A 144,179-nucleotide genomic window follows, 5' to 3' on the forward strand; every position below is an offset into this window, starting at 1 on the left:
ACACATCAGACCCTTTTTCTTCAAATCTCGCTCACTTGTTTCTCCTTTCTCCTCAATACTCCTACCCTATTTCTTGGTTTTCTCCAAGTACATTGCCGCGGTATATTCATGACCACAAGGATCTCTAGTATTTGCGTTTTTCTCACTTTTCTTCTTACGTAACACCTTTGCATATTCTCGTAGTTGCTTTTTAGTTTCTTTTTTGCTTGGTCTACCTTTCGGTTTCCCTTTTTCCGGTTCATAGACATTCTCTTGCGTTTGTGGATATATAATTTTCCTCATGTCATCCCAAAGGATTTGTTTTTGGAGGTTGTTCATGCCACGATACATCCCCGGTGTTCGGGAGTATCCCAATGGGCTATAAACTCCGCAAGATTTAGATAATACTCTTCCTCGGTAAGGGACAAAAACAGTGATTCCCATTCACCGTTGAATGCAACCTATTTAGCGTAATTTATATCGTATTGTTTTTCAACTTTCTCTTTTGCATCCGCTCGATCTTTTTCCGGTAGCATCTTAATTTCTTCATATCCTATTTTCTTGGGTGGACAAATTATTGGCTTGCACCTATTCATCAAATTACACCATATATGGAACGTACAAAGCATATTATGTGCTAGTGGGAACACTTCCTCTATTGCATTCATTAATGCGACATCATTATCCGTCACTATAACCCCGGGAATATCATCACCTCGGAAGATTGGCTTAACTTGTTTTAGTGCCCAAATGAAACTAGGTTCTTTCTCATCTCTTAAGAAACAATACTCCATGGTAAACGGTGACTTCGTCGAAGTACACCCAACAATATTCAACAATGGCATCTCGTACTTGTTCGTATTATAAGTGCAATCCATTATTAGAACTTGATGAAAGCATTGAGCCAATTGAACACTCGTCGGATGCGCAATAAAGAGTTGTATTATCTCTCCTTCCGAATCCACATCCTTTTGAACCGCGTAGTTTTTCTCTTGGGCCAAATAAAACAGTTGTTGCATTACTTGTCTATCTCTCCATTCCTTCCTTCTAATTGTCTCAATTGCATTGTAAATTGTGGAGAAAGATGAGTGGTTATCCTTGTTATCCTCCTTTAGTATTTGGAGCATTTGAACCAGTGAAATACCCATTGTCATCATTTTGTCCATCTCTTTAGGAGTTAGCTTTGCCTCCATGAAATATCCTTCAAGATGCTCCGGACGAGGATGATTATGACAACCTTGCATAACCCTGTAGCGAACCCATCCACCCTTATCTTCGTTGTAATTAAATGCAAGCTTAAATGGGCAATTAATCTTCTTTGAGAAAGTTTTGTTCTTCCTATTTGTCTTTCCTTTATAAACATAACCCTTCCTCTTGTGGCTTTTATCGGGATCACCGCTTCTCTCACAAACCATTTCAAACCGAGTTTTTCTTTCTGTCCCGTTCAATACTAATACACACATGTCTTTTTGTCCATGTTGTCTAGCCCAACTCTTTGCATCTTCCGGATTTGGGAATACCAAGTCATTCATGTAGTGATGGGATGTGTCATCGTACAAAATACCAACTGGGGAAGATTGGTTTTCCATTGGTTCTATTGGATCACATGGAACCTACAAGTAATAGCACAACGTCAATACCATAAAAAAATTCCTTACAAGTTCGGTAATGTAAAGTTTTTTATCGACCCTACCGAACACAAAGTTCGGTAGTGTAGTTTACATAAATAAATTGGGGCCTTACCGAACTCGATCTTTAGATTTTCAATGTAAAAGTTCGGCAATGAAACTGAAAAACTCGACTAAACCGAACTCAGAGGTTCGGTTAGAAATGCTGTATTTATATTTTTATGCGACCTTACCGAACAGAAAGTTCGGTATCAAAAGTGATGATATCGACTCAACCGAACAATGCAATGTAACCGAACTCTAAAAAACCACCATTAACATGTAGTTCGGTTACCTGCGTCTGCTCAATTTAGTAACCGAACTACACATTAAAAACGGTTTGGTTACCTCGCAAGCTAAATTTGGTAACCGAACTAGGTTGACCTCATCGAATTTTTTACAGAAATCTTGAGTTTGGCCAAATTTTTGCACAATTCAAGCTATATTAACTAAATATGAGACATATCTGAGTACGCATAGCTTCATCTTCAGGTTGTGGCTGATGAATCCATCATTTGTTTGGTTAGCTTGAGATTGGGGAAAAAAGATTTCATCATCTAAAAAATAACTCATATTTGGATCATTAGAAGTATTGACAAATACAGAATGAGGTGAAGGGGGTTCTGATTCTGAAGTATCATCACATGAATCACTCAAATCATAATTACTAAACTAAAAAAAAGATTTTTTGGGTTCACCCATCTTCTTCTTCCTACTTCCTCCTTTTTCTTCTTCTTCTTCTTCTTCTTATTATTATTATTATCTCTCAATAATAATGTTATAACAAAACAACCTACTAATATAACTCACTAATCACTAATTAATCAGTTACTAATCATAACACTAACACTCATTAATCATCAAACTAACTAAGTTAATCATTAAGGGTAAAATAGGTATTTAAAAAAATCAGATAAGGGGTGATTGGAAATTACTACCAATAACCACCCCAAAAACTTGAGAGTAGTCCCCCCCATGTTTTGAGTAGTCCCCAAAAAATCGTTCTTTTTCGGGCACCACTCCATTTCGGAGGGGGCCGTGACTCTTATTTTATCAGCCTGGCTAAATTGGGGCATATTCCAATTAATTTGGGCCTGCACTACAAGACAAAAAAAAGATTATTAAGAGATGAAACTATCAATTTACCCTTTATCAAATACTAATACTACAAATGTGTCCCCATTAAATCCTAATATTAAAACTAAAAACTTACAAACTAAACTCAAAATCAAAATCATAAAACTAAAAACTTAAATCAAAATCAAAATCAAAATCAAATTCATTTCCATCTCCATCTTCAACCTATTTTTCTTCTCTTGTTCTCCCCTAATACGAACCATCTTCGATTGTCATAGAAGCAGATGAAACGGCACGAATCAAATACTCTTTTAGCAACCCAATCCCCTAAATTAGGTTTTAGCAACATGCAATCACTCAAAATTCGTTTTTTTTCGAAATCAAAGTGTTCTGGGTTTATTAGAATCGGTTTACGTCAATGTACTTATGAACCGATTTTATTTAGAAACGGATTTTGTTCATCCCACAAAGACCGATTATACTGAATGTGTATTATAATTGGAAATATTGAACCAGGATAGGTCTATGTTAATATCCACATAGCTCGATTCTGGTATGGAAGAGAACCGTTTTTTTTCTGTATATTTTTTTGGTTAGAATCGGATTACATGTATGTCCACATAACCCAATTGTACAACCTTTGATTTCTTAACTACTATGCCCACAATCAGATTATTTAAGGGTCCACATAAACCGATTGTTATTGATGTTCCCCAAAATCGGTAGATATGGTACACCTACATAAACCGATTCTGGCGAAAAAAATCACAAAAAAACTCATGAATTTTACAATCGGTATATGTTTTAAGTATTATAAACCGATTCTTACAACGTGAGCATGAACATCCACTGATTCCGGACGACAAATAGTTTTTTTTACCGATTAACGCTAATTAATCAAGGGGTAAATTAGCCATTCTTTAAAATAATTGGATAAATGGTGTTTTTTTTAACCTTTTAATGACCTTTTTTGTCCTGTAGTGTAGGCCCAAATTAATTGGAGCATGCCCTAATTTAGCCAGGTTTATTAGGTCATTTGGAAATAATTTGAAACACCCCTTGCCCACATATTTTAGTTAATGGTGAAGATGCTTTTATATTATTTTAATTATTTATTAAAAAAGTTATTAAAATAATTTTGTTAATGGTCAATGACGCAATATTGCAGGACTTGGCATGGAAGGTAGAGTTAACTTGCCCCCTTGCAACATAATCAACCCCATATCTGCTTCGGCTCCCTTGGCTGGTTCCTCATGAGACTTGCTGGTAGGCTTAGATGACAACTTTTTCAAATTAATCTAGTAGTACGTTGTCAGAGCTCACCTTATTGGGCTTCCAACTAGTTTCTTGTAATAGTCTTTATCTAGTAATAATAATGATAATGAAAGATTATTATTTTTTTGTAATCTTTTTTAAGTTTTTTTCTCAAATTTTTAAATTTTTAATTTTTTGAAATGTATTTGTTATTTTTCGATTTTCAATTTTATTAGGTTTGGTTCGGTAAGACCCTGATTCTAACAATAACCCATTATTTTTAATTCGTTTTTGATTGGAAAAATTGTGTAGTAATCATCAAAGATTCAAAATAGGGAGAAAATGAAACTTACGGTAGCAAGTTCGGTTAGTAAAAGTTCTAAAGAAAAATCTTATTTTGGTAACCAAATTTTTGGAACCAAGAACACGAAGAACATTGGTTGAAATGAAATTTTTTGAGCATACCGAACTTTTGTGTAGAACACCAAATATAGAGTTCAGTTAGTTCGCATTTTTTTTCTTGTTTAGCCGAACTCTTTCCTGTAAACCCATATGTTGAGTTCAGGAAGTTCACATTTTTTTCACTAGCCGAACTTTTTGGTTCATGCAGTTTGACTACTTTTTATTTATTTTCTCCTATCCAAACTTCAAGTTCAACTAGGTTTGTTTGGTTTTTTCTCTTTAACCGACCTCTTCTCTATAACCCGTAAGTCGAGTTCGGTTTGTTCGCATCTTTCTCTCTAGCCGAACTTTTATATTCACGTGGTTCGACTACGTTTTATTTATTTTCTCTTAGCCGAACCTCAAATTTGACTAGATTTGTTTTTTTCTCCTAACCGAATCAAATACAAAAAAATAGGAAAAAGAAATTAAAAATTAAAAGAAAATAAAAGAAATAAAAATAAAAAGTAAATATTTATTTAATAAAAGGGAAGTTAGTCATTTGTAACTTTAGGGAAACCCTTATAAATGTAAGGCAGATGTCCCAAGCACATCATGCTGACATGCTCCCCATAAAAAAGAGGGGCCCCGAAGCATCGTTCCTTTACAATTGGGTCCATGCTTGAGGCCTAGGGACTTACGGTAATTAAACGATACTAGATTTGTGTCCGTGCTATTCGCCGGGCATATTTTTTCTTTTAATTTGGTATGCGCGTGGTTTTGTTCCGTCCGTGACGATGTATTTTTGATTTGGTGTCGTAGGGCCTCGTCGCGCCTCGTGGCGATGTATATTTGATTTGGTTTGCGCAGGGCTTTGCCCCGCCCCGTGGAGATGTATTTTTGATTTAGTATGGCGGGGAAAATACATTAAATAGGTTGAAAATACTTGTTGATTTTATTTATTTTTTTCCTTTTAACTTGGTGTGCGCGGGTCTTCGCCTCACCTCGTGAAAATGCATTTTTGATTTGGTGATCGCGGGGCTTCGTCCTGCCCCGTGGATATGTATTTTTGATTTGATTTGGCGGGGCAAATACATTAAACAGATGGAGGATATGGAGAAATTTTTTACTTATTTTTTCCTTTTATTTTCGCAGAAAATATTAGGATTTTCCCCCTTTATATATTAATTTGGAAAAAATAGTTATAATAAAGCAATTACTCGATTTCCAAATTGAATTTGGACTTCCATAAATTTGAAAACATGGTAAATTATGTTTTACTTTTAAGTTCGTAATTTTTAAATCAATCATATGTTTCCAAGTGTCCTCACCTAAATATTGTCATTTTATAAATTCCAAATTGAATTTGGTTTCATTTTTTTAATCTTTTTCCTACTCTTTTTAAACCAATAATACGTTGCCAAGTGTCCTCACCAAAACACTCATTTCACAAAACTCAAAAAAGGCCTATTTCGACCAATAGGAAGCGAGGGTTTCTTCACCGTTTAACATGAAAGCTTTACTTGTCTACGCCTTTAAGTCTTTAGATTTTGGAGTCTGGATCAAGGGGTAAGTGATTAATTAACAATGGGGAATAATCTCTTCACACTTGTATCCTCACATTATCTCACATGTTGGAAGTCATTTTTGTGAATAAAAACCTAATTGTAACGGATTTGAAGCTAATATTCTGGGGTCATGTTCCTCTTACAAAGTTCTACACGCCTACCAAAAATGAGCACATTTTGAGATATAAAATCTCACAATCTACCGATCCTAATTTCAATGACTAAAAGTCAGTTGATTTTCAACGGGTTATTTTCAAAGTAGCAGATGATGGTATTATACGTCTCAGAATGCGCTCATTTTCGATAGGAAAGTCGAGATTTATAAGAGGATCATATCCCCAAAATATTAGCTTTAATACCGTTACAATTTGAATTTTATTCACAAAACATCACGTTAAACATGTGAGATAGTGTGAGAATAAAAGGGTGAGGGGATTCTTCCTCATTAACAATATATTTAACATGAGATACAAATATTGATATTTTTGAAAAGAACAATTTTATATTGAAATTGACATGAGATCCAAATATTTACATCATGAACTATTTCTAGAAAATTTGCTTTGAATGGCGTGGTTTTTTTAGGTCCCAACTACCATTGGCAGGGTAATTTTCGTCGGGAAGTAAATTTTAGCTCACATAGCAAAATCTGGTTCGTAGAATGAAATTTTCGTCTTATAATAGCCTTTTGAATCTAGGGATAAATTTTGGTTAACTAGCAGATTTTTGTTTTTATTTTTTTTGGACGTCTGCATGAGCGAAGAAAACAAAGAGAAAAAAAAGAAGAAAAGCATGTACAATCCAGAAAAACAAAAGAAGCTAACTTACATAACAAAAATGATAGGATTATCGAAGTTTTACACTTCAATTTGTACCAGGCTCTAATAGCAGTGCTCCCCTGCTAAACTCCAGTGGTGGCGGGCCAACCATCTTTATTACAGCTTCGGGACAACACAAAGTACAAGCTCCAGTCAATCTAGAACTGCTTATTAAAGAAAGGATTGCCACGAGGATTTTGGTGAGATGTCTACCAAGTTTGGATATTGTGAAGTTTTACGTGCGATGTAAGATCATCATGCTGGAAAACTCCCTAGCGAGGTTTTTGATTTCAAAAATCATTTAGAGGTTAGAACTTGGCAAGATTCGGTTTGAGTTTCTAGTATATGCAGTGCCTAAGTAAAGCTTTGGTTGTTTTTTATAAACTCTTTTTCTTTCAATTTATGTGCCAAAAAAAGGTCTACTGACGTAGTTCTTCAAAGACCATAAATTTTTCTCAAGGTCATCTTCAAAGACCATTATGTTTTCTTCAAAGACCGCTCTCTTCTCTAATAGTTTAGGTTAGATTTGTTTTAGTTTTTGCTTCAATCTCCATTGATTTTACGAGATTTTATGGTGTTCTTGTGGGTATTTTGCCTTTTTTATTTATGTCTTCTCCTTTATGGAGATTCTCTATGCACTCTCACGGCATTTTTTGTGTGATTTTAATGGAAGTTCAAATGTGCTGATCAAGATTCAAGACTTTGGGCATATTACTCTCATATTTTTATGAGTAGATCTTTTTTTCAAGAAGAAAAAACCTTATCAAAATGATTGGATTATAACCCAAAAACCATTATTTCAATCTTCGGATTGCTTGACACTCTTGTTGGTACGTAGTTCTTTACTTCTATTCACGGATTACTCTTTGATAATAGCTTTTAGTTCTATTTTGACCTTTGATTTTGATGTTATTGAAGTCCATGTGATCTTTATTTTATCATGAATGAAATTTATGAGATTTATAAAAATAAAAATAAAAGTATGTGATGGGCATTTAAAACTGTAACCCTTCTGACTGCGAAATTCCTCCTTCAATTTCTTCGCCTTTAGTTATCAGTTGTACAAAAACGAAAAATCTTTAATGTTTTTACCTTTTTTCCAAGTACCCAACCTTTTTTTTTTTTTTTTTTTCCTGAGACTGTAATGTTCATGTGATTGTTAACGTAGTAGTACTGTAGTAGTAATAACCAATTGAGTGTTTGGTATCTTTATCATGGATGTTTCCATTTAATCGTGTAAAAAGATTATTTTTCACCATTTCTTCTCAACGATAGAACCAGAAATCTTTATACGGGGGGGCTAAAAATAAAATTCTTCTATGAATGTTATTTTTTCTCTAAAACGGTGAGAGCGATAAAAGTGTAAAGCTGCTTTAATGGGTATTTCACTAAATAACATATCTAAGACTAACTCAATAATTTTTAGGATTTTAGAGTATTTTTAAGATCCAAATAGCATAATCAAACCGGTTAATGCAGCATTTTTTTTTTATTATTCTCATACAATCGTGCTATAGTTAAAAGAGGCCTCATAGATGAATTGACTAATATATCCAAGACTAACTCAATAATTTTTTTAGAACGATTTTTTAGGGATGTCCATGGTTTTTTTTAGGGGACATTGGTCTTACTAGGCCAACGACCCTATACTTATAAGGGGTGTCCTAAAGTTAGGTAAATACACATTTACCCTTTACTTTAATTTAAATCAAAACTAACCTAATAACTATATAAATCTAATCATATACATCTAACCTAAATGAATCTATTAACCAAAATCGAAAAAAAAAAATAGGAGGGGAATCGAAATTTTTTAGTTTTGAATATTTTTTATTCTCTTCTTCTTCTTCTTCTTCTTCTTCTTGACGTTCCTCGTTCGATTGAAAAACCCATCAATCGTTTTTATTGGGAAGATTGAGTAGAAATCATCAAAATATGGTTTAAATGGAAGTTAAAGTGGCATGTTCGGTTATGGATAGTTTAAGAAAAACTAGTTTTGTAACCGAACATTCTGAAACCAAGAACACGAAGAACACTTCGGTTATCACGAATTTATTTGTTCGTAACCGAACTCCAAGTTCGGTTGGTCCACGAAAAATAGTTTTAACCGAACTCCTCATTGAAAACCAATATATTGTATTCAGTTGGTTAGGTTAATTGGAAAATCTTTTCCTTTAACCGAACACTTGTATTCGAACAACAAATGCTGATTTCTTCTAGTTCTCAAAAAAGATAATTGCTAACCGAACCCTTCTCTGAAAATCAATATGTTGAGTTCGGTTGGTTCGCACAATTTTTTTTTGCTAACCGAACCCTTCTCTGAAAATTAATATGTTGAGTTCGGTTAGTTCGCAAAAAGAAGTTTTCTAATCGAACTTCACTCTGATATATTGAGTTCGTTTCAGTCGAAAATTAATGTTGGAAACCGAACATTACACTGTTTACTCTGGAATAAAAGTTCGGTTACCTGTCCCGGAACCTGTTAGCCAAACTCATCAAAACCCCCATTAAAAGCGAGTTCGGCTACCTGCGTCTTAGGAAAACGTAGCCGAAACTACACTTCCAAATAAGTTCGGCTCCTGTTCTTCAGATCTTGTAGCTGAACTTGTTTGACATAACCCGATTCAAGCTATAAAATTTCTTATCTTCAGGAAATTTTGGCCAATTCAAGCGACAAAAAACTATATTCGAAGTATGCGTTGGTGGTTTGAAGGTTCAGATTCAAAAAATAAAAAAAATATTGGGTTTTTCCAACTCTTACAATCTCCTCCTTCTTCGATAACTTAATTTTAAGAAAAATAATTGATTTTATCTTACACTAATCACTTATTAACCGAATTTAATTATACTATAACTATTATTAACACTAACTAATCATAATCAGGAGGGTAATTTTAGTATTAATATAAATGTTTAGATAATGGGTACCTAGATTTACTTTTAATGCCTTAACCAAAATAAAACAATGGTCCCAAAAAAGGATGGTCCCAAAAAATGGTTCTTTTTTTATTAGACTAAATTTGTCCTTTCAAATCTAATGTTATGAGTTTGGCGGTGGGCTAAATTTCATTTTTTTTGTACAGTTTTAATGGGCTAAGAACAGTTTCTATGAATTTGTAGCCCACCCCTTGTCTCCGTATTTCTTCTTCTCCTGGTTCCATTGCTTACCTTAGTCGGTAGGTTATTCTTCGGAAGTATAAAAATCTTTCCTAATTTGATACGAATATTCCACGGAACATAACATTTATCTAGAGGCTAGTCGTAATACAGTTGGGGTCTACGATATTCTAGGCAATCAAAAAAGATTTTCGAGCCAATCAAAAATCTTGAAGGAGTTTTATTTTGATAAACTTTTGAATCTTTCCTTGTTTAAAGTTACTTGCTAGGGTTGGTCGAGCAGTGAATAAAAAGACCTAATATAACCGAGATACAGATTGAACATGAAGGAGGAAAACAACAACAACGTGGCAAGAGAATTCAAGCAGTTTGATATCATCTCAGCCGATGATGTCAAGTCCATCAAAGACCATTACTATGATTGGCCACGTAAATCTCCAAGTACGAAGCAAATAAAGGAAGAATGGAGAATTCTTGAAGAAGGTCTACCCGACTCCATCTTTGTTAGGGTTTACCAAGGAAGAATCGATATTTTACGAGCAGTTATCATTAGGGGTGCACATACCCTATCCATATCCGCCAATCCTATCCTACCCGTTCGTGTTTTAACCATATCCTATCCTACCCATTATTTGGCGGGTAGGGTAATGAGTAAAGATTTTTTTAACCGCCGTTAGATGGGTAGGGTGACGGATAAAGCTCGAAATTACCCTACCCTACCCGTCTACCCGTCTAATACTGAAAAGACAAAGTAACCCTTGTATTGTTTTCTCCTCCTGCCTATTTTTTTGTTATTTTAAAACATAATAGGGGTAAATTACAAAGTAAATGGATTTTCTCTATCGAACCATTTCATCGCTTTTCATTTGAACCATTTTTCTCTGTTTTCATTCGAAGTAGCGAAGTGGTGATTTTCTGCAGAAGAAGTGAAGTCTGGGTTTTGAGGGTTTCGATCTGAAGATGTAAGTGTTTATAGATTTCAATTTGTGTTTTGATTTGGGTTTCGATCTGAGTAATCATCTCCGTCTTCATATGAGTAATCAGTTGAGTAATAAGATCTAGGAATTTAGCTGAGAAATTAACATGCATGTTAACTGATTGATGAATTTCTCGTAGAAATTTCCTCAAACGTGGGATGGGGAAATGCATGTTAACTGATTGGTCAATTTGGGGAAATTTTATGATTAATTAGTTGTTTTTTTTAGAATTCTTTTTAATGATTGTGTTTCTTGTATTGTTAATCGTTCACTGATTCACTTAGAAGAAAAAATTAAGGTGATAGACGAGATCTGTAGATTTTTGATTCGATGTTTTAGTTTGTTTGAGACAATTTGGATTCTGTAGCAAAACTAAATGGTATCCTTTGTGGCTGTTAATAGAGTTTTATAGAATAGAATGAGATTTAGGTAGATTGCTGTTCAGAACTTCCAATTTAGAGTTTTAGTTTGTTAGATGAATGTGCAGTCCACCCAGATCTATGAAACAATTACAAATTTTGGATGATTGTGTTTGTCAAAGAAAACAGTAGGAAGGAGTGTCTCATGTTAGACAGAAATAAAGATTATAACATCAATTAGTTGAATGACTGAAGGCTTATTTTATCTTAAATTTTTGCGCAAAATGCTGCTACAAGTTTGTGCTATATCATCAACCTTTAGTTCCTGTAATTGTATCTAAAGGCCTCTTGGTTTGATTCCTCCTACAGTCCTCTTGCTAAATTTTGTTTACTTAATACTTGAAACCATTCACCTGAGTTTTATTTATGGTCTTATCATCTCTTATGGGTTGTCAGTGCTAGTGCAGTTGAAAACACAACCAAAGCAAGAATTACAGGAACAACAAAGATAGATGTAAATGTTGATTTCACTCACAAACTATGTGCTGATTTGATGCTTCATCCCTCCAGGTTCCGTTATTCATTCTTCATCTTACTTTTATTGTTTTTATCTCAATCATTCCTATGTTATTGATTGGAATTTGCGTTTCTCTTTGTATTTAGGAATTCTGGCAATCCCCTTTCACAGATTATTGGGAGGTATGGCATTAACATATCTTTCTGGGTTCTAATTTTGTTTATGTGATGAAAATTTTGTTCAAATTTGTGTTGGTGTAATGGGTGTGATAAAATTGGTGCAGTCCTTGATTCGTTGCATCAATTGGTTCTAATTCATCAATCAATTTCTTGTTTGAATTTGAGTTGTTTCGTCGTTTTTATATTCAGTTTCTTGGTTGATTCTTAAAATTTTCATTCTTTTTTTGTTGTTACCCTAGTCTTTGCATTAAGCATCCAAGTGTATTTGGTGGGAGCGAAAAGCTCGATGTATCCTAGGCAACAACATGTCCCATCAGGGAAATGTTTCACATTAATTCTCACACTTAGCCTCTGCTTTCTATTCATATCACTTGTTCTTTGCCTTATAACCTCTATTTGTATTGGGAACCTTTTCTCTAGATGCAGTATTCTTCTACAGTAGAAGTTATACTTTGTTATCAGGCTTAGTAACTTTTGCAGTAGCATTACTGGTTGCAGTATTCTTTACTGGTTGCAGAAGTGACTAGTGAGGAAGCATGGTTGAGATTACAGAATTGATGTCAACGAGACCTCCTATTCCCTCTCAAGATTCATATCAATCTGTGCAACAAAGGGTCAGTGTTGTTATATCTCCGCCACCTCCACCTCCACCATCTTCTCAACTTGAGGTCAGGGAAAGTATGAAGCGGAACAGAACATCTTCGGTGTGGGAGAATTTCCAAAAGAGTGTTGATGAAGCTGGTATTAAATGGGGGAAATGTAACTACTGTGAAGGTGGTAAATATAGGGCTGGTGGTAAGAAGTATGGCACATCAAATTTGAACTAGCATTTGACCAAGTGTCGGAAGTATATGGAGTCACTAGAAGCTGCGCAGTTGGACTCTCTCAGTCAGCCTAGCAATATGGGAGATCAGCAGCAAACAGTTGGGGTTACGTTCTGTCAAGATGGATGTAGGAGAGCCTTGATAAAGTTCATTATCACAGATGAACAGTCTTTCCGAATGGTTGAAGGAGAAGGATTTATAGCATTTTGTAAATATCTTGAGCCGAGGTTCAAACTTCCATCGCGGATGACCGTCTATCGTGATATCTGTGGACTGTTTTTGAGTGAAAAAGCCAATTTGGTGAACTATTTCAAGTCGAACAAGGTTAGAGTTTGTCTCACAACCGATACATGAACATCCATTCAGAACTACAACTACATGGTGGTTACTGCCCACTTCATCGATGACCCCTGGAAGTTACACAAAAGAATAATATGTTTCTGTCAAATTACTAGTCATGGAGGTGATCATATTGGAAGAGCATTGGAGAAATGTTTGATAGAGTGGGGTCTTGAGAGAGTGTTCACCATCACGCTCGATAATGCATCTGCAAATAAAAAAGCAATTGAATATATCCAAGAGAAAGTTGTAAGTTGGGGATCGTCAATTGTAGGAGGTAAACATTTACATGTAAGGTGTGCTGCCCACGTATTAGCTTTAGTTGTTAAGGATGGGTTGAAGAAATATCATACTTCAGTGAGCAGAATCAGGTCGGTGGTTAAATACGTCACGACCTCTCCTGCTAGAATGAAGAAATTCTTAGATGCCTTATTTCTTGAAAGAATGGAATACAAAAAGGGATTAGTGTTAGACGTGAAAACAAGATGGAACTCCATTTACTTGATGTTGGATGCAGCAGAAAAATACGAAAAAGTCTTTATAAGGCTAGGACGATCTGATAAATCATTTCGTGAGAGGTTTATCTTCGATATTCCCGATGAATCAGTAATGGGTGTTAATGTTGATGATATTGACAGTACTGATTTTCTTGATGAAATGGAATCCAGTTCTTCTGATTCTGATGCTGATGAAGTTCCCTTATCTGGTCGAAGAAAAGCCAAGAAGAAAAAGCCTCGCGTGCATGCTCCTGAAAAGTATGTCTGGGCTAATGCTCGAGTCCTAGTTCAGTTTCTACAGGTATTTTAAATTTCATTCTCTTTAATTATCAGCATGATTATATCCATTTGATCAAATATCCCTAAACTTGATATTGCCTAACACATTTCACCACTGATTAGTTTTAGTAATCTTAAAACATTATTACTTTAGTAATCCCTAAACATTATTACTTTAATTATATTCCTTATTTTAATTATCAACATGAGTTCTTCGATTACTCTTTTCATACATGTAATGCTGTAGTACATATTGTCAACATCGTACTGAAACATCCAGAAGGTCATGATCCTGTCAATTTTTCTGCATTTCCACGCTTCAAAGTTCTGTAACTTTACATTTTTCTTCTCAACTTCTCAAAGTTTTGTGGCTAACCATTTCCACTTTTGGGTACTACATAAGATCCAATTATTATCTAATTTCTCAGAAACTTATCTGAGCTTTCTGTTTGTTCTCTTTTACTTTGGATTTCGTGTGTAAGTTTTGCTCAAAACGAAGACAATTAAACCCAATAACATCGATCTCTTTTGTTTTTTTTCCTTTGTTATTTCAATAAATCTATCTCTTAATTTGGATCTGGGGTATAATATTTTGTCCTTAGTTATCATGGTCCTCCTTTTGTCTTCAATCACTCCTTGTGGTGCAAGGATGCACTTTGCACCTTTGAATCTGCCTGATACATGAGTCACATACAAAATAATATAAGTTTCAGAAGTATGAATATTACTAGCCACAGTACAATAAGCCGTATTACTGCCATCTTCTTTAGCTGCTTCAGTTCGTGTCTTCTCCTTTTCTTTGGACTTGCCGACTGTCATAATATGACTAACAATCTGGCTCGCCGTAGACTTTTAACATGGTTTTATATTCTCAAAAACATTCTTATACCTTGCTTTCCAGACAAACCCAATAGTGATGGCACAAATGTTTTCCCGGTTAACATCATCATGACTGATTTTTTATTTTTTTTGAAACCAACTTTGAAAGGTAATACATTTAGTTTTAACTCTATTTATTTTGTATGGCAAGCACTTCCAAACACTCCTTACAAACTCACATTTCATGAAGATATGATCAATGTTTTCTATTCCAGAGTTGCACAAAGCGCAACTGTTGTCAATATTTCTTAGAATCCTGTGGATTCTATCTTCCACCGACAGAATGTCATGAAGACACTTCCAAATGATTAATTCTGTGTATAACACTCATTTTCCATAGCTTAGTCCAAGAAATTTTACTAGTGACAGAACTGATTGAACAATTAGCATCATTATTCTCACACAAATTTTTATAAAGGGAACCAACTGTGAATTCCGAGTGATCGAAGACAATTAAACCCAATAACATCGATCTCTTTTAAAGGTGCACCCTTAAAACAGTTGCTGGCATTCCTCAAGTGTGATAGCCTTGATCATCTTACTTCAGTTAGTTCTCAACTGATTGCTTCTTTAGATCAAGCCCGTATTGGTACCATAATATTTAGCCATCTGTAAACATTTTTATATTTCTTAGTTCATAATATTTATCCATTTGTAAACATTTTTTTGCTTACGAGTTAATATGATCTGTATATGAAGTTTCTATAACAATTAAAACTGTTTCTACAGGTATTTTTTGAAGCCACTGTTGAGTTTTCTGGTTCTACGTATGTCACTTCGCATACATTTTTGGGGGAAATTTGTGATGTACGTGGAGAGTTAAAAGAATGGAAAAATGCTCATCATGATCCTCACTTAAGCCATATGGGTGAGAAGATGTTACTTAAATACAACAAGTATTGGGGTGAGCATAAGAACATGAATCCTTTATTGTTTATTTCTGTGCTTCTTGACCCAAGAGAAAAAGAACGTGGACTGCAAGTAATACTAGAAGACCTGATTGTGCATGATATTCCTTGGATGAAACAAAGATTGGTAAACAATTGGTTAGATGAAGTGAAAAAGGATTTTAATGAATTATTCACAGCTTATAAGGCAGAATATATAGGTGTAGGAAGTGTGTTAGCCTCGTCGGAGTCCGTAGGTGATACTGGTGGTAGTTCTAGTCACCAGAGTTGTAGTTCTAGTTCTACGTCACATAGAAAGAGAAGACATAAGGCCCATAGAGAAAAACGTAAAACCCAGTTATCTATAACGGAGGATGTTGACAAATCAGAGGTGGAAAGATACTTATCGGAACAGATTTACTCACCAACAAAAGACAACAAAAATGGTTCGAAGTTTGATATACTCACTTGGTGGAAAAGCAATGCTGCAAGATTTGATATTCTATCACTTATAGCAAGAGATATACTTGCTATTCCCGTCTCTTCAGTTGCAAGTGAATCTGCTTTCAGTACTGGAAAGCGAATACTTGGTCATTTCCGAAGTTCTTTAAAACCCCGAACTGTGGAAGCATTGATTCTCCTACAAAACTGGTTAAGGACACCGATTGATATGGATCCATCTACATTTGGAGCTGAAGAGAAGGAGGATGACGTCTTAGAGTCAGGTATACAACTTTCCTACATTTGGGTTTCCTTACTCTTTTGTTTGCTTTTCTTAATCTGTCTTCACTATGTTTGCGAAACGACTTAGTTGGCATTTTCTTTATCTGTCTGTATCCATTTGTGCTTCTTTATGGGAAGTAATGGTGGAAGTTTGAATGTTGTTTAGAACTTTCCATTTCTAGTCAAGGAACTTGCATGTTAAACGGTTGTAGCTACTTAGCAAACTGAATGCACGAATGATGTTTAGAACTCTATCCATTCTTAGCCAAAGAACTTGTTAAATGGTTGTAGCTACTCAGCAAGCTGAAGAATCTTTAAATGAGAGTAATTTGTGGATGTTGGTATTATTACTTGATGTTGGTATTATGACTGAATTATGTTGTGATATTACTTGATATGGTGACTGAATCAAAAGTCTAAACTTGTTGTGATATTGTATTCCATAGTAGGATGTTGTGATATCTCTCTTCTAACAGATACAGAACTTGTTGTGATATTACTTGATGTTGGTATTATGACTGAACTTTGAATCAAATCATTCACTATTATGACTGAATCTAACAAGAGATAACTTGTATGCAGATTTATTTGGTGATCTTAGTACTTATTCCATCATCGTAGATGATGATTGAAGAAGAAGGTCAATATGAAGAGCTTTTGGTGATGATACTGTTATATGAAGAACAAGGTCACGTGAAGAACATGGAATTGGGCTGGGATTCATCGTCTATTTCAAAAAGAATACAACTCTTTTCTTGAGAATACTTTTGTTTGTACATTTTTTATGGTTATGCTTTTATTTCTAAATTCATCGTTGGTCTATTAGCAGTACCATGGACCATCATTGTTGTGTTTCGCATTTCCATTGTTAGACATGTTTATACTTGTGGTTGAGGCTCTGTTGAGATGGCAGGAGCAGGCTTGAGTTGCTGCAATGGTAATGTTGGTGCTTGAAGTGGTTTCTGCCATTGGTTACAGGCAAGGAATTATGGAAGCATCTTAGATGGATCTGAAATGGGCACTGTAAAGAAGCAACAGAAGATGGTGGTTACAAAAGGAGCTGAAATTTTGTATTGCAGGTGATATAGACGGTTATACCCGCCACCTTACCCTACCCGACCCGCCAGAGAATGGGTTGGGTAGGATCTTACCAGTTTAATGGCGGGTAGGGTGGCGGGTAAAATTTTTCTTACCCGCCAGTAAACGGGTAGGGTGGCGGGTATAGGCCATATCCTACCCACCCTACCCGTTGTGCATCCCTAGTCATCATAGGACCAAAAGGTATGCCTTACCATGACGGTTTATTCTTTTTTGATATTCAATTTCCTTCCAATTACCCTGCATCACCTCCAAAAGTTCGCTATCGTTCACCACTGGAAGATTACTATCGTTCTAGTTCTTCCCGTCAGCGGTATACACTAAGCCCAAGTATATATTCAAATGGTCATGTTTGGTTAAGTCTTCTAAAGAACCCTAATTTGGGGCATACAAGATAATTTGGAGGCATACATAATAAGACAAAAAGGGATTGGAAATAGTATTTCTAGGCTATCCCTTATCCAACCTATTTTCATATATGCCAAAATATCCTTATGAGATTAGTGTTAAATTAGTGTCAATCTGATTAGTTAGTTTAGTGTTAGTTTAGGATCATAATTTTCTTTTTAAAGATTAGTGAGTTATTTTTTTAGAAAAAGAAGAAGGAGGAAAGAAGGAGAGGAGGAAATTTTTTTTTTTCTTTGTGATCTTTGTGATTATTGAGAGATGTGTGATACAAATTCGAGTGAGGAAGATGAATCTTCATCACGTAAAGTTATGAAAATACATATCAATTACGATGGATCCAGACATGGCTTATTTGTTGTATTTTGAAAATGATTTTACCCAAACTCAACCTTTTCCTCAAGCTCAAGATGATTCCTTTATGGAGCCAAACCCCGAAGATGAGTACATGGATGAGGAACCCAATGCTAATAATACACAAGTATGGTTATAAAAGTTGTTTAATTTCCATTTTGTAGCTTTATTTCACCAAAAGTTATGATTTTTGCAACTAGTTCGGCGCAACAGAGTAAGGTTCGGAAGATAATGTGTATGCCGAACCATCAAAAATAAGAACAGTTCGGTTTCTACGATTGAGAAATATATACGCCGAACTTTCATTCAATTACTTTCGCGCCAAATAATCTTCATGGTTCGGCTCTAATGCGATGTGATAATATAAGCCGAACCGTATACAAAAAATTATACGAGTTACAGTGTAATGTCCGGCTTACACGTTATCCATCCGAACCATAATTTTTGTTTTATAAATTTCAAGTGTTATGGTTCGGCTTATAGTATTAGTGCCCAATAGGCCGAATCCATGTTTGAGAATAGGTTTGGCTTTGGAAATCGAACACGAACTAGTCGAATCGTGAGATCGACTTTCATAGAGTACTGCGTGTTAGCCGAACCTAACCCAAAACCTGTGCGATATTGTTGTAGATTGTTCCTGAAATGGATGGGGGATCAACCACCGCCTGTTGATGTCATTCACGAAAATACTAAAGATCACTTCCAAACTGACTTGGTAGGTAACGTAGTTTATGTTTTTATTAATTTTCAAGTTTGTTGTATGCAAAATCATTAATAAAACTTAAGTTTTGTACTTGTGTATATGTAGACGTGGAAAACCAAAGAAGAAGCTGTTAAATGGATTGAGGAACATGCTTGGAAAATCAATTGCGTCCTAGTTAAAGGTAGACAAAGCAAAAAGAAGCGGGTTGAGATGGTTTATGAGAGGGGTGTAATGTTCGGCTCATATTAACGATTTCCTTATGAACCGAACCTGTTGAACTTAAGGTTCGGCTTATTCGTGTTTGGTATAATGAGCCGAATCAAATGCGTAAATCAAAATTTTATTCAAAGGAAACGGGTTTGGCAACTACGATAATTGTAGTTTGAGCCGAACCATGTTCCTTTAAGTTGTTTCACAGACCACCAAACATATAAAGCCATTGAAAACTACATTAAAACAAGTGATTCAAGGTACTAAACCAAACAAGTGTATTTAACAAAGGGTACATTATTTATATGTCCCTACTTTTGACACCCAATAAATATATCCTTATACAACAATAAATTTGTCCCTACTTTTTAATAACCTTATCCATTTAAAATTAGATTACCTTAATATCCCCACCCATATAATATTTTTCTTTATTTCAAAATGGAACAAATTTTTTCCACTACCACTTCACCACCACCACTAGAACCACCACCACCAACATTCAACTACCATTCCACCACCACGGTTCAACAACAACCACCTACCAACCGCCACAACCACTCCTTCACCACCACCATTACACCACCAACAGACCTCTACCACCACTAGTCCATCGCCTCCACCACCACTACTTCGTTGCCGCCTCCACCGTCAGCGCCGCCGCCGCCACCACTAGTTCAGATATTTTTGTATCAACAACAGTAGTTGATCCAAATAAAAATAGAACCAACAGTAGAAGTTGATCCAGTTTAGGGGATCAACAACGATACTTGATCCAAAAAAAAAGGATCGACAGTGGAAGTTGATCCAATTTAGTGGATCAACAATGGTAGTTGATCCACTAAATTTGATCAACAATGAAAGTTGATCCATGTAAATGTAGTGAACTTGGCGTGAGTCGAACACGCATCATCTGACATGGAGTCAGTCATGCTACCATTGCACCACAAGTTCAACATTGGAAGAAATTTAGATGATTTAAATTACAAAACATGATTTAAGCTACAAGCATAATTATACTTATCCAATGAAATATTGTCAACAACAGGAGTTGATCCCATAGATGGATCAACAACAGTAGTTGATCCCATAAAAAATTGGGTCAACAACAGGAGTTGATCCCATAGATGGATCAACAACCATAGTTGATCCCATAAAAAATTGGATCAACAACGGGAGTTGATCCCATAAAATGGATCAACAACAACAATTAATCCCATAAAAACATAAACACCATTCAAAGAAACATTTATCACTGCCCTAACATCCACCACCACTGCCGAAAAACTTAAACAACCACCACCACAATTATACCTTCCACCACCATCAAAAACATCCAATACAAATAAAATTATAATACAGTCATTACCACCAACCTAAAAAAAGGCGTCAACAACAGTAGTTGATCCAATAAAAACTGAAGTAAGTAGGTTAATGAAAGGACAATTGCTATACCTGGAACACCATCAACATATTGAACTCGATCTCGAACACAGATTCAAACCTCCATTAAAAATAGCACCAATAGTTCCCATAACCAAATGTGAACCAAATCAAACAGAAACTTCATCTTCTTTGCTAATCTAACTCGATCCCAATCTTAATTTCATCTTAGGAACCCTAATTTCATATTTCGTTCTTCAATCTCTCAGTTTAGATTTCACAACAACAAAACTTATTAACTTTAATAGATCTGTTGATAGCGGTTGCGGAGGTAACAGAGGTGATGGTGTTTGTTTTGGTGGAGGAACTCGAGATGATGATGATTCTTTGATAATCTAACTCGATCCCAATCTTAATTTCCTCTCAGGAACCCTAATTTCACCTTTCGTTCTTCAATCTCTCAGTTTAAATTTAATAGCAGCAAAATATATTGACCTTAATAGATCTGTTGATAGCGGTGGCGAAGGTAACGGAGGTGGTAGTGCTGGTTGTGGTGGAGGCGATCAAGATGGTGGTGGTGATGGGAACGATGAAGATGGTGGTGGAGACGGAGATGAAGATGGTGAGGACGAGATGAAGATGATGGTTAGTGTTTTGATGAGAAGTAAAGAAGGAAGGGGGAATTGATACATAAAGGATAAATATGGAAACCATGAAATTTTTTTTTTTTGATAAATTTTCAATTATGCCACTAGGGACATATATAAAGTCTATTAGGGATATTTGTGAAGTCCCAACAAAAGAAGGGACAAGAGTTCAATTTCCACTTTAACAAAACATAACAAACTAATTGTACTTCACGACTCATAATAAAAGATAACAAACTAAGTGTACTTCACGACACATCCAAACTTATAGTTCACTGACCACGACCTCTTTTCCCTTTAGAACGTACATTGTCGTCCTTTTCACCAGTTGGCCTGCCCCTAGAAGCTTGACTTGAGCCTTCACCTTCTTGCCGTGGCCTCTTGCTCGTTGGCCTTTTTGCTGGTTTATTGGGTCCTTTCCCTTTGTTTATGACTGCATCCCACTTGTCGTACCAATCCTGTTGCTCCTCCACCGTCATCTTAGTTTTGCAAGAAATTCTTTTCTTCAAATTTCTCAACAACTCCTTACCCGTCGCAACCTGATTCAATTTAAAGGTCGAAGAACTTTAATATTTCAGAAGTAATACTTAAACAAGTAAAAACTGAAGACATCGTTTACCATTGTTTTATATGCCTTTTGAATGTCAATGGCCTTGGACTTCTTTTTGGCAACCTTTGCCTTCTCCTTGTCAGCTACAACTTGACTTGCTCTATTGATAATAAGCGGATGTGAAATTTCATTATACCAATCCATATATCCTGGCTCAACTTGTGGAGGACCGCCACCCAAAATATGCAAGTGGTTCATATTTAACTTGTTGACATCCAACCTTCTCCAGTATTCTAAGGCTGGTTCTGGATCATATTTGGGGCACCACGAAGAGGTGGTGCTTTTAGTCCCATTGGTACCCAATGGCAACAACCTGAACTTGTCGTTAACTACTGGGAGCGTTTGGACAGATCCTAACTGACGTAGAACGCGATGAGGATCATATATTACAGAACCACCAGGATAAAATAAAGGTCCATAGTACATACCTATCGGCACAAAATTATTTTGAACAACATAATCTTCTTGAACATCTCTCAAATATGTGTCAAATACGACGACACTCCCATCCAAAGAGTCTAATTTCTCTCTCAGATTAATAAATTATCTTTCTTATTTCTTTCTTTCTTGGCTTCCATATCATATCGATTCGCTGTTGGCGTTGTTTTATCCCTATTTGCATATACTTTGGCCAATTTCAATTTAGGGAAATGGTCATATACCCACATCTACATAAATAATTGAAGATTTCTCAAAATATTCTCTTCACAGTGTAAAGTTCGGCAGACAATGAAAATTATCTAACATGCCGAACCTATACAGCAGAAATATCGGCTTACACATATGCATGGTTTAATGAAGATTATTACCTGAAGCATAGTGAAATTTCCTCCAATGTTTGTACTTGCCAACCTAGATGCTTGTGCGAGTTGATTGAGTAGGTAGGAAAGTGACGCTATCCCCCAAGCATAACTATTAACCGAGTGAACATCCTTGAAAAATTGGAGATATTGAGCACTCACCTTGTTCCCAGAAGTTTCTGGAAAGATATCTCTTCCAAGACTGTACAACATATATGCTGTTGCAGTTTGTTTCACTAACTCCTCAGTCATCACCAACTTTTCATCTTTAACCCTCTCCGCTGTTTTCTCAAAACAGGTTTTCAACCTCAACAACTTGAACTTCTTGTTTTTATTGTAGGATGCACCTTTATCATCATGGGTAGAAGTGACATCTCTCATAGAACAACAGAACTCTAGTTCGGTTATCGATCTTGGTCAACCTAGAGTTTCCTTCGCCAACTTATACAACTCAGCCCAACTCATATTATAAAACGCTGCATCCACGCTTTCGCCGGTGACACTAAGGCCCGTAATCTTAGTCGCGTCGTCAGGACTGATTGTCATCTCGCCAAAGGGGAGATGAAATGTGTAAGTCTCAGGAGCAAATCTCTCGGCAAAGGCGGAGGCTGTCACTCTATCACATTCCTGATGACCATATTTAATGACATGCCATAAACCAGAGGCTTGCACTATTGTAATCACCTCAGGAACCTCTTTAAATAAATCCCAATGTGCAGCTCTTTGATGTCTCAAAACTCTGACCGCACGAAAATGGTCAGGAGTCTCATATATCCTCTTAGCCCAAGACTCTCTGTAACCAATCAACACCTTGCCTCCGTCGGCTGGAAGACCGTGTGGTAAACCATCATCTCTTGGATCTATTACATCATCATCATCAGGAATGTGAAACCCAACCACACGAGGTGTAACATATTGCTTCTCTGGTTGGTGTTGTTCTTCCATTTCAGGTTGATCTTCCCGGTGTTTCATTTTACCCTTTTGGTTCCTATACATAGTACACAAACATAAATAATTATAATCCTACAGAATACACAGCATATCCTTAAAAAAATAGGTTACAGAACTAAGTTTGGCGTATACGAACGCCAGACGAAACAACCGAACCAATGAAACTAAAAGATCGGCGATTATCTCGACTAGCCGAACTGTTCTTCGGTTAAAGGTTCGGCAGCTAATAAATTACACTCTATGAGCCGAACCTTTCTCCGTGTTCCGAAAAACCTAGGTTTTTTCAATTAAACCTAATCTAACAATAGAATAAAATGCATTAATCAACAAATTAAATGGTTGGGTTTGTATAACATACCTTCTAATCCTCATTTCCAGGGTTTCTTCTTCACTTGATTGAACTTCTTTGTCAATTTCAGTTTCAACTCCTTCTAACGGTTGTTGGTCTTCAATTGACGGATTAGAAGAAGATTTGGACCGCCTACCAATTGCTTTTTGTTTTCCACGAGCCATTTTATAGTTGTGTTTAATCGACGATCAAATTTTTATAAATCGACGATCAATTTCGGCGATGAAGTATGAAGAGGAGAAGAAGAGGAGAGTAACCGAAAAGGTTCTCTTGATGTTCCTTATGCTTTGACTCAAAAGAGCATTTTTTGCTTTTATATCAACTTAAGGTTAGTATAGTAATTTACAATATTCTAGAATATTATAATATTGGCAAATAGTTCGGATCTTGATAAAAATCTCCGTTTTAGCCGAACAGGATTCCTTTGGTAATTATCGAGTGCCAGCAATTTGGTTCGGCTCTAAACTAAGATGGAAGTTCGTGCCGAACTTAACAATAAGAGAGCAGTCGAATGTTATAGTGTAAGGTTCGGCTTATACGCGTTAAACACTTATAAGCCGAGCTTTTTACTTAGCAAATTGTAAAAGATTCGGCTAATACGTATTACATATTTATATGCCGAACTTTATACTGTAACTTATACATAAAAACAACATTAGACAAAAATCATAACATTTCACTTAAACATAAAAGCATAACATTGTAGTTAAACATCAAAACATTGTACCGAAAACCAAACACATAACATTGTTTTCTTCAAGTAAATAAAATTGTGCTAAAATCAAACATTACTTAAAAACCAAACCATAAAAACCTAGTGTACTTCAATTTGAACATAATCATCTATTGACCACCACCGCTTCTTCCACCACCACGACCTTTTCTAGCACCACTTCCACTCGCACCTTCACCTTTGTTGATTACTCCAACCCAACGGTTGTACATATATTCTTGCTCTTCCACCTCCATATCCACATTGCAATCAATTTTCTTCTTCATAACCTTGAACACGTCGTTACCCCCAGCCATCTGATAAAATTTAGTTAAAATATATAAGCAACAAAAGAAAAAAATATTGAAAACAAGTTTAAAAGTATGCACTCAATATACCATAGTTCGGTAAGACTTCGAAACATCTTCAACCATGCCCTTTTTTTTCTTCCTCGTCTTCGGCTCCACTTCCTTTTGTGTTCGCTGTCCCCTCTTACCGTCCACCAAAGCTTGACTTTCCCTATTAATGATTAAGGGATGTGAAATTTAGTTATACCAATCTATATAATCCGGGTCAACTTCATAAGGATCGTCACGGTAATCTTCTAAGCCAACCCAACTTAATTTGTTATCTTCACCCTTGGGCAACAACTTGAACTTTGATTCCTCTAGCACCGGAATCGTTTGGATAAATCCATATTGACGGAGTACTCGACGGGGATCAAACACTATAAAGCCTTCGGGATAAAATAATGGCCCATAGTACATCCCCAACGGCATATCTTCATCCTCAACAACATCATCATCTTCTTCATCCTTTTTGTATGGTTGAAATACAACTTGTTCAGTAGTCAAAGAGTCTAAGTTTTCTCTCAAAGCTATCAAGATTTCCTTTTTATTCCTCTTCTTATTTTTCTTGAAACTCCATTTGGCCGAGGTAGGGAATGTATCTACCCATTTGTCATATTCCTTGACTAAATTCAAATCCGGAAAATGGTCATATATCCATACCTACACCAACAATATTGAAAACAAAACACAAAACTTAATTATTAGGATCAGTAGTATTGGATCATGGAGGTTGTCAACTTGGTGAAATAGAAGCAAGTTCGGCTTATGTACAAAAAAAGGTTTAAAGCTGAACCCCTACAAGTTCGGCTCAGGATATTGAAATCGAAACAGCCGAACCTACAGAAAAGTAGGTTCGGCGTAAAATAAACCAAAATTGAAAGCCGAGTTTTTTTTTGAAAATGGAAATACAATGTGTAAACTTACTTGAAGCATTGTGAAATAACCTCCAATGTTTCTACTTGTTAACCTAGACACAGTTCCAAGTTGCTCGAATAGGAAAGAAAGGGCCGCGGTTCCCCAAGAGTACTTGTGGCAGCTTTTCAAATATTTTAACAATTGAAGGTATTGAGCATTAACCTTGTTCCCATTGTTATCGGGAAATATAACACTTCCTAAAGTATGCAACAAATACGCGGTAGCAGTGCTCATAGATGTGACCTCATCCATAACCAACTCCCCCTTTGAAATTTTCTCATTTGTGTCTCCAAAACACTTTTTCAAAGTAGTGAACTTGATTTTCTTCAACTTCTTTGTGCTAGAGTCTACAAACTTCACCTCTTTAGAACCGCAGGCAAACTCCAATTCTGTTTTGTCTTTTGGCAAACCAAGAGTTTCCTCAGCAAGTACATACAAATCATCCCAAGTCATTTCATAAACCGCTGAGTAAACATTCTTCCCATGCGTTCTAAGACCACTAATCTTATGTGCATCATTTGGAGTGATTTCCATCTCGCCAAAGCGGAGATGAAATGTGTAAGTCTCCGGACAAAATCTCTCACAAAAGGCTGAGTTTGTAACTGCATCAAATTCCTCTTGTGCATAGAAAATAGCAGGCCATAAACCAGATCCTTGTACTAAAGCCACCACCCCAGGAGCCTCTTTCAAAATATCCCAATGTGTGGCGCTTTGGTGTCTAAGTACGCGTACTGTATCCCTGTGATCCAGAGTCTCGTAAATTTTCTTCACCCATGACTCCTTGTAGCCAATCAACACTCTTCCACCATCTTCAGGGAGACCATGGGGCAAACCATCCCTGCGAGGACGTATCACATTATCCGGATGAGGAATGTGCTTACCTGTCTCCCTTGATGTAACAACTTTCTCTTGTTCTTGTTCTAGTTCTTCTTATTCTTGACCTTTCTCACCAACATCTTTATCATTGTCATCCTCTTGTTCTACAGGCATAGTGCAAGTCGTATCAATTCCCCTTTTCCCTGCATGTAAGTTCTTTGTGCCACCACCTCGAGGTTTGGGAGTTTTTGAGTTAGAAGGTGTGATGCAGGGCATACTACAATTCCATAAGATTCCGCTTAGAGGTTTGGCTTCCATGGTTTCCTAGTTTCAGTCTTTCTTATTTTTAGGATTCTTTTAGATTTCCTTTTAGTTTTCTGTTTCCTAATTTAGTTATTCTTCAAGCCTATATAAAGACTAGATTAAGTCTTGTAAGAGCTATCTATTATCTTTCTCTTCTTGCTTGAATTCTCTTCTTGCTTATAGCAATCTAGTATTGCTTTCTTTTACCTTGTTCCACATTAGTTGGTATCACCCGCTTAGTTTTAGGTTTTTGATCCTATCACTTGATCCTTTACTTCGCTTCCGCAACACCTTTTCTTTCCTTTTAAGTACACACAAAAAAAAAAAAATGACTGGTCAACCAGTTACTCTAGCAGCAATCGAAGCTCTCATCAAATCTCATACCGAGATTTTGGCAAAAAACATTACTGAAACTCTTTAGAAGTCCATGGAGGAAAAATTAGGGTTAAGAGATAACAAACTTGAAGCAATGCAGAATCAGCTTTTCAAGGTTGCAAAACACATAAATATAGATTTGGATATGCCTGAGCTTGTAGACTCAGAAGACAAAACTAAAAACAATGCACTTCAGTTTTTACAGAATGATGAAGTACCTAAAGATGTATTGCGTACTTTAAACATTAAGAAACCTTATGAAGGGTTCATAGGTCATTCAAAGAAGAAGCTAGTTTCTCCTACACTCGACAGTGATGATGAAGATGAACGTGAGAACGATCTAGAGAAGAATTGGATTGAAGAACGACGTTTAAAAACTGGTCACAACCCTTACAGTTCTTTACTCGAATATAAGCTAAAAGCTGATATTCCCAACTTCTCTGGAAATTTTCGTATTGAAGAACTAACTGATTGGTTCTTTGACGCAGAAGCTTTTTTTTGAATTTATGGAAGTCCCTGAAGATTCAAAGGTCAAACTTGTGACTTACAAGCTCAAAGGAGGAGCTGCAGCCTGGTGGGATAAGATCTGTAATGATCGTAGAAACGCTAACAAACCGAAAATACGTACTTGGACACGTATGAAAACTTTGATCAGGGATAAGTTCTTACCTGCAGCAACTTTTCATCAAATTGCAGAACATTCAGCAGGGGGCACGCACTGTTGAAGAATATGTGTCCGATTTTTATAATTTGGTGGCACGAAATCAACTCAAAGAATCTGAAGAACAGTTAGTTGCAAGATTCATTGAGGGTCTGAACAGATTAATACAAAATGGTATGACTCTTTCAGTTTTTACTATGGTCGAAGCGGTGCAGCAAGCTATTAAGATAGAAAATCGCCTTCTTCGTTCTTCTAGGACTTATCCATCCAGACAAGGGCGTTATCAAAATAATTCCAGGTGTACCAATTCATCTCAAAACTTTTCTCCATATACTTTCTCATGCCTCCTTATGATGATGTTAGCCATTCACATCGACAACCTAGCCATATTGTGTCTTATACTCCACTTCTGGATACACCTATCTTAGCCAATCCAGTTGATCTTCAGCCGGGTCAGCAGTCTCACTCTCTGCAACCAACTCCTCCTACTACAGGGAATCGGTTTCATAACAGGCAACAACAATTTCCACCGCAACAGAGAACTACTAATACTTATGCAAAATTTCGTGGAGATAAGTGCAATAAATGCCAGCAATCGGGGCACACGTCTAGTGATTGTCGGAAATTCAATGCTTTGATTGGTGAACCTCATTTCATTAATGAAGTCACTGGTGCGCTTAATGAGTTCGAAGATGAAGACTCACCTGGTGATGACGATGAGTTTGTTGGGATGATTCGTCCATTATTTCTTACTCAACAATGCAAGTCTCAGAGACATAGTATCTTTAAATCCAGATGTTATATTGGGGGTAAAATCTGCAAGATGATAATTGATAGTGGCAGTGTGGATAATTATATTGCTGATCACGTAGTTAAGAAGCTTGAACTACCAGTAACTTATCATCCAGAACCTTACACTGTAGGATGGGTTAATGCCTCTAGCACACAGAAGATTACTCTTCAGTGTTATGTGTCATTCTCTTTTAAGGGTTATGAAGACACAGTTCTATGTGATGTCAAATATGACGGCAACCCATCTTCTTCTTGGAAGACCTTGGAAATACGATCTTCACGCGGTTCACAATGGATTCGAGAATACTTACACTTTTGTTCATAATGGGAAAACCAAGGTTCTTCGTCCATCCAATTCCACTTCAAACTCTTGTGCGCAGACTGATGCTGTCGTAACCACTGTTATTCGTTCTTTGAACCCACAACATTCTTTACATTCCCATGAAGATTCTAAGCCTATGATTGAGTTGCCTGCAAAGGTGAAGCCCTTATTATTTCAATATAATGTTTTATTTCCAGATGAACTACCAAATGCATTACCTCCTTTACGGAATATTCAACACTGCATCGATTTTATTCCTGGAGCCTCTTTACCAAACCAAGCACACTATCGCTTGAGTCCTGCTGAGCATGAGATATTACAGGGACAGGTAAATGATTTGCTTACAAAGGGTTTGATACGACCTAGCAACAGTCCTTGTGCCAGTCCTGCCTTCTTGGTTAGTAAAAAAGACAATGGATGGAGGATGTGTATCGATTGCAGAGCATTAAATCGCATCACCATTCCTTATAGATTTCCGATCCCGCGTATTGATGATATGACTGTCGGGCTCTATTATTTTTACTAAGTTGGATTTACGCAGTGGTTACCACCAAATACGCATTCGAGGTGGAGATGAGTGGAAAACAACATTCAAGACACGTGAAGGTTTATATGAATGGCTGGTCATTCCATTTGGGTTATCTAATGCACCTAGTACTTTTATGCGACTAATGAATTAGGTTCTCCAACCCTTTCTCAGTAAATTTGTTATTGTCTATTTTGATGACATACTAATTTTTAGTCGCAGTGAGCCAGAACACCTCCAACATCTTTCACAAGTGTTTCAAGTTCTTGCTGAAAACTCTTTATATGTTAATTTGAAGAAGTGTACCTTCATGGCTTCTTCAGTAACATTTTTGGGATATGTGATTTCTACTGATGGTATTCATGTCGATCCTTCTAAAGTTCAAGGAATTGAAGATTGGCCAGTTCCTACTTCTATTCGTGATGTTCGTAGTTTTCATGGTTTGGCTTCTTTCTATCGAAGATTTGTGAAGAACTTTAGCTCTATTTCTGCACCTTTGACTGACTGTCTCAAGAAGGAGAAGTTTGAGTGGACGGAATCAATGGATAAAAGCTTTATTCTTCTTAAAGAAAAGCTTTGTACGGCACCAATTCTTGCACTTCCGAATTTCAACAAGCCTTTTGAAATAGATTGTGATGCATCTGTTGTTGGTATTGGTGCAGTATTATCACAGGAGGGTCATCCAATTGCATATTACAGTGAGAAGAATTCAGATGCACAAAAGAAATGGTCTACATATGAATTAGAGTTATTGGCTCTTGTTCAATCTCTTAAGCAGTGGCATACTTATCTTATACATAGGGAATTTGTTGTCAACACTGACAACCATGCTTTGAAGTTTTTGAATACTTCTGCTAAAGTTAACAGAATGCATGATCGATGGCTTTCCACAATCAACAAATACACTTTCTCCGTGAGACATAAAAGTGGCAAATTGAATCAAGTTGCTGATTCCTTAAGTAGAAGAAGTCATCTATTAACAACAATTCGTAATGAGAGTTATGCATTTGACTATATCAAAGACATTTATCCAGAAGATGAAGATTTTGGCAAACTCTGGGATCAATGCAGTTCTCAAAATCATGGGGTTGATGATTTTCTTATACAAGAAGGTTTTCTTTTTAAAGGGAATCGATTATGTATTCCTCAAGGGTCTTTACGTTTACATCTTATGCGAGAATTACATGGAAGTGGTCTTGGTGGTCATTTTGGGAGAGATAAAACCATTGCCCTGATTGAAGAAAGATATTTCTGGCCATCTTTGAAATGTGATGTACAAAAGTTCGTACAAAAATGCATGGTCTGTCAGAGAGAAAAGGGTACAATTCAAAATACCGGGTTGTATACTCCTTTACCAGTTCCTGATGCACCTTGGGTTGATATAAGTATGGATTTTATACTTGGTTTACCTCGTACTGCTAGAGGTAATGATTATGTTATGGTCGTAGTTGATCGTTACTCTAAAATGGCTCACTTCGTAGCTTGTAAGAAATCAACTGACGCTTCTAATGTTGCTTCTTTGTTCTTTAAAGAAGTAGTAAGATTGCATGGGGTTTCAAAGTCTATCACTTCTGACAGAGATACAAAATTTTTGAGTTATTTCTGGAAAAGTTTATGGATGCGCTTAGGCACAGTTTTACAATTCAGCACAACTTCACATCCGCAAACTGATGGACAGACTGAGGTTGTTAATAGATCACTTGGGAATTTGATTAGAGCTAAGTGCCTGGATAATAGTAAGCAGTGGGATGTGTTATTGCCACATATGGAATTCGCTTTCAACACTTCTGTGAATCGTTCTACTGGGAAAACTCCATTTGAGATTGTATACTCTAAAGTACCTAATCATACTCTTGATTTGGTAGCCTTACCCACCACACAGAGTACAAACACTGCAGCCGACTCTTTTGTAGACAAAGCAACCGAATTACATAATGAAGTAAAATCTAAACTGGAGAAGTCCAATTCTAAATATAAAGAGGATGCTGATAAACACAAGAGGTTTAAAACCTTCAAGGAAGGGGAGCTCGTGATGATACATCTAAGAAAAGAGAGATTTCCAGTGGGTACTTATAACAAAACCAAGATGAAGAAATATGGTCCTTTCAAGGTTTTAAAGAAGATCAATGATAATGCTTATGTTATTGATCTACCAAATGATTGGAATATCTCCAACACATTTAATGTTCAAGAGATTTTACGTTTCATGGTGAGAATGAACTTCTGGTTTGTTTGGACAACTCGAGGATGAGCTTTACTCTATAAGGGGGAACTGATGCAGGGCATACTACATTTCCAGAAGATTCCGCTTAGAGGTTTGGCTTCCATGGTTTCCTAGTTTCGGTCTTTCTTATTTTAGGATTCTTTTAGATTTCCTTTTAGTTTTCTGTTTCCTAGTTTAGTTATTCTTCAAGCCTATATAAAGACTAGATTAAGTCTTGTAAGAGCTATCTATTACTCAATCAATTTATTAAACACAAAACTTATCTTTCTCTTCTTGCTTGAATTCTCTTCTCTTCTTGATTATAGCAATCTAGTATTGCTTTATTTTACCTTGTTCCACATTAAGGTGTCACTTCCATTGTTCTCCTTTTGAGCTTCTTTTGAATTTTCCCGGATGGGTGCTAACACAAATTACAAACCTTAATTAGTTTCCAAATTAAATAAATATGATAACTCACGTATAAGTGGAGAAGTTTACATGAAGCTTTTGGCCATACATAGTGTAAAGTTCGGCACATTCGATATTTATCACAATGAGCCGAACTAGGTGGCCAACAGTATTAGCCATGGTCAGAGAAAAGTTCGGCACATTCGATATTAATCACAATGAGCCGAACAATGAACCCAATAGTAATAGATCGGTTATTAAATAATGGCATTCAAGTTCGGCTGATTATCATAAATTTTTTTTGGTTCCGAACTCAATGGTTCGGCTCATACGATATTCAAGTTTTAAGCCGAACTGTTCTTCGTCTGTGTAAAAAAAAAAAAGTTCGACTACGACATTTCATCCGAACACTACCCTGAAACTAACAAAAACCGAGACGAATCTTCGATTACATGTCATAAATCAACTAAATACACAAAAATAAACAATGGGTTTGTGGGAAATACCTTTCTATGTGCAATCTTAAAGAATCAGCCTCTATTTCTCCCTCTCCAACACCAATCGATCCACGATCCACTATCCACTTCATCTCCATCTTTTCCAAAAACCCTAGATTGACATGCTACAGAAGCAACACCAGGATCCGACACCGTATTTCTAGGGCATCGCTTAACACGAGGTGCCATGTATGTGTTTAACAGAGAAGTTAATCGAACAAACTTTCAGAAATTTTCAGAAATTTTTGAGAAGAAGATGAGAAGAAGAGGGAGAGAGAAGGGTTTTTGGTTTTTAAAACTTTAAATATTTTTTTTTTTGGTTAAATAACCGTTTTAGTATTAATGAGTGAGTTAATTAGTGGGTAACGGTTAATTAGTGGGAGGATAGTTAATTAGGGGGATGGGTTAATTAGTGGGAAAGTTTTAGGATTATAATTTAATTAAGTGGAAGGGTAGTAATGTAATTTGAACTATATGAGGGTATTATAGTAATTTTAGCATCACTAGACACTCCTTAGCAGTTTGAATTGGATGACATCATAAGTATGTATGCCCCAAAATTATCCTGTATGTATGCCCCAAATTAGGGTTCCTTCTAAATACTTGGAATCCATCTCAATCAACCATATTACAGGTTTTAGAGTCTATTCAAGGTTTAGTTCTCAATGCCAAACCCTATTTCAATAAACCTGGTTTTGGAAATCTATTTATTAACTCTTTTAGGCCTTGCATTCAGAAAAGATCTTTACGATACGATGTAGAAGTATTTATCAATAGTGGTAAGACAATGATGTCTATTCTTAAGAAACCACCCAAGTCCTATGAGGAGTTTGTAAGTCAACATTTTCGTGATCGGGCTAGTACTATTTTGATTGCTTTCAACGCTTATATTAATGGTGAAGCTGAAATCGGTGATCCTATCGCTACCACTGCTGCGACAAAAACTACATCCTTGATTTCGTCTGGATTTAATACGCCTGCCGTCTTTCTATATCCAAGGCTTGTGGATTCGTTCATAAAAAATGGTTCGCCTCCAGAGATTATTGAATCAATAGACACTAGTAAAAATGTGCGTGAGAAGACCGTTCGTCAACAAAGAAATATCCAACTCGTGTTCGGTGTGCTTTTTACATTGTTCCTTTTTGCAATTATTTTTTTCAAGAATGTTGTTGGAGTACGCGTACTTTATAGTTTAGTTGGATTTGATTTGTTTTTTCTCTCAGTACTTGTAGCTTCCGGGGACATGGAATCGAATTAAAGAATTATTGAATAACATGATCAGTATTTTGGTGATTTTTGTTGTTGATATAATTAATCTGGCTAAATTGGGGCTTGCTCCAATTAATTTGGGCCTACACTACACGACAAAGAAAATCACTAAAATGTGAAAAGGGTGACCCCGTATCCTATTATTTTTAAAAATGGTTAATTTATTCCTTGATTAATCAGCGTTAATCGGGTGATTAATTCATATTTACTCAAATTAAACTAGGAATCCACTAATTTTGATTTTTCATCAAAACATTTTATTTTTTATTTTTGTGAAAAAAAATCAAACCAAAATCGGTTTATGTTCATGCCCTCTTAGGCCATAAACCGATTGTAAAATTTAAAAGTTTTTCTGTGATTTTTTTCCGCCATAATCGGTTAATGTTAATGCCCACATAAACCCATTGTAAATCTGGCATTTCATGAAACTGTTTTGCTCACAACTTCTTCGTCCGATGTCGTAATGATCTCATTCTTCTTGCGTTCAATTCATATTTTTATGCTCTATAATATAAAGTTAAAAATTTCAAGATTTGTGCAAAAATTCAAATATGGTTAATGAATCGGTTGATGTGTGCATCGACATAAACCGATTGTGGTTGATGTTAATATAAAGTTAGGTGTACCATATCTACCGATTTTGGGGAACATCAATAACAATCGGTTTATGTGGACTATTAAATAATCCGATTATGGGCATTGCGGTTAAGGAATCAAAGGTTGTACAATCGGGTTATATGGACATACATATGATCCGATTAAAAAAATATACAGAAAAAACGGTTATTTCTTGCATACCAGAATCGGGCTATGTGGGCACTAACGTAAGCTGATTCTGATTCAATTTTCTCGAAACAAAAAACACATCCAAGATAATCGGTCTTTGTGGGCATGAACAAAATCCGTTTCTAAATAAAATCGGTTCATAAGTATACTAACGTAAACCGATTATGGTAAACCCAGAAAATTTTGATTTCAAAAAAAATCGAATTTTGAGTGATTGCATGTTGCTATAACCTAATTTACGGGATCAGGTTTGTTAGAAAAGTACTTGATTCGTGCCATTTTAGAGGAGAAGAAGAGAAGAAGAATCAGTTAGGAGTAGAGATGGAGATGGAAATGAATTTGAATTTGATTTTGATTTTGATTTAAGTTTTTAGTTTTTAATTATATGATTTTGATTTTAGTTTTTAGTTATATGATTTTGATTTTAGTTTTTAGTTTTGTTATTAGGATTTAATGAGGTCACATTTATAATATTAGTATTTGATAAAGGGAAATTGGTAGTTTCATTTCTTAATAAATCTTTTTGTCCTGTAATGTAGGCCCAAATTAATTGGAATAGGCCCCAATTTAACCAGGATAATTAAGTGTTAAAAACTGTTGCTTATAAAATTTGTCTGATTATGCTGGAAAACTTTATAGTATATACAAGAAAGCTATTATTGGGGGCGTCATATTCCATTAGAGGGCGTCACCTAATAGGACTAAAACGGGTCACCCAGAAGTAATATCAAAAACCCCTTATCTCAAATAATTTTGTAATGACCGAATAACCCTTTAGTTAATTTTAATTTTATTTAATTTAATTAGATAATAATTAATTTCTACGGTTGGAATCAATCCAAACCTGGACGTAAAACCAATTTCTACTGTTGGAATCAATCAAAACCTGGACGTAAAATCAATTTCTACGGTTGGAATTAAAAAGAACCTGGACGTAAAATTGAAATTTACGGCTAGGTTGACGAAAGGAAAATTTAGAAAACTAAACCTAGACGTAAAATTGAAAATTACGGTTGGAATTCAACTAAACCTGGACGTAAAGTCACTTCTATGGTTGGAATCAAAAGAAAACTGGACGTAAAATCGGATTTTACGGTTGGAATTAAAAGAAACCTGGACGTAAAATGAGCTTCTACGGTTGAAAACTTATCCAAACCTGGACGTAAAACTACATGCAAATAAAATTTTACAGTTGGAATTAATCCTAATCTGGACGTAAAATCACTTTTACGGTTTTTAAGTTTTTATTTTAGTTAAAGGGTAATCTAGACATTTTGTATATGTGTTAGGATATCCCATAACTATTTTTTTGGACATTAAGAATCCAAATGAAGCCCCTCTATTAGAGTGCGACGCCTCAATAATAACCTTCTTATAGAAGTTCGAACTTGACAAGATTCAATTCGAGCATCTAGTATTGCAGTTCCTAATAACTAATATAGATATCAGAAACAGTAAAAAATTGATTGTTTTTCACTAGTTTTTTCCTGACTTCCGAGCAGCACTCCGAAAGTCTTAAAACTATATTTGAGAAGTTGTTGTCGCACAAGTTTTGTTACCCGGATACATTCCAAACTAGTGTTGAAAAGAAAAAATAACTATTACTTCAAATTTCTTGTCAAATCATGTACCGAAGCTAAAATACAGTAGAAACTCTATAAATTAATGCTATTGAGACCATCGAAAATTATTAATTAAGAGAAATATTAATTAACCGATAAATTAATAATTAATAATTTATATGTTAATTTTTTATTATTGAATAAAGAGTATTACATTAACTAGTTGGAAGCCTAACAAGCTAAGCTCTAACAACATACTGCTACATTAATTAAACAAGTTGATGTGCTAGCCTACCAGCGAGCCTCATGGATAACCTAGCTAAGGGAGTCGAAGCGGATGGGAGGGCTGAGAGAGATTGTATCACAAGGGGGGAAAACTGACTCTACCTTCCATATTAATTTCTGCAATATTACGCCATTGGGGGCTCGAACCTGGGACCTCCTGAGACGCATGAAACTTTGGGGAACGAGGATGACCAACTGGTTTAGGTACCCGTTTTGGGAGAAATTTATTATCAAATAATTATATTCTAAATATTATAGAATATTAAATTCTTCAAAGCACCCATCAATCTTCCACTTTGCTCAATTATAAACTTCGATTAACATATAACACAAGTTTAGACATTTCAGATCAACATTTAGACGGTGAAATCACTCAATACTTGTAATGATCGAAAAGATAGGTTGTCGCAATTCAATTAATGTCAGGAAAATGAAGTTGCGCAACTATTAACTGATGAAGAAATAATTGAGAGCGTTACGGGAACTGCTAAAGTTGAGAAATAAGATGATGAAGGTTCTATAATAAATCCCCCTTCACGAAACGAGGTTGTTAAAGCGGCAATCACATTAAATAATTTCTTGATGAGTTAAAATAACACCATAAATTCTTATGATGATAAGAAAAATTAGGGATGAAATTCAATGTGATATTAATTTTAACAAAAAAGAAGACAGTTGAATTATTCCCCAAAAATCTTCATAAGTCATTAATGTATTGAATATATGTAATGAATTATTGGGCCGACCGAGCGAAGCGAGGGAGGACCTTTATATTGCTAATTTTTTGTAAATTGTAAGTCATTAATTGACACAAAAAGATTGGATTTGGTGTCCCAAATCATTTTCAATCAACAATGAAATATCAAAAGAGCCCCTCTAAATCATATTTTTCATTTTTTCCTTTAGACATTTTCGTAAATAAACCGAAGAGGAAGGGAAATATGCATTAGATATTTTCGTAAATAAACCAAAAAGAAAGGGAAATAAGTATTAGACGTTTTCGTAAATAAACCAAAGAGGAAGGTCAAATAGATATAAGTGTCAAATTGTGTTATAATTTCTTATGTATCCTATTTTTAAGGGGTATAATTGACAACCAAACTTTAATATATAACATATTTAAAAATCCGTGTCTTGGAATTTTACAAATTTTATCTCGTTGGAAAGGTTATAAAAAAATCTACGCAACGAATACAAACAACAATATCAAATTTACAATTTTTATGAAAAATTCGGAGGTATTTATCATTTTAAGCACAATTTTAGAAAATTAAATGCATATTCATTATGCAAACCACCGCAAAGCATACGTAATACTTTATGTAGCCATATTTTGGTTTATGCATCAACTAATTTTCCGTTGCAACTAATAAAACGATGTACTCCCTCCGTTTCAAGAAAAGTGATAATTTCACTTTAGGCACAATTCTCGAAAATTGAATGCATAGCCATTGTGAAAAACCACCACAAATGATGCATAACATATCGTGCAACCATAAAAATCTACGCAAAGTGATATCACTTTCACTCCGTTTCAGGAAAAATGATACTTTCGCTCAGTTTCGGAAAAAGTGATACTTTCGCTCTGTTTCGGAAAAAGTGATATCACTTTTTCTAAAATGGGGCGAAAATATCACTTTTCCGAAATGGGATGAAAGTATCACTTTTTCTGTAATGTGGCGAAAGTATCAGTTTTTCTGAAATGGCGCGAAAGTATAATTTTTTCTAAAACAGAGCGAAAGTATCACTTTTTCTGAAACGGGCGAAAGTATTTCTGGAATGGGCCGAAAGTATCATTTTTTCTGAATCAGGACGAAAATACCATTTTTTCTGAAACGGGACGAAAATACTCCCAGACAAATCACATCTTCAGATTCTTTTTCGGTCGGCCCTCCCGCCGTGGCAATGGTTGGACTAGTTAATTTATATTTCATAAAGGAACTGCACAAAACTGCTTTGTCTCCCCTAATAATCTCAACAATTCCAAAGATCAAATACTTAAAATGCCAAAACCAAAACTGCAGAGAAATCGAGTATTATAGTACCGCAGCATGGAGGAAAATACATCTTCCAAAAACCAAGTAAATTATTTAAGCATTAAATTACATTGATGGAAAATACTTACAACTTAAAATACTTGTCGTACTCGTACGTCATTTTTCCTTTAGTATGTCGACATGTTAGGGAAACAAAGAGGGGAGAAAAACTCTGGAAGATGGGAGAAATAGTCGAGACTCGAGTATACAATATTCGAGACTATCAAACAGATCTTTTCCCTAAATTTCGCCAATCAAAATCTGGCAATTCTGGATTTATATTTTGTCACACTTATCCTATTTTCATGAAGGGATATCACTTTTTATTTCTTGAAAACACTTCGTTACTAGGGTTCGCCATGTAATATAAACTTCAACCAAGATACAAACTGAAGGAGGATCACAACAACAACAAAAAAGAAGAAAAAATTAATCAGCCCATGACAAGAGAATTCAAGCAATTTGATATCATCTCAACCGATGAAGTCAACTCCATTAGTGACCATTACTACTTTTCGCCATCTAAATCTCTGTCATCATCATGCACTTAGCACATAATGAAAGAGTGGAGAATTTTAGAAAAACATCTACCTGACTCCATCTTTGTTAGGGTTTACGAAGAAAGAGTCGATCTTTTACGAGCAGTGATCATAGGACCAAAAGGTACGCCTTACCATGACGGTTTGTTCTTTTTTGATATTCAAGTCCCTTCCGATTACCCTGCATCACCACCAAACGTTTACTATCGGTCTTTCGGGTATAGTATAAATCCTAACTTATACGCATGGGGTAATGTTTGTTTAAGTCTTCTAAATACTTGGAATGGTCAGAAGTACCAAAGATGGAATCCATTTCAATCAACTATACTGCAGGTTTTAGTATCTATTCAAGGTCTAGTTCTCAATGCTGAACCCTATTACAATGAGCCTGGTTATGGAAATATATCTCCTAGGCCATCATGGTTTAAAAAAAGATCATTGCGTTATAATGAAGATGTATTTATCATGAGTTGTAAGACAATGTTGTCTATTCTTAAAAGACCACCAAAGTCCTTCGAGGAGTTTGTAAATCAATATTTTCGCAATCGAGCTAGTGCTATTTTGGTTGCTTGCCATGCTTATATTAATGGCCAAGCTGAAATTGGTGGTCCTATTATAACTAGCACTGCTGAGACAAAGATTACTACGTCCTTGACTTCATTCACATTTAAAGCAGCGGCTGGGTTTCTATATCCAAGGCTTGTGGACTCGTTCATAAAGAATGGTTCGTCTGTAGAGAGTATTGAATTATTAGACACTAGTAAGATTATGCGTAAGAGTATTGGTCGTCGCCATACAATTTACCCACGTTCTGCTGTTATGCTTTTGGTACTGATCATCTTTGCCATGTTTTTTGTTCAAAAGTTTTATGGTGCTGGAGTTCTGCTTTATAGTTTATTTGGATTCTATATCCTTTTGCTGTTTACTTGTATTTATTTCTTCCTGCCACTTTATATGTAGTTGAATACATGAATAATATTTGGGTTTTTTCTTGTTTACATATGTTAAATGATGTATATTACATGTTAAAAGACTGTTGCTTATAATATTTGCAAATTTATTAAACAGAGGAACAAGAATACAAACAACCCTCTGTCAAATGGCAAGAACAACCCTACCCCAACACAACCCCTACAAATAGCAGGGCCGACAACAACCCTAAACAGAAAATTACATCGATGAGCAGTAACAAAAAATCGGTTCCATCCTGCAATTACAAAAGAAGTGTCGATGCCTTCAAAACAGGCAGAGCCTTTAACCGAGTGGAAAGCGTCGATTTAATATTACTAATGATGTCCTGTATTTTGAAGGCGTTATTCGAGAAGACAAGAACGTTTTTGCCCTTCCACACACCCCACATAATTGCCGCTGGGAGTCCCGCTGTGCTAGAGAAAATAATGTAGCTTTTGAACGTTGCTTGCTAATTAGCAATGGGGTTTCACCATTCCAATGGTGACTTATTTAGATTTTGGTATACCCTAAAGAAATTGATACCCCAGCATGTAAAAGTTGTACCTGCAAAAGTTTTTTCACATATTTACGCATAGTTGTCATTTTGCCATATCGACCACTGCCGTCCAAGGTTACTTATTATTAAAAAAAGAACAGTTGAGTTACTTTTCTATCGCATCTTGCTTTTTCGTAGCCGTGCAAACTCCGTTCTGCATTCATCACATTTTCTCGATTAAGTTGTGTCGTGCACGTCTTTGGAGAAATAGTTGGGGTCTACGATATTTGAGATAATTTTGAACAGATTTTCTCTTCAATTTAGCCGATAAAATCTTGCACTTTTTTGGAGTTTTAGATACAGTTAGATACACTTATGTTATATATATTGATGTAAAACACTTTTTCTTTTTAAAAAATTTGGAAAAAGAAAACACTGTTACTAGGGTTCGGCAGCAAGTACATATGGCTGCAGAACTAACCGAGATAAAAATTGAAGGAGGATCACAACAAGAACGTTATCAGACTACGGCAAAAGAGTTCAAGCAATTTGATATCATCTCAACCAATGAACTCAACTCCATTCGAGATCATCACTATGTTTCTCCATCTATATCTCTGTCACCATCAAGCACTAAGCATATTCTGAAAGAGTGGAGAATTCTGGAAAGAAATCTACCCGACTCCATCTTTATTAGGGTCTACGAAAAAAGAGTCGATCTCTTACGAGCAGTGATCATAGGACCAGAAGGTACGCCGTACCATGACGGTTTGTTCTTTTTTGATATTCAAGTTCCTTCCAATTACCCTGCATCACCACCAAAAGTTTACTATCGTTCTTTGGGGCATAGCCTAAATCCCAACTTATATGCAAATGGTTATGTTTGTTTAAGTCTACTAAATACTTGGAATGGTGATAAGCACCAAAAATGGAATCCATCTCAATCAACTATTTTACAAGTTTTAGTATCCATTCAATGTCTAGTTCTCAATGCCAAACCCTTTTTCAATGAACCTGGTTTTGGAAGTTTCTCCAATTCTAGTCTATTTAAAAAAAGTTCTTTGCGTTACAATGAAGATGTATTTATCATGAGTTGTAAGTCGATGGTGTCTATACTGAATAGCCCACCGAGGTCCTTCGAGGAGTTTGTAAGTCAACATTTTCTCAACCACGCTGGTGGTATTTTGGTTGCTTGCAATGCTTATATTAATGGCCAAGCTGAAATTGGTGATCCTATCATTATCACTGCTGCGACAAAGACTAAGTCCTTAACTTCATCTACGTTTAAGGAAGCGGCCAGCATTCTATATCCAAGGCTTGTGGAGTCGTTTATAAAGAATGGTTCGTCTTTGGAAAATATTGAATTACTAGAAACTAGTAAGAATATGCCCAAGGACGTGAGTCGTTGCCATAAAAACTGCGAACTTATTTCGGATTGGCTTTGCGTATTGGTCCTTTCGCTGTGTTTAATTATTATTATTTTTGCAACAGTGGAGTCGAATTGAATAATATGATCAATATTTGTGGTTTTCTTTTTGATATATAATTGTTAAAGATCGGTGCTTATAAAATTTGCCTGATTATGCTGGAAAACTCTGTAGTGAGAAGGATACAATATTCCTAAAATGCATATTTGATTCCAATATTTACTTTCAATTTCTTTTTAAAAAGATGTACTAACATAGTTCTTCAAAAACCACAACTTTCATCATAAGCAGTGGGATGATATTATAATATTAGCTAGTATGCCGTATAATATGGTGATGGGCATTAACGGCAACAGTAGATTCATCTTGTATGAATCAGGATCAAAGTAATGGGTGCTTCACTATCATACATCATTTTTTATTATTTTTTTGTAGTTTTGATTGTGAAAATCCTTGTTGAATTCTGCGTCTGCCAATCTAAGGCTAAGTAGTAAGGAGAATTCTGGCAAGACAGTTCAGCCAATAAACCATAACTTTCCTCTAAATATAAGATGCCTATGGGAGTTTCAATTTTCAGTTCTATTGAAATGGCAACAGATCATGCACATTTCTTAAGCTGTATATACTATATACTATATTCTAATTTTCAGAACATATTATGTTCGCTAGCCTAGAATATCAGGCTGGAAGATAGACAGCTGAAATAAACAACAATGTTCACGTAGCCCACCGTTCCCAGTTATTCCCTCAAATTGACTTCATCTACAGTAAGCTCATCAATGAAATGTGTCAAAACCAAAAAAAAAAAAAAAACTCATCAATTATCTTCTATTTGAAATCGAACAATGCTCTTCTCCACTACTATGTTGATCGAATTTCCCAATTATCTGGTGGGACATTCGATGGGACTTAGACCAGTTCCTATGGGTAAATCTCGTCGTTAATGTTAATAAAATAAAGTGAATATGGGTGCTCGTCGTTCATTGGTGGGAGGTTAACCTTATGATAAAGAGGGACCCAGATGTGGAAGTATCCGCTTTAGGTCAACATATATGTATGTCTGCTCACAAAGCACGAAGAGTGATCGATCAGATTCGTGGGCGTTCCTACGAGGAAACACTTATGATACTAGAACTCATGCCTTATCGAGCATGTTATCCCATTTTTAAATTGAGAAAATGCAAAGTCTGAATGGTACACATCCCACTTGAGCAATTTACCATTATTCCGCTCATTCCTATGAAGATAGGGAACTTGTACTTCTCATTCACAAATCCATCTTTGTCTATGTTGCTCACTCTCAGTTTGGTCATTCGTGTTTGTCATTTATGCACCCATTATGGAGCTGGGAGACTAGCAAATTGGTATGGCTTAGCCAGGCCAGGTAAAGTTTCAACCGAGCGGTCGAGTCTCATCTGCTCGGTGTAGCGAACACCGATAGGTGTAATGTCTACCGCCAGCGGTCTAGACTAGACCGCTCGTATCATCTCATCCAGCGGTCATCATTTCATCAACCTATAAATACAATATCAAATTTCATTTCAACTCACACCATTTCTTCAATCTCCATTCTTTCACTCCACAAATCCAATATGTCAGTTCGAGTTCGAGCTCGCAAATTTAGCATATCTGAAAATGAATCCATTTGCAGGCACTATGTTTTTGTCATGCAAGATATGGCCGATGGTGGACAATATCAACATCAAGAGGTTGTATGGAGTCGCATTTCAGAGATTTCAAGAAGAAACATTGAACATCAATAATTGAAATGCAGACGGATTGTTTCATCACTTCAGAATAATCAACAAGGATGTGAAGTTGTGGGATGCTGGACTAGCTGAAGGCTATCGAAACCGACAAAATGACCAAACGCATTTGATGTGGAGCAAATGTGTCGGCTCGAATGGCGTAACAGAGTTGGGAAAAAATTTCAATTTGATGGTTGTTATCTTATCTTGAGGGTGTTGCCCAAATATGATCAGTTTAGAGTAACTGCCCAAATATGATGCATCTTTCATTTGTATGATGCAACTATCATTTGTATCAAATTTTAATTTTAAGATATTATTAATATAAAACTAGTGCATTTTTCATTAAAAGTTTAGAATTTTAATTTACATTAGTGCCTCTTTCATTCATCTAGATAATGACATAACTTACAATAAAGACTTTAAAAGTAAAAATTTGGGACAATGTTCTTCTTCTTGTTTATCTTCTTCATTTCACCAAACTTCCAATCAATGCGCTCATGAACGGAGTTTCCCTTGTTTATCTTCTTTGCTTTCAAAATTTCCTTCCCTTGAGCATTTCTTTGTATTTTCTTAGTTGGAGGTTTGATTTGGTTAATATCCAAAACTTGTAGACTTCTTTTATTTTTACCTATTTCTTTATAACCTTCACATATCTTACTAAGGGCGGATTCAAGCACCACTCCAGAAAAATCAAGCTGGGTAGCCAAGTCAAGTTGGGATTCAAACTTTGCCATTTTAAAAGATAAAGAAAGATATAGATAAAAAAAAATTGTGTAAAAAATTTGGTGTCATTTTTGTGTGATTTTACCCCCCTTTTATAGCGGTGGAGAAAGAGCCGTTGGAGGTTTCAAATCCACCGAACGGTTGAGACTCGACCGCTTACCTTTTCTCCCATAGTGGCACGGCCAGTTTCCAGGCCAGCTGGCATGGCAAATGGAGGGTTTAGCCATCCTCCATAGGAACCGGCCTTATGCAAGGCTGTTGTACTAGATACTACACCACGTCAGCATATATAAAGACTCTAGAATTGTTGAAATGGACGGTCATCTGTCCTAAACGAGTTACAATTGCCATATTAGCTCAGCTCTTTTTCAAAAAGATTAACCGTTTACATGGTATTTCTTCTTCCATCGTCTCAGATAGAGATAGTCGTTTTGTGGGATACTTTTGGCGTACCTTATGGAAGTTGATCAAGACCAATTTAAGTTTTAGCACCGCTTATCACCCTCAAACGGATGGACAAACCGAAGTGGTAAATCGTTCCCTAGGTAATCTTCTCTGTTTCTTGGTTGAGGAGAATTCGAAGACATGGGACCAAGTTTTGGTAAGGCGAAATTTGCTTACAACCATGCGGTGAACCGGAGTAGTGGGTATTAACCATTCATGGTAGTGTACGGGTTCAATCCAAGAGTACCACTTGACTTGTCAATAGTACCGGATTTGAAAAAGAAAAATGCTAAGGCGGAAGACTTTGTTTCGCAACTCCACCTTATACGTGAAAGTACCCGAAAGCATTTAGAAGCTTCATCAAGAAAATAAAAGAACAAGGTTGATCAAAGGTGCCGTGTGGTTGAGTTTAAAGTAGGAGATCTTGTTTATGTAGTTCTTACTAAAGACCGTTTCCCCGTAGGTGAATACAACAAGCTCAAGGCAAAGAAGATTGGACCATTTCCAATTGAAGAAAATATTAACAACAATGCCTATCGCCTCAACTTACCAAGCTCCATTCGCACACCCGATATGTTCAACGTGTAGCATTTGGTTCCATATTGGGGTGACAACGGTATGGAAGCCGATATTGACAATTCGAGGGCGAATTTCTCTTATGTACGGGAGGATGATGCATAGTGGTGTTCCACTTATACCCTTTCTAACATCTTTCTCTCTTTTGCCCCTTTCTTTGGCTTTATTTCTTGTTTATCCTTCACCTTTACTATATGTTTTCAAACCCTAGCTCTACTCCCCTCATGTTTTGTTTTAAGAGAGACTTGGTTAGAACCCTTGTTTTCATTTTCCTTCAATCTTTATATTTGAGTTGATGTGAGGAGATGCCTCAATAAACTTGTAGCTTCCAATTAATTTTGGGTAGAAGTTGTAAGTATTATAGAGAAGAACTTTGATTTTTGTTTCTTCCTTATTCTAAGGGTAGGAGAAGCTTAAATAGAAAGGTTAGTAATTCTATCTCATGGTGTTTTTGATTGAATTTTACATTATTATTACAAGTAGAAGTTTCACTTTACATTAGTAACTTAGTGCTAGTTGTAACTTTGTTTCCTTGTTGGGATACTTATATGCTATGCACGATAAAAATTAGTGTCAACTACTTCGCTAAAAAAAAAGTCCTCTTCTTTCAGCTGATGTTCATCATTATGCCAAACTTTGGCGCTACATATGCAATTCCTAGTTTTAGTCTGATTGCAACCAGACATTCTTTGGGATCGTGAACTTCCTGCTTGCCAATGAACGAGTTTTGATCTCTATATATACTTTGAGTTGTTAGTTGGTATAGTACTGAACTTTCCATATCTCTGTTCTCAATACTGAAATTTTTGTTTCTCCCGCTTCTCTTTATATCAGCCAACTTTTTCTAGGTGATCCACTGTTTGTCAACTTTTTGTCTTATATGTTGGATAATTATTTTCTTTACTGATTCTCCAATAATACAAATCATGTATTATTCACCGATCCGTTATAACTCTTTGTTACACGGTTTTCATCTATGTATCACGTTTCGTAATACCAACAACGAAACAAGAAAAGAAGGATAGAAAAAGATGATCAATCACAAACTTAAACAAACTTATTTGGGTGTATTGAGGCGAGTAATCTCTTTGCTTAAGACATTTGATGCCCTGTATATAATGTCGTTACAGATTTAGTAGCACATGTCTCCAACATTCAACAATACCTCGATGTTTTTCGCAGCACTTCGATAACACCGAACAACGAACGCGAATGGATGTATCACAAACTCTTCTTTAACTCTTGAAGACACATGCAAACTCTTAAATTTCTAGTACTTGTTTTATGACTCTAAAAAACATACTTGCAATGGAGAATGAGTGGGGTTTATATAGGTTTAGAGGTGACTCTTGGAGAAGTCCTTTCATGAAAAGTCACAAACTTAGTGGAGAGTCACCTCCCTTGGAATAAGACACTAATGTTGAAAAGACTCAAGTGAGTTAACATACCTATTCATATTTCTATTCAAAAATTCCAACATGTATACACTCCCAATTAAATTCGTACCCCATTAGCGAGGTGTATCCTCCTTGCACTAAAGTAATAAAAATAATTGTGGAAAGATAGACCGTCCCAGTCATATAAAAGTATCCAAAATGTATAGCCATATGGGACGTACGCCTCAAGACTTCATGAGAATACGCGGTGTGTATTCTATCCATTTCCGTATGCAGACCAGTCTTAAAAACCGAAACGTTCAAAGACAGTCAATATTCAAGTTAGGGGTTTTTAAGTTTTCCCCCCTAAACCAATTAGTGATGTAGCTTTACCCCCTAACTTGATAATAGTAGCAACTTACCCCTAAAATTTAATTTCTGCCAAAAATATCCTTAGAAAATGTGTGTGACTTGTTTGCGTGCGAATTATTCTATGAAATACCCATCTTACCCTTACATGTGACGTCTTCTAGCCATCGGAATTATTGTAACAGAGTTATGGCTCACAATTGGTTTAGGTCCTACGTGAACATAGCCTCTTGTAAAGAATAATGTTTGGTTCTTAGTCTTCGAAGAAGAATCACAATCCAATACAAGACTTACAGCAAACGTTCAAGTCAAGTTAATTGAGCTTGCTCCATCATAATTACAAATTAAAATACACTATACATGAGATTATTTAATTCTTATGATATCATATTTTCACTCGGCATATTTGAATGATAACCACTATCGGAGGGAAGATATGTTCAAGATACCTCCTCAACTACCAAATTTCCAAATATTCGATCATCCATTAGAAGTTTAGAACAGTCCGTAAGCAATCATGAAGGATACAAATAAAACTAAGATTTTGAAAACACGCTATACAATTCATGCTAAATTATTATAAAAATCGGCTTCAATAAGGGGCTCATGCGTTTTAATCAAAAATGGGCATGTGTGATTTCCTCCATTTTGGAAGCTTTTACGGTATGAATTGGAGAAGATGGTCATTGAATAACGGCCAAATCTGGGAACAAATGCAACTGCCCATGGCCCCATACCATAGATCGTTGATATTAATCAAACATGTAGAGGGGTTATTTAAATTTCTTTAAAAGTCACGGCACATATAGTGACACATGAGGGTAAAATGGGTACTTCAGGATTTGATACGCACACTAACAACTCGCACAGACAGTGTAAGGATAATTTTGACAGAAATCAAAATTTAGGGGGGCAAGCTACTAATATTAGTAAATTAGGGGGGAAAACTACATTACAAATTTGTTTAGGGGGTAAAACTCAAAAACCCCTTCAAGTTATTTTATGAATCCGAGTAGAAGTCCTTGGCAAGCCTATTTGAGACAATATTAAACGGATTTTTTCCCCTAAATTTTAACCAATAAAAAATGGTTTTTCCTATTTCCTACTCCTACTTTTCCTATTTCCCATACACATAAATTCTCATTCCCAATAATCATATGTACCACCCATGGGAATTGTCATATATCCTAATTATCATCTCTTTGATTTTTTATGTACACATCGGTAAAATGCCCCAACGACCGAAAAGAAAACCCAATTTACAGATAACTTCTCTTTCTCCACCACCGACCCTACGTCTTCTTCTCCACCTCCACAATCCACCACCACCTTCAATCACCTTTTCTTTAATTTTTCGCAGGTTTCGTATCAACAGACGCCTCCACGATCCACCAAAGAAAGTAGGGAATGTTACAGAAAATCAAAACCTAAAAGTGGTAAAAACTGAACCTAATCGTAATGTTTTGTATTGTATGTAGAAATTCGTGTAATTACGATTCGATTTTGTTGATACCACTGGAATCACATCCCTCTCTAGAGTATATAACGGTAACCAGAGATATCTTGGGTTTGGTATAAGTTGTTGTTTTCAGTTTGCTCATTAGGTCCTGGCCAACTACTCGGATTCTCTATCTAGAAATAATTGGGTACTGTATATATTAACATTATCATCATTCATCATATGTTAGTATGTTTACCGGTGACAAATTTTTAAGGATGTGGATATCCTTTCGGGTTTAGATGACTGTGCTGGAGTATGACAGCGATCTTGGAAATAATTCATGATGTATTGTATACTTTCATATGGGATTTTCTGTCTTGGTAGCATTTAAAAATCCTGGTTACGTCACAATAGGCATATACAGTATTACTGCATCGCACACTATCGTTCACTCTGGTTAAGTCACTTAGTAATACAGGAGCAATAATGAAAAGAAACTTGAGTAGTACTTTGTTTTTGATTTTTTCTTATATGCGCATCAGTCAATAACCGTACTCTAAAGCAAAGTTTTCCGAGTCTTTCTGTTTTCTAGTATTACACATATAAATTTGATGACATTTTACATTGGTGATTTCTGGATTTTGCTGTCAGGATGAGTTGCATCAAAAATTGAGGCCGGAAGAAGCAGCTACTTGTGTGTTGCGGACTCTAGTGTCGGGATCAAAGACCATGTTAATGCAAAAGATATTTTGGAGCTGATCAAGCCTAGTTTGGGAGAAAGATGTAATTCAATGTACTTGTCATCAAAATGTGTAACAAAAACGAGTTTGTAACAACAGGTTCACATTCACTTAAAACTCGTGAGTTCCCGTAATAACATAGTATACATTCAATAAAAACTCGTTTGTTCTTGCAACAGAAACATGTACAAACTCGTTTATTCTTGTTTAACTCAATGTATCTGTCGTCGACTATTGGAAAATAGAAATGTGCAACTGTCGTTGCCAGAAAATGTCAGAAACTTTTCCACCACTGGTAAAGATAAAAATGTGTAACAAATTTTCCACCACTGATAAAGATAAAAATGTGTAACAATCAAGGAAATGAGATGGAAAGATAAGGTCTGGACCGGAATTTGTCAGGAGAATCAAAACCAAAATGACAAAAAGAATCAGAAAATTACACCAAACCTAAAGTGTTTCCAGGAGAATCAAAACAAAAACTAAAATGCAAGGAAAACTACACCAAAAATTAGTGAATGATTACTGGTTTTTCAGGTTGTGGCTCTTTAAAGTTCATCCTTTTTTTGAATATCTTCATCTTATCCTCATATTTTTTTGGCCAGACCTTGGCATCTTCTTATGCATTCTGAATCCACATGTTGCAGGGAGGTGGTATAGGAGCCCCTAACTTTAACTTCATTGGAACAAAATAGTTCCTCCAACAAAAGCCATCACTATAACTCTATGTATCTTACCTTTGATTGGACCATGCCTCGAAGGGAAGAAGGTTGCACACATTTCTTTTGAAAGCCAAACAAGAACAACACAGAATGTTTGAGACGCTACAAGACCATATTCCGGCATTTTAAACCATTTACTGACGTCTATTTCATCTCCATCTTCAAACCTTAATCTTTTGAGCATGTTGTTCAACCTTTCCTCAGAGTACAAGACTTTCTCATAAAACGTCATGTGATTAGAAACTTCTGCATGCATATTGTTACAAATATGTCGGAAATCATCTCTACAGGCAAGGCCTAGTTGGAAATCAATGCTATGGAAGCCACAATGACCACCTGAAAGCACATAACGAGTTCCTTCTATGTAAAATTGCATAGCTTCTGGCAGTTGTGATGCATAACTTGGATTTGGTAAATTCCACGATTTTGGTCGAGGTTCACCCCACCTCTGTAGTTGCCACACATCTTCATCATCCACAAGTTTGTCTTCAGCAAAAAAGTCTTATTCTTCTTCTTCTTCTTCTTCTTCTTCTTCTTCTCATGAAGCAGTTGCATTCTTGTTCTACCCCCTCTTTCGGATACCCTATGTTTTTGTATGCAGTTGTCAATGGTCTTCAAAGTTGAAGCGTTCTTTTTAAAATTTTCCCTTAAAGCAATGAGAATTTGTCTTGGTGGCATACCGTGTTCGTGGAATTTTATAACAAATTGTTTTTCTTCATCTGAGAGTCTACCGGCGAACGAATGCCCAAAAGTGTATCTGCTGGAGCATGGTTATGGTTTCCATCTTTGACAATCAAATTCCATTTCGAAGCATCTACACAAGTCGACCGCAACTTAAAAGGACATCCACATTTTTTTGTTGCAGTTCCTTTCCTACATTTAGAAGGACTCACTGTACAGTTACGTTTTCTGTATTTCCCACCTCTCTCGCATCCAAGTACAATGGCGGAACCCTTTCCACCATGATTCTCATTCTTATTCATCCCTTTTTTAATCACAACAACTATGTTGTATTGACTACCAATCTCGCGACACCGCACTCTAACTTTTTTTTTGAACTAAATGTCTACACAACAAACGAAACATACATCAATATCAATATCAATACAAAATGTTTTTCTTTTGAGGTATCACTCTGAAGAGTGAAGAAATAACATACAATACCTTATTTGTGGTGAAGTACTTAGTGGAGTCAAAACCAACAACATTAATTGGTTCCTCGTAACTACATTGGACGACATCTAAAACGACTTCATCCTCTTTCTCTTCAACACCAATAGTTTCTTTGGTCGATTCTAGATGATCGGAGAATAACTGTACAAGAAAAAGAAAAATTACCCACCAGTTCATAAGAAATTTAAAAAAAAAAATTACTGAAAAAGATAATATACAAAATTACTGATTGAACAATGGTTACCGATCATGTAACTAATTAACTAACCTCCTCTTCACTTAACGGGTTTTCAACAGAACTAGCATAATCTTTTTGATTCATCTAGTGTTTGGATTTTTTCCCCTAGATTTTCATTAATGGAATCTTCCATGATCTTGATTTACCTATTAATCAAGGATTAATTCGCCTAGTCTTAAGGAATTAAATAAGAAAAGAGTAGATATTTATAATAATTGAATAGAAATCTCACCTAGGGTTTCTAACTGATGGGTTTTAATGGTTTTATTTAATAAAAATGGGAGACTAACGGAGAAGAAGGAAAAATAAAAATGGTAATAGTAAAGGTCATGCTTAATTTGACTTTTTAGGTGGTACACAGGAGAAAAAACAGAATTGAAAAGTAAATTAGTTTTAGAAATTGTGAATGAGATGGGAAATAGGAAAAGTAGGGGTAGGAAATAGGAAAAACCTAAAAAATCTTGCACTTTTTTGGAGCTTTGATACGCTTACCCTGTATATTACATATTTTGATGTGGTTTGTTTTTGTTTCTTTTAATTTGATACACTTACCATATATATATTCAAAACACTTTTGTTTTTATTTTCAAAATACTGTTACTAGGGTTCGCCAAATAACATGGATATGGATATAGAACTAACCGAGATAAAAATTGAAGGAGGATCACAAGAACAACAAGAAAGTAATCAAACTCCGACAAGAGGATTCCAGCAATTTGATATCATCGCAACCATTGAAGTCAACTCCATTCGTGACCATCACTATGTCTCGCCATCTCAATCTCTGTCACCATCAAGCACTAAGCATATTATGAAAGAGTGGAGAATTCTGGAAAAAAATCTACCTGAGTCGATCTTTGTTAGGGTTTACGAAGGAAGACTTGATCTTTTACGAGCAGTGATCATAGGGCCAGCAGGTACGCCTTACCATGACGGTTTATTCTTTTTTGATATTCAAGTCCCTTCCAATTACCCTGCATCACCACCAAAAGTTTACTATCGTTCTTTCGGGCATAGACTAAATCCTAACTTATATGCAAATGGTTCTGTTTGTTTAAGTCTTCTAAATACTTGGTATGGTCGTCCGAACCAAAAATGGAATCCAACTGAATCAACTATACTACAAGTTTTAGTATCTATTCAAGGTCTAGTTCTCAATGACAAACCCTACTTCAATGAACCTGGTTATGGAAGTTATTCTAATTCTATTGATCCAACGTTTAAGAACAAATCTTTGCATTATAATGAAGATGTATTTATCATGAGTTGCAAGACAATGATGTCTATTCTTAATAAACCACCAAAGTCTTTCGAGGAGTTTGTAAGTCAACATTTTCGAGATCGCACTAGTAATATTTTGGTTGCTTGCAATGCTTATATTAATGGCCAAGCTAAAATCGGTGATCCTATTATTATCACTGCCGCGAAAGAGACTACTACGATTATCACTGCTGCGACAGAGACTACTACATCCTTGACTTCGTTCACATTTAAGGTAGCAGCAGGGTTTTTATATCCGAAGCTTGTGGATTCGTTCGTAAACAATGGTTCGTCTTTGGAGAGTGTTGAATTACTAGACACTAGTAAGAATATGCGTGAGAATGTAAGTCGCCAGAATGCGCGTTTTTGCATCTGCGGACTCGTAGTTGTGCTTTTTCTAGTGCTCGGATTTCTATTACTTATTTTGGGTACTAATTAAGTTTTACCTCGCTGGAATTCCGCTTTATAGTTTATTTGGATTAGATATCTTTTTGGTTAGTGCTGTAGACGAATTTTGTCTTCAAGTAGGGATATTTCTAATGTTAATACTTCAAAGGTTTTGCTTTTTTATCAAATGAGGCAATCTACTGGCTTCACTCTTGGTCCTTAGCAGTCCAAGATTTCGAGCTTATCTCTTCAGCAGATGTTATGAACGATTGGCACTCAACTTTCTTTGAGATGTAGTTTGATCTGGTTGTATTTTCTTGGCTTGTTTCTTGTTTGAGCTTCTCCTGTATGTGGGTTTGGCTCCTTTTCTCTTTTGTACTTTGGTGTAGGGTGGTGTAAGTCTTCTATACCCTCTCCTTTCTGATCCAAATTAATAGAAGTACACTAGTAGTATACTTTATTCGTTTACGTTAATGAGCATAAGAAGAAGTAAAATCATCTTAGCCGGCAGTGGAAGAATGGTTTTTATATCCGAGGCTTGTGGATTTGTTCATAAAAAATGGTTCGTCTTTGGAGAGTATCGAATTACTAGCCACTAAGAATATGCGTAAGAATGTAAGTCGTCAAAATGTGGGTTGTTGCATCTGCGAACTTGTAGTTGTGCTTTTTATAGTGCTCTTAGCTGCATCAATTATTTTGGGTACTAGATAAATCTTACCGTGCTAGAATTTGGCTTTGTAGTTCATTTGGATTCGATATCTTTTTGCTGTTTGTTTTACATCTTATCATTTTGAATTGGAATTGAATTACATACTTAATATTTGGGTGATTTTGATATAAGTTTTGAAAACATTTAGAAGCCCAAACTTGACAAGATTTGAACCTCTGATCCATTTCTTCAGTAAGAAATACACAAGAACTATTTAGTATGTGCAGCACCCACCTAGTAACTGAATATAGGGATCATGTAAGATTCTGATATTATCTTACCAAAATAATTGATCAGTGTCAACTACTTTTGTCGTCAAGTATAGATTTTTTTCTTCTTTTTTCTGAAGTAAAAAAGGTTTGTTTCATTGAATTGTTGAAGTAAAAAAGGTTTGTTTCATTGAATTGTTGAAAAAAAATACAAGAAAAGAAGCGCCTAAGCCGCTGGGAATAGTAGCACCCACTGCTGGAGATGCTCTTAGTGATTAGAAGTTGTAACCAAGAACCAACTTAAAACTGCTCTCTCTGTTTTTAGAAAAGAAATACTTTCATTTTTTCATTTTAGTCTAAAAATAGACCAAACTGGAGAAGTGAAAGTATCTTTTTTCCAGAAACGGAGGGAGTATCTCTTAACAGGGTCCTTACGGCCCAGTTTCTCATTACTAGGTCTCGACTCCCAAATCTTTAACCGGATCCGATTTTCTGAATTCTTAACAATACCTAATGCTATCGGGAGTTGATTATAAGGCTTTCCTAAGTATTGCGACGAAGGGTTTATCATTTTTCTTCAAAGTTTTTCAAAAAAATTTCACCAAAATCATTCTTCGCCTTCTTCGAAAAATTCATAAAATCAAGTTTAATTGTTTAAAAATTAATCATTTAATTAGTTGTTTGAGGGTGAAAACGATTTCTGCTGATTTCGGTAATTTCGTGTCTGTGGGTGAGAAACGAGTCTAAACCCTAAACAATATACTGCACGGGAGTACTTTAAATTCGAGAGATCAATCTGTACAAATCCGGCCAAAACCAAGAAATGGTCGTTCCAGACTTGCTTCGGTCACAAAGTGAAGGAGAAGGGTTGGTTTTGGGAGGGAAGCGAAGAGAGTGTTGAGACCAGAATAGTTGATTTTGGAAGAGTAGTTGTTTGACGACTTGTATCAGAAAGTGAAACGTTAGCAATGTGGAAGTTAACAGATGATTTCTGAGTGTTGTATATTCCTGACCAAGCTTGTCCTTTGGTGGAAATATGTGAGACCTATTTATACAAGTCGCAACGGAACGTGCCCTGGTCTCGTAAGAATTGGAAACGGTTGAGTAAATGGAAGAAAGCGGTAATGGGTAACGCCTGGAATTGATGTTTCCATGATGAAGGAAACGTTTCACCATTACTTCTTGTGTTTACTAACCGCCTCACTCTTATGACACTTTCTTGTAACGGGCGTAGTGTACGCCGCACGTTTTAAACCGCCAGAAAAATACCCTGATGAGCATCCCCCAGTTTGTGACATGTTTTGATGTCTCGAGTGTTTTCGTGGAAAACGTGAAGCATGTTGCTGCTGTTTGGAAAGTTAAGCTTGGGAGGCTTGCCGGCTCGATTGTGACCTTCGACGGTCGAGATTTTGCATCTTGAGAGGAAAGGTAGTCGTTGATTGTTGCAATATTCCGTTTGGAAGCCAGTGGCATGGAGGCGTGGCTGGCATGCTCGTGCATGCTTTAGGCGCGACCAAAATTAGGATTTGGTACAAAACGTGTAGTTTTGGCATTGGGCCAGAAGTTGCCACGCGTTTGGTGGCGAACTTGGACGGCTGATATTTGCATCTCAGAAGGAAGGGTGGCCATTGATTGTTGCAACCCTTCGTTTGGAGGCCAGCGGCATGGAGGCATGACCGGTCTGGCTTTGGCATGGTTTAGGCGCGGCCAAGCCAGAAGGATTTTGGCATAGTTTTAGGCGCGGACAAAATTAGGGCTTGGCATTGGACCAAAAGTTCCCACGCGTTTGGTGGCGAACTTGGACGGCTGAGATTTGTATCCCAGAAGGAAGGGTGACCATTGATTGTTGCAACCCTTCATTTGGCAGCCAGCGGCATGGAGGCATGACCGATATGGATTTGGCATGATTGGCATGCCTTGGCGCGGAGACGTGGCTGGCATGATATGCCATTGGCGCGGAGACGTGGCTGGCATGATATGCCATTGGCGCGGAGACGTGGCTGGCATGCTTGGCATGCCTTGGCGCGGAGACGTGGATGGCATGGTATGCCATTGGCACGGTGGTGCGGCTGGCATGGTTGGCATGCCTTGGCGCGGAGACGTGGATGGAATGTTATGCCGTTGGCACGGTGGTGCACTGGCATGGTTGGCATGCCTTGGCGCGGAGACGTGGCTGACATGGTATGCCATTGGAAGGGTGGTGCGCTGGCATGGTTGGCATGGTATGCCATTGGCACGGTGGTGCAGCTAGCATGGTTGGCACGCCTTGGCGCGGATACGTGGCTGGCATGCTATGCCATTGGCACGGTGGTGTGGTTGGAATGGTTGGCATGCCTTGGCGCGGAGACGTGGCTGGCATGGTATGCCATTGGCACGGTGGTGCGGCCGACGTGGTTGGCGCGGAGACGTGGCTGGCATGATATGTCATTGCCACGGTGGTGCGGCTGGCATGGTTGGCATGCCTTGGCGCGGAGAAGTGTCTGGCATGGTATGCAATTGGCACGGTGGTGCGGCTGGCATGGTTGGCATGCGTTGGCGCGGCTGGCATGTGCAGAGATGACACAGTTAATATCGAGGGCTCTGTCGTGGAGCATGGCAAAAAAAGGTACCCCGGTAATTTTATACAGACATGTTAAATGGTTCAATAAATGTGCTAGTGGCGACATTATTAATCAAGTGTGACGTCGCTGTCTGACTAAGGTTTTACGATTTTAACCCTAAGCTAAAAACCACCATCAACATTAAGTCCCCTGCTTAGCTCGGAATAGGGGCATTGTTGCGAAGTAAGCATAAGATGGTGACAGACAAGGCCAAAATCGAAACGGCAAGTCATGAAAAGATGGTCGGGAAGATCGGGCTAACCTTTTCCGGAGGCAAGGAACCTCTGCGATTCCCATATTGGCGGCTTTATGCTAATTTGGCTTGGTGGGGAGCCACTTGCATTGCTTGGCGCGAAGTGAGCCGTTGGCGTTGCTCGGCTTGGAATGGAGTCTTTAGCGTTGGTCGGCTTGGAATGATCCGTTAGCATTAGTCGGCTTAGAACGGAGCCGTCAGCATAGGTCGGCTTGGAATGGAGCCGTCGGCATTGGTCGGCTTAGAATAGACCCGTCAGTATTGGTCGGCTTGGAAAGGATCCGCTATCATAAATTTGGCGCTGGCGCTGGCTTGAGTGATGGCTTCAGTTCCGTGAAATGATGGCAACTTGCTTCAGTTCCGTGGAAGGATGGAAACTTTGTCTAAATTAGGGTTTGGCATGACGAAACCCTAATTAGCGCCCCTTAATAAAATCGTTGTACAATTCTCATACGAACTCGGATTTTGAAGGTCCACCCCTCCATTTCAATCGGAAAAGAATTTCCTATCTCTTTCGCAGGAATATTTAGGTTTCGAGCTCGTTTAGGAGGTGAAAATGGTCCGACAGTAAAACTCAGGAAGAATTCACGAGGGATGTTGCGGACCCGAAGTGGCATAGTTGCGCCCAGTCATCTATCCCCGTTCATGGATAAAGAAAGAATCTTTATTCTGTTCAAACTCTAGAAACTCCTTCCGCATGAAAAGAGGTATCGACCCTCTTCTGTTTTCTGTTGATCGTCTGGATCTGTGCTTTCGTCTGCAGTGTCTCTCCAGTGGATTCAAAAATTTACCAAACTCCATTGCATTCTTGGGATGGATGGATGAAATATATGCTTGGCAACGATCATGTCAGGGCTAATCTTGGAGATTGTGGTTGCGTTTTCGGTCCGTTCTTGACTTTAGGTTATTCAGTGTTTGGACCTTCTGATCGCGATGATGATATGATGTGGATGATTGTATGGTAGAAATATTCGGAAGCCAAAGGATGAAATAGATGAGTTGGGAGACATTCTGTTGCCGATGTGCTGCTATCAAGTCTTCAAGGACTTTGTTCCAAGAGACATCCTTCGAACCAGCTTTTGAATCTTGGACTATCGTATGGAATGGGATGCAGTGAGAAGTCTCCAGTTATATTTCTGTCGGATCCGATGCAATGGCCGAATATGTGAACGTATCTTTGTGGCGTTCTTTTGGAGTCTTCAATGCACATGTGCGGCTTCATGTTGAGAAATTCCTGCGGCTCGTAAAACTTCGGCAGTGATGATGTTGAAATCAGAAATAACCAGGTTGAGGGGAGTGAAAGCGTCTCATGCTGGTAGTCCCCATGTGTATCCTACTTTCATTGCATCGCCTTGAATCCATGTCCACGGGATTTGATACAAGCTTATTGTACTCTTCTGGATGGGACATTGGGATGCTCAGGATATCACATGGACGGAATATTTTGGATAGCGAAGAGGTAGGAATGATAGAGTTATGTTGTTTATCGTGGATCCCTCTGTTTCTTCAAGAAAATGTTTCAGCCGCGTCTCTGGAGTTATCTCATGAGTCTTCGATGGTCGTCGGGATGAACTGCGATGAGCAGTCCCCAGTCGCATTTTTCTTTAGTTTCTTAAGTTGTTTTCCTCTGAGCAGGCTTGGGATCCACCGCGTCCTCGTAAAGTGTTGAAGGCGTCTTCTAGATAGAGAGGTGATGATATTCTTGCGCTTCACCCTTGAAGAGTAGATGACCTTGTTGTGGCTATGTCCTTTTGGTTGACTGTGTCTTCTAAGCTTCGACAGTGAAGGGATTCCGTGTAGATCCTCGGTCCCCAAGTATGGTTTACATGTTTCCATATTGTATGGTCAGTGGGTTGACCATGATAAATACATCACCATCATGCATTCGTACTGGTGGTTTTGTTACTTCTTCCACGTGAAACTAAAATATGGAGGTGTACGGGTTACCTTTGTAGCGATTGCTGCTGCGGTGAAGCTCTGGCTGGTATCAAGAAATGATCGGAAAAAATTCTTGGTAGCAGATGTAATCAGAAGAGACTACGTTGTCGTGGGAACAAATTAGGTTGGTTGGAATTGTATGGGCATCCATGGAAGTAAAAGGATTGGCTGGATGCGTAAGCGAGTAAACTTTCCATGACTACGAGCCTTGGCGGGATGGATCAAAAGGTGGCCAAGACTACGAAGATTGGATGGTTGCGATCATGATCCTTGCATCGGGGAAGTGGTAGCACGACCCTTGGCAGGAAGGAGTGGCGGCTACGATACCATCCTCGGCAACGGAGAGCGGCGGCTACAAAACGATCCTTGGAAAGAAGGGGTGGCTGCAACAACATGATCCTTGGAAAGAAGGAGGCATTGAATCGGCTTCGTCTCTTGGAGAGGACGTTGAAACTTTATGGAGAAAAAAGCAAAAGCTTCGGTTTCGGATCCTAAAGCAGCTTATGGAGAGAACGCTGAAGCGGAGCGGCTGCTGGAGCGAGCGTCGAAGCGGAACGGTTGCTGGAACGAACATTGAAGTGAAGCCGCTGCTGGAGGAAGTTGAAGCGGAGCGGATGCTGGAGAGAGCGTTGAAGCGGAGCCGCTGCTGGAGGACGTTGAAGCGGAGCCACTTCTGGAGAGAACGTTGAAGCGGAGCGTTGCAACTCTCAGAGCCTTGACGGTTACAATGTTGAAGCCGGAGACCGCGTCACTCAGCGTTCTGTCAAACTCGACATCCTTCAGGTGAACAGTGGTTAGGAGTCCCCAGTTCCATCTATCAATCGTTCTTCCCAGGAGAAGTTGGGGTTCGGGAACAGCTTCCCTGACTGGAGACTGCTGCTTTCCTGATGTAGTGCGGCTGAGGGCTGCAAATACATCATGACGTTGCGCCTTGGAGAAATATGGAATCTCACATAAATGTTTCATTATAGACTGCACAATTTTGTGGGAGAAGTCATGCAGCTCCTGAAGGGAAGAGAATCTTTGTGAACTCAGGAGGGTTGCTGATTTTCTTTGCTTCGATTTTGGAGAAGTCGTTCCTGATCTTTACGTGTGATGAAATTGGATTGCTGATTCCATTCTACTGGGCATTCAAGAGCAATGCAAGCCTCTTCATCTATAAACGAACGTCATGTTGAAGTGCATGCGCCGTATGTTAAAAGTATTCCTTGTCATCTCCCTCTTGGGTTGACGTGATTCTTATGGTGGCCGCTCCGTTAGTGTCTTGAGGAAAATAGGTATCTCTTTCCGAGTTATAGCCACGTCTGTCTAAGCCTTACGAGAACCTTTTGTCTTTCCATCAAACCAACAGTTGTAAAAGGAGGTCGGTTTCTTCTGACTCTTCCAGTCTCTCGTCCTGATGGTGGAGTAGCAGCAGCTTTGGTGACGGTTGGAGCTGTCATACTTGAAGAAACGTTGGGGGTGGCGGAAGCGGCTCTGGTCTGGTGATCGGAGGTGTAACGTTCAGAGATGGCGCGTTTTTGATCACGGGGTGCTGGAGCCATGACGTTGTTTCGAAGAGTGAGGATAGCGCTGCTCTGGTTGGCTGTGGAGCGGATAAGATGGCGCTGGCTAGATCATGGAATGGCAGAGACGGCTGTTGGATATGACGTGGATTGTTGGTGCTGGGAGTGTCCTGTTGGCGTCGGTCGTGGTGCTAGCTGGGATGTGAATCGTTGGCGCTAGCTTGGCCACGTCCTGTTGGCGCCATGGAGCTGTGCCAGCGCGGGTCCGACTGCCTCTTTCCGTGTATAGCCCAAAACGAGAAACCTTCCTCCATTCGAACTCCAAAAAATTTTATTCCTATGAAAGGCGTCACCTATCCTCTTTACCTCGTATTATTGTCTTTATTTCCATGTCTTGGTGCTAGCGGCAGAGTGGTAGAAATAAAGCAGGAGAACATATTCCAAGTATGTATCTCAGTGTTTCTTCTTTCTGTTTGCACTTATATTGTTGGTGCAAATCCTAGCCATAGGCATGTCCGCCATACTTTTATGGGCGACGCCGCGATAACTCCCCAGTCATTCCTCGTCGTGTGATAACTAGTAACTGAGAAGTTTGGTGACTGATCCATTGATCCCCGAGTGGATCGTTTGCTTCCACCATATTAGAAGTCCCCAATCATCCCTTGTCGTGTGATAACTAGTAACTGAGTCGTCTGGTAACTGACTTGTTGATCCCTGAGTCGTTTGCTTCTACCATCTTGATATATGGGTTGAAGAATGAAACCGGGAATTGGAAATTGATATTGTAACCAAGAGATTAATCTCCCACTGTGGTCGCCAATTGTTCGAGGGTGAAAAAGGTTTCTGATGACTTCGGTAATTTCGTGTGTGTGTGTGAGAAACGAGTCTAAAACCTAAACAATGTACTGCACGGGAGTACTATAGATTCGAGAGATCAATCTGCACAAATCCGTCCAAAACCAAGAAATGGTCGTTCCAGACTTTCTTCGGTCACAAAGTGAAGGAGAAGGGTTGGTTTTGGGGAGGGAAGCGAAGAGAGTGTTGAGACTAGAATAGTTGATTTTGGAAGAGTAGTTGTTTGACGACTTGTATCAGAAAGTGAAACGTTAGCAATGTGGAAGCTAACAGATGATTTCTGAGTGTTGTATATTCCTGACCAAGCTTGTCCTTTGGTGGAAATAGGTGAGACCTATTTATACAAGTCGCAACGAAACGTACCCTGGTCTCGTAAGAATTGGAAACAGTTGAGTAAATGGAAGAAAACGGTAATGGGTAACGCTTGGAATTGATGTTTCCATAATGAAGGAAACGTTTCACCATTACTTCTTGTATTTACTAACCGCCTCACTCTTATGACACTTACTTGTAACGGGCGTATTGTACGCCGCACGCTGTAAACCGTCAGACCAATACCCTGATGAGCATCCCCCAGTTTGTGACATGTTTTGATGTCTCGACTGTTTTCGTGGAAAGCGTGAAGCATGTTGTTGTTGTTTGGCAAGTTAATCCTGGAAGGCTTGCCGGCTCGGTTGTGACCTTCGACGGTCGAGATTTTCCATCTTGAGAGGAAAGGTAGTCGTCGATTGTTGCAACCTTCCGTTTGGCAGCCAATAGCATGGAGGCGTGGCTGGCATGCTCGTGCATGCTTTAGGCGCGGCCAAAATTAGGGTTTGGTACAAACCGTGTGGTTTTGGCTTTGGACCAGAAGTTGTCACGCGTTTGGTGGCGAACTTAGATGGCTGAGATTTGCATCTTAGAAGGAAGGGTAGCCATTGATTATTGCAACCCTTCGTTTGGCATCCAGCGGCATGGAGGCATGACGGGTCTGGCTTTTGCACGGTTTAGGCGTGGCCAAGCCAGGATTTTGGCATAATTTTAGGCGCGGCCAAAATTAGGGTTTTGGCATAGTTTAGGCGCGGCCAAAACTAGGGCTTGGCATTGGGCCAAAATTTTCCACGCGTTTGGTTGCGAACTTGGACGGATAAGATTTGCATCTCAGAAGGAAGGCTGGCCATTGATTGTTGCAACCCTTCGTTTGGCAGCGAGCGACACGGAGGCACGGTGGCGCGGCTGGCATGATTGGCATGCCTTGGCGCGGAGATGTGGCTGGCATGGTATGACATTGGCACGGTTGTGCGGCTGGCATGCCTTGGCGCGTAGACGTGGCTGGCATGCTATGTCATTGGCACAGTGGTGCGGCTGGCATGGTTTGGCATGCCTTGTCGCGGAGACGTGGCTGGCATGCCTTTGCGTGGAGACGTGGCTGACATGGTATGCCATTGGCACGGTGGTGCGGCTGGCATGGTTGGCATGCCTTAGCGCGGAGACGTGGCTGACATCATATGTCATTGGCAAGGTGGTGCGGCTGGCATGGTTGGCATGCCTTGGTGTGGAGACGTGGATGACATGTTATGCCATTGGCACGGTGGTGCGGCTGGCATGGTTGGCATGCCTTGGCGCGGCTAACATGTGCAAAGATGACCCCAGTTAATACCGAGGGCTCTGTCGTGGAGCATGGCAAAAAGAGGTACCCCGGTAATTGTATACAGACATGTTAAATGGTTCAATAAATGTGCTAGTCAATGGCATACCATGCCAGCCATGTCTAATCTAATCATTAATACTGATTAGTTAGCTTAATTATTTTAATTAACACTAATCAAATTGAGGGTAGATTAGGTATTACAAAAAATATCAAGATAAGGGGTTCTATGAATTATTATGTGATGACCCTCTGCACCCAAAAAAAAAATCAGCCATTTGCAACCCTAAGAGCATCTCCAATAGAGAGTAGATTTATTTATTTTTTGTGACACATAGGATTTTAGACCCCCGCTTGGCATAAATTCATCTCCAACAGTAGGTACTACAAGTTAGGTGGGACCAATTACTAAATATGAAGGTGTTTAAGAAAGTGTTATCTACACCTCTGGTTGCACCTCCACGTCATGTTTTTAACTAATTTTCTTTCAATTCTAAGAGCTTCTCCAATAGGATGTGTGTGAAGAAAAAAGTCTTAATCCATGTAGGATCCACATTCATTTTCCCTAAATTCTTTCTCCAACCCTAACCTCTTTAACTAGTAAGCAAGTGACATGGCATAAATTTTGATAGCCGTCCTCTTGGTGAACCTCTTGTTTCTGAGGTTCACCAAGAGTATTTCTTACCATCCTAGTCAGCTTTTTCTGAATTAAACATAGATTTAATAATACATTACAAATGATTTACAATTTTGCATAGAATTTTACTGAATCAAAATCTAAAAATTTCCCCTCGGTAATTTTTCTTTCGCTGTTCTTTTTCTTTTTTGAACAAAACCTTTTCTTTCTTCTTTTCTTCTTCTATCGAGAACCACTAAATCATACTCTCCAAATATTAATCATATACTCATCGATACATCATCTTCGATTGGGTGACTTCTTTTTCCTTCTATCAGCTTCCATCGACAGACTAAGTTAACAACCTATGGTGGGATCAGGAGTAGTTAATAAGTTTTATTTGGGTTCATGGGTTTGTAATTTACAAACTATCTCTTATCACTTCCCATTGCTACACTTTTGATCTCACTTTGTCCGATCCTTATTGATTAATTTCGAACACTTAATTCTAATCTGTGGGTGCAGAAGAACACATAAATTAATTGTTGTGGGTATTGTTCATTGATTCGGTTCGATCACGACGAACAGTAGTTTGAATCTTGACTTTCACTTAAACAATGAGATTTCAGTACTCTTTTTCTTTGATGCAGTCGCAGTACTTTATTCGTGTTTGCTTCTCGCAATTTTCCTCTCAATCTATTTCAAAGATGACAATTTTATTTTTTTATCAAATAAAATCTTTAATCAATGCGTAAATGAGATTACAGCTAGGCCAAGAAGTGGTTAAAATGCAAGGGGTTGGAGAAGAATTTCTATTATTCCTCATATTTAGGAAAATTGGTTGCAAAATAGGATAAAAGATGTCTTCCCATATTGCCACATATGAAGCTGACCAAGTGACCATTGGAGAAGCTCTAAGGGTTGAAAATTTGAAATTCTCACTTTTGGAGATGGTATTTTAGATATGAGGTATTTAATCTATGTGTAGACCCCATAATAAAATGACTAAATTAAAAATCCACATAGGATATTTTGCACCTTCTCTTGAAGATGTTCTAATACTAGGATTCTAACATAAAAACTAAAACCAAAAATGCAAAATCACGAGTTATTTCGCCAATACTATAAGTCGAAATCTACATCCGGTTTAGAGGGTGCACAAATTCGAATGCGACTCGGCAATTAACACTCTTGCAAACTTGTCTATTACGCAGGTTTTATTTCTATGGCAAACAATAATTGATTTGTAATTCTTCGTTCTTTCTTTAAGGGGGTGAGCTAGTTGTAGCTCAAATCTTTGTACAGTTGTAAATACTTTATTCTTCGATATAACCTTGCCTTTTCAGAAGAAAAAAAAATGTAGAGAATTATTTTTCATAAATTAGACATCGCTATTCAGAGAGGTGTTGGAGCCCCGCTTATAACTAGGTTACCGACCAAAGGCAGTGTTTGATTTTGTTTTTCTTCTTTATTTTAAAGAGAATATTTATGTAGAGAAGATACTCTTTTTTAATATAAAAAAAGATCCCAAATTTTAGCCGATAATTCTACACTGACCGGAATTTATCTCGTTAAACATCTTGTGTGAAAGTCAATGGTTGTTAGGGAATAATCTTGGGGAATTATCCAACGTTCTACATTTTCGATACAGGAGGGGAGATATAGTTGGGGTCTACGATATTCGAGGATCGAGGCTATCAAATCAAACAGATTTTCTTTTAAATTTTACCATCTAAATCTTGCACTTTTGCCGTTGTATTTCGACACACTTATCCTGCTTTCTTGAAGTTACTAGGGTTCGCCAAGTAATATGGACCTAACCGAGATAAAAATCGAATTGAAGGATGGAAAAAACAACATGGCAACAGAATTCAAGCAATTTGATATCATCTCAATCAATGAATTCAACTCCATCAGTGACCATCACTATGTTTCGCGATCTCTGTCACCATCAAGTACTGAGGCTATAATGGAAGAGTGGAGAATTTTAGAAAAAGACCTACCTGACTCCATATTTGTTAGGGTTTACAAAGGAAGAGTTGATCTTTTAAGAGCAGTGATCATTGGACCATCTGGTACGCCTTACCACGACGGTTTATTCTTTTTTGACATTCAAGTCCCTTCAAATTACCCTGCATTGTTGGAGTATGTGGTTCGATAAACACCACATATATATAGCTAGGATAGTCCCACATGGAATAAGAGGAAGTACATGTGGTGTCTAATAAGCTTGGGCATCTCCTTACATAGCACCGAGGCCTTTTAGTTTGAAACCCCACACCTGCTACAACAGGTGGTCAAGTGGGGACAGTATCGGTGATGTATGGTCGGACCCAGAAGTAGGGTCCGGCGGTCCGTGAAGATCCTAACAACAGATTAATGGCAACTGAAAGATACCTTGTTACATGTCTTTTCTTTTCTTAGAAGTAGATGACTTCTAATTCCCTTAGGATTACATCAATTTCCTAATCTTGTCCTAACCAGCTTGCATCACCACCAAAAGTATTTTCATGGAATGACGATCGGAGCAAAAAACGGAATCCACCTCAATCAACTATACTGCAAGTTTTAGTATCTATTCAAGGTCTAGTTCTCAATGGCGAACCCTTTATCAATTTTCCCGGCTTTGAAAGTTTCGCTAATTCTAGTTCATGGTTTAAGAAAAGATCTGTGCATGAAAATGTTTTCATCAAGAATTGTAAGACAATGGTGTCTATTCTTAAGAAACCACCTCAGTCTTTCGAAAAGTTTGTAAGTCAACATTTTCGTCATCGCGCCAGTACTATCTTGGTTGCTTTCAATGCTTATATTAATGGCCAGGCTGAAATTGGTGATCCTATTACTGTCACTGCTGCGACAGAGATTACTGCGTCCTTGGCTTCATTCACATTTAAGGCAGAGGCCGGATTTGTATATCCAAGGCTTGTAGATTCATTCATAAAGAATGGTTCGTCTGTGGAGAGTATTGAATTACTAGACACTAGTAAGACTATACGTGAGTATACGGTTCATGAACATAGAAACTGTCAACTTGTTGTGTTGATGATTTTTATATTGGTCTTTTATTCAACTATTTTAGTTAAAAAGTCTCATGGTGCTGGAGGTCTGCTTTATAGTTTATTTGGACTAGATATCTTTTTGTTGTTATTACTTATACCTTCTCTGCACTTTGAGTTCAATTGAATAACATCGATAATTTCTTTTCTTTTTTGGGATAATTGGAAAAATGCCCCATATTTCAAATGCCCCATATTTCGATACCCCATAGGAAAAATGTTCCATGAATAAAGTTTATTCATGGGAAAAAGTTCCCCACCGTCACCTTTTCCATCTATGTGCTGCTAAACAGTCAAACAGTGCACACGAGTGGGTTTACACGTGCGGGTTAAAAGACAAAATCACCCTTTCTTCCAGATTTTGACACGCGTGGCATTAAGTTTGTTGATGGATGGTGGGGATGGAGAAGCTACTATTACCAAAAAAAAAACACCTTTTAGGAAATTCCATCTGTGTCCCAACCTTTTAAGATTATCACCTGCGTGTCGTGTACACCATATTGAGCTATACTACATCTACATCTACATCTTATTATCAGTAAAAGAAACGAAAAATTCAAGTCTGAACTGTCTTAAGTGAAAAATCAGTATAACAAGCGAAAAGCATTTTACCTTCCCACTAAAAGTTGTCTCTAAAAAGAGAAACATTAACATCACTACTAATGTCTAAAAGAGCACAACAGTTGAAACATCAAAACATTAACATCACCAGCCATGCCTAACAAACACCACAATCCATAAAGAAAGACAAAATAAAATAAATCAAACATCATAAGGAACCTTGGCCTTTCTCTGCCTTTTGGAAGAGAGCTCAGAACTGTTAAATGACTGTTTAAAGTTAACAGTCACACTTGAACCACTACATGAGCCTGCCGTGAAATTAGAAGTTGAGGTCTTCTTACTCCTCTTTGGAACTGCAGCTGCAGAAGGCGATGTTGACGTCTTCTTTGTAGCAGCAGTTGAAGTAGATGTTGCATATTTCTTCAGCTTTCTCAACAAATGACACACCATCAACTTGACACTCTGTTCTTGCTCCTTTCTTCTTAGGATTAGATCCAACTGCTCCACCTTGACAAGTAGATATGTTGTGATTTTTTCCATCACATCTAGTACAACATCTAGGATTTTTATGTTTGTCCATCTCTGTTCCAGACCACTTCCTATTCACAGAAGGTCTACATGGTTCTCTCAAGAGCACTGGATGTCTGATTTTAGTTTTTGCCTGTAGAAGATAAAGAAAGATAGAAGATGCAGAAAAGGCGGAGGATACAATTAGAATTGGTATTCTTTATATATATCTAAAAAGAAACAGTAAAAAGATTCTTAAAACATTCATGATGTAATTACATGATTTTAAGAAACACACAACAATTAAAATAAGACTATGTGAGTGCTCACAGCCACAACTAGGCTCTAGATCCTAGTTAGTAAGTTCGCGAATGATTCGTTCGCGAATCATTCGCGAATTTTTCCGTATCACGAATTTTACCGTCTTATTCGCGTACGTTTGCCCAAGTCGCGAATTATGTGACATTTCCGAATTATTCGCGAACCGTTCACGAGTTTTACGTATCCCGAATGATACGTCCGTTTAATTCGCCATAAATTCTTTAGCTTCTACTTTTCAAAGACTTCATTTTTTGGGCTTTACTTTTCAAAGACTTCACGAATTACTGACGAATCACGTCCCATTGACCGAATTTTGGACCGAATCTGAATTTTACAAAACCGTATAATACTCGTACGTTTGCCGTTCAGTACGTTTGCCGAATCCCGAATTACTAACTAGGGGCTAGATTCTTCATGTCGATGGAATCTGACTGCTACTTAATTTCTGGTGACAAAAATAATAATCAATCTTCATTGTAGTATCTCACTATCTCTCTCTCACAGACTCACTGGTATAGCTTTGAAAATCTAGACTGGATTTTACTGTAGAATCTTGGACTGTAACCAGTCAACTGAACATATCTATACCACAGACAGGGCATGAACAAGAATTAAAATAAAGATTTAAGGGAAAATATTATAGAATTATTATTATTAGGCAAAGACCATTCCATCATGAAAATGATATAGAAGTGACACAAAGACCATGGCCAACAAAGACATAACATACAAATTTCCAAATAATCTCATTCAATTTTCAAGTAATCTCAAGTGTTAATACCTAACAGAGGCTGATAAGAGCCGAGCTTTACTTTCTGCCCTGTCAAATGTTGTCGTTACCCTAATTTTACCATTTGAAACCCTAATTTTGATTTTACCCAAATCTGAAAAGAAACCCTGAGTGCAACCGAAACTTAATAACTAGAAATAAACACAAAATTTCAGTAAAACAAATAGAACTAGAAATGGGTTTCATAAAACTTACGGTTTATCCTTCTCAATTTCTTCGATTCTTCTCTCAATCGCAACCCCTAGTTGTTTTTCTTATTATTTGTTTGTGAAAAGAGAAAAGAAGGAGATGAAGAGCGAAATAAGAAGTCAAATACTCTTGATTAACTCCTCACCATCTTCTCTTCTTTGAATCGCAACCTATGGTTGTGTTGTTTCTCCAAATCTGTTCTGGTGTCTGGATGAAGAAGATAGAGATCGATACCAACAAGAGAGAGGTAGAATATTGTGATATACGTGTGGCCAGTTTTTGGGTAAAATGTGGACGAGATCTAGCCGTCCAAAATCCACGTGTCACAACAGGATCAAATAAAGTGTGGATGGTAAAACAGTAATTATAGCGTTGCCATTTTCTGGTACCAGCAGAAGGTTAATATGGTAATTTTTCCCTTAAATAATATCTCTGCAGATGAGATATTGACCGATCAATATCGTCATTTTGACTATTTAACAGCATATGGATGGAAAAAGTTGACTGTGAGGCATTTTTCCATAATTTTTACTTTATGTGGCATTTTTCTAATGGGGCATCGAAATATGGGACATTTTTCCAATTAACCTTTTCTTTTTCCCTTTTCTACAATTATCTTTGTTAAAAAGTTTCATGATACCAGAGCCTATGATATGTGCAGTGCCTAGCTAATAACTAATATAAGGATTGTTTGTTTACAAACTTTTTTTGATCAAATGGTGTAGAGTCTGTAGACATATTCAAGAAGTACAGTTTTTTATTTTTTTTCCTACGACATACTTTAAATTTCCTGTTCAAAGAAATGTTACTAATGTAATTCTTCAAAAACCACAACATTTCTCCAGATTATCATAAAATATGAGGTCAAAATCGACCAAGTAAATGAATGGATGCCATAATGGTGATTGGCATTATTAGAAATCCGCTCTAGCTCAAAATCCATTGCGGCAGCGGCAACAGTGGATTCACCTAGTCGTTGAATCAATGCCCAATTAAAAACAAAAAGAATACAATATACAAAAATGGTGATTCACAAGATGGTTCCTGTGAAAGAGACAACCCACTTTCGAATCCAAGCAAAAGCCGGTAATATGGTTTCGCGCTGGAACTTTGGCTTCAGAAAGGAATCATTACGTGCTTCTTTGTTTCAGCGTGTAACCTATTTTTGGTTAGGTCCATGTCGCCATTCAAAAAGTGAAAACTGTTGGACACCACTTAATATATATTCAACATTAACATACAATACAAAATGGATCCTTCACTATTAATTCTATATTTTCAAATTGTTTCTAGGCCCAAAATTTTTACAATTTGAATTTTTCTGAAAAACTGACGTCATAAATTTTTAATACCAAAATTATTCTCCGATATTAATACCATTTTTGTACTGAAAACAAAAACAAAAATCAAATTTGCTTTTCTCTTATTTCTTCTCCTGCTTCAGAGCTCCGATAATAGGCTTAGGGTTTTTCATTCTATTGAATCTGTTTCATCCGGACAAGAAGAACAATTACCGAGTTGTTTGGTTACAAATTTCGATTTCGATTTGAGAAGATTTTTGCATATCTGAGAAGATGAAGACAATAATCTAAGTACGTCTTTTGCTGTTTATGTGTGGTTTTCTTTTTTTTTTGGATTATTTGTTTTTGGTTTTCTTCATGTCGGTTTGCATGACCGAACTTTTATTTCTGCAACGATTGATTATGTGCAAGGATAATTTATTCAAAATTTATTTTACGCAGATGAAATGCATTTTTATTTTATTTTTTTATTCAGTGTGTATCTTTTGATCACAGAGTGGAAATACATGTGTAACTTGGGTTTACACCTATTAAATATGGATGCGTAACTATAAAATACACATGATAAATGCATATGTAACTTTTTGTTACACATTGTTATTTTTCAATAATGTTGCTAAGTACTTATTTGCTGCACATAGTAACTTTTATTTAACATCTCTAACTTCAAGTTACACAAGCTAAAATATATTGAAACACTAGCTTGTATGTGTAACTCATTCTTACACAAGCTAAATACAAACTTCAATAGAATCCAACGGTGAGATCTGCATGCGTAACTGATGCTCATTTGTATGTGTATAGTCACACATGACAAAATTGATTTGTATCCATTAATTGCATTTGTAACTTAATACAATATAACACAAGTAATACAAAACACTTGCTGAATACTATGACATTTTTGTCTCAGATATGAAATTTGATGTTGTTTGCACGTCCCACCTTCCAACCCTTGGGAACTTATGTTCGTTGTTCGGAACTATTGGGATTAAGCCTTCTTTTGTGTGTTCAGCAAACAAGATCTGCAATCTACATTACTCAATCAATTTAATTAGTCGATCAGCAAAAAAGATCTATAACGTACCGGCAAAACTATTTGAACAACAATCAAGTAAAACTATCGTACTTACCAATAAATATAGGACACACGCTTTTACATTTGATACAAAATCAGGATTTTCTAAAATTGGTCACAGTTTCATAAGTCTCGACAAGAACAAGATAGTGAACATTCACTGTACTAGCATTTTTATCGTCGAAAAAGAAGACACAACAAAGATACAAACCTACCAAAGATATTACATGTTCATCATCAAGTTGTGTTGGTTTCTTTTTGTTTATCATTTATTTTATTTTCTCTACAATGTTCTTCTTGTCGTTCCATGTGTTGTTTCTCTAATGTCATAATTATACATGTTTCTTGCACACTCTCACATGAGTCACGCCACTCCCTCCCAAGGCTACAGGACCTACTAGTTGGATTAGTAGAATCTTGTTTAATCAACAAGAATGCAACCAAAATAAAGATGTACTCCCTCTGCCCCAAATTAGATGACTTAGTTGCAGTTTGCACAATTCTTAAGACAATGGGGAGATAAGAGAATTTTTAAGTAATTTACTAGCAAAATTTAGAAATGATTTATCTCTCAAATTATACCACGGATATTTGTAAACTTTATACCATTTGAAAGCTTTTTAAAACGCTTATGTAACGAATATAAACATGACTATCAAATTTTACATATTTTTTATACTAATTATAATCAATTAAATGGGTAATTTTAGAAATATTTCATTGTTTGATGATATAGGTCATCCATTTTGCGACAAAATTTAAAACTACCTTGGTCTTCTAATTTGGGACGGAGGGAGTATATGGGTTGATCCCGCTTGATCAAAAAGGAAAACAAAAAAAAAAAACTCACGGTAGAGTCACAGAGGTCCATGAAAGAACTTCAACTTGATGAACTAGCTACAGCTCCTCCATCAGTGACTAAAGCTGCAAAATGTTAACCCCTTAATGCCATTTTCCCTCTTCTTTCAGCTGATCGTCAACATTGTACTTCTGTAGTACGTACTAAAGCTGTTTTCACATATTTACTATGCGTATAATTCTCCTTTGTGGCCTTGCAGTGATAATCATCCAAGTTTACTTGTTACAAGCAGGAAAGGAGAACTGTGGCACAGACGATAGACAGTCCACTCTAAAAGTAACCGATCCAAGATACTCCAACGGATGATCATCAAAAAGAAAAGCAGAAGATACTCCAACGGACCTTCCTATAGGATTTACGAACTCAAGACTTGAGAAAATGTAGTATGTATTATGTCCATTTCGGGTCAAGCCGGAAAATATAATTTTGTCGCACTGTCATTGGTGGTTCATGGCATTCGTGTAGGTTTCATAGATTTTGATGAAACTTGTACGGTCCCCTAGTTGTGTCTTTTACGTCTTTTTTCCCTCATGTTGGCGTGTTTGGGGTATAGCAGGAGGCGAGAAATATTTGGGAAGAGAAGAAATATAGGTTGGCGTCTACAACATCAACAGATTTGCTCCTAAATTTAACCAATAAGAACTTTGCACTTAGAGTTTTATTTTGATATACTTATCCTATTTTGATGTATACCATATTTTTTTTCCTTAAAACAGTTTGTTACTAGGGTTCGCCATAGCAAGTAATAAGGACCTAACCTAGATACAACATCAATAACAACAAAGTAATCAGCAGAAACCATGCCAAGAAAATTCAAGCAATTTGATATCATCTCATCAGATGAAGTCAACTCCACTAGTGACCTTTAATATGTTTCGCCAAATAAATCTTTGTCACCTTCAAGCACTACGCAAAAAATGAAAGAGTGGAGAATTTTAGAAAAAAATCTACCTGACTCCATCTTTGTCAGGGTTTACGAAAAAAGAGTCGATCTTTTACGAGCGGTGATCATTGGACCAACACGTACCCCTTACCATGACGGTTTATTCTTCTTTGATATTCAAGTCCCTTCCAATTACCCTGCATCACCACCAAAAGTTTACTATCGTTCTTTCGGGCATAGACTAAATCCTAACTTATATTCAAATGGTTATGTTTGTTTAAGTCTTTTAAATACTTGGGATGGTCTTATGAGCCAAAGATGGAATCCATATCAATCAACTATACTACAAGTTTTAGTATCAATTCAAGGTCTAGTTCTCAATGCCAAACCCTATTTCAATGAACCTGGTTATGGAAGTTACTCTAGTTCTGGTGCATGGGATAAGAGCAGATCTTTGCGTTACAATGAAGATGTATTTATCATGAGTTGTAAGTCAATGGTATCAATTCTTAATAGTCCACCGAAGTTCTTTGAGAAGTTTGTTAGTCAACATTTCCGCAATCGCGCTATTACTATTTTGGTTGCTTTCAATGCTTATATTAATGGCCAAGCTGAAATTGGTGATCATATCACTATCACTGCTGCAACAAAGACTACGTCCTCATACATATTTCAGGTAAAGGCCGGATATCTCTATCCAAGGCTTGTGGATGCGTTCGTAGAGAATGGTTCCTGTTTTGAGAGTATTAAGAGACTAGACACTAGTAAGAATATGCGTCGTCGTCATAAAATCTTCAAACTTGGGGTTGTGGCTTTTACATTTCTCTTATTTGGGATTGTTTATATTCACCGGTATGTTTTATGATGCTGGAGTTCTGCTTTGTGGTTTATTTGGATTTGATTTCCCTTTGCTCATTTCCATAATTGTTATCTTCTTGGTATTTTGAATTAAATGATTAGTATTTGAGTGATTTTTTTTTGTTGGTATAAGTGTTAAAGACCATTGCTTATTAATCTAAAATAGTACACATTGAAATTGGTTCTTTCGAGTGGCAGACAATTGTCATCTAAATGTAATTGTACATGTGGCGTATATTCAGTTCCAAAGAAATGAAGATCTGGGATCCTTTCGACCTTCAACCGCAGTGAAAGTGATATTGTTATTGGATCCCGGCTTATATGATGATGTTGGGCAAGTATATGGAGGTTCTTTTGGAGCTGGACGATCAGTTTCACTGACAAGCATGAGATCCACTTCAGCCATGTTTGGCCTGTCTACTGCTCTATTCTGAACACATAACAGACCAATATGTATGCATTTTATCACTTCTAATGGACAATACAAATTGCCCAAAGCCTCATCGACAACCTCTGACCATTTGCCTTCATTCCACAGTCTCCAAGTCTGAAACACAATTTAAATTATATGAGCTAATATTCATAAACTCATATAACGAAGAGTAATTAGTTTTAATATTCATAAACTCATATAACGAAGAGTAATTAGTTTTATACTTACATGAAGTAGAAGGTTGTTGAAAGGTTGCTCAGGATTGTCAAAGCTATGGTTTCTCTTGCTGCTCACAATTTCTAGTATCAACACTCCAAAACTAAAGACATCCGACTTTTCCGAAAATGTGCCTCCCATTATGTACTCTGGAGACATGTAACCACTGCATTTGATTGTGAAGACGCGTCATATAATAGATAGGTAACTAAATAAATGTAATTGAAATTTAAGAGGACAACTTGGGAAACATGGAGATAATTAACTCACAATGTGCCAACAACCCGATTAGTATTAGCTATAATTTGGTCACCACCAAATATCCGCGCCATTCCAAAGTCTGAAATTTTTGGGGTCATGTTTTCATCCAATAGAATGTTACTAACTTTAAGATCTCTATGAATAATTCTTAAACGAGAATCACGATGAAGGTAAAGAAGGCCCCGAGCAACTCCTCCAATAATATTGAAGCGCTTTTCCCAATCTAGTTGTGCTTTTTTCCTTGGATCTGTTGTCAGTAATAAAATTCTTGAATTAGCATATATGAAAGATGGAACAAATATGAAAAAAAAATTCAGAATGTTTCACATGCAAGGCCAGCCTTCAAGCAGATTTGGTAGCAAAGATAGAAAGCAAACAAACCAAATAGAAATGCATCCAGGCTTTTCTTGGGCATATATTCATATATTAACATGTTTTCTTCTCCTTCAGTGCAGCAACCCAACAGTTTGACAAGGTTACGGTGTTGAAGTTTGGAGATCAATAGAACCTCATTCTTGAACTCTTCAATACCCCGTCCAGAGCTTTTAGACAATCTTTTCACTGCTATTTCCTGCTCATTCTGCAATCTTCCCTAAAAACCATCCTCCATATAATGGGTTAATTAATTAGAAATGTCCAGTAATTTGACCACTATTCCAATAATAATTAAAAATATGTAATCTTACCTTATAAACTGGCCCGAAACCTCCTTCCCCCCAATTTATTTTTCAAGGAGAAGTTGTTTGTAGCGTTGGATAAACAAGCGAAGTTAAATATTTGCAATTCATGTGTGTCTCCTTTTGTTTCACTATCATCAAACATGTTTGTATTTAGATTGTATTTCAAAAAACTAGTTAACACCCCTTTGAGTCCTATTAACCTTCCTGCGTAATTCATAAACAAAGGAAGAAATGAAGCTTGATGAATAAGACAACGTAATTTACAACTAGGCCAGATTTATTGGTGATACTCGCAAAAACAAAACTAACTGTGTTGATTTCATATAATGCAGTATCCCCTGTCAAAAGGAAAGAAAAGGTATGTTTTACCTCTTTTATTAGTCTTATTTCTCTTGGACAGATAAATGTATCCTAAGACGCCCATGACAGTTGCTAACAAAATGAAAACAGGCACGACGATCTTCCAAACTTCCGCCTTTGTCTTTCTCACTGAAATTTTTGAAGACGCAGTATGCACAAATTAACTCTAGGCATGCTGCTAAAACATCATAAATTCATAATATTTCGATTTTCGAGGAGCTGCCTATTATCTTCTTGTATTAACAAAGGATGCATATTACGTTACCTTCGGTAGCTGCACGTTTGAGATGGAAAATTTCTGGTTGGCTACGAGATGACGCAATAGTTTTGAAATTTATTATATCTCCATCCCACAATCGACATCGAGAGTCAAAAGCATAAGCATTGCAAGAACATGTATCCTCGCAAGCTGATTTGCATTCTTCAGCGCTATGCACTTGTTGAAGGCGGGGGTTATCCGGGAAATTTGAGGTTGGGATTGCTGAAAAACTATCTTCACTACACTGCAAAGATGTGCTCCTAACACAGCCGCCAGTTGAATCTTGTTGACTCCAATCTTCAGAAGATCGTGGGACGAAACCCGGCAAACACTCACACTTCTGCCTATCCAGGTTACAATTGCCGAAAGGTCCACAAGTACCATAAACATCACATGATTGTTCCGGTTGAACCCAATGCAAATTCCACTTTTTTGTTCCTTCTGACCATACAAACTGCTTGATTTGGCCAGAAATATCAATAACAAATCTAGACATAATAGCATTGTTGTAGAGTGAATAAGTAAAATAACTCTCATTTACATTTGAAACATAACTATAAATGACATTAAAATCTAACTTCAGCTCAGGAGCTAAAAGAAAAGTGTTTGATTTTTCATCCCACTCCCCACTATCCCATGATAGTTTTGAGTTGTTCCAATATATAAGAAACTGAATATTTCCACTCCGTCCTGAATCTGATACTAAGTTGTAAAACCCCATGGCTGGATCTTCAAGATTTCTCCAAGAATTAAGTTTCTGACTTTGGTTAGTTTTCTTATTGAACCTTAGTTTTCCACCAGGCAACCAAGTGTCAGTTGGATAATCAAAAGTCTGCCAAATGGTAACTGATGGATTAGACCCATCTTTTAAAACAAGATTTCCGTCGTCGCCGAGAACGACTTCCGGTGTAGTCAGAGAGTTTGAAGCTATATGGGTAGACCAAATTGGTATGTTACTTGAATTATGTAGTAAAACTAAGTTTCCATCTAGAAGTGTTAATTTTGAAGAAGATGGATCAAGAATTGGTTCATCTCTGTTAGCAACCCAAACAATAGTTTGAACTGAGATTTTCCTGTACCAAATACCTATATAGTAATGATTCTGAGACTTACTTGATTTGAAGAAACCCAGTTCGAATGTCTCACCCTTTGATATGATTGTTTGATCTCCAGTTAGAGAATCATCTATAGAGATTGTATCTAAAGCAATTGTATGATGGGGCTGCACATGAGAAAACCCAAAACTAGAACACAAAGAAAAAGCCATGAATTGTCGTCCATTCTTTACACAAATAATAATCAGGCAAACCCGGATTAATCAAGATGAAAGCTATTAGAGTAAGCTTATTTTTGTCTTCCATTTGTAATAAAATGTGAGTCAAAATGATCCACCGGAATAATAATCAAAATGAAGGAAAACCAAGTCTTTGATGGGTACGTACGACAAAGAAACAGACGCAATCATGGCCACCGATTTTTAAAGAATGATTTATTCTTGGTAACAAAATAAGTTGATTTAGATTTTATTTGACATATGCGATCGCACAGACAGGACCCTCAGGGCCGAAGCTATATATTTGAATGACTATGTTTTATTTTCCACATGATGTGTTTGAATTACTGCTAGAATGCATTCACAACTGGATGGGCAGCTAGATTAAAACAGGTATGAAACTGATCGTTTTCTACTAAATTTTTTGATCAAATGGTACTTGTAGACGAAATTTGACTTCGAATAGATCAACAATTAATAAACCGAGTAAACACTATAGAACACTGCCTTGATAGATTTATATTAAATTAACCATTGATCACAATAAAGTATGCGAGAAATATACTAATAAATTAAACATAATCCTTCTGAACAAAAAGACATTTAATTAAACTTTTTAAGAACATTTAGAAAATTCAGTTTTGACAATGTTTTATTTCTCGGTCTGCTAGTCAACTTAGCATGAGCTCTTAGTTATTAATGCTGGATCGTTTTCTCCACCACTTCAATCAGTTTCTTGGCTATTGCACTTGCAAACACTGAAGAGCCTTCAAGAATCTGCACCACAATTTACAAAAATCATGGTTTCCTTATTAACAAATGGTTTGCAATTCAAAACCAGCTGCATAACGACTAACTAGGTTCAATTCTGAAATTTTGTAGTAAAAAAGCTCCACTGACCTTAGTATTGAACCAAAAGCTGTAGTAGTCCCCAATGCAACCACTAGAGACGTGAAGTAAATCCAACTGAAGCTCGTCGAAAATACTTGAAACGCTCAGCAACAAATTAATCATCTTTGGTCGCTGAACTATTAGCCGAATGGTTACATCACCATCGATAATCCGAACGTCTACTTCAGCGTCTTTAGATTTCCTTTGAGACCATGAACTTCTTACTTGTCCATTGAACAAGTTTTGATCTCGATCCATATTCATACTTGAAGTTGGCATATCTCCAGCTACTGCTTCATTCTCGATTCTAGACTTCTTGTTTCTCGCGTTTCTTTTGTTATCAACCAATACTTTCAAGTAATCAACTGTTCCTTTTAGTTCATTTATGTAATCAATTGTACTTGCCAGAACTGAAGCTCTATCAGGCTTCTTGGCAATAAAACCACAAATCAGAACAATGTCAATACATAAAAACCTATTAATACTACTCGAAATACCCGAACAAAAAAAATTATAATTTCATAAGAAAAAAATGTATAATTGCACGTACGTACCTTGCTAGGACTAGGCACCAGTAAACTCAGAGCTTTGAACTGATCACCCAATTTCTCTCGTTTCATTTTCTCAGTACTTGTAATGTGTTGTTTGTTTCCATGGCTAGCTATTCCCAAACCATTTGTACTCCTTCCACGGCTTCCACCGACACCATGAATGTTGTTATTCATTTCGCGTTTAAAATCCGATACCAAGCTCTCGAATTGTTTCATTCCATTATTATCACCACCAAACAATGAACTACTAACACCATAGTTTTGCGGCAAAGCTTCAAACGATTCTCTAAGTGGAGGTTGTGGAGGAAGATTGTTCAAATTAAGTGATACAGGATCATTTTCGTACAAAACATCGATCGACCCCGACCTGTTTTCTCCTTCGTTAATAACTTCATTATTATAACTAGATTCTCCAAATATTTCCAGATAAAAGTTAGGTAAACTCGTCGATAAGTCGATGCCATCAGTTGATAAATGTTGTAACTGATCAATTTGTTGCTGATCATAAAATTGTTCTTGTTGGTTATACTGAGTATTTGGTTCTTGCATTTCTTGCATCTCTTGATAAAGCTCATGATGATTATGAATGTTGCAATCTATAGAGACACTTTGAACCGGACTAGGCTCATCTTCAATAACGATAACTTCTTGCATCAAATGCGCATTATTAAATTTTTGGTCTAGCTGAAAATCCATCACCGCAGCGGCAAAAGTGGATTCGTTTTGTACTCCAACTTGTATGGAATGAGGATCAAAGTAATGGGTTTCACTATGATCATACATCATTTTTTGTAGCTTTGATTGTGAAATTCCTTGTCGAAAACTCTCCCTCTTTGACAGTTGGACAAAAACAAAGAGTCTTGAAAAGCTATATACTATTATTATGTCTATGTAGTACTATCTAGAGAACCAGTTTTTTCTTTTTTTTATTGGTTGATAAAGTAGTTATGAGATTCCCTAGAGGTTGAATTGTAGTACCAAAGTGAGATTAGTTTGTTTTAACGACATGATGAGTTTGTTGTGAAGTTTATATGCATGAGGAAAATCATAACTACTCAACAATGTACTTGCTTAGGTACTAGAGATTACCCACAGTATTCATTTTTAATATCATTCATACCCTTGATGAAGTCAAGGGCTCGCGCGTTGCTTGAACATTTTTACTTACTTCTATATATTCCAAGTTGGGCATCAACCATACAACACAAGTCACAAGAGTACTTAAAGAAGGTAACCGCAATGACTCGAGAATATATTGGTAAAAGTATTAGAACACATAATAAAGTGTTAAAAGCTGTAAAAAATTCAGTTACAGAGGATATCTTTTGGACAGAGATGTCATGACTTTCATCTAACCTAACCCAAAGCATACCCAAAACTAACCCAACTGAGATTTTCAAATAATGAAAATGAAGAATGCAAAAAAATATTTGATTGCGTCTGCCGGGAGTCGAACCCGGGTCTATTGCTTGGAAGGCAATTATCCTAACCGTTGGACTACAAACGCCGTTGGTGACTGTTCTGAACAAAATTTTTATACAATTAACATGTTCAAAGATGATAAGGTGACCAATAAAATTCTCAACCTCAAGCTACATTTCAACTAATTTCACTAAAATCAACCAAATCAACCAAACTTGTATAACCTCATAAGACGAATCTTATTCATGATGAACATGAACTCATCTCCTAATATTCAATCCAAAACACTACAAAAAAATGGGTTGCAAGATGAATTCATTTTCTCCAAACATCTCAAAAATATTTACCAAGACACCCAAACTACTAATTTAAATCCAAACAAAGCAAAAATCCTTCCCCATAGTTTCCTCCTCTCTTAGTCAAAACCATCAAGAACCAATTACTACTTCAACACAAACTCAAGATCCAAAAACTAGTATTTACAATGTAAATTTCATTACTCAAAACTCCTGCAAACTTGGGATTTCAATATTTCCTGATTTTGTATACAATGCTGAAGGCGGTATAGGAGTTGGAATGGGTACTAAAAATGAAACAAATGGTTCCAATGAAGTTTCAATTAATTTTGATGTACGAACACTTTACATCCCGCCCTTGAATTCTAAGACTACCACGTTCTTAGGATTTCCATTGCCACCTTTTTTGAAGATTGAAATTTCTCCAGAGCTTTTTCAAGGCATAATCGATGAAGAAACCGGAAAGGTATATATCTAGTTTGACAGGTTTCTGAATTATCTGTTCATTTTTCTATTGGGTTCAAGCTATGTATGTTGTTGAATTTATTTGCTGCTTGTGTTTTTGTAGGTTATAATGGCAACTGCGAGATGAAACTTAGCTTATATAAAGACAACTCTCTTTATTGATGTTTAGAAAATCTCTCAAAACTAAACACAAGCTCTAATCTTGCTCATATGATCAACCACAACTTTGGTGATCATATATATATAGAACTATGAATTCCTTTTCCTAGTCCTATTACCTTATTACATGTCTTTCCTTTTCTTAGAACTAGATGACTTCTAATTCCCTTAGGATTACATCAATTTCCTAATCTTGTCCTAACCATCTTGTTAGTGACTTCTATGTTGAAGTTAATCCAACATTCTCCCCGTTAAGCTTCAACCTTACCCGTGACATATCTTGTACTCCAATCAGTTGTCTCATTTCTTCAAACTTGATCCGAGCTAATGCCTTTGTAAATATATCTGCTTTCTGCTCAGTTCCAGGTATGTGTTCAACGTTGATGATCTCCTTCTCGATACATTCTCGTATGAAATGATACCTTTTGTGAATGTGTTTCGTCTTCCCATGAAACACTGGATTTTTAGTGAGTGCAATTGCAGACTTATTATCAATCTTGATGAGAACTTTTTCAGGTTCTCTTCCTTTGATTTCACCCAACAGTTCTTGAAGCCATATTGATTGTTTAGTTTCTTCTTTTGCGGCCATAAACTCAGCTTCACAGGATGAGAGGGCTACAGTGTCTTGCTTCTGTGAACACCATGTAATAGGTACTTCACCTAGATAAAATATATGACCAGTTGTACCTTTTCCATCATCTTGGTCAATATTATGACTGTTGTCACTATACCCAACAATTTCTTTTGATCCTCCTCGACCATACTTCAATCCACAGCTGATTGTTCCTCTTAGATATCTCAATATCTGCTTTATTACATCACCATGAGACTTGCGTGGACTCTGCATATAACGGATTGCTACTCCCACAAAGAAAGCCAAATCTGATCTTGTGTGTAATAAGTATCTAAGGCGTCCAACATTTCTTCTATAACTCGTTGAATCAATATCTGCTTCTTCTTGTGCCTTTGAAACTTTAAGTCCAAACTCCATTGGTATGTTAGTTGGATTACAAGTTTCAAGTCCTGCTTCTTTCAGAATTCTCCTTGCATAAGCTTCTTGTTTAATCTGAATCCCATCTACTCCTTGATGGACTTCTATGCCAAGGTAATAAGTGAGTTTTCCGAGGTCTGACATCTCAAACTTTGATGACATTTCTCTCTTGAACTCATTGATCACCTTAAGGGAGTTGCCAGTCAAAAATAGATCATCTACATAGACTGCAATCACTTTTACCCCACCTGGCTTATCAACTAGAAACCAAGTCTTGTTTCTGTTGATTGAAATAATTTCTTCTCTACATGCTTGTGTCCATTTAGTCGAGACCTTTGCTTCCTGAAAATTCCTTGGTTCATCATTAACAGAAAGTAGCATTATCTCACATTCTTCTGTAGCTTGAAGAACATAATCCTCCAGATACTGTGGCTTTTGTATCTGTCTTGTTGATTTTCGCAGTGGAATGGGTTGAGTTATTTCATCGATCTCTTCTTCTTCTTCTTCTACTTCTTCGTTATTCTCAGCGTTTTCATTATTCTCGTCTTCTTCTTGATTAACATCATTGTTTCCATTGGTATTGATGATTATGGGTCCTTCGCCTTCATCAATTACTTGACCCCATCTCATGTGAAACATTCCTGGATCCCTACTTGGTCCATCATTAGTTTCTTTCCAGTTCCAATGTGTTGTCTCATCAAACACCACGTCGTGACTTACTACCACTCTGAATGTTGTTGCTTTTGGAAAACCTTGACGCGTTTGTTTCCCAACTAAACATGATTCACAGATCTTTGATTCATCGTTTATCTGTGGTAGCCCTCGAACCATCTTGTTCTGAGACATAGTTTTTAAGGTTCTGAAACTTATGTGTCCTAACCTTGCGTGCCACTTCCATGTCTGATCTTCCAGTCTCATATTCAGACACAATGGCCTTCCAATCATGAGACTTATCTTGTAGACTCTATTCTGTGAGCGTGAGACTCTAACTAAAAGTCTTCCACTTGGGTCATGAACTGTTAGATAATCTTGTCGCATTCTAACATCACATCCAACTTCTGTAGCTTGTCCTAAACTTAGAATGTTGATTTGTAAGTTTGGGATGAAGTAGATGTTTGTGACAAGCTTCTGTTCTCCGGTCTTGCTCTGAAATAGAATTGATCCTTTCCCTTCAATTTCTACAGAAGATCCATCCCCAAACTTCGCTTGTCCTTTGATTTTCTCATTGAGTTCAGAAAAGTGGTGTCTCTTACCAGTCATGTGATTGCTGGCTCCATTATCTAAATACCAGATTCCTTCTTCTCCATTCTTTGATTCGTAGTTCTTTGGTATTAGTTTTCCTTCGTTTAAGAATACAACTTCGTGCATGAAAAGAGTTGTATCTGCTTCCCTTGTTTCATTCTTGTTTGCTTCTTCCATCTTTTGTATTCTTTCAAGGCATACATAGGAGAAGTGTCCTGGTTTATCACATCTGTAACAAATAATGTTTGATCTATCCTTCTTTTCTTTCCCTTAGTTTTGATCATTCTGACTTGTTGTTCTATCTTGTGAGTTAAACCTTCCTCCCCTTCCTCGGCCTTTGTTTACTCTACCACCTCTTCCACGACCTCTTCCTCTTGTCGCAGAGTTTTGTTAGTAAGAGTTTGTGTACAAGAGTTTTCCTTGAGTTTCTCCATTGTTTTCTTCATCAAGGATTCTCTCTTCATATGCTTTCAATCTTCCAATTATATCTTCATAGCTAGTCTTCTTTAAATCTAAGAATTGTTCGAGAGAAGCTATGATATGAATATACTTGGATCTTGGTAAACTATTGAGAAACTTCTTTACCAGTTTATCTTCATCAATGGATTGTCCAAGTGACGCAGCTTTTGAGGCTATCTCTGATAGCTTTCCTGCAAAGCTATCAATAGTATCAGTGTCTTTCATCTTCACTCTTTCAAATTCAGACATTAAGGTTTGCAGACGGGCTTCTTTAACTCGATCAGCTCCGAGATTACGTGCCTTTATTGCATCCCAAATTTTCTTTGAAGTTTCCTGTTCACCAACTTGTAGAACAAGACATTCTGGTATTGCTTGAAAGAGTAATCTAACGGCAACATTGTTTTTGTCTGGGTCCAATGTACCGGGATCAATTATTTCCCAAAATTTGTAGATTTTCATCAGTACCTTCATTCTCATGGCCCATACTGTGTAGTTTGTGGCGTTGAGGATTGGAACTTGTATTGATGGTGGCGTGAACTGTTTTGCACCCACAATGGTGGTTTCGTTTTCCATGGCTCAGAAACAAGCTCTGATACCAATTAATGGCAATTGCAAGATGAAACTTAGCTTATATAAAGACAACTCTCTTTATTGATGTTTAGAAAATCTCTCAAAACTAAACACAAGCTCTAATCTTGCTCATATGATCAACCACAACTTTGGTGATCATATATATATAGAACTATGAATTCCTTTTCCTAGTCCTATTACCTTATTACATGTCTTTCCTTTTCTTAGAACTAGATGACTTCTAATTCCCTTAGGATTACATCAATTTCCTAATCTTGTCCTAACCAGCTTGTTAGTGACTTCTATGTTGAAGTTAATCCAACAGGTTAATCTTGAATTCAAGGCCAAGTTTTGGTTTTCGGTTGGTAGTGTTTATAAAGCTCCTCCATTGATAGTTTGGACAGTATTGACGTCTGAGGAATCAGTGGGAACTATGAGAAAAGGAGAAGGAGAAAGATTGAATAAAGAAGGGAAATGCAGGTTAGCTGAGTTGCAACTGTCCAACCTATTGATGATTTTTTCATGCATACATTTCTCGGTCTTCTTACTGAATGTCTAGCGGATATGAATGCCACCATCGCCATTTCAAGTTCTTAGTTAAAAGTTGAAAGCCTCAAGCTTCATTATTTTAGACTGTAAAAGATATGATAAAGCATCTTACACAATGGATATCCTAGCATTTTGTTCGACACCCTTGGCTTCCTAAACGGAATTGATAGTAATTGTACACCCATTGTACTCGAAAAAGTGCGTGTCAGACCGGAGCCGTCTTATGGACTAGGCCAGCTAGGCTGTTGCCTACAGCCTCAATTTGCTGAGGCCCAATAATTTTATTTTTCTTGTTGTTGTTATTATTTTATCGTGTAAGTAGTGTTGTGACATAGTGTTTACCATTATTCTTGTTGATAGTCATACTTTATAGCTGTTAAATCTGTTTGTTATGTAACTAGTGCGGATGCTTTTACATAAGAAAATTAGAATTCACTGCATTAAGAAATTCTCTTTAAACAAATTTAAATATCCTCCATCCCAGACCCAGTAAGTCCATTATTGGCAGAAGATCATATGTTAACAAAGTCCCACTATTATCTGAAACATATTTTATTAATTTAAATTAAAAAGAAATAATGTATGAGTATGTTACCCCCACACCCACGGAGTCGTCAATTACATATTGTCTTAAAAAGCGTGTATTTATATATATTTCTTATAGGTGGTTTCAAAGAATTCCCGATGACGTCTGTCTACTGCCCGATTTGCTGGTGCATCCGCCGCATAGTTGGCATCTCTATAGATGTAGTGCATTGTATGATGGTGAATAGGTTTCGTGAGTCAGATTTTTATCTATTGTATGTTGTTGTTCTAACCACCATAAGCATGCTCTATATATCTCCACTAAAATAGTGGTTATTCCCAGAGGTTGTGACATTGCTACGATCGTGGTAGCTGAGCAATTCCTGCAAAAAATTATCACTATTAGTTTGATGTTACGATTAATAGAAAAAAAAGTATATACAACAAAAGTTACCAAAATTAGAAAAGACCAAAACATCAAGTATCAATTATTTGAAATCAAGATCTCTTTCTCGCAACTGAACAAAGATTACTGAACTTGGTCACCATCCATTTAGATCAAAAGTACTTTGTAATGCGTATCAAAGCAATCAAGAGGAACTAGTAAAATACAGGTTTTGTGTTTATTTGATTTATTGTTAATAAACTTTATGCTATTAGGGAGTTTTTAATAAATAATTATTAATACATCAAGAATTGGATGAATCGGTTATTTTAATTGAGATTTAGGGATTGTTTTCGATGAGGAGAATATCGTACTCGAGGGTTGCACCAGGAAAATGCATGTTCATTTACAAGCATGCTTCGCAAGCATGTTTCCTTAAGTGCATCACTGGCTTCTGAGTACCGTCCAGGCATAATGCATGCCTTGGACTTGCGCATGGACCATTGCAATCTTATTTTTGTCCTTACTTCGCTTTGGCATTGAGCAGAAAGCATATACTGGTCTTTCTCGAGCCAAGGGTTTATCATTCAGGCTCATGAGCATCCAAGGAATGTGACTATCTCAACAAGCATGGCAACAATCATTGCTTGCATCGCAATACCGATCCAGATGATACGAGTTACCAAAATATCACAATCATATCCCCAGTTAGATGATATGAGTGACAAAAATGTTGGACCTTAATGCTGCAACTTATTGCGGCTGCATACATACCCTACGAATAAGGGATGAAGAACATTATGTAATTCATAAGTCTTCGGGACGAGCAACTAAAACCAACTCGTATTGCAAGGACAAAAGCCAAGCATAGCCTAGTCCGCTTAGACCAAATGGTCTTTTGCAAACGATAAGTAAGAATTTGCATTTGCCTTTCCTTTATTTTTCACCGTGGTGCTGCACTCTCAACGCCGCAACAATGATGCCTAAGCATCAAGAAGCTCTCTCGAGTAAGTAACGCGTCATGATAATGCTTTCACATAAGATTTACTGGCTAAGCTTTGAATCTTACTAGTGCGTCTACGGTATATGCACCTTCAACCAACTATCCCTCCATGTATATGTATTATTGACATTTTTACAACTAAAAATTGGGGACCAGTTAACATGCTTGCTTCACTATTCATGGTCGTTTTTCCATGCATCCTGAGTAATGCGCCATGGTGGTGAAAGATCCAGTTTTGGCCCGACAACCAACTTGAATGATGCGCTATCATGGTGCAACAATGCTCTCGGCCAGTCACCCACTAAAGTAATCTTCCATGATGGTGCAACATCTCCTGCGGGGCAGCCACCACTGACGGGATACACCATGATAATGCAATATTACCTCTTAGCCAATGTAACCTGTGTAATGCACCATGATGGTTCTATATTGGCCCTTAACCAATATTCCTCTGAGTACACAACATTGTCTTGAGATGACGCTTCATCTCATTAAAATGACGTATCTTTGAGCATGCACCATGCTAAAAGTGAGAGTATTACAGAAAGTACAAAAATTGTTGAAAGAAGTTTTTGGACGTTTGTACCTTTAGATTTACAAACCTAAGATTTTAGGTTAACGCACTTAATTGGAAAAGTATCGGGAGAATCTTTTCTAATCAAGGTTCACAAACTCAAAAACTAGGTTTGTGAACTTAAGTAAGATTGGGTTCATGAATCTTTCTCTCTCCACTAGGTTCCCAAACTCAAAACATAGGTTCGCGTACTCAAACCAAGCATAGGTTCTGTTAGAGCACTACTCGGTCAAACTCGCAAGTGTTGTTATATCAAGTTTGTTTGTCAAGTTTAGTTGCCAAAACTATAAGTCTTGATTTCTAGTCTACTTATAGATAAGTCTGGGATTAGGATAGAAAGTGTAGTTGAGCTTTAGACTTCACGGCGTTCATCGATTAAAGACGAAGAACTACTAAGGGGAGCTTTGGAACTTCATCAACAAAAGGTATATGGAGTCTTGAACTCATTTATCATTCAAAAGTCTATCTACTCTATCTCCTCTTTGAGACAAAATTTGTATAGCTATATAGACTTCGATTATACACATTTGATATTTCGAGTTGAGTTTAACTCGCTTACATATTTCTCGAAATATGTGTTGGTAAGATTTCGCTTTAACCAAGTTCATCTTATATTCTTGACGAAAGTCAAAAGATGATCATGTGAAAATCGCCTTGTAACATCTTACATGATTTGTATGAGACAGTCATTTGATGTAGACTCGGACTGTTTCGTATTGATCATTCGATCACTTGAAAATTGCTTTGAAGCTAATAGTTTGTGTGAGACAACTATTGTCGTCTTCTAAGAATGTTTCAATGATTGAAATGGGAGTTTAGAACACTTAACCATAAATGGATTATAAGCGTAGTATGCGTACTTGAGTGGGTTATGTTCTAAAATCGGTTTGTTCATGAACTAATACATTTATATAATAGGGAATGCAATCTTTTGCAAACCGTGGCTATAATGTTCATGAATTGATTCGAGTGAGTCAAAATCGATTTTGCTTCAATTATATCTTGTATACTTCTATGAGAATATAAACAATTGAACAGCTCTAGAACTAGTTTCATTTGAGTCATTTGAACTAGTTATGGTTAAGATGAATATGGTTGATATAAAAGTGTTCATATGGTTAACTTCGGTTAACTATTGTTGAGACAACAAGGGTGTACATGTTTAGGTACGGTTACTCATATCTAAATGAAGTCACTTTTCATTTGTGTGTAACAAGCTAAGTTCGATCTAACAGTTGAAAGATATTAGCTTGAATCTAATCAGGTTTTCATCTAACGGTGAATATTGAATGCTTTGTTACCAAGGTAACATTGATTGTAAACCCTGATTTGAAAACTATATAAGGGATAACTCTAGCAACTGGGAAACCTAATCCCCACACTTTATGTGTAATACTAGTTGCGACTAGAGTCGATTCTCCTTTAACCTTAGATTTTTCCAAAACCCAGTAGGTTAACGACTTGAAGACTTTATTGGGATTGTGAAGCCACATCCAATTATTTTCTCTGTAGTTGCGTGTTCTGATCTTGCAGTTTTCTTTCGTGATTGAGTATTATCTTCTCTAAGATTTTCTCGAGATTTAATCTCCGATAGGCAAGATAAAAATTAGTCACAAACATCTTCATCTCATCGTTTGTGATTCCACAATATCTTGTTTCGCTACCATACGATTAAGATTATTGTGAGGTGATTGAAAATACTAGGCTGTTTTTCGGGAATACAAGTTCGGTTTATCAATTGGTTCATGTTCACCTTGATTTATCAAAAGACGGAACAAAACTCATAGGTATATATGTGGAAGACATATTTATCTACTCAATAGAATTTTTTGTGTGAGACAGATTGGTTTATCAAGTCTTCGAATTTGGTTCATAGCAACTCTTAGTTGTGGGTGAGATCAGCTAAGGGAATCAAGTGCGCAGAATCCGGCGTGGTTCTAGAGGCGTAAGGAACGCGACTGTACATTGATCAATGTGAGATTGGTTAAGGCTCAACTACATTCCAGTCCGAAGTTAACTTGGAGTAAGCTAGTGTCTGTAGCCGCTTAATACAGTGTGGTGTTCAAATCTATACTAGTCCTGGGGCTTTTCTGCATTTGCGGTTTCCTCGTTAACAAAACTTCTAGTGTCTGCGTTATTTCTTTTCCGCATTATATTTGTTTATATAATTGAAATATCACAGGTTGTGCGTAAGTTCAATCAATTTTGAATCCAACCTTTGGTTGTTGATTAAATTGATTGACACTTGGATATTGGTTTTTGATACCATCCAAGTTATTTCTTATATTCAATCAGGCTCGCAAATTCCTATTTGTTTGATTGCAGATTGAATTGAGAAATAGAGATATAATTCTTTGATATACTTTTCTTAAGATTGAGTCTGACTGTCTAGTTGATTCTCTTGAAAGTATATTGGAGTTAGTCCATACATATTGCTTAGCGAAATATTGGGTATGGTTGTTAGACCCCCGTTTTTTCAATTAGTATCAGAGTAGGCAATACTATGAACCTAATAAGTTTGTGTTTGACTGATCCCTGAAGTCTGTCTTTATGGGAAATTTATTTGGGAAACTTGCTCTTGGCATCTGTAACGCATGCCGAATTCCTTAAAGACTGTTCAAAGCTTATTATCCATTATATCTCTGGTCTCTCATGATAATCTCGTTCCATCTAAGACTTTGGAAAACTTAGATGATGTGAAACAGTCTAAAGGAAAAATTAAAAGTTCTTCTAAGAAAAATATTTCAAGAAAACGTTGTCAACGCTCAAAGATATGGAATCTTACTAGATTAACTCTTAATATTTTTGAGGAATACTATTGTGATGGATCAATTGACAAAGATCTATTTAGAGCTTTTGAAAGCGTTTTTAAATTCTTAGAAAAGCTTAATTCGATTGAAGAAAAGAATCTTTCTGATAAAAGTTTTGTACCTGTCAAATCATGTATTCATGATGTACGAACTATGCTTACTACCAACTCATGTGAAATTGATAAAAAGATTTTGGGTGAGTTCTGTGTAGGTTCTAATTATCGAGAAACGTCATTCCTTGGTCATAAGAAAAATGATTTAAAAAATTCTATTAACCCTGAGTATCATCATTACTATGATTATACTTCTGGTACGTTTCACAAATATCAACCGGAAAAGGTGCATGAGGATCTCTCTGCACATCTAGCCTCTTGGTAACAGGCTTGGCTCTACCCCATTTGTATATAACTTAAGATGGGGAAAGTAACGGTTTGGTTATTTTTTTGTTTGAGTTAACTTATTTTTTAATCTTTTTTCTCTGAGAAAAATTCCTTGACAAGTTTTTTCTCTACCCAAGGTTAATTAAAGTGATGTAGTTTTTTTTTTCTACCATCCTTTTATTGCACTGTACCGATTCTTTCAGTGTGCAAACCTTGGCTATTGAACGCTTTAAGAAATCCTTCTTTCCTTTTGCGGGTCGCGGTTCATGAACGGGTCCAAGCCCATTATTGGGTATTTAAGAAGTATGGTACACGTACCCTTCTTCTTCCTTCTCTAGTCCGCGTACATGAAATTTTCTAGGGTTCATGTATCATCTCCATTAAAATTCATCTTTGGAGATTCAAAAGAGGCTAAGATCTTTCTTCATCTTCAAGGAGCATATCAAGTAAGTTTTTCCTTCTCCTTGTACTCTCAATTTCTAGATCTCATGAGAAATTTTAAGATTTTAAAGAAGATTTTAAAAAACTTGGGTTCATCTTCTCCTTCTAGAATGAACATACCTATAGATCAAGCCTCCATTAGAATCAGAATTTTCAATGATTCGTGTGGTAAGACATTTGAAAGAATTTATTCTACTGGTTTCATCCTAGAAAAGAAATTGGAAATTTCTAGTGGTCATAAAGAAGATTTGGTTTGCTTTGAAAAGTATAATCTTGGAAACATCTTTGATGGTATTTGTGAAGGTTTTGACACTCTCACAAGAATCTTCTATGCTAACATCCATGATGTTCATCTTGATAACATGGAATTCAAAACCATGATAAATAGGGATAGGATTCTTGTTAGTAGAGAGTTGATTTCAAGCATTACTAAAATCCCTTTGGGTAATTTTCGCCTCCCTAGGCCAAGTATTGAAAGAACATCATATGAAACCATCTCAAATGGTCTTTGTGGCAAGAGTGTTGATTGGATTGAAGGAAAATTTCCTACTAATTATCTTAGTCTTTCTTTAATGTCCTTTGGAAAACTTGGTATTTCTAATCTTTGTCCCTCCACAATTGAGAATTCTCGGTGGAGTCGTGAGTTTGTGGAGTTGGTCTATTTCCTTGAATTGAGTACTCCTAGTCTCGATATTATCATTCTTCAAATGGTCTCGATGCGTCATCCAACAAGAGTTAGGCTTTTCTTGCTTAATTGAGCAAATTTTTCGTGCACATTCCTTTGCTCCCATTGGCAACTCCCTTGGAACTCCGAAACTTGTTCGTCCTTGTACTTCCAAACGTATGAAGGAGAATGCTTGCAAAAGACAAAGATGTGATTCCCTTGACGGTTCTTGTGATCCTACCACCTTGGGTGTTCTTCATCAAATTCTCAAGGGCGTGTGTAAGATCAATTCCAAGGTAAAATGCGTGCAATTATGTGTGATTGCTACTAAGTTTCCCGAAATCAAGGAAGACATGGATATTGTTCAAGCCTCTTGGATGGTTTCCGATGATGAAGATGATGAGTAAATTCTTTATCTCTTGTTAATTATTTTGTTTAGGAAACTTCTTATGAGAATTTATTCTTGTGTTTTAAGAAGGATAACTAGGGCTTGGAATAGCAATTATTGTGAGTACACATAGCTATTGCCAATGATTTTCATCTTGCAATGTTTTTAGATTTATTTATTTAAATTATAAAGTTTATTTGGAAGATGATTTTGAAGTGTTAATCATTATTGGTTTCATATATTGCAAAAATTGTTATGCGATATGTGTGTTTGCGTCCATGAACTATGATTGTCCCAAATATGTCAAAAGTTAAGCCTATTATGTCATTATGCAAATATTGATGAAGATAGGATGAACTTTTGATTACAAAGATTAAGTCTATTATATGTCTTTATGAAAATATTAATGAAAAATAGAATGAATCTTTGAATATTCCACAGTATTGATCTTTCCCTAATCCACTTCTATGTGAAAGTACTGTGTGGCTCCATAAGTTCTCTTATGTTGAGCATTTTCGGTTAAATTAATCATGGGTTCTCTTTTGGTTAATTTAATTGAGTATTTTGGATACAAATTCATGTTTCATGTGATTTTTTAATGTTCAAAGAAATCCTTATTTTCTTGTGAAAGTAAGGTCGCTCTTGTTGTTCTTTCGAGAATGACATTTTATGGGGGAGAGTTCTTCATTAAACTTGTGCTTAATTGCCAAATCATTGTGCGAAGTGTGGTTGTGGAATATTGCAGGAGTTTTCTTGTATCTTTATAAACTCCTTGATGAATACACTAAGTTTCGACTATGTGAAATCATCGAAACAAAGTTGAATACGTTCTCTTTTATTCATGAAGTATCTCTGTGAGAATTTCATTATGATCCCACTAGTTTTCTTACCTTTGCCGATTTATATTGACAAAAAGGGGGAGAATTAATGTGTAGTTCACACTACAAATACATATGGTTTATGGATCATTATGTAAGGGGGAGTGGTTTTCATGTGAGATGAAGTATTGACTAAGGGGGAGTGATACATATCACCATAGTATAGTTGTCAAAGTTGTGATACAATTGGACTTTGATGTTGTGTAGTAATACTATGACATTGTATAACAATGATTGAGAGCTATTGTCTTCTCATTGTTATAGCTATGGATCTTCAACAACTATGATGCTGAGTTGAACACGTTTAGAATCACTAGAGTACTTGGAAGTGACGAAGATTTCGAGTAATGTTGATGAACCAAGGAAATCAAGCATTTGGATGAGAATCTACAAATTTTATTATTTTTTAATTCACATGTATTGGTAGTTTTATCACTAAAATTGACAAAGGGGGGATTGTTAGAGCACTGCTCGGTCAAACTCGCAAGCATTGCTATCTCAAGCTTGTTTTTCAAGTTTTTTTGCTAAAAATATAAGTCTTTATTTCTAGTCTACTTATAGCTAAGTCTCGGATTAGGATAGAAAGTGTAGTTGAGCTTTAGACTTCACGGCGTTCATCGATTAAAGACGAAGAACTACTAAGGGAGCTTATGGAAATTCATCAACAAAAGGTATGTGGAGACTTGAACTCATCTATCAATCAAATGTCTATCTACTCTATCTCCTATTTGATACAAAAGTTGTATAGCTATATAGACTTCGATTATATACATTTGATATTTCGAGCTGAGTTTAACTCGCTTACATATTTCTCAAAATATGTGTTGGTAAGCTTTCTCTTTAACCAAGTTCATCTTATATTCTTGACGAAAGTCAAAATATGATCATATGAAAATCGCCTTGTAACATCTTACATGATTTGTGTGAGACAGTCATTTGATGTAGACTCGGAATGTTTCGTATTGATCATTCGATCACTTGAAAATTGCTTTGAAGCTAATAGTTTGTGCGAGACAGCTATTTTCGTCTTCTAAGAATGTTTCAATGATTGAAATGGGAGTTTAAAACACTTAACCATAAACGGATTATAAGCACAATACGCGTACTTGCATATGTGTTGATCCAAGACCGGAATGTAGTATGCATACCTGTATGCGTACTGGCGAGGTCAGGTAAAGTCTGGGAGCTAGAGTATGCGTACCTGTACGCGTACTGGATTCAAGTGAAGCTTGGAAGTGTACGACAGTATGCGTACCCGTTTGCATACGGGCGAACACAGTCCAAGTACGGCTACTTAGGTATGCATACCCGTTCGCATACTTGAGTGGTTTATGTTCTAAAATCGGTTTGTTCATGAACTAATACATTTATATAATAAGGAATGCAATCTTTTGCGAACCATGGATCTAATGTTCATGAATTGATTCGAGTGAATCAAAATCGATTTTGCTTCAATTGTGTCTTGTATACTTCTATGAGAATATAAACAATTGAACAACTCTAGAACTAGTTTCTTTTGAGTCATTTGAACTAGTTATGGTTAAGATGAATATGGTTGATATGAAAGTTTCCATATGGCTAAGTTCGGTTAAATATTGTTGATCCAAAAAAGGTGTACACGTTAAGGTACGGTTACTCATATCTAAATGAAGTCAGTTTTCATTTGTGTGTAACAAGCTAAGTTCGATATAATGGTTGAAAGATATTAACTTGAGTCTAATCAGGTTTTCATCTAACGATGAATATTGAATGCTTTGTTACCAAGGTAACATTGATTTCAAAACCTGATTTGAAGATTATATAAGGGAGAACTCTAGCAACTGGGAAACCTAATCCCCACACCTTCTGTGTGATACTAGTTGCGACTAGATTCGATTCTCCTTTAACCTTAGGTTTTTCCAAAACCTAGTAGGTTAACGAATTGAAGACTTCATTGGGATTGTGAAGCCATACCCAAATATTTTCTATGTAGTTGCGTGTTTTGATCTTGTTGTTTTCTATCATGATTCAGTACTATATTCTCTAAGATTTGCTCGAGATTTAATCTCTGATAGGCAAGATAAAAAGTAGTCACAAACATCTTTGTATCATCGTTTGTGATTCCACAATATCTTGTTTCGCTACCGTACGATTAAGATTATTGTGAGGTGATTGATATCTCTAGGTTGTTCTTCGGGAATATAAGTCTGGTATATCAATTGGTTCATGTTCACCTTGATTTATCAAAAGACGGAACGAAACTCATAGGTATATCTGTAGGAGACATATTTATCTATTCAATAGAATTTTTTGTGTGAGACATATTGGTTTATCAAGTCTTCGACTTTGGGTCATAGCAACTCTTAGTTGTGGGTGAGATCATCTAACGGAATCAAGTGCGCAGAATCCGGCGTAGTTCTAGAGGAGTAAGGAACACGACTGTACCTTGATCAGTGTGAGTTGGTTAGGGTTCAAATACATTCCAGTCGGAAGTTAACTTGGAGTAGGCTAGTGTTTGTAGCGGATTAATACAGTGTGGTGTTCAAATCTGGACTAGGTCCCGGGGTTTTTCTGCATTTGCGTTATTTCTTTTCCACATTATATTTTTTTATATAATTGAAATATCACAGGTTGTGCGTAAGTTCAATAAATTGTAAATCCAACCTTTGGTTGTTGATTAAATTAATTGATACTTGGATATTGGTTTTTGATACCGTTCAAGTTATTTCTTATATTCAATCGGGCTCGCAAATTCCTATTTGTTTGATTGAAGATTGAATTGAGAAATGGAGATATAACTCTTTGATATACTTTTCTTAAGATTGAGTCTGACTGTCTAGTTGATTCTCTTGAAAGTATATTGGAGTTAGTCCATACAGATTGCTAAGCGAAATATTGGGTGTGGTTGTTAGACCCCCGGTTTTTCAGGTTCACAATCTAATATGTATAAATTTTAAACTTTAAATAAATTTCTTAAATAGATTTGTGAACCTATACTTTCGAAACTCATCAGAGAATATTTACTTGATGTTAGTTTCGAAAAAGCAACAAACATGAACTTGACATCGAAACTTCACTAAACTTTAGCCAAACATCTAGTTGATGACAAGAACCATCTTTGCAATTCGATTATTTACTTAAGTCTTTGATTTTGCTATGATAGATAGATAGAACAAAAAACAGTCTGAAAGAAAAATCAATTCTTTTACTAACCTTTAATGAAGTTCTTCATGTAATCTTCAATCATTAATTTTCTCGAGTAACTTGGATGCACCTAAGAGTTTACTACCTAATCTAATCTAGACAAAAGCTAACTTTAGTAGGTTATTAATCGAGAAATAGTTTTGGCATCTAAATTTGACAACATACTTTCTATATTAATGGGTGGAGGTTCAACCGAGCATTCTCTCTAACAATATCTCCCTTTTATCAATTTTAGTGACAAAAATTTTGAAATAATATGAACTTTTACAAGTTTGACTTTCAGTACAAATTCCATATTGCTTTCTTGATTTCTTGAAACTTTGATTTTATTCTTCTATGGTTCTTCATGTGTTCGTTGGGTATAGGTAATTGAAGATTCGATAGTGAAAGATAAAAACTTTAATATTCTTACCCTTCAGAATTTGCATGGATGACTTTCATTTCGCGTACAGTTGTTATCCCAATAAGTAATATCGATTTTCACTTTTAAGCACAATATAATTTTTCAAACATATAGTGTACTACTTCTTATTTTGATATATACTCCTCTTTAGCCTTTACATGTCAATTTTTTTAGATAGGACGATGAGCACAAATATTAATTAACTCCCCCTTAAGATAATATTTCGAAAAGCCATATGTCACTTATTTTTTCTTACTCTCTTTGTCAAAAAGTTGACAAAGGTAACGAGAATTGGGTTCCACATGATTACGCCATTAGAAGAACAGTTGACACTAAGAATTCTATCATATCGTCAATGATGATTCCTCTAAGTTTCTCACCTTAAAGAGATTAAAGAGACTTTTTTCTCCTAAATTCCACAAACACACTCCCCCCAAAGATATATTAATTAAGCGCTGGTTCAATTAAGAACTCACCTCCATTTGATGTCATTCTCAAATACAACAACAAATGCGGCCTTTTTACTAGAAAAATGATTTTCTCGGATTTTAACAAATCCCACAAGAAGATATAAGACAAGGATCAATCTTCAAAAGTATTCATCTTTAGTTATTCAAGGAAGAACATGAAAGTTATAAGCATAACTTTTGAAGCTTATCATGAGATCGGCCACCATGAAAAAATGATTGAATATAAATTTCACGGAAAACAATACACAGAAGATCTATTAATGAAGATAAATTATTGCAATTATCTTCAATGGACAACTTAACTAAATAACTTCCATAGAGAATAATATAAAGAAATAGCTACTGCTGAAAATTTATTACTATATGAATATTAATTACAAAAAGATAATTAAAAAAGAAAGGAAAACGATACTCGATAATGCCTTCAATTATCTTCATTAATATATCTATTTACTATACATGTTACTACTAATTTAATTGTCTAAACGTTTCCCACGTATAAAAAACACAATTTGTGATAAAATTTTAATACATATAATTTTTCTAGTACAATATGATTCTTTCTATTTTTGTTTGAATATTTTTTCGCATATATATTATTATGGATTTTTTGATAAATATTTATTAAAAAATATTTTCTAAAATTTCAAATAATCCATATAAAAACAAATATCAATTTGAAATATTGTTTATTTTTTCTAAATCCCAGGAAACGAATATCATAATTATTTTTTGTGTTATATATACATAAAAATTCATAGGAGTGTAGAAGTAGAATGTTGTTTCGTAATAAATCTTATGTTACATATCCTTACATTTAGTGATATATATTACATAACAATATAAGAATATGAGTAAAAATATGGTTTAAAAGTGGTGTGTGCAAACACTAATTGTTAGTTTCATATAGGCACGCCTAGAGCCTCCAGAAAGTGTGAGACGACTCTGTGTCAGACATAGTTACTTAGATTTTTTATTATGCTTCTTGGAACTGTTCAACTTCATTCTATACAATTGCGTCCTTGGAGTGGGATTGTTAATTTGTTTTTTCATACTGCCTTTGATGAGATTTTCGTCAGAAAATGCAAATCGATCACATAATTCAACAATGGTTTTCTAGATATTTTTCTGGAGAAGTTGACCCCAACTGTATCAAGAAATATGATCGATTATGTCTAGCTAGTAAAAAAAAATACAAAAAACAACAAGGTTCTCAAAGTTACAATGAACCAATAGAGCGTTACTAAATTCATGAAAACTTATAATTTGGTGAAACTAAGCTAGGCACATAATTCTCTGTTGCAATCCATCAAAGACCCATCACTATCCAGAAAAAAAGAAAAGAAAGGGTATTATCTTCTTTTGTAGCCCTGATTTTATTGGAATGCATCTTAAGCAATGCATACAGAAAAACAGTATGGGCATTTTCTTTTATGATTATCAGAAAACACAAGGACCTACTATGAGTATGACTCTATCTTATTGTTATCTTTGTTATGGTTGTCATCGCCATCAACAATGAAGATAACATTAATATAGAGTCATACTAAGGTTCTTTGTGTTTTCTGATAGTCATAAAAGATAACCCACTTTGTTATTCTGTATGCTATGCTTAAGATGTGTTTTTATGAAAATTTCTTGCGTACTAACGCAAGAAAAGACTTATTTACAAAAACTTAAGAGAGGCTCCACTGATAACTTTTTCAAGATATCCATGAGTATTACCTGAGATGGGGTGAACTCGTGAATTTTCACAGGGTGGATGTACAAGCAGAAATTCAGTAGTGATCCCCGTCTGCAAATCGAAATGTTACATGCGCACACAAATTAAACTACAGAAATTCAGTAGTGATCCCCGTCTACAGAAATTCAGTAGTGATCCCTGTATGGATAACCACAATTACTTGAGTAGCTCTATTGAAAAGAATAATAAGAATGGTAAAGCTAGAGTCTTGCTACCGACTTAATTAAGTACAATGTTTCTTGGTTTTTTATACTCATCCGAGTAGATACACCAGATTATCAAAAATTTAATTTTGCAAATCTTTTTGATTGCAAACATTATTGAAAATCTCATTTTGCATTAATAGGTCGAATCCTACCATAACTGAAAAAAATTTAACAGTAAAATAAAAAACTCCCGAGGCTTGTGAAAGATATTGATAGTTAAAAAAACCACGTCTGGACGCGAAAAATATTGATAGTAAAACACAGTAAAAAAAAGTAAAAGGAAATTCGTCTATTGCTTGGAAGGCAATTATCTTAACCGTTGGAAAGCATCTTACACATTTCGTTCGACACCCTTGACTTCGTAGACAGAATTGATAGTAATTGTATATCCATTGTACTCGAAAAGTTTATGTCAAATATAGTGTTACTTTGATTTTTTTTTTATGCTTTTTGGAGATTTTCAACTTCATTCTACACAACGACGTCCTGAATTAGGAATGGTATCGATTTGTGCTCACTGGAGAAAAACCAATGCCACAGATATTTCTAAAATTTAATAGTGATCTATATTGTTGTTTAAGGATTCCTGATTAATCCCTTCGCAAATAATGTATTATGTATAATAACACCTATTCAGTTTACATTGAACTTACATCAGTCGAGCCTGGATACATCCTGTCCTCTACCAACACTTGTCTCACATTCACTGGCTATCTTCTTTTGTTTTCATTGGTAATTGTCTCGGCCTGTAATAAAACAATCATCTCTTTCTCTTTCTTGTAACTAATCAAGAACATTTTTACTTTCTGTATGTATGTTAGTTTCTCTGCAACTGTAATTTCATTTTTTCATCAATGAATTACAAATATTATCCAGTTTTACTATGGTATCAGACTAAGATATCTCTACATCTCTCAAATTTTTCGATCCTTTCTTTGCTTCCGCTTCTTTCAATCTTCATTCAGTTCTTTCTTTTCATGATTCAAGAATTTCCTGCTTCTACATCCATGGAAAACCCTACTACAACTTCAATTTCTAGTATTCATGTTCATCAACTTACTCGTTTTGTTAATCTCAAACTTACAGATAACAACTTTATCACATGGAAAAACCTTATGTTACCATGTTATTCGAAAATTCAAAATCCAAAAATATCTTGATGGATCTCATCCTTGTCCTCCTCAGTATACAAATTTGCGAAATCAAGCAAATAGAATTGAGAATCCTCTCTATCTTGATTGGATTGATGATGATACATCAATCATCTTGTGGATACATTCAACTATTTCAGAATATGTTCTTGCTTATTTTTCTAGATCTGAAACTTCTTATGATCTTTGGCGTAGTATTGAAGAACGTTCTTCTAATCAACTTGCAGCTGCTGGAGAAGTTGTTTCCGATCAAGAACTTGTTGTTCTCACTCTATCTGCTCTGAATTCTGATTGTATTCCATTTTCCACTGCTATGAGACGAAAAAATCCTCTAATTTCTTATATTGAATTGCATAATCATTTTCTTAGTGAAGAAATTATTCTCACAGATCGTAATCAAGCTTTACTTTCTGATTCTGCAAATAAGGTTTTTGCTGCTCAGTTGAATGCCTTTAGATCATCTGGTAAGGGGTTATGGCGGTCGGTATGGTGGCTTTCACAGTGGTTACAACTCCAATTTTGGAAGATCTAATGCTGGTAGATCTATTCACTCATTTGGCAGATGTACCACTACCTCATACTCAACAGGTAGAGGATCAAGTACTTCTTCACTAGCATCTACTTCAGCTGTTAGACCATATCAAGGTTTGCAATCATCCCATTCTTCTCCTAGTCCATCTTCTATTGAATGTCAAATATGTTGCAAAGTTGGACATGGTGCCTTAGAATGCAGGAATCGACTCAATTTTTCTTATCACAAAGATCATATTACTCATCATTTGAGTGTAATGCTTGCTTGTGTTTACATAATGGGACAGAATCCATGGTATGTTGACAGTGGTGCTAATAATCATGTTACTTCTGATGAAAATGAGTTACAAGCTGTTACCACTTATGAAGGTGTTGAATAAATTCAAGCAGCTAATGGAAAAGGTATGAAAATAACTAATTCAGGTTTTTCACTAAAGTCTACTCATTATCATACTTTCAACTTGAGAAATGTTCTTCTAGTTCCTCAAGCATCACAGAACTTGCTTTCAGTCACAAATTTACTTCAGACAACCATTGTTCAATAACATTTGATGCTTCTGGATTTTGTGTGAAGGATTTATCAAATAGGAATACACTTTTACAAGGCCTTCATCATAATGGTCTCTATCCTCTGCAGTTCATTCACAAGTCAAATAAAAAGGCTCTCTCTACTGCCACAACAAATATATCTGCTGAAGTTTGGCACAAGAAACTTGCACACCCATCCTTTCATACCATGAAGCATGTTTATAGTTCTTTGAACTTGTCAAATTTAATAAAGTATCCCTTATTCTGTAGTGATTGTCAACTAGGTAGAAGTCACAAACTTCCCTTTACACTTTCCAGTCATTGTAGTTTTAAACCTTTAGAATTGTTACATCTTGACTTATGGGGTCCTAGTCCCTGTTCAATACATTTTTGGATATAGATATTATGTTAATATCATTGATGATTACTCTAAATTTTGTTGTATATATCATTTCTTTGATAAATCTGAGTTCAAGAAAGTGTTTCTTCAGTTCAAAGCTCAAATTGATAATTCTTTGCAGTATCACATTATTACTGTTAGAACTGATGGAGGAGGAGAATTTGATAACAAGAAATTATCTTCTTTTTTATCTACTAGTGGCATCATCCATGAAATTCTTGTCCACATACACCTGAGAAAAATGGTGTAGCAGAATCAAAGCACAGACATTTAGTTGATGCTTGCAGGACACTTCTTATCCAATCAGGTATTTCTGATTCTTACTGGGTTGAAGCATTTACAACTGCAAATTATACAATTAATAGACTCCCAACAAGATCTATAGGAAACAAATCTCCATTTGAAGTCTTATTCCAAAGATCTCCTGATTATACATCTCTTAGATCATTTGGTTGTCTTTGTTTCCCTTGGATAAGACCTTATGCAGTTCACAAGCTTGGTGCTAGAAGTACTTTTTTCTTGTTCATTGGTTATAGTCAGCATCACAAGGGTTACAGATCTTAAAATTACCACTGGCAAAATCTTTATATCCAGACATGCAATTTTTTACGAGACCGCGTTTCCTCTTAAAGTTACACATATATCAGTTTCTTTGTATGGTTCTTGTACCTCTACCAAGGATACTACACAACTGCATCCAGTTGAGCCACAATCTACTTCAGTACAACCTATTATTGCTTATGAACTTGCACTTTGTCCACCTTCATCTGAAGATTTGTCTTCTAAGTTTACTTTATCAGCTTCTTCACCTACTACTTCTCCTCAAGTCTCTACTACTACAAATGATCATTCTATGCTCACTAGAGGAAAAGATGGTATCTTCAAGCCTATAGTCTATTCTACCGTGCATTCTCTTTCTGCATCTCTACAGGACAAGCAATCTCCATCACTTCCAACTTGTTACAGTCAAGCTATTAAACATCCAAAATGGAAGATAGCCTTACATGAGGAACATGCTGCACTGAAAAGTGCATATACTTTTTCTATTGTTCATCCTCATCCTTCTCAAAATGTAGTAGGTTGCAAATGGGTTTTTAGGATAAAACACAAATCAGATGGCACTGTTGACAGATTCAAAGAAAGATTAGTTGCTTAGGGGTTTCATCAGCAAGAGGGCTTGGATTAAAAAGAAATATTTAGTCATGTTGCTAAGTGTCACACCTGCAAATGCTCCAAGAAATTTTTCGCGCAAGTATAACCCAGCAATACAGTGGTTCAGTGATCTCTTATCACCCGCTCGAATATCAGCCTTATAAGTTTGCACCTATGCAAACAGCCAACTCTACCTTGAGTATGCAACGGAAGACTTACTTAGATTTTCTCCACCAGCAATGTAGCCCATACTACAAAGAGGTTCCTTCCATGTTTGCGCTTCACAGAAATTGTGGGAGTATTATCGAATCAACAGTATACCAAAGACAAATGCATAAGCCAACAAACTCACGTTTATTAGCTTAAGGGGAAGATACAAAACTCGTCCAACCAATGGACTTACAAGCTTATTCTCTAAGCCTAACGCAGAATTTACTCTCTACTGCAAAGTGGTTCCTCAACACTTGAACTATTGAACAACACTCATCTACAAGGGTTCTCTGGCTATTTATAATGCCAATAATTATGTCCAATCCTTATGCAACTCTCTTGCACGCCCTATGAACAACCATATGTCCATGGGCAGTTCCCTAACCGCCACAGTTCACTTTTTAACTGTTAACTTTAGTGCTGGCGTATAGAATGGCACCACACTTGTTCCAGACGGTTAGGCTATGTCAAACTCGGTTATAAATCCACTTTATAACCGTCTGCAACTTCCTCTTTCACTTTGACATGCATGTGATGCACACCCACTCGCAACTGACAGCTTGCACTCAAGTCCGAAAATAATTGTACTTCGAAACTTGTCCTTGCCAATGTTAGGCAATGATTGTGCTTCACTCACTTTTGGCATACGCCAAGTATCCAGCAATGGTTGCGCTTCATCCAACTTGCACTTCTCCTAAGTATTCAACAATGGTTGCGCTTTATTCATTCCGCTACACACTTAGCTCATTTGGATGCCAACATCCAAATATCATGCCAACTGAGTCTTGACTTGCTTAATTCAAGTTCATGATTCATATGCATCACTTTCATTCCTTTTTCCCGAGCAATTGATACCAATGGCGCGTTTGGCCCCACCATTGTTGCATATGCATAGTCCAAGCCTTGGCCAAAGCTTAGGACTACGCCAAAGTCATCCCATGACTTGCAATTCATCGTTTATTACTTCCTTGAGCTAGGACAACTCTGAATAAGGATATGCAACATTATCTCATAGTTGTTGCATGTGCTAAGTATCCTTTCTTGTCTCAGCCATGTTGGCGCTATATCGTCGGCATGTGCAGCTCCATCTGTCAGGATACATTCTCAGTAATGCGCAACTGCTGCGCTTAACTTTTGGGCCATGTCATAGACCTCTCCCACCCAAACCATTCAACGTCCTCATTGAATGCAACATCAGTTCAGTCTCTACTGAACTCTCTTGGCGTTGTACGCATCTGAGCCACTCTCAGAAATCAACAACTTTGTTTGGCCTTCAATCTTACCAAAACTTTTCTGCCTAGTACTTTATGCCGCCACTTAGTTTGTTTGCCTTTCCATTAAGCCTATGAATTCCAGTTTCATTGTCGCATCGTCGACTGTGCTTCAATCTCCACTTTATTCACATCTCAATACCCAAATGCTCTTGCGATCTGTTGGTATGCACTTTCAGAACTCCTATGGAATTCAGCAGTACTCTGCTAGATACACCCTAAGCGTTTTCCACCTCTGATTGCATCTGCATCACAAATCTTTTCTCCATCCATTATGTGCCTAAGTGTACACGCCAAACAGCCAACATATCATCCTGATATGCATAACTTAGCTTACTGCCTTCAATTCCGACTGACATTGCACTCTTGCAATCCAACAGGCCTTACTATAGACTAAGTATTCTTCAACCACGTTGTAACACTCTTGTTCAAAATAGACTGAAATGCATGACATTAGCCATGACTTAGGATACCCATAACATTACGCCGCCTCACTGGACAGGGTTCCTCTTCACGCGCCTTTGAAACTAACAAGGCCTTACTTGTTCTTTCAAACTTCCACGCTTTAATGTAGCGGAAAAACAACATCATGCTCTTCCTAACTATGAGTTACTCTTAACTCATATGCTTGATGGACTTATATCTTCATTCTTGCTGCGTTACTCCATGCTATCACTGCCAAATACCGTCGCACTTCTACGTAACTCTCACAACAACAAACTCGTCTATGCCACCAACTTCACTTCTTGCTTGGCCTTGCTTTCAACATTTCTTATTGTAAACTTTGGCTAAGTATACTTGTAGTGCTTCCCCAATGAACTAGCACTATATTAAGCAAAAAGAGACAATATTTTTGCTTAAACACCTCCTTCATTCATTACACTAGCCTTACATAAGAAACATAGGGACTCCTTCCCATTTACACCACTGCCAACACTCGTCCTTACTGAAAGAAAACAACTAAACCAAAGAAAATACACCAACACTAGTGTTCCATCTTCTAAGACCATAAGATCAGCAACACCCAACTTAAACTTCAAACCGAAAAAGCAAACAAATATGTGCTAAAGCCTCCATACTTCAGCAACCTTCCAGGTTCAGGCACTTGCAAACAATGCAAGGCCCCTGCTTCATACTTCTATCAATCACGGCGAACAAGGGATGCTAAGATCCATAGGATATCCAAATTCCTCATGAATCTCAGCCAAGCTTTCTTAAAAAGACCTTACAGGTGTAAATTTGCCCTGCCTTTGTCTCGCCTCATATCATATGGACTGACTTTCCTTACACCTTTCACGAACACAAGATGCACTAGGACTTTGTATGAAAATCCCGCCAAGGTGAGGCATCACTGTTGCCTCTGCTTCTTTGAAAAAGTTGTTAACAAGAATCATCTCAAAGTCATTGAGATGCATCACCATTACACTGATTTGGCCACACCATTCTCCAACTTCAACATTCTCCACAACCATCCCCTTGATTAGTTTGGCCACATCATTCACTGTCTTTATGCAGTGATCATCCTGATATACTTCCAAACCCAAATACTCTGCCATAGACAAACTCATAACAGTATGCGACGCACCTGTATCTGCCATGCCCCAAAGACGATGATTGTGTATGCCAACCTTCACATAAACCAGGACAGCGCCACTCATCCCATGTTGTACTGCTGCCGTTTGTGCTACTATGTTGCATAGTTGAATAGGATTAACATGCTCCACTTGATCAACTTCTTCTTTGTCGCCACTACCCTCAGTGACTATTGCGGACAATTTTTCTTTCTTTGGACAATCACGCGCAAGGTGAGGACCCTTGCATAAGAAACAACCACCAGCTTTGTTCTTCGCAGCGAAACTATCATCCCTTTGATAGCTTTTATCCTTGGCCTCAGAACTTTTCTTATTCTCCTTGTCCTTACAATTCTAGTTCTTCTTATCCTTTCCCTTCATATTAGCATCATTTGAGGTACTGGCTGACCTAAAATCAGCAAGGTTGTCCACGATTGCAATGGACGAAGGTAGGTCTTTGACACCCTTCCTTCTTACTTCGGCCTGAGCCCATGCTTGCAAACCATATGTAAAATTAAACAAATTATCTTCCTCAGACATGTTGCGAATATCTATCATCAGAGACAAAAACTCTTTCACGTATTCTGTGTGCCGGTATGCCGCAGCTTATGCAAGTTCTCTCTGGATAGCCAAGCAACATTGCTTGGTAAGAATTGACTCTTCAATTCTTCTTTCATGACATCCCATGTCACGATGCTTGGAAGACCAGCAGTAAGGTCATCATCAGTTCTAGTTCTCCACCATAATTTCACATCACCCTCCAGGTACATGCTAACGAGAGTAACTTTTTGTTCTTCCGGGGTTCTAGCGGCCTTGAAGTATTGGTCCATGTCCCACATGAAATTCTCGAATGCATTCGCATCTCGTGCGCCAGAAAATTCCTTAGGTTCTGGAACTTTAATCTTCGTAAAGTCACTGCCACTACCACCCGCAGTAGCTTGATCTGAACCAATTATACCCACCATTCGCCTTAAGATGCTTAACTCATCAGTTAGCTCTTTCAAGGCTCCTGTGAACATGGTCTTAACAGTAGTGATTTGGCCTTCCAAATCAACATGTTCTTAGTTGCTTCTTGGTTTGACTCCAGCATATCAGCAGCGTACTCATCAGGAGCCTGAATGCGAGCCAACACCGTTGTATTATAATTGGCATTGTTAGGATGGTGCACCTCATCGCCAATCTTGTCTTCCAAGTCCTCTACCCTGTCATTTAAGGCATCCAACGTACTCTTCTTAACATCCATTATCTCTAGTAACTTCAGCAACTAAACTCGAGCAAAAAAGAGAAAATCTTCCAAAACAAAGCTAAAACAGAGCAATATGTGCTCTGATACCCGAATTGTCACACCTGCAAATGCTTCAAGCAATTTTTCGCACAAGTATAACCCGTTCATACAGTGGATCAGTGATCTCTTATCACCCACTCGTATTTCAGCCTTATAAGTTTACACCTATGCAAACAGCCAACTCTACCTTGAGTATGCAACGGAAGACTTACTTAGATTTTCTCTACCAACAATGTATCCCATACTACAAAGAGGTTCCTGCCATGTTTGCGCTTCACAGAAATTGGGGGAGTATTATCGAATCAACAGTATACCAAAGCCATATGCATAATCCAACAAACTCACTTTTATTAGCTTAAGGGGAAGATACAAAACTCGTCCAACCAATGGACTTACAAGCTTATTCTCTAAGCCTAACGCAGAATTTATTCTCTACTGCAAAGTGGTTCCTCAACACTTTAACTATTGAATAACACTCATCTACAAGGGTTCTGTGGCTATTTATAATGCCAAGAACCAGGGCCAATCTGTATGCAACTCTCTTGCACGCCCCATGAAAAACCATCTTTCCATGGGCCACAGTTCACTTTTTAACTGCTAACTTTAGTGCTGGCGTATAGAATAGCGCCACACTTGTTCCAGACGGTTAGGCTATGCCAAACTCGGTTATAAATCCACTTTATAACCGTCTATAACTTGCTCTTTCACTGTGGCATGCGTGTGATGCACACACACTCGCAACTGACAGCTTGCACTCAAGTCCGACAATCATTGTACTTCGCAACTTGGCCCTGCCAATGTTCGGCAATGATTGTGCTTCACTCACTTTTGGCCTACACCAAGTATCCGGCAATGGTTGCGCTTCATCCAACTTGCACTTCTGCTAAGTATTCATCAATGGTTGCACTTTATTCATTCCGCTACGAACTTAGCTCATTTGGATGCAAACATCCAAATATCATGCCAACTGAGTCTTGACTTGCTTAATTCAACTTCATGCTTCATATGCATCACTTGCATTCCTTTTGCCTGAGTAATTGATACAAATGGCGCGTTTGTCCCCGCCATTGTTGCATATGCATAGTCCAAGCCTTGGCCAAAGCTTAGGACCATGCCAAAGTCATCCCATGACTTGCAATTCATTATTTATTCCTTCCTTGAGCTTGGCCAACTCTGAATAAGGATATGCAACACTATCTCATAGTTGTTCCATATGCTAAGTAGCCTTTCTTGTCTCATCCATGTTGGCGCTACATCGTCGGCATGTGCAGCTCCATCTGTCAGGCTACATTCTCAGTAATGCGCAACTGTTGCGCTTAACTGTTGGGCCATGTCATACTAAGCCAGCTTGCTATTAATTTCAATTTGTCAGTAACTCAACTTGATGTTAGCAATGCTTTTCTACATGATGACCTAACATAGGATGTTTACCTGATCCAACCTCCTGGTTTTGTTGATCCAGACCATCCTAATTATGTGCGTAAACTTCATAAAGCTCTATATGGCCTCAAACAAGCTCTTAGAGCCTAGTATGAGAAATTACCCAATGTGTTGCTCTCTTTTGGCTTTACTACTTCTACTGCAGATTCTTCACTCTTTATTCAGAAGTATAATTCCAGACTTACTTTAGTTTTGATATATGTGGATGACATACTCATTACTGGCAGTTCTCGAGAGTATTGCTTTGAACTTATTACTCATCTTCAACAACATTTTCTTATCAAAGGAGGTCATCTTCATTATTTTTTAGGCTTGGAGATTAAGATAAATGATAATTGTTTGTTTATGCCACAAACTAAGTATGCTTTGGATCTGTTGGATAAATTTAATATGGGTGGAGCTAAACCATGTACTTATCTAGTTCCTGCTCATGGAAAGCTTGTAGCTTCTTCTAGTTCTTTACTTCCATATCCCACTCCTTACAGATCTTTAGTTAGTGCACTGCAATATTTAACATGGACTAGACCTGAGATTAGTTATGATGTCAATCAGGGATGTCAACATATGCAACAACCTACCTCTGATCATTTCATTGCATCCAAAAGGATACTTAGTATATTAAAGGAACATTGGATTATGGTATTCTGTTTAGCAAGGGACTTTCTGTAGTTCATGGTTTCAGTGATGCAGATTGGGCTGGAGATCCTGACATAATAAGGATTAATGGTGGTTATTGTATATTCTTTGGTTCTAATCCCATTTCCTGGTCAAGTAAAAAACAAGCATCAGTTGATAGATCATCCACTGAGGCTGAATTCAGAAGTCTGGCAAACTCTGCTGCTGAGGTGTTGTGGCTTTGCAAACTACTTCAAGAGTTACATATTCTTCTACCTACTTCACCAACTTTGATGTGTGATAATCAAAGTATTATATCTTACTCCTACAATCCGGTTTTCCACTCAAGAATGAAGCAGTTGGCTATTGGTTACAACTTTGTGCGCGAGCTAGTTCAATCCAAGGCTTTACAAGTCTCTTACATTTCTACAGTTGCTCAAGTTGCACATATATTTACCAAAGGTTTGGATGGTCCTAGGTTTGCACTGTTACGCAACAAGCTGAAGATGCTTCCTCTATCGGCACATATCATCTTGAGGGGGGATAATAACACCTAATTCAGTTTAGGGATAATAACACCTAATTTAGTTTACACTCAACTTACATCAGTCCATACTGGATACAACCTTTCCTCTACCAACACTTGTCTCTCACTCATTGGCTCTCTTCTTTTGTTCTCATTGGTCATTCTCTCGGCCTGTAATAAAACAATCATCTCTTTCTTGTAACTAATCAAGAACATCTTTAGTTATTGTATGTGTGTTAGTTTCTCTGCAACTGTTATATAATTTTCTTCATCAATGAATTACAGATTATTCAGTTCTACTAATGTATATACCTAAAGGCAAAATGTTGTTTCTTCAGGCTTTGCTTAGTGTTTGCTGTTTGGTACGATAACATTAGTCATAACTCAATTTTAAGATTTCTACTGACGAAATTGTTAAAATTGTTGGAAGGAATGAAAGCATGGCAAATACAACACCAATATATTACTAACGATATGACACGATAATCAGCTCAAGCGCACATAAAATACCAAGCATATAAACATGAAATTTTCTATCTTTCCAATTTATTACAGAAAATGCAAAGCGATCGACATGTACATACGTACATTCAACAATAGTTTTCTAGCTATGTTTCTGCAGAAGTTGACCAAACTGTGTCAAGAAATATGATAAAATCTGACAGTGATTTATAGTACCATATTTGCAATCCAATGAAGAGCTCCATTAACAAACACTAGGTTGTTTTCCATTTAGACGACCGGACCATGTGGAAAGGTTTTTTTTTTTTTTTTGATCCTTTTCCATGAAGTAGATCATAATGTATAGATCTCAGCTCCAAAACAGGTTTCGCCATCGACAAAGTCCGTAAATTCAACCAACTTGTAATTAACGGTCAGCTTCCGCATCATAACCAAACTCAATATTAACCTACATGGATGCTTAAAAATCCTCTTGGGTGGGTGGGTGGGGGGAATTTTCTTATATTCTTCGGTTGCAGGATTCCAAATAAAAAGTAATTCTTTTTTTAACTAAATTCTCCGCATAACCAAAATTAATTGTATGCTAAAACTAATTTTGGTTATGCGAAAAATTTAGTTTGGTAATGCTAAAGAATAATTACTTTTTTGAGCTATTTCGATCCAGCAACTAAAGATTATAAGAAAATTTCCTCAAGTGGATGGCGACGACAACCAAAACGAAAATAACATTAATGACATAGCGTCATACTCGTAGGTTTCTTGTCTTTTCTGACAATCATAAAAGATAATCTCCATATTGTTTTTCGGTATGCTTTGCTTAAGATGCATTCTTCACGACTCAATGAGAGACTTTACTAGTATTCTCTTCAAGATATCCATGAGTATTAAAGAGAGAAACTTTACTAGTAAGAGAGGCAAAAAAAAACAAACTTAAATCTTAATAAGAGAGGCTTTACTAGTAACCTCTTCAAGATATCCATGATTATTACCTTAGTTGGAATCGAGCTCGTGAATTTTCACCGCACGGATATATAAACATATATCCAGCAGTGATCACCGTCTCCATAAAGTTACATGCCCATATTAAAACTAAATAAACCGCAGAATGAAAACTTATTTGGCTGCATAAACACAATCAGTCGAGTAATTTCTATTGAAAGAAGAAAAAACTATCGTCATGTTACTAGTTAAAAAAAAAAAATATTGTCGGTTAAAAGAAAAGATAAATGCGTCTGCCAGTAATTTCTATTGAAAGAAGAAAAAGCTATCGTCATGTTACTAGTTCAAAAAAAAAATATTGTCGGTTAAAAAAAAAGATAAATGCGTCTGCCAGAGTCGAACCCGGGTCTATTGCTTGGAAGGCAATTATCCTAACCGTTGGACTACAAACGCGGTTATTGACCTGAATCAGCAATTAATATATCTAGCCATTTTTAAACATCTATATTAATATTAAAAAAGGAAATTCTTATTCTTAAATCGAACGGACAGAATTGATGAAAGTGGTTCATATTTATTTCCATTAAAATCAAAACAAACAAAAATAACAACCAGATTTTTGAAGAACAAAAACCCTAAATAAAAACACTTTCTCTTCTTCTTCTATCCCCAAATTTTCAAAATCCCAGGTAATAATGAAGCGGTCAAAACAATCTGATCCAACTCCTGATACTAACGACAATGTTGTAAGTCTTTCCTCCTTAAACCCTAGTTTCAATTTCCTCTCTTTCCCTCTTTGAGCTTCAAAATCAGGGCTTTTTTTTTAGCTCAAAATAGTTTTGAATTCATGTTTTGAAAGTGAAATACTAATAATTAGGTTAATGGGTTTGTGAAAGATTTGATTTTTATTTGAATTTTACAGTTAAAGAATGCTTTTTTAGTATTTCTATGTGAGGGGAAGAGGAGATAGATTGTTGAGCTGTTTTTTTGATTGTTTTGATAGTAATAGACTTGTAAAACTTCAATTTGTTCGCAGTTCAAGGCTAAAAGAATAATAGCAGGATCCCCTTTTGATTCAAACAGGAAGGAACAACCATCATGGGAAACAAAATTAGATGTAAAGAGAGCTGAAGAATCTCAGCTGCAAGTCAGAGCTTTAAACAAGCAATTTGCCAGGTTTTGTAATTTGTCCCCATCCTCGTGATTGTGTTTTTTCAGTGTCAACCGATATCATAGTAATGTGTGTTTATTGTGCATGAGCAGTTGGGTTCAGTTGCAATTACAACATCATCCGGATGAGCTTTGGCAAGATGGTGTCCAAGACTATCTTACTCATGCGACGGGCATTATGGTACAATCTCAACCATTCCTCGTGGCTTTTTAACAGTTACCGTTAGGAAGTTCACTTGTTCGAATTTACCGAAATCTGATAATTTGCAAAAGTATCGATGGTTCTTTTGAAGCTTGAAAGTTATTGCAGCTAATTCGTTAGCTTGGTATACTTGTTGACTTGTTGTAGCTACTAACTTCGTAGCTACTAGCTTTATTGCATATGTCTACTTTGAAGAGTTATGGTGATATAATTTATGCATCCATCAGTGGATATTGGTTATTTTACATTAGATGCATAACTCATTAGCGTACTAGGGAGACTACATTTGACTATTACACCGAACTAGGTGATACCTTGAAAACTAACTACTACCATTGTTTTGGGTCATGTATTTGCTCAGATTGCAAAACAGTGACAATATTATGCAATGTTAGGGTAAGTTAGAATGACGCTAAGGATGTGCGTGTAGATGAAACTATAACAGGTTCTGCTCTTGACAAGTTTTCAAATATCTGATTAAAGCTGTGTTGCAACGATACGGATACGGTATCGGATACAAGATACCAATACGCTACTATGATACACCAACTTGAAAAACTAAAATACGTCGATACGGCTTTCTCAATATTGATCAGTAGTTTAATATAAATATATTATATATAAGATAGAAACTTAACAAAATACATACATGTGTTTGCATGATTAAAGTATACTAATATCAATAAAGTGATTGGCCCAATATATTAACTTTGCTTACCCTGAATAGATTTCAAATAAATGCAACAACAAAAAATAATTATGAGTTGCACAAAACTGATGAGTTTTTTGTCAAGTCTCTTTATACTGATTTTGGCTCTTTACTTAGTTACATGAGCTGTGCTTATTTCCATATTATGCTGACTTTTTCTTCCGTCTTGTTTATCTCTATTACTTCTTTATAGGAGAAATACAGTGACATTGTTGCTTGGATAAAAGCAAATGCAGCAAAAGGAGAAAATGTAACTAGCGCTGTGTCACATGGCACAGAGAATAAATCGATACCTGAAGTGAAAAGTCCTGAATTAAAGTTCCCTTCTAATAATAATAGTGTGTTTGGAACTAGTAGTGCATTCGGGAATAGTAGTGCATTTGGCAATAATAGTGTGTTCGGCAACAACAATGTTTTTGGCAGTGATAGAAAGTTGGTGCCTGAAGCAAAGAAAAATGAAGTAAAGTTCCAGTCTAATAATAATAGTGGGTTTGGTCCAGCGGGTTCAACCTTTGGCACTGACAATAAATTGGCTCCTGAAACAAAGAATAATGAAGTGAAGTTCCAGAGTGGGTTTGGTGTGGCGGGGTCAACCTTTGGCACTGATAATAAATTAGTGCCTGAAGCAAAGAATAATGAAGTGAAGTTCCAGACTGATAAGAATAGCGTGTTTGGTCTAGCAGGATCAAACTTTGGCAGTGATAAAAAATCGGTGCCTGAAGCAAAGTTCCAGCCAAATAACAACAGTGTGTTTGGTCTATCGGGGTCAGCCTTAGGCAGTGATAAAAAATTGGTTCCTGAAGCAAAGAATCATGAAGCGAAGTTCCTGCCTAATAGCAACAGTGTGTTTGGTCTAACGGGGTCAGCCTTTGGGACTGATAAGAAGTTGGTGCCTGAAGCAAAGAATACTGAAGTGAAATTCCAGTCTAATAACAATAGTGTGTTTGGTCTATCGGGGTCAAGCTTTTCGCAAGGGACTGAAAAAAAATTGGTGCCGGAAGGAAAAGATAATGAAGTCAAGTTTCAACTAAATAACACTAGTGTTTTTGGTCAAGGGGGTTCAAATGCAAGCTATGCAAGTCCTTGGGGTTCCAGCCAGATGTCAAACAACTCGTCACCTGTCGTGTTTGGTAAGTGTTTATTATGTCTCACTTGAAAACAAACATGTTAGTTAGCTTGACTCTAGTATGTATGATTAGTGAACATTAGATATTGAAATGGGTAAATAAAGTGTAGAGAAATAAACACTGGGATGAAAGTAAACGAATTCCAGTGTGGGTGATAAACAAGAATATATGTTGCTTTGATTTTGTGATGAAACATCAACCTAAGTATGCCTCTTTTACGAGTACCTAAAGGTGTATTTTTATTGCTCTTTCAGGGGGGAGTCAAACTCCGCTTTCTGTAAATCGTCAAGCTTCAGATGATGCAGATGCTGGTGAGACTTCTATCTCTATTATGAAACTGTGGTTCTTTATTGCTTAGAATGTTATCATTTAATTTGCTTTTTGGTGGAAACTCTAAACTAGCCACCTTTTGGTGCTTTGATACAAAGTGCACCTTAGTTCATTTTAAACCGAAAGTGCATATTTCATCATGTTGTACACATAACAGCATTAGGACAAATAAAGTATTAAGTACTTATACCCCGGTGAATTTTGGGGATTGTATTCTCTCTGGTATCTGTGCCAGGTTATTAAAAATTACCTCACATACCATGCTAAATATTAATGACCCGTGTTCTAAACACCTTTCCAGGAAATGGAATATGTAGCAGGTGTAGCGACTTCTTGGTTATTTGCTTTAGAATTACAGTGTTATACTAAATGAATGCTGGAAACATGAAACAGTTAATCAGACCTTCACATTTATAATCTGTATGAAGTTGTTTGTCTTAGACCAGTCAAACTAAAAGTTACTAGCATGAATTGTTGTTGACATTAGTTATTTGTCTTAGTATTATACGTAATCACTGATGATCTGTTTTTTTGAGCTCTTCATATTTCTGGACAATCTGTGTGCTTGGCTTGGAAGTCGAATTTAGTCCCATTTAACAGTGTTTCTTTTTTGGTAACCAGAGGTTTTTTGATGAATACCTCGGGTAATTACCACCATGATCTTTTTATGCTTCTAATGTTTGCATTCCTTGGCAAAAGTTTGGGTGTACACATTTGAGAGGCCTACTGGGAAGATGCATCCTTAGCTAAATACAACTAGCAAGAACTGGTTTTATAAACACAGCAATATGCTATCTTTTTCTCGAGATGTATAAATGTTGGTTCTAGAATGTGAGTTTGTTTGCTAGGTACACACCGAGTTTCATTTACGTGTCTTTGATAATCTGCATCTGAATCTTTTTTGTAATGATCAGAAGATGAAGTGGAGCAACCTAGCAGCCCGTCAGTTAAGAAGACTGAAGAAAAGGGTATCAAAATAGTATATGAACTCAAATGCAAGCTGTATGTAAAGGTCTGTTTCCTTGAAACTTAGTACTTAAGTTGTTTGCAGCATTGATTTTTTTATTAATATTGACTCATGTGGTTTTACAATAGCTTTTTGATCTTGGTTTTCCTTTGGTGTTGGCTAAAAATACAATTTACTTAGCTGCAAATACCCTAAACATTTAAGAAGATAGACCTTGAGCATTGTCCACTGAGTTTAATTTTTTGCTACTGTTGTTAATTATTGTTGCTTAAATCAAGCTTTATCTTTACTTATTTGTACAGTCAACCGATCCTGCTGATAAAGGATCTTGGAAAGACAAAGGTGTGGGTCAGCTTTCCATCAGATGCAAAGAAGGTGTTAGTAAAGCTACTAAAGAGTCAAAGCCAACAATCATTGTTCGGAATGATGTACGTCTTTGTTTTTGTCATTTTCAATATTCACGGATGATTTTGCTTTGACTGGAATAAGAAAATTCTACTGTATATCATATGCGTAGATGATATTAGCTTAGCGCTGGAGTAGGAAAATCTTAATCACTATTAAACTCCTTGTTTAATGCTGGCAACTTCATTTCCCCCCCTGGTCTTTGAGCAGAACTGGTATTTCTCATTGTCTATGTGGGTGCAGGTGGGGAAGGTATTGCTCAATGCTTTGTTATATCCAGGGATCAAAACAAATAAGCAAAAAACTGCCATTGTTGCGATATTCCATACTTCGGTAATACTTCTTGAAGCTTGTATTTAATGACTGCATTTTGTTAGAGTAATGCTGGTATTTCAAATTGTTGTAAAGCTAGAAAGTTACGGTGCTGGTTTTAGTTGATAATTGCATAATATTCAATCTGTCTCCCATATGCATGTAGAGTTTCCGTAGTAGTAGCCTCTTTCTGACTTCATAATAACTCTGAGGGATTTCTTTGGATCCAACAGGTTGAAACAGATGGGAACAGCAAAGTTTTAGCTCAGACCTATTTATTAAGGACGAAATCAGAGGCCGACAGAGACAAACTAGCATCAATGATACAAGAATATGCTCCAGCAGCCTAAGGTTGTCATTAAAGGCCGTCATTAAAGTGTGTTCTATTATGTACACTTGAGCTAGAAATAATGCGATGTTGTAAAATGGGTATCTGAACAGATTTTATGTTCTATTTGGTTTCGTCATTTTTGTTTATTTATTCAGTTTGGAATATCTGAAATTATTCTGTAAACTATTTTCTTTTTTCATTTAATGGAATTTCTCGTTTTTTTTTTCTTTTTTTTTTTTTTTTTTTTTTTTTTGAAAAAGAGGATAAACCTAAGTACATTGATATAAAGTTTCCATGAATTCCATCACTGAAATTAAGGATCATCATTACATATTCATTATGTTCCTGAATGTTTAAATAAGTTAAAAGAGCCCCTAGGCTATGATCTACCCAATTATGTTTGATTGCATATTTATTACAAAAAACCAGATAGTTTTGCTACCCAAATAACATCTACTCTCGTAACTAAACTGAATATCAAATTTTTTGGGGTTTTGTCTGCGCGCTTTTGCATACATTCCTACCAGCAACATCAGAGTTGGTTCTGAATCAATCCTGAAAGAAACTCTATAACCACTCCAACATGTTGTCCATTGGAAAGCTGCCAGCTCCAGCCTCTCTAGCTCTTCTTTGGTTGTACAGTCGGCAAAGAGACCTCTAGCTTCTCTAACTGTACATGTATGATCAGTCACTTTTTTCCATTTTATTTCTACTGTTTGGGTTTGTGACCAATTCCAGCTTTAGCTGTAGAATCCATCATAGTCAGAACAATGTTAATATATAGCACCGTATGTCTTTTACCTCCCTCATCAGGGTATCTAATGATCTGGAGAACAACATCATTTCGAGAATTGTAATATAGGTCTTCCATTATATTATGACCTGAAGTGTTTACGGTGTTATAGCTATTCATGAATTGTATTATATTATTTGCAGTCATACCATTGTTTTTTCCTTTCCTTTTTAAAAACAACATCACACCTTGCTTTCCATATGAACCAAATTATAATGCTATATAAAACATGCCAATCTATATCATAATCTCCCCTTTCTGGGTTTACAAAACAATTAGTTAACCAATCATGGAAGTTAGCTGTTCCATTTCTAAGGAAATTCATGTCAAAGTTAAAATGCATCCATACCTGGGAGGTGTAGTTGCAATGCATGAACAAATGAGTCAACTTTTCTGGACTATCATTACAAAGTTTACATGTTGTATGAATGTCAGGGATAACGGCTGCCACTCTCATACTATTGGGAAGTATAGAGTGAACTGCCGTCCAAATGAAATTCTTAACAGCTGGAGTAGTTTCCATCCTCCATATTTGATTCCATTTAGTATCAACATTTCCATTATAGTTTAAATGATTGTAAAGAGATGTTACAGAAAACATACCTTTGTTGTTTAAGGTCCATCTTGGTGTGTCTGTCTTATCTTCTATTGGTATTCTAATTTTCTTTATTTTTTCTATTGTTTGATTATCAAAAAAAGTGACCAGTTTATAAAGATCCCAGGATTTATGATCAGTTATCAGATCACTGACTTTTTGAAGTTTCCCTGAGCTTGTGTTAGGTTTCATAAGAGTTATTTCAGTGTCCGGGATCCAAAAATCATCCCATATGTGAATGTTTCTGCCATTTCCTAATTCCCAGTAACAACATTTCTTAATTTGATCAATACCCATTAACATCTCTTTCCATATCCCAGTATCATTCCTATTTGGTTTGCTATAAATATGAAGTATGTCACACATATGATAGTATTTGGCTTTCATAGTGGCAAAAAGGGATTTAGGATTCCTACTTAGGTTCCATCCCATTCTGGCTATCATTGCTAGATTATTATTTTTTTACATTTTTTATCCCTAAACCTCCTTCTTCAAGACTTTTACATATAGAAGTCCAATTTTTTTAGACACACTCCTTTTTTTCCCATTCAACCATTTTTATTTTTTTCCCACCAATAGTCCCTTTGAAGTCTTGTTATCTTGTCACAAATTTTGACTGAAATTTTAAAACAATTCATTTGGTAAACATAAACATAAGAAGTTACATTTTCTACCATAACAGTTTTTCCATCATTATTTAAATGAATGTCGTTCCCGACTATCATCCTACTTTTTCAACTAGAGGTTCAAAACATTCTACCTTAGATCGATTCGTGAAGAGGAGAGCACCTAAGTATTTATCAGTTAATGGAATATTTGTGACACCTAGAATCTTTTTAACTCGTCTTCAAATAATAGTTTCTGTTTATGAACTAAAGAAAACTCCTGATTGAGTTAAGTTAATTAATTTCCCCGAAGCAGTACCAAAATCTGTAAACAGTTTGACTAGATTGTGACAAGTTTTTTCGTTGATTTTACAGAAAACTAAACAATCGTCAGCAAAAAAGTAAATGACTTAAAAAAGGATCCTGATGAACTAGTTTGATACCTTTGATCATACCCGAGTTTTCAACATATAAGATGGTTCGAGAAAGTGCTTCCATACAAAACTAAAAGAGATTGGGGGAGATTGGATCTCCCTGTCTCAATCCCCTTGTAGTTTTAAAGAACTTTGTGGGAATTCCATTAAGCAACACAGATTAAGTTGTTTTTGAAATACATTGGTATACTAAATTACACCATTTGTTATTGAATCCCATTTTAGTCATAAATTGAATTAGAACTCCAATGCGACTCTGTCGAATGATTTAGACATGTCGATTTTCAGGCCCATAATACCCTTTTTAGATTTTGAATTTTTCATCTTATGAATATTCGTATGAACTAAAGTGATATTCTCAGAAATATGCCTTCCAGGAATGAAGGAAGATTGATAGGGTGAAATTATTTCTCCAAGAAGAACTTTTGTTCTTCCTGCCATAAGTTTAGAGATAACTTTGTAACAAGTGTTGGTCAGAGCAATTGGTATGAACTCCACAGGGTTAACATGATTTAGAGTCTTTGGAATTAAATAGATGAAAGAGATATTCATCTCTTTAGATAAATGACCGGTGTCAAAGAAAGTTTGGACCATGTTTATTAAGTCAGTTCCGATGGTTTCCCAATTCTATTGAAAGAAGTTTGGAGGAAAACCATCTGTTCCTAGACTTTTATTAGGTTCCATAGAGAACAAAATCTTCTTAATTTCACATTCTAAAGGTAAGGCACATAGCATTTCATTGTCATCAACACTAGTATGAATAAGATTTATCAAGTTCGGGTCAATATCAGGCTTAACAGTAGTAGCAATTTTATGGAAATGATTAGTTATACAATATGCAATTTCCTCTTTGGTATTTAGCTAGTCATTGTTGTCATTTTTTATTGTCTCTATTCTATTTCTTCTAAACCTCTGTTTATCTTTACTACGGAAAAATCTTGTGTCCCTGTCTCCTAAGGCAATGTTCTGGTCCCCTACTTTTTTCTTTCCGAAAATTTTCTTTGATAGCGTACCACTTTAGCAAGTTCATTTCTTAGGTTAGCTAATTCAGTTATCTTGTCAGGGTAATTGGCCAAAGAGTTGGTCTTTTCTATTTTTGTGTTTATATTTTCTATGTTGCTATTTATATTGCCAAAGCTAGTTCTATTCCATAATTTTAGAATGTTCAAGTTTCTTGTTTACTTTATAGGCTAGAGACCCTTTGACGTTTGTATTCCAACTGTCCTGAATTAAGGATCTACAGTCCTCATGCTTCATCCACGCACTAAAGAATTTAAAAGGAGTATGCCCATCATTCCAATGGTAGTTTTATAGGCACATGATCATAAGCAAGGGGCCCTGGATGTTTAATACTAGAGTTAGGATATTTCCGATTCCATTTATCATTCACCAAAGCCTAGTCTAACCTTTGTTCAATATTCTGGTCATTTTGCCTATGATTATTCAAGGTGCAAGTATATCCACTAAATCCTAGGTCCACTAGATTGCACTTGTTTATTAACTTATTAAAGGTGTTAGCCTCATTTTTCTTAAAAGGATAACGACTTTTCTTTTCTTCCTCATAAAGAACAACATTCAAATCCCCTATGATTATCCAAAGTGTATTTATCTTATCAGCCATTTGTTTTATAATTTCCAAGATTTCAGTTTCATATTTCTATATGGACTCCCATGAAAACTAGTTAGAATCCAACTACCGTCATTTATAGGATTCGTAATAGTATCATTTATATGGTTAAAATCATGGTCTTCTATGTTTTTGTTAACATTATAGTTAAAATCATGGAATTTTTCATTGAATCTGAACATGTTAACCACAAACTGTCGGAATTGAGTACAAAATTACAATTTTATGCCGAATTAGCTTTTCGGTGTGCAAGTTCCTGGATGGTATTAGTATATTAATTTTTAAGTCTCCTTTATTACGAGACCTACTGCTGAAGCACAAAACATCATGTTGCATCAGTACATTTTGGAACCGTATAGTACAATTCATAAATCTGTCGTAACCCAGTGATAAATGTTGTGTATTTTAATAATCCGTTGGATCTTCAGAACTCGTACGTCACATATAATACCAATGAAATATCAGTGTTGATTTATGTTCTAACCTAACAAGTATCATAAAAAAGAAGTTGTGGCTCTAATTTATCTCTCCCGCTTGCGTGCCCGATTTTAAGTTTTCTAATGTATTCCCTATTCCCAACCTTATTATTCCTGAGAAGAATTAAGTTAGCTTGCGTGCCTGATTTAGGTTTTCTAATGTATTTTATGTTTTAGAAGATGAAACTATGTTCACGGGATCTAGCATAACATAAAAAACACATCAAACACATCTAAGTATCTATTGATTTAGAGTTAAGGGGAGAAGAAGAGTTGTTGATATATTTAGGCAGAGAAGAAAAGTCTCTGTACCAAGAGACAGATGGGTGAGCAAAGAATAAGCATATTGGTGGAAGGGACATGGCTAGTCGTGGCCGGGCCAAATTATAATCTCTGTCATCCATAATTCCAACCAATCTCGGTTGCTCTTTGACCCGCATAATATATACCACCTTTCCTTGATTATTATACTCCCTTTGTCTTTTTTATCAGTCCTATATTTTATTTTGGTTTGTCTTTTTTTATCTGTCCGATGTTTATAAACATATTTTTCCCATAAACTATCAAATAGGGAGTTCTTCTATATACCCCAAGAAATACTATCGATACCCCTTTATCTACATACCCCCAACATTTATCTACCTAGCCCATCAGGTCCATAAAAATTTTATACCCCCGAACAACAAATCAGAGTAGAAACACAAACCCATTTTATCTCTTCACTGTTTGATTAAAATATATAATTCTTGTTCTTCCTCTCTCCATCTGTAAAAACCTCAAACCTTAATCTTTATTTTGGGATTCGTTCACTTCCTTTACACAAAGTAGTGGAATGCCTAAAGCTAATGTTAGCTCATAAAATACAACTAATTTCGGTTATTAAATTCTTTTGTTTGGGAATTTTATATTTCATCTGGTTAATTTCTTATTTTTGTATTAGTGATGATGGATTAAGGGAAAGTCCATAACACTTGAGATTGACAGGAATTTATGTTGATATATGTTATAGTCTAGCTACCTAATGTGAAACATTTCCCGTTTTGTACCATGCACCTTCCTTGTTTGTTAAAATGCCTTCAAGAAATTGATTGTAGTTAAGGTAATGTTGCTCAAAAATATGTTTCAACTGATAATCAGAGATGTTTCAACTGCAGGGAAGCTAATACCACGATAAGGATGCCCAGGTTGTATTTGTTCGATGTTCTCCCATCATCGATGCAGCCTTATTATATAATCTCACCATTAATCTCACAATTAAAATTATGTTCTATATTTGAAAGAAAGATTATGTAAAACTAGTATTCTTATTATATAATCTCACCATTAATTTGACAATTAAAATTATGTTCTATATTTGGAAGAAAGATTATTTTTTCACTCGCGTATATAAGGATATATTTTTTACGGCTATATATAGTTATACAACAAATTTTTGAAGGGGTATCACTATCAAAATTTTGAAATAATTTCATGATTTTCATCTTAATCAAATTATAACTAACAAAACTAACAAAAGGGGTACCATTAGTATTTTCTAGGGGTATAAAGAAGAATGCCCATCAAATATACCCTTTATTTTTTATGATCATAAAATCATTTTTAATATAAATTCAATCCAAAAATCTTAAATAGTATCACCATATATATGGAAAAAAATCTAGACAATATCTTTTATATTAATCGTCATTTCATTTTTAAATAAATATATTTATGCATGAACAACTATAAAATTCCTAATTAAGCTTCTACCTATTTATATGGATTCCATAATAAAACCACAATATCTTTTTTATTTTCTTAAAGCATTTCCTAAAATAATGATATTACCCAATTTATATTTTTTAATATATTAATTTTAATTTTAGTAATACTTTAACATTAAAAAGGGTTAGTCATGACATGTCGTGCGATTCCCTTAATATTTCGACTTTGTTAATTATGACTGTTAATAAGAGCTTCTCCAATGGTTGTTGTATGTATTTCCTATGTGACAACACAAACAAGACATCTTTATTCCAATTTTTCCTTAAGTTTAGGTGAAAAAAGTTATTCATCTCCAATGGTGTTGTTTGTGATCATTTTCTTATAAAATGTAAGTTTTATGTTTAGTAATTTTATGATTTTATTAGATCTAAAAATGATTATTTATTGTATTAAAATTAATTTTGGTAGACAATGTCAAGGGGAATGTGGGAAACTAGACATTCCCCTTGACATTTTCTACCTAAAGTCATGCATACATTGATTTATGACATCCATGTTGCAGAATGATTTTAGAGAAAATGGATGTGCATCCTAAGTGGATTTTGACATTTATCTCCACACACATGCCATTGGAGAATCTCTAATAGACGGATGAAGTATATTTGATGATGTCTTACCACTAACACCTCCACATTATCCTGCATAATATGTCAAAAAAAAAAAAAATCTCCACATTATTTTACTTCCAACATACTTATATGACAAAATAAGAAGTGGTTAATGTAATAGTCCAACACAACTCTAAACATGTAACAGAAACAATTGGAGTCGAGAAACTACAAACTATTTTATGTCTATTTGAGTAGTAAATACTCAGTAGGCACTAATTTGTGCACATAAAAGTGCACTCATTTCTGAATAACCTTACCATAAATTACTAGTGAGAGCGTCTTCCCCGGACATTGTTTGTACCTTACCCTCACAAATGTGAAACTGCACATCTAGCATGTCTTGCACAGAGTGGTTGTATGGAGCAACACATACTTGTGTTCCAACCGACTCTCATTCCACCCCCTTATCGAACAACCACTTATCAGATACCTCCACTGTAAGGTGCCCGCGGATTTGAAAGTCTACGTCATATTCAGCAAAAAAGACTTCTGGAACTATCAATGCACGCCTTTGAAAATAGATAAGTTCACAAATGGAATTCAAAACTTGACTAAAAAAGGCTTCTAGTCCCGTATTTGTGCTCAAGTCCGTGAACCGTTACAAAAAGTTCATGGAGTGTTCATATTCATAAATTCAACACTTAATAAGTGTTGTTTTAATAAATCACTCATGACTTCTTTGTTATAACCCGATATTAAGTGATTCTTGGCTTGTCTCGTTCATTACAACATTAGGACCTTTCCAGGGACAAATGTTATTATCACTAAAATCATGGATCGAAACATCCTCGAGTCCACACATAAATGCATGTTTATCACCATATGAATTGTTTCATAGAGTGAGCACTTGTTTCGGTAGATTAGAAAGGTAGAATTGAACAAGAGTCCAAATAAAATCATTCACCACATACCTTTGTCGATGAAGTCCTTGTTGATATCTTCGTTTGATCTCCAGTCTTCACTCTCCGACGGTGTTCGGTGATTTCTAATACTCAACTATACACTTCCAATCCTAGTCCGAAACTGGATTAAGTAGACTATAAATCAAGATATAATTTTGATCAACTAAATTTGACAACAAGTTTGAGATAACAAAACTTGCGAGTTCGACCGAACAACGCTCTAACAGCTAGTATCTTTAGCGGTTTAATATAATTTGATGTTCATATCTGGACTAGGTCCCGATGTTTTTCTGCAGGTGTAGTTTTCCCCATTAAGAAAAATTTTAGTGTCTTGTGTTTTGCCTTCTCTGTATCATATTGTTTTTCTTTATAATAGGAATAACATAAGTAGTACTTAATCAATCTAGTTAAGTTAAGTCCTTATTAATCGAGATAAAACAATAAGGCATGTTGAATTTGTATCTTGAAAGATAGATTGCAAGTTTCATATTTTCTAGATTTCGGATCCTCTTGATTTGGATACGACTAGATTGAAATTGGATATTTATTTTTGATATCATCCAAGAACTCTTCCACACAATCAGGTTCGCGGATTTTTAAGTCTAAACATTTTGGTTATGGAAGAGAAAGAGAAAAACCTTATATATATACACATATTGTTCAAGGATATTTTCTTTAGATCTACTTGTAATTGCATTAGGTTTTGTCCATACATGTCGCCGAACGAAAAAGTTGTAGCGTATTTCGTATCATCTCTTTTTCACTATATTCAAAAAAAAAATGTCGAGAAACCGAGGTTACTTTCATCTCGAACCAGCATGTTTCCTTAGAAGTCAATTCCATGAAATATCCTACTTTAGATAACTTAGGTTGAATAATTTACTCTTACATCTCCAGATTAGCGTGATTGATAATACTAACACGATTATATAATCAATATACGATAATAGACAGTCACACACGACCAAAAAAAAATTACGTGATTCACCTACCTTTTGTAGGATACACATCCATGGCCAAAACCACCTCGAGAATGTTTCAGCAGTATCATAACAAGTTATTACATCGATACACATCATATAATGAAGTAGTTACATAACCCATTAACGATAAACAACTTAGAAATAACAAGACAGATTACGATGAGTTTACCTCTTCCATAAACCTCCACCACCATGGTTTCTTCGACTTTAGATAAGAACCATGACGAACATCATGAATTCTATCTTCTCCCATATGAATCCTAGATTACTCACGTACTTGTTTCTTTCTGCAAGCCACTCTTTGCACATAGGATTGAAAAGACACAACGATTTTGACTCTCACCGCTTGTCAAGAGGATTGAAAAGACGAGGGTACCCAAATATACCTCAATCTAAAACTTTTCCACCAATAAGTCCTTTCTCCGAAAGTGATTGTTTATGGACTGAGTCGAGAAAATACAACGAATCGGTTCACACTTCGTGTGATTGTCTATAGATACGAGATCGAGACAATACGACAACAAGATAACTTGCGTGGTTGACTATGGATACAAGATCTAGACAATACAACAACGAAGTATGATTACTTGATAATAAGTTCGTACTTAACCAAACACTATAGGATTGCTATCAAGTAATTAGGAATTAACGTTTGTGTATTTTACTTCTAATTATAATAAATCAATTATAATTGCGAAAATAGAAAAGAAAAAGAACCAACAAGATTTTGTTAACGAGGAAACCGCAAATGCAGAATAACCCCAGGACCTTGTCCAGAATTGAATACTCTCAGAATTAAGCCTCTATACAAAATCTAAACCAACTTCGTATAGTTGAGACCAAGCAACTAAACTTATAGTTCACCTAGTTCTCTCAGTATCCATGCGCCTCCAACTTGCAATAAGTCACGCACTTGGAACAATTCCTTTGGTTCGTATTCCAAACAGTAAAGGAACAACAAATCTGTTCGGTAACAACTCTTTTCAAACAACGTGATATGAGTTTGACAAAAGGCTCTTTCATTTATCCCAATAAACTCCTTTGTCGGGTTCTTAGATCAATCTATTCAACAACTACCAAAGTAATAGTTTAGACTATGCAATCAATAATATGAATCACAAAGAAATGTATTGATGTCGATCTATGCAACTAATCAATACAATCTATCAAAAGATAAACCGATTATAGTTGGATCCCCAGCCGATCAAGTTTTGTGCACACCAAAGATTATGAACGCAAATAAGAAATCTTCTTAGATCTTCAATAAACACCTTCACACAAACAACTTGCATCTCTTGTGATCAATCACACACAGAACGGAGTCTGTTAGCGATGGATTATCCCAAGACGTCTTTAGATCTACAGACAGTCTAAAGATCCCCGTCGATACTTCGATCTAGTTTGAGTGAATCATATATCAGAAGATAAGATTCTCAAGCATAAACAAACTAGGTGCAATCAAAGTTCAACAACCATTAGTCAATCAAATCAATTGAAAACTAATAATAAAGTAAAATTATCTAATTTCCCACCAACGGTACTCGTAGAGTTTCTCAATCCCAAAGAAGTCTTTAAAATGAACTGTGACGCCCCAATGCTTAATCATACTTAGCTAATATAATACAACCTAAATGAAACAACAAGTCTAGATTATTGATTTCAAGAACCATAACTACATAAGCTAATCCTAAACAGAACCCATACACTATGAATATTTAAATATAAAAATCTCTCAGGTGATATAAATATAATAATGTGTTGTTCTACAGAATCAGGAAAAAATATAAAATAAGAGATATACAAAATGTATATAATCGATAAAGCTTTAAGCAACGTAAACGAATATCTTCGCGCGCACCATATCTTATGGTATCTGAAATCTGAAGTGGGAACGAGTGAGCACATCATCCCAAAGGGGTGCTCAATGGAAACATATAACCCTCATGTAAACACCAACATGCATCACGGTTCTCTTAAAGGAAATACTGTAAACAACATACACACAACATAGAGCAGAAGATTGCTCCAACTCACTTCCCCAGTTATTGCGTCCATAGTGACAATATCCGTGAAAGAAACACCACCCATGGATCTACGAGAAACGAATTAAACAACCTAAACATATGTTATCCCAACCTCGTCTCACTCAATGGAGAACAAGATTCTAGGAATAACAACAGTCTCAAATGTTAGCAAGAATCCAGGTACCGTAAGATATTAACGTGGAATGCGTACACCTCATAAATCCCAATGCCACCATCTAAGTCTAGAATATAATAAAGTTTTGATTACTATGATCTGACCCCGCACAGCAGGTTCACAAAAGACCCAATTATTATTCGTAGACCGAAGTCTCCAAATAATAACCATATCCAGTCATGAACCTAGAATTTCTTCCTAAGTTAAGGTCATAGTAACCCAGTCATACTACTAAGACTGAACAACCAAGTATGATATGCACAGAGTGATATCCCCAAATAAAATGTAGTATATATACTATTTAACCGGGGTAGAGACGGACTACTAGGTAATAATCAACCGGGGTAAAGCCGGACTACTATCTTAAGACAATAAAATGTAATACTATTTATCCGGGGTATAGCCGGGCTACTAAGTAATATACAAACAATGTAGCATTTCCCTACTAAACTTAGCAAATATCTATGGGGAATCACAGACAATCTTCGCGGGGAACCACCCAACGCATATCACACGACATACCCATTCAATTACAAACAACATTCTCACAGAAAATAAGGACTCATCATGCTCGAAGATAAAGTAACTTAATGATTACAAAAAGGTTACAAAGTTCCCACCTGATTTGATGACAGGCCATGCCTACCTCAAGATCCACGATCCATTGGTTCATCCTTTGATCGATCGTTGTTAATATAGACTAACTGTTAATCACACAAGCATTCTAAGAAATTAGCCAAAAGGCTCATACAAGATTCATAACATAGTCTTATACAATTATCTAATTATAGGCTAAGTGAACTATCTAATGGTTCTAAGTCCATTTATGGTTCTACACCTTCTTCATTATCTATCTTTAGCATATCTAAAGGTTTACTAATTCAATTGGATTGGTTATATAGTTCATTTGATAGTTCTTATAAATATCTACAACTTTGTAGAATGAACCAAAGGCTAGTTCGGACCATAAAGGGTCCAAACAATCAAAGTAGGAAACCTAAATCTAAGCCCAAGTCCATTAGCCCGGTCCGTTAATCTAAGGCCTGGTCAATCTGGTCAACTGACAGTCACTTACGGTCCAAGAAGTCAACTAACAGTCAACGCCTAGGGTTAAGTCAAGTCCAAAGTCAAAGGTCAAGTCAAAGGGTTAACTCGGTTAAGGTCCAATCTGATCTTGGCTCAGTGAGCCGGTTCTGAGAAAAACCGATTCAACTCAGTCAAATACTCTGAGTCAGCTGAGCTGACTGGGCTGACTAACCGGTCTAAGTCTCAAGAAACAAAAGTTCATACATATATTACTGCTAAAATCAAAACCAACAGTACAACTCTAACAATAACAACTTCTAACTGAAAAGCACAGTAACTCTATTGTAATTTAATCTCCCTTAACTCAAACTAGCACTACATCTTCAACCCAACAACACAGCTGTAATTCTAACTCAGCAGCACAACAACACTCTGCAGTTTCTCTTATTTTCTTATCAAGTCCAAACACCCTTTACTCTTGTAAAGTTCAGCTTTCGCAACAACATTAAGCCTCCATTACATATCCGCTCCAACCTCATTTGCAAACAACCACAACTCCATTACTTCAAAACTAATACACCACTGCAATAACAAATACATTCATCATACAGAACCACCCCTTGTATATTTATACCTTCATTGTAATCCCATTCATTTTAACTCATTTCATTCACCACAATTTATTTACAATACTTGCAAACCCAATACACAGACAACTCCATCACCACCTGCAATAGTCATCTCCAACTCAAACAATCCTGTACATTCTACTTATTGCTACCTCCTACAGTCCCCATTCTAAGTAACCTTTAACTAGTTCAACATACACCCATACTTCAAATTCTCATCAGCTTCCCAGCATATTGAGCAACAACAGAATCTTTGTTTCTTTATCAACAACTTGGATCACAGCAGCAACTCCATTTCATCTCAGACCACCCTTGAGATCTTAATTCCTTGAACTGTTATTTATTCATCCTATGATTCTTCTTTGAACTTATTAGAAAATCCTAGTTCATAGGTTCAATCTCCAGAACAACTCAACAACAACAATTTAACATCAACCCTCTTCTTATTCATCTATCACCAACTCGATTCACATCTCAATTCCACACAAAACCAACTTCTAAAATAAAAACCCTAACTCTAATTCAAGTAACTGAGAAACTGAAATTAAACCCTATAGGATCATCTATACTTCAATCAAACACAAACCCATCTATCAACTAACAATTCATAACGAAATCATAAAGTAAATTCAATCAAATCCATATAATTAAATCTTCAAATTCAGGAACCCTAATTTACCTAATTTTCGATTCATCCCTGAATTCACTTGAAAACTTCAATTAAACACCAACCCTCATAATCTTCAGTTGTCAACAATCCAATTAACCCATCGATTCACCTTAGAACTCGAAATCAAACCCAAAACCCTAATTTCAACCACAACAACATCAACTTCTTCTTCTCTCGAGTTCAATCAACTTCAGTTTATTTCTAACTTCATCTTCTTCGATTCATCACACTACCTAACTTTCTATGAAAATCTTACACAAAATAACTCAGTTCTTCTGAACTTAGATCGACAGAGAAAAAGAGAAGAAACCGGGAAGAAGAACAAAGAAGAAGAAAAGAGAAGTATGAGTTCCTCTCGACACGTTTTAGGTGATAAGACCAAATATAAAATGATAAATGCACCCATCCAAATGCTATGGACAGCCAGGTCGTTCTAAAGAAAAAAGATATTTTACCCTTGCACTGATCCAATGATATCTTCTTCGTCCAGTATCCGAATGACACGTTCGAGTAGTCTATTTCGCACAACTTTTCGAGATCTATCTAGTGATACTAGTTCCATATCTAGGTAGTTGTTAGACTAATTTCTATTAATTAATATTCGTGTTAATCTAATCGATTCATTAGCGGCTAGATCGTGTCTTGATCATCTCTAGACCAGTCAAATAGCGTTGACGAGTTTGAGGGTCCTTACATGAACGGTCGTAAGAGATTTCGCCTAATTAGGGTACTTTCCTCTCCGAATAGACGGCTCCACCAGTAACAACACAACTAGGTAATTTTGCTGGCTCTGAGGATTAGTTTGCTCGAAAGGAAAACTTCAACATTTATAGACCAAGGAAGTTTGGACACCAAGGAATTTCCAAAACCGAATATTCTCAAAGATATGCAATAAATCCAAAACCGGTTTTCATAATTCCTTGAAATGCTCTGTCCAAATATTGACCGAAATCTCAGTAGAATATCTCCAATCAGTAAATGAACATTACCAATTTTTATTTTCTAAAGATATGCATTTAATTGCTGGAAATTAAAAGCATATAAAATTAAAAACCTTAATTAAAAGATTCTCAATTTATTTTTATCTGGGATTCTCCTTTAGTTATTAAGGAATATCTTTGAACAATAATAGATAAGAATTAATGCACATGTCCAAAGTATGTCGACATCTTTACTTTGTAAATCCTTTTTCATATTTACAATCTTGGAACTGATTTGCCACACTTCCAAACAAGTTTAGAATTGGTTCATCTGATTTCCAAGAACTATGTGATTGATCAAATATCAAATCAATAATCATGGGTTTAACGATTCTAGCAAAAACAAGTTTCGGTTCTACCTCCATGTGGATGCTAGGATAGGTCACAATAGTTTCCAAAATTTTGTTAACTAAGTACCAGGATCGGTTACCACAATCTCATGGTATTACTTGTGACCGGTTGCACAAGTCATAGGATCGGTTACACCAATTACTAAGACTTGTTAGCCTACTACAAGGATCGATTACACGTTCTCTTGTGATCTCTCAAACCAAGTACTATGATCGATTACCCGACTATAATTGGTCACACCAATTACAAATTGATAGACACATTTTTGTGTCTAATTTATCTCGATTCTATATATTGATAGTGCTCATTTTTGTACTTATTATGGTGTTTTATGTGTGTGTAGGTATTTTTGTCCAATAAACATTTTTGGAAAGATCGGCTCGAAAAGTTGTCGAAAAGCGCACCCGGAGGACACTTGCTATTCGGACTCTCACTATGGATAAGGGGTACCCGAGTTACTAAGGGGAACCCTTAGGACATGCCAAAGGCACCTGCTATCGGCACCTCTACTCTGGATAGGGGGCAACCTTTCTCTTATCCAGATTTTTGACGGGAAAAACTGAATTCAAATTCAGTTTTGCAGCGGAACATTCTGGCGAGATTCTGATCGCGTTTTAGGCTGAATTCGTGTTTGTTGTGGATTGGGATTACCCTGTTTTGGTCAAACAGGGAAGGTATGAGCTGTAGAATCGAAAAAACAGGGTCAGAAATCGAGTTTATACAAAACAAAAGCTTGGAGTTTTACGGGACTTGTGAGATTTTATGGATCTGATTTGGAGTGATTCAACTGCATATTCGTGTTGGGATGAACTTCTTAGAGCATAACAGGGGATGTATGTTTATCAAATACGAAGGAATAGGGATGAATTCTTGGATTGAACAAAACAGAGGAGGAGCATTATTATCGGGAATTTTCTTGGTTCTATACATGGGGATTACGTGCAGATAAGGGTAGAAGATCTTATGTATATTTAATGCTATCATTGGGAGATTCTTGGACGTCAGATTTAATTTGTAAGACGCGTAGAGAAGATTCAGAAAAGGAAATATCTGAGACTTGCTGTGAAGGAAAGAGAGGGATTAAATCGAGTTATTTTTGGGTATGTTGCCTATATATAGGTTGGTTGCAGGTCATAGAAGGATTACGAACAGTTTGGGGTAGTTTAGAGAACCAGAGGAGACAAAAATCACGAGTTGCAGGAAAACTGTTCTGCTGGTGCTGCTGAAGAACACGAAGAACATCAACCCACACCCAACTGTCGCAGAACATTGTCGTTGTTCTACATCACTTCGCTTCTATCGTTACTGTAGCAGTATTATTCCTTCTGTTTCTCTTGTAAAAGTCGATCTGCAACACATATAAACGTTGCGATTGAACTGTTTTACTCCCTTTGAGTCTCTTCACCTTTGAAAACACCTTTTGAGCAATGGAAAAATATTTTGAACCTGTTTTTGATATGAGGAGCTAAACCCCATTGCTGAGGCGATAAAAGAAGCTATTTTTCCAATAAAGAGTGGTATTTTCTATTTATCTTATTTATTACAATTATTTATATGATTATTTGCCTTGTTTGAGAATTGTTTTAATGATTTTTATTCAACAATTGTGATTTCGATTGATGGTATATGCTTTGACTTAGGTTTTTGATATCCCATGCTTTTGATTTACACTTGTTATTTTAAAAATCTACTTGTTGCAACATCTTAGAATCAAATTAAACGAAAAAATTGAATAAATATAAATATTGGATTTAAATCACTTTGAACTTGGAAAATAGTGGAATCTTAGCCTCAGTGTTATTTTAATATTGATAACAACATCATCTTTGTTTGAGTTTTCTATTTTTGTTTTAGAATTTAAGTCTATATTTTATCCTTCGCAAGTCTGAGAATCGAACCACTTTTATCACTATCTACAATCACATCTATTTTTGGCGCCGCCGACGCGGATTTGCTTTTAGGGTTTTTAGACTTCGTTTTCTTTTATTTTTTATTTTTTATTTTTTAGGTTTTTATTATTTTTGTTCTTTTTTACGTTTTTGGGTATTTATCTTTTGTTTACAGGTTTTGGATCATAAAGCGAATTGAGCCAAAGAGTTTGGTGATTTCGTAAAGACTGGAACTTAAAGCATAAAGACTTGGAGCGAAAGCTTAAAGAGAAAAGAACGGAGAAGAAGACAATTTCTTTTTAGATATTTTTTTTTAGGGTTTGTTTATTTTTCTTTATAAAAAAAAAAGAGAGAGAGAACTGTATTAGGGTTTGTTATTTTTGTAATTTTTCTTTTCTTTTTTGGACACTTGGACATTGGACTTTGGACATTATTTTTTTTTAAAACCCTAAGGAAGGGTTGGTTTAAATATAAACTGTGTGCAGAGAAGGACGGTGATTACGATATCGCCTCGGCCCCTCGGGTTCGTACATGACATAGGAGTCGTGGACCGAGTCGACTTTAGCGGTTCTTCGCCCGTCTGGTACGGGAGGTAAGTTTTTCGAAACACCCGCGAATCCCCTGTCAACAGGTTTACTGTATTCCTTCGTTTGCATATATGCTGAGGACTTGAAAACGGCTGCTTTAATTTCCTAGTAAAGGGCAAGGACTAGCCATACAAGATAAGGGTTCGGATTTCATCACCGTTCTCTTCTTGCCCGCCTTAGGAAAACGAAACCAAACGCGAACCTAAGCCTAAAATTTTGACTAGAACGAGACCTATAGGGTAACGAGCTTAATAGCAAAGTCGTTCGAAGAATATTGGTTACTCTTTTGAGCATACTTCGAAGTTCTTGAAGGTTTATGTGAGTTGAATGCGTGACTGCGCCGCCTTGTAACCGGTGAGGCCTTGGGTATCAAAGCTCCACTAAGCTTCCCTCGCCTCGATTCAACTTACTTTGACTCGGATTGATTCCAGAGGGGTTTGCTCAGATTGTAACGAGTTCCTTTTCGAAAGAATAGAAGATGGTCTAGAAACAATCTAAGTGGAGCCATCATGCTTTTTGTTTGCTAGAAATTTAGGTTTGATTTGGTTGAGTCAGCCTTGTTTTGTGTTTGCATAGAATTCCCTACCTTATTCTGTTGCATGCCTGAACGTAAAAGAGACGCCCTAGGTAGATTTGTTAAAGAGAAACCTAGTAGTTCTAAGCGTCTTGATTACCTCAATTTAGAAAGTCCGATTCGTGAAGATTCCGTTTTTGAACGTCCGTTTGAGGAAAGAATCCCTGATAGTTCAATAGCGCCAGAAATGGCAACTTTGAAATCCTTCTTGAATCCTACTAGGACTACTCGTCCCTCGTGTATCAGGTTACCTGAAACTGAAGCAAATTATGAACTTAAGCCTGGAACCTTACAGTTGCTCCCAATCTTTTTAGGAAAATAAAATGAAAACCCCTATTTCCATGTTAGGGACTTTGAGGAAATTTTTAGTACCCTGAAAATTAGAAACCTTGATGATGATGCTTTAAAACTCAGGTTATTCCCCTTTCCTTAAAAGATAAAGCCAAGTCGTGGCTGTATACTTTGGCTTCCGAATCAATTGAAACCTATGAACAACTTAAATCTTCCTTTTTGAACAAGTTTTTCCCTAGGCACAAAACCTCGTCTATTAGGACGCAAATCTGCACGTTTACACAACAGGAGGGATAATATTTGTATAGGTATTTGGAAAGGTTCAATGATTTATTAGCCCAATGTCCTCATCATGGTTTAGAAAAGGTTAGGTTAGTTCAGATCCTTTATGAGGGTTTAGATTATCCCACCACAACTACAGTAGAGTCCATGTGTACAGGTGGGTTTGAAAACCAAACAGTTGATGATGCGATGACATATTTGCATGAAATCGCCGAAAAGACCCAACAATGGGAAAGAAATAAGGTACCCCAGAAAACAATTCTTCTAGGCAGAGGAAACGTTAATAGGGTAGAAGGAAGCTTTGAATCAGATGCCAAAATTGCTGCTATAGCGAAAAGGTTAGAAGCTTTAGAAGAGGGTCACACTAGTGGTAGATTGGAGCCTTTTTGGGAAGGCCAGAATTATGAAGAGCAAGACAATGCTCTCTATAATAACACTAGGTATGATAACCGTCCGAAGTTTGACCCATATTCAGAAACCTATAATCCTGGTTGGAGAAACCATCCGAACCTTTCATGGTCTAAGGGATAGAGTCAAGGTCAGTTTAGTAATTCTAATGCTCCCCCAGGTTTTGGTTACACTAAGAATTCATCAGGACCAGAAAACAAAACGACTAGCTTAGAGGAATCTATTAAGATGTTAGCAAAAACTCAGGATATGTTAGCACAAAGCCAAATTAGTTTTCAACAGGAAACCAAGCAGAACTTTCAAACTAATGCTCAAAGCCTTGCTAAGCTAGAACTTCAAGTCGGCCAAATAGCTAAAAATTTAAGTGAGAGAGATAACGTCAGACTACCCCCAACCCTAGAGGATTTCATGAAGTAGGTGCAAAACCATCGAATCGATTGAATGCTATTAGAACCCTTAGGAGTGGTAGAGTAATAGACAATCAGGTAACCATGCCCGATAGTGAACATACTGTAGTTCACCCCTCAGGATCTCATCCCTCAGGACCACTAACTGAGGGGACTGATAAAATTTCCGATGATGCCAATTCGGTTCCTGAGAGGTCTGATTCTGTGCCTAGAGCCCCATTTCCCCAGCTATTAGCATCAACAAAGAAGGAATCGAACTTTAATGACATATTGGAGGTTTTTAAGCAAGTTACCATAAACCTTCCTTTATTAGATGCAATTAGGCAAATTCCTGCTTATGCCAAGTTCCTCAAGGATATGTGTACGCGAAAGCGAAAACTTAGCGTCCATAAGAAATCCTTTTTAGCTAGTCATGTAAGTTCAATCATTCAGAACACTACCACTCCAAAGTACAAAGACCCAGGTTCCACAACCATTGCTTGTACAATAGGTAAACACCGGGTAGAAAAAACTTTACTTGACTTAGGAGCCAGTGTGAACTTATTTCCGTACCATGTGTACTTACATCTAGGACTTGGTGCAATGAAACCTACTCAGATAACACTGCAGTTAGCTGATAGGTCTGTCAAAATTCCTCGAGGTGTTATCGAGGATGTTCTTATTGAGGTCGACAAGTTTATTTATCCAGTGGATTTCGTGGTCCTAGATACCCAACCCGTCCCTGACCCAGAGAACCAGATACCTGTGATTTTAGGTCGCCCATTCTTAGCTACGTCTAATGCGATCATAAACTGTCGAAATGGTGTGATGAATTTATCCTTTGGTAATATGACTATCGAAATGAACATTTTTAATGTCAGTAAGCTACCTTATGAGCTAGATGACACATGTGTTAAAGAGGTGAATATGATAGAATCCTTAGTTCAGGAGTCATTACCAAACATCTTGTCTGAAGACCCATTAGAAAGTTGTCTATCCCGTTTTGGTTTAGATTTTGACGATGATAGTACCATTGAACAAGTGAATGCTCTATTAGATTCTACCCCTGTGTTAGACACTGATAGATGGAAAGCTAGGTTCGAACCATTACCAGCTTCTGAGACTACCTCAGTTCCTTCCTTAGAAGAGCCCCCTAAGTTGGACCTCAAACCACTACCAGATAACCTGAAGTATGTGTTCTTAGGCCCATCTGAGACTTTACCTGTGATTATTGCTGCCGACTTGGATAGTGATCAGGAAAGTAGGCTAGTAAAAGTACTTCAAGATAATAAGGAAGCTTTAGGGTGGTCTATAGCAGACATTAAGGGTATTAGTCCTACCGTTTGTATGCATCAGATTCATTTAGAGGAAGACTCCAAACCGTCTAGGGAGATGCAACGTCGACTGAACCCTAACATGAAAGAAGTAGTTCGAAAAGAGGTGCTTAAGTTGTTAGATGCGGGTATTATCTACCCAATTTCAGACAGTAAGTGGGTCAGCCCCGTTCAGGTTGTTCCCAAGAAATCAGGTATCACTGTAGTCCAGAATGAGGATAATGAGTTAATCCCAACCCGAGTGACCACGGGATGGCGTGTCTGTATCGACTATAGGAAATTGAACAAGGTCACAAGGAAGGATCACTTTCCCCTTCCTTTTATCGACCAAATGCTAGAGAGATTAGCTGGATATAGTTTCTATTGCTTTTTAGATGGCTTTTCCGGATATAATCAGATCGTTATTGCCCCAGAAGACCAAGAGAAAACCACTTTTACCTGTCCCTTTGGTACATTCGCGTATAGACGCATGCCTTTCGGGCTGTGTAATGCCCCTGCGACTTTTCAGCGTTGTATGATGAGCATATTTTCTGATATGGTAGAACGGTTTTTAGAGGTCTTTATGGATGATTTTTCAGTGTTTGGTTCATCTTTTGATGAGTGCTTGCATCATTTGACATTAGTGTTGACTAGGTGTAAGGAAAAGAATTTAGTGCTTAATTGGGAAAAATGCCATTTCATGGTTAAATCAGGAATTGTTTTAGGGCACATCATTTCTTCAAAGGGTATGAGGTAGACAAAGCCAAAGTTGACCTTATTAAGACTTTACAGGTCCCAAAAACCGTAAAAGACATTAGGTCATTCCTAGGGCATGCAGGTTTTTACCGTCGATTCATTAAGGATTTTAGCTTGATTTCTAGACCTCTTTGCAGTTTGCTTGCAAAAGATGTTAAGTTTGTCTTTGATGATGCTTGTTTAGAGGCTTTTGAGAAGCTTAAAAATTTACTCACTACCCCGCTCCCATAGTCCAGGCACCCAACTGGAACCTACCCTTTGAGATTATGTGTGATGCTTCAGATTATGCTATAGGCGTTGTGTTAGGTCAACGAGTAGACAAATTACTTCATGTGATTTACTATGCTAGCAAAACTCTGAATGATGCCCAATTGAACTATACAACTACCGAGAAGGAACTGCTAGCCATCGTGTTTGCCTTGGATAAGTTTAGATCCTACCTATTAGGTTCTAAGATCGTAATCTATACCGATCATGCTGCTTTGAAATACCTTTTGTCTAAGAAGGACACCAAACCTAGATTGATTAGGTGGATCCTATTGTTACAAGAATTTTCTCCAGACATTAGAGACAAAAAGGGTGCTGAAAATGTAGTAGCAGACCACTTATCCAGGTTAGTTGTTAGTTCCCCTAGTGATGCCCTTCCTATAAGGGATAGCTTTCCTGACGAACAATTGTTCTCTGTTTCCCAATCACCTTGGTATGCAAATATAGTGAATTATCTTGTTACTGGCCGTACCCCTCAACATTGGGGTAAACAAGATCGTTCTAGGTTTTTAGCCGAGGTTAAGCATTTCTTTGGGACGATCCTTATTTGTTTAAGTATTGTCCCGACCAGATTATTAGGAGATGTGTACCTGAGAGTGACCAGTCCAGTATTCTCTCCTTTTGTCATGAACATGCTTGTGGGGGTCATTTTAGTGCTAAGAAGACTGCTGCTAAGATATTGCAGTGTGGATTTTACTGGCCTTCACTGTTTAAAGACTCCCATAGTCACTGTGTTTCTTGTGATCGTTGCCAGAGGTTAGGAACCATTTCCCGTAGAAATATGATGCCTTTGAACCCTATTTTAGTGATTGAGGTCTTTGATGTGTGGGGCATTGATTTTATGGGTCCATTTCCTAATTCTTTAGGTTATCTTTACATACTTGTCATTGTAGACTATGTGTCTAAGTGGGTTGAGGCGGTTCCGTGTAAAACAAATGACCATAGGGTCGTAATTAAGTTTTTGAAAGGGAATATACTTACACGTTTTGGTACACCGCGAGCTATAATTAGTTATGGGGGTTCACACTTTTGTAATAGACCGTTTGCTCTATGAATGAAACAATATGGTATTACCCACAAAGTAGCTACACCGTATCACCCACAGACTAGTGGTCAGGTAGAGGTTTCCAATAGGGAAATTAAGCGTATTTTAGAGAAAACAGTTAATCCTAATAGGAAAGATTGGTCGTCGAGGCTTACTGATGCCTTATGGGATTACCGTACCGCGTTTAAGACACCCATTGGAATGTCACCCTACCGTTTAGTATTTGGAAAGGAATGTCACTTGCCTGTTGATTTAGAGCATAGAGCCTATTGGGCTATTAAGCAGTTAAACTTTTCACTTGACAAGGCAGGAGCTCACAGAAAGCTCCAGCTGAATTGGACGATATTCGTAGAGATGCATACGATAGTGCTAAGGAGTATAAGAACAAAATGAAACTTGTGCATGATAAGAATATTTTACGGAAGTCATTTTCTCCAGGTCAAAAAGTTCTTCTGTATGACACTCGTTTGCATCTATTCCCCGGGAAACTGCGCTCTCGGTGGACCTGTCCTTTTGTGGTCTGTACTGTTTTTCCTCATGGCGCTATTGAGATTGAGACATCAGATGGTACTAGTTCTTCAAAGGTTAACGGTTAGAGATTGAAGCCCTTTTTAGAGCCTTTTCCTACAGGTGATGTTGAGGAGGTCCCTCTGGAGGACCCTGTTTACCCTTGATTGACCATCGAGGCGATTTGTATGTTATATAATATTTTTCTCAGTTTTTGGTTTCACTTCACCCAGGTACTATCTTTCCGAACTCTCTCTTTACTATTTCCTCATGTTACTTATATTTTTGGTACTGTTCTTTCATTCGAAACATTGAGGACAATGTTAGATTTAAGCTTGGGGGTGGGGTAGAAACTTTTTGTTTTAAATAAACTCCAGAGCCTATAAATTTATGCATATTAAGGATAGCACTAACCAACCTAAGTGGATGGAAGCATTTTGGTTGTAGGAGTTGAGGAACCAATCTGATTAGATGGAAACATCTAGAAGAGTCTATTCATAAAAGCACAGAGCTCAGGTGTTAGAAATAACATGATAGTTTCACCATATATCGTTGAGTCCTTTTCACTTCTATTTTTATTTTATTTTGTTTTTAAACTATGTTACTCTAAGTGATTAGGTGGGGCTCACGATTCAAGTTGTTACCAATGCTAGGGTGAATTAGAGTGATTGAGATACCATGAAAAAAAAAGTTGAAAAAGAAAAAGAGATGAAAATTTTTTTTTGAGACCAGACCATTTGACCAAAAGGAATAAATTCAATAAAGTCGACCACTGGTACCCTTGTATATGCCAGTTATGTTGACCTAGAGTTAGGATTATCAATCACTGGTTCCCTTGTATATGCCAGTTGTGTTGATATTAGTTAGACTAGTATCTCAATCCATTAGGATAAGTTCATTTTGGCGGAGGCCTTCAGACAGATATGGGAAACGCCGTTCACTTAGTAAACATCAAAACCATCTACGTTTTTCTATATCCATCTCTTAATCTATCCATGTGATTGGTTTGACTCCGAATATTGATGTCCACAGTGCAACTATCTGAGTAGAGATCTGTCACTTTATATGAATTTTAGTATGCTTGAGTGCAAACTTGTGTACATCAATTGTAATTTCGCATCAGGGTATTTCTTCCTGTAGTCAATAAGTATGCCAACCAAAGAGATTCTTTAGTGCTTTCCAAGGTTCTGCGTAGATAGCTAGGGTCTGGAGTATAAATTTTTTGTGGGTATACCTCTGGTAAGCCCTCCCGAGACTATAACTCGGCCACTAGGGCCACCTAGGGGTTTAAAGGCTTATTGCATACGCTAAATGCAATCGACGATGCGTGCGTCAGTGAGTTAGGATTTTATTTTTCAATTTTATCTTTGCTCGAGGACTAGCAAATAATAGGTTTGGGGGTATTTGATAGACACATTTTTGTGTCTAATTTGTCTCGATTCTATATATTGATAGTGCTCATTTTTGTACTTATTATGGTGTTTTATGTGTGTGTAGGTATTTTTATCCAATAAACATTTTTGGAAAGATCGGCTCGAAAAGTTGTCGAAAAGCGCACCCGGAGGACACTTGGTATTCAGACTCTCACTATGGATAAGGGGTACCCGAGTTACTAAGGGGCACCCTTAGGACATGCCAAAGGCACCTGCTATCGGCACATCTACTCTGGATAGGGGTAAACCTTTCTCTTCTCCAGATTTTTGGCGGGAAAAACTGAATTCAAATTCAGTTTTGCAGCGGAACATTCTGGCGAGATTCTGATCGAGTTTTAGGCTGAATTCGTGTTTGTTGTGGATTGGGATTACCCTGTTTTGGTCAAACAAGGAAGGTATGAGCTGTAGAATCGAAAAAACAGGGTCAGAAACCGAGTTTATACAAAACAAAGGCTTGGAGTTTCATGGGACTTGTGAGATTTTATGGATCTGATTTGGAGTGATTCAACTGCATATTCGTGTTGGGATGGACTTCTTAGAGCATAACAGAGGATGTATGTTTATCAAATACGAAGGAATAGGGATGAATTCTTGGATTGAACAAAACAGAGGAGGAGCATTATTATCGGGAATTTTCTTGGTTCTATACATGGGGATTACGTGCAGATAAGGGTAGAAGATCTTCTGTATATTTAATGCCATCATTGGGAGATTCTTGGACGTCAGATTTAATTTGTAAGACGCGTAGAGAAGATTCAGAAAAGGAAATATCCGAGACTTGCTGTGAAGGAAAGAGAGGGATTAAATCGAGTTATTTTTGGGTCTGTTGCCTATATATAGGTTGGTTGCAGGTCATAGAAGGATTACGAACAGTTTGGGGTAGTTTAGAGAACCATAGGAGACAAAAATCACGAGTTTCAGGAAAGCTGTTCTGCTGGTGCTTCTGAAGAACACGAAGAACATCAACCCACACCCAACTGTCGCAGAACACTATCGTTGTTCTACAACACTTCGCTTCTATCGTTACTGTAGCAGTCTTATTCCTCCTGTTTCTCTTGTAACAGTCGATCTGCAACACATATAAACGTTGCGATTGAACTGTTTTACTCCCTTTGAGTCTCTTCACCTTTGAAAACACCTTTTGAGCAATGGAAAAATATTTTGAACCTGTTTTTGATATGAGGAGCTAAACCCCATTGCTGAGGCGATAGAGGAAGCTATTTTTCCAATAAAGAGTGGTATTTTATATTTATCTTATTTATTACAATTATTTATATGATTATTTGCCTTGTTTGAGAATTGTTTTAATGATTTTTATTCAACAATTGTGATTTCCATTGTTGGTATATGCTTGGACTTAGGTTTTTGATATCCCATGCTTTTGATTTACACTTGTTATTTTAAAAATCTACTTGTTGCAACATCTTAGAATCAAATTAAACGAAAAAATTGAATAAATATAAATATTGGATTTAAATCACTTTGAACTTGGAAAATAGTGGAATCTTATCCTCAGTGTTCTTTTAATATTGATAACAACATCATCTTCATTTGAGTTTTCTATTTTTGTTTTAGAATTTAAGTCTATATTTTATCCTTCGCAAGTCTGAGAATCGAACCACTTTTATCACTATCTACAATCACAGCACAAATATCGATCATACCATCTCAGGTGATTACTTAAGATTGGTTTCACTAATAAAAGTCATATCGATACATAAGTCAGGCATTGTGATTAGTTTTACCAAGATACATAAACAAGTTATGAGCGGTTATACTAAACACACGTATTGGTAATATAAAGATTTGCAATGAATAACCATACCAATAAGCCTAGCGATTTTCCTTTCGATTCACAAAACAAGTTTATGAATGTACTTCCTTTAGAGGAATGTAAAACATTGTTTCCTAGGACGAAATCTTCACCCATAACCATACATAATCACAATAACATTCATACGATTATGTCGATGTCTTATATACGAAGTTCAAAAGATAGGCGTTATACTTCGTATTGTAATTCCTTAGTACTACGTCTAACTAGAGTAAAATCATTCACAGCTTCGCAGTTATGTTTTCAATATAGCTGTATGTACACCTCTCATCATCCTCCACGTGTATAGAAAGAGACACGTGTAAGGAATGTGAAGCGAGACATCAAAACATGATAGCAAGCATTTCATCAGAAGATGCCATCGGTCAGCAGATCTGACGGTCAAGGACAGAGGACCACAGAGGTATGATGGCTCAGATAAGCACCAGATAATACCCCTTGGGTATTAACGCACCCAATCCCGGGGAAGATCCCAGATCAACAGCCGAGAGGAAGTTTGGCTGACACAGATGTGACCAGACAAAGAGACACTTGTCTGACATGAGCAGACATCCATCTGCCCGCATTAAATACCAAAGAGATATACACGTGTCGATCAGCTCGTAGAAGAAGCGAGGATAACCCTTCATGTTCAAGCTCAGGCCGCGGCATATACCGAAGACCTCTGCGTAATAGGCACAAAGCACAAGAAGATAAGATTACAACGACACTTCAGAGATGGCACCCACGTTATCTCCCTATAAATACCCCTCTCCAATAAGAGAGAAGGGGCAGACCATTTTGGAGAGCAATTAGAGGAGAATATAGGAGAGAGAAATAGGAAGAGTAAGTAAGCCACCTACTCCCGCAGACCCATGTATATTCTAAAGTCATTCGACTATCTTTGTAACCATTCAGTACATAGTGAAACACCAAACCCCGTGGACGTAGGACTTAGTGCCGAACCACGTAAATTTGTCTCATTTACATTCCTGCATCTTACATTCCGCGTTAAATTTCATATGCTTTATACTTATACTTGTTTCTTGATTTGTTTCCTTACACGAACATTATTTATGAAAATATTCGACTAGACAATGACAAGCCCGAAGGCTTTGAGTCGATGAATCGATATAATCACCCAGTTACGCATACGATGTACAATTCTAGGATTAGGACGTATGCGAATATTGTTTGTGAACATTTGGATGGCCTCGACATAATTGTGTTCACAATTTGGC

General features: G+C 36.6%; 9 protein-coding genes, 1 long non-coding RNA gene, 1 other non-coding gene and 2 pseudogenes across 12 annotated transcripts; 7 read left to right on the forward strand and 6 right to left on the reverse strand.

The window, feature by feature from the left end:
* Positions 1-22,948: 22,948 nt before the first annotated feature.
* LOC113272920 lies at positions 22,949-23,995 on the reverse strand. The gene is made up of 2 exons (XM_026522707.1): positions 23,841-23,995; positions 22,949-23,519 (listed from the first exon to the last, which is right to left on the reverse strand). The coding sequence occupies exons 1-2, from the start codon at positions 23,993-23,995 to the stop codon at positions 22,949-22,951; spliced, it is 726 nt and encodes a 241-aa protein (XP_026378492.1).
* Positions 23,996-24,674: 679 nt separating this feature from the next.
* LOC113272921 (protein MAINTENANCE OF MERISTEMS-like) lies at positions 24,675-32,809 on the reverse strand. Its single transcript, XM_026522708.1, has 5 exons — positions 32,721-32,809; positions 25,818-26,646; positions 25,309-25,553; positions 24,942-25,062; positions 24,675-24,860 (listed from the first exon to the last, which is right to left on the reverse strand). The coding sequence occupies exons 1-5, from the start codon at positions 32,807-32,809 to the stop codon at positions 24,675-24,677; spliced, it is 1,470 nt and encodes a 489-aa protein (XP_026378493.1).
* Positions 32,810-39,206: 6,397 nt separating this feature from the next.
* On the forward strand, positions 39,207-40,148 carry LOC113272922 (putative ubiquitin-conjugating enzyme E2 38). Its single transcript, XM_026522709.1, has one exon. The coding sequence runs from the start codon at positions 39,207-39,209 to the stop codon at positions 40,146-40,148; it is 942 nt and encodes a 313-aa protein (XP_026378494.1).
* A 951-nt stretch (positions 40,149-41,099) lies between these two features.
* On the forward strand, positions 41,100-42,144 carry LOC113272923 (putative ubiquitin-conjugating enzyme E2 38). Its single transcript, XM_026522710.1, has 2 exons — positions 41,100-42,032; positions 42,127-42,144. Exons 1-2 carry the CDS (start codon positions 41,100-41,102, stop codon positions 42,142-42,144), a joined length of 951 nt encoding a protein of 316 aa, XP_026378495.1.
* Positions 42,145-52,234: 10,090 nt separating this feature from the next.
* LOC113272924 (putative ubiquitin-conjugating enzyme E2 38) lies at positions 52,235-53,485 on the forward strand. The gene is made up of 2 exons (XM_026522711.1): positions 52,235-53,218; positions 53,375-53,485. The coding sequence occupies exons 1-2, from the start codon at positions 52,235-52,237 to the stop codon at positions 53,483-53,485; spliced, it is 1,095 nt and encodes a 364-aa protein (XP_026378496.1).
* Positions 53,486-65,432: 11,947 nt separating this feature from the next.
* LOC113272925 (probable ubiquitin-conjugating enzyme E2 25) lies at positions 65,433-66,757 on the forward strand. The gene is made up of 2 exons (XM_026522712.1): positions 65,433-65,726; positions 66,059-66,757. Exons 1-2 carry the CDS (start codon positions 65,433-65,435, stop codon positions 66,755-66,757), a joined length of 993 nt encoding a protein of 330 aa, XP_026378497.1.
* Positions 66,758-67,198: 441 nt separating this feature from the next.
* LOC113276238 lies at positions 67,199-69,224 on the reverse strand. Its single transcript, XR_003324199.1, has 2 exons — positions 69,005-69,224; positions 67,199-67,852 (listed from the first exon to the last, which is right to left on the reverse strand). It is a non-coding gene; the product is annotated as an uncharacterized LOC113276238 (long non-coding RNA).
* A 3,929-nt stretch (positions 69,225-73,153) lies between these two features.
* On the forward strand, positions 73,154-73,984 carry LOC113272926 (putative ubiquitin-conjugating enzyme E2 38). The gene has a single exon (XM_026522713.1). The coding sequence runs from the start codon at positions 73,154-73,156 to the stop codon at positions 73,982-73,984; it is 831 nt and encodes a 276-aa protein (XP_026378498.1).
* Positions 73,985-74,167: 183 nt separating this feature from the next.
* LOC113274133 lies at positions 74,168-77,478 on the reverse strand (annotated as a pseudogene).
* Positions 77,479-78,155: 677 nt separating this feature from the next.
* On the reverse strand, positions 78,156-79,684 carry LOC113272928 (transcription factor bHLH91-like). Its single transcript, XM_026522714.1, has 3 exons — positions 78,905-79,684; positions 78,360-78,779; positions 78,156-78,236 (listed from the first exon to the last, which is right to left on the reverse strand). The coding sequence occupies exons 1-3, from the start codon at positions 79,682-79,684 to the stop codon at positions 78,156-78,158; spliced, it is 1,281 nt and encodes a 426-aa protein (XP_026378499.1).
* A 652-nt stretch (positions 79,685-80,336) lies between these two features.
* TRNAG-UCC lies at positions 80,337-80,408 on the reverse strand. Its single transcript has one exon. It is a non-coding gene; the product is annotated as a tRNA-Gly (tRNA).
* Positions 80,409-80,698: 290 nt separating this feature from the next.
* LOC113272929 lies at positions 80,699-85,102 on the forward strand (annotated as a pseudogene).
* Positions 85,103-111,775: 26,673 nt separating this feature from the next.
* LOC113276239 lies at positions 111,776-116,969 on the forward strand. 2 transcript variants are annotated; one of them, XM_026525815.1, is made up of 9 exons: positions 111,776-111,935; positions 112,226-112,365; positions 112,453-112,540; positions 113,464-114,400; positions 114,652-114,708; positions 115,642-115,739; positions 115,997-116,122; positions 116,343-116,432; positions 116,645-116,969. In XM_026525815.1, the coding sequence occupies exons 1-9, from the start codon at positions 111,885-111,887 to the stop codon at positions 116,759-116,761; spliced, it is 1,704 nt and encodes a 567-aa protein (XP_026381600.1). In that variant the 5' UTR covers positions 111,776-111,884; the 3' UTR covers positions 116,762-116,969. The 2 variants fall into 2 exon arrangements, with proteins under 2 accessions (XP_026381600.1, XP_026381601.1); XM_026525816.1 differs by having other exon boundaries at positions 115,645-115,739.
* The last annotated feature ends 27,210 nt before the right edge of the window (positions 116,970-144,179 follow it).

This window comes from Papaver somniferum, chromosome 4 (assembly GCF_003573695.1).
Source record: "Papaver somniferum cultivar HN1 chromosome 4, ASM357369v1, whole genome shotgun sequence".
NCBI lineage: Eukaryota > Viridiplantae > Streptophyta > Magnoliopsida > Ranunculales > Papaveraceae > Papaver > Papaver somniferum.

What these genes read in the sequence shown, in the direction of transcription:
- LOC113272920 (XM_026522707.1), bottom strand. Translation starts at nt 23,995, where the DNA reads ATGGCTCGTGGAAAACAAAAAGCAATTGGTAGGCGGTCCAAATCTTCT. An exon ending in CTGGAAATGAGGATTAGAAG is followed by an intron (nt 23,520 to 23,840) that starts GTATGTTATACA and finishes TACTATGTATAG; the next exon opens with GAACCAAAAGGGTAAAATGA.
- LOC113272921 (XM_026522708.1), bottom strand. Translation starts at nt 32,809, where the DNA reads ATGGAGATGAAGTGGATAGTGGATCGTGGATCGATTGGTGTTGGAGAG. An exon ending in GTTATTTCACAATGCTTCAA is followed by an intron (nt 25,554 to 25,817) that starts GTAAGTTTACAC and finishes TTGTTGGTGTAG; the next exon opens with GTATGGATATATGACCATTT. An exon ending in CGAAGTCTTACCGAACTATG is followed by an intron (nt 24,861 to 24,941) that starts GTATATTGAGTG and finishes AAATTTTATCAG; the next exon opens with ATGGCTGGGGGTAACGACGT.
- LOC113272922 (XM_026522709.1), top strand. Translation starts at nt 39,207, where the DNA reads ATGAAAGAGTGGAGAATTTTAGAAAAACATCTACCTGACTCCATCTTT.
- LOC113272923 (XM_026522710.1), top strand. Translation starts at nt 41,100, where the DNA reads ATGGCTGCAGAACTAACCGAGATAAAAATTGAAGGAGGATCACAACAA.
- LOC113272924 (XM_026522711.1), top strand. Translation starts at nt 52,235, where the DNA reads ATGGATATGGATATAGAACTAACCGAGATAAAAATTGAAGGAGGATCA. An exon ending in GTAAGAATATGCGTGAGAAT is followed by an intron (nt 53,219 to 53,374) that starts GTAAGTCGCCAG and finishes CTTTTTGGTTAG; the next exon opens with TGCTGTAGACGAATTTTGTC.
- LOC113272925 (XM_026522712.1), top strand. Translation starts at nt 65,433, where the DNA reads ATGGCAACAGAATTCAAGCAATTTGATATCATCTCAATCAATGAATTC. An exon ending in CTGCATTGTTGGAGTATGTG is followed by an intron (nt 65,727 to 66,058) that starts GTTCGATAAACA and finishes TGTCCTAACCAG; the next exon opens with CTTGCATCACCACCAAAAGT.
- LOC113272926 (XM_026522713.1), top strand. Translation starts at nt 73,154, where the DNA reads ATGAAAGAGTGGAGAATTTTAGAAAAAAATCTACCTGACTCCATCTTT.
- LOC113272928 (XM_026522714.1), bottom strand. Translation starts at nt 79,684, where the DNA reads ATGTATGATCATAGTGAAACCCATTACTTTGATCCTCATTCCATACAA. An exon ending in TGGTGCCTAGTCCTAGCAAG is followed by an intron (nt 78,780 to 78,904) that starts GTACGTACGTGC and finishes TTTATTGCCAAG; the next exon opens with AAGCCTGATAGAGCTTCAGT. An exon ending in GCTTTTGGTTCAATACTAAG is followed by an intron (nt 78,237 to 78,359) that starts GTCAGTGGAGCT and finishes ATTGTGGTGCAG; the next exon opens with ATTCTTGAAGGCTCTTCAGT.
- LOC113276239 (XM_026525815.1), top strand. Translation starts at nt 111,885, where the DNA reads ATGAAGCGGTCAAAACAATCTGATCCAACTCCTGATACTAACGACAAT. An exon ending in TTCAGATGATGCAGATGCTG is followed by an intron (nt 114,709 to 115,641) that starts GTGAGACTTCTA and finishes TGTAATGATCAG; the next exon opens with AAGATGAAGTGGAGCAACCT. An exon ending in AATGCAAGCTGTATGTAAAG is followed by an intron (nt 115,740 to 115,996) that starts GTCTGTTTCCTT and finishes TTATTTGTACAG; the next exon opens with TCAACCGATCCTGCTGATAA.